The sequence below is a fragment of the Leishmania martiniquensis genome, chromosome 7, assembly GCF_017916325.1.
Source record: "Leishmania martiniquensis isolate LSCM1 chromosome 7, whole genome shotgun sequence".
NCBI lineage: Eukaryota > Euglenozoa > Kinetoplastea > Trypanosomatida > Trypanosomatidae > Leishmania > Leishmania martiniquensis.
In genome coordinates, this window is record NC_090142.1 from 47,047 (window position 1) to 182,440 (window position 135,394).

Consider the following 135,394-nt stretch of genomic DNA (forward strand, 5'->3'; position numbering starts at 1 on the left):
GGCGCTGTGCCGCTCGTACGACACGCCGCCGTGCCTCATCCTGTATTACCTGCGTGATGTGCGCTCGTGATTCCTGCACTACGCGCCGGTGCGGAAGCGCAAAGGCGAGGCGATGTACATGACCGCGGAAGACTTTGTGTTAGCGCTCTTGGCATCGCCGGAGAAGATGCTGCCGAGCCCGGCCATTGTGCAGGACGTGAAGCGCCTCTTCGAGTCGATGGACGCGAACGGGGACAGCTACATCAGCTTTCCAGAGATCCGCTTCCTCATGAGCCTCCTCACGAGCGATGAGCGTGAGGTGGAGGTGCTCTTCCGCATCATGGGCACCGACAAGTCGGGTACCCTGTCGTTAGAGGACTTTGCCAATGCGCTGCGTGGCGCCACGAAGGATGAAGCAGTGGTACATTCGTTGCTGAAGCCATCGACGCGCCGAAACGGCATCGTCCGGGGACTCCTCGGCGACGAAGCGGCACCGTGCAAGTGCTCTCTCGGCGAGCTGAAGGCGATGATCCACAGCGTGCGCACGGAGGTGTGGAAGGCGTAGTTTTGCCAATACGACGTGGAGCAGCACGATCGCATCACCGCCGAGGAGTTCGCGGAGCTCATTGCCAGGCAGGCGCTCGGCTCTCACTTGCCGTACTACGCGGTGGGGAACATACGCCGCCTGAGAGACAGCGGCGACATGGTGACGCTCGACATGTGGCTGGGGCTAAATGAAGTGATGCTCCATGCGGAGCAACTGGCCGCCAACGTGGAGATGTTCTCGAGCAGCGGCATGTCCGTAGCGAAGCATCACTTTCGCCGGCTCATGTGAATGGCCGGGGTGCCTGCGCTGCCTCAGACAACTGTCGGCATCGTCTTTGCCATCTTCGACAAAAATGGGGATGGGTCGATGGAGGTCAGCGAGTTCCTCTCCATCATGCGCAAGAAGGTTCGGTACCCATTATCGTGTGCCCCCGCGTAGGCGCAAGGGCCTCCCGAGACGCTTTTTGGAGTGCTCCAGTGAAGCGCGGTCAAGTGTCGGGCGGTAGCGAAAGGGGTGGACACAGGAATGATCGGTGCCACGCGACGTCTGGGGCAGCACTAGGAGAGGCAGGGAAGAGGCTTCCGCGGCGGCAACGGTCTCTCTGCCAATGCGGAGCTCATACGCCCGTGTCTTTCTCCCCCACACCCTCCCCCAACACACACACATACACCTCTTCATGTCTTCCTCCTCGCTTTGGTGGTGCCTTCACCTGCAGTCAGCCTCCCTCCTCGTTTATCTTCGGGGCGCACGCGTCGGCCTCGCTGATCTGTGCACTTGGGGGGGGGGGGGGGGAAGCAAAGCTCACGCAGAGGAATCGGCGGGGCAAACGGAAGGCGCTCGTCGGCGGTCCTGTTGCCGGTGAAATGCGCAACCGCCCACCCCGTGGCGAAGAAGAATGAATAGGCGAACGGCGCAATGCCTGCGTGTGAGCGGCGCAGGATTATCTGAACGAGCGCGTTGACGATAAGAGGGGTGCCATGCCATACAAGGAGCCCGGACTCGCGTGTTCACCTCTGCCAAATCGACTGCGCATCGCCCTCTACCTCCCCCCTCCCTCCCTCTCAAAATCATGGCTCACATATCCCTCGCGCACGCGCTGTTGCACCTGTGCCTACATGTACATCTGCGTGCATTGGATAGTGCTGTCCTTCACCGGTAGGGCCTCGCTCTCTTCTTACCCCCCCCTCCCACGACTCCACATAGGCTTGTGCCCCAGTCTCCCCTTTTCCTCCTGGGCAACGTACTGCTGCGGTGACCGTGGACCCTCCACGTTTGGCATTAGCTCGAGTGTGCGAGTGTCTACCGCCCCGCCGTCTCGGACAGTGAGGCGCTGGCGTGTGTAGTCGCCTCTCTTGCTATCAACTCTTCTGTCGTCAGCATCTCTTTACCTTCAATTGACTCCTCCCCCGCGCCCTCCCCCCTGTCCTCACACGCACACACACTCATTGCTTTTCGTCGCCTGCGTGTCCATTGTGCTCTCTTTCCGTCGGCGTGTTCCGCTGCGAGTCTGTTGGTGTCGGTGCGTCCACCTCCACCCCTCCCATCCTCCCCTACCCCGTATCGACCTCACGCACGCGCTTCCTTCCCCTCCTCTCTCCCCACTCACACGCACGCCTTGCAACCCATTCAGTACATCGTTGGCTCCTCCCTCCCTCCCCCCTCCCCACACACACAAACACGTTTGCTTGTCTTTCTCCTTCTGTCCTCACGCACCTTACACTTTTTTTTTCAGAGCGCACACACATTAGTCTGCCCTCTCTGCTCCGCCCTACTCAGTCTCCCCTCGTCGCTCTCCCCTGGCACCCTCACATAAAAGCATTGCCCGAGGGAGTGAGGGAGTTTGGGGCTCGGTGCTAAACGTGAGTCGTGCGCCACACGTGCGCCGACCCGCTCGCACAAAATTGCCGCGTGTGGAAGGCCACAAATCGGTCCTCCGGCCTGAGTGCCCTTCATACCCCTCCCCCTCCCTCAGCACCTCTGCGCGTCGTCCTGCCATCCGCAATGGCGCATCATCAGCCAACAAATGTGGAGGTGGAGAACAGGGTGGCGTACCTTGTTCAGCTCAACGCCTTACTCACGCGTATCAGCTCCGTAGTGAGCAGTAATGCCCTCGGAAGTGCGCAGAGGGCAAAACTGAGTGACTTGCGAAGCGCCACCGAGGTGTGGCTGAAGGATCTCGGAGCTATCGGTGCCCCACGTCCCTCCATCGCCTTGCTCCCATCACCTCTGCTGCCGCAGCGTACATCCTTAGCAGAGCCTCCCGGGTCTGCATCGCGCACAGAAGTTGCAGAGCAAGCGACGGCGGCAACTCTATCAAGCGGAGGAAGAGAGCCTTCCACCGTGGCAGACTCCTCAGCTGCAGGCAACCATTCGTCTGTACTGTCGTCGCCAGCGGCACCTGACGGCTTCTCCTCCTCCCCCGCAGACGTCCCTGCGCCACCTGCCGCGGCGGATGAGCGCAACCTGATAGGGCTTGTGAGTTACCTGCGGCTGCTCTTCGATGCCGACGCACCGGAGCGGGCGAAGCTGCAGGCGTTGGCGAAAAGTCTCGCACGCTTGCTAATGGTCAGATGCTGCTCGACGATTATGGCCTCCCTTCAGCACGTCGTGCACCACACGTATACCAGCACCACTACCGCCGGAGCCGACATTGACACTGCGCGCGAAGCCGCCGAAAACGACGACGCGGAGGCGAAGCTGTCTGCGATCTTCGTTCAGCTGGCGAAGGAGGTCGACGTGGCAACAAGGGCGCTGGTAGGCTGCGTTCAGCTCGTCAGCGCCAACGCCGTCCCATCAGACGCCTCTAGTGCCCGCTTCCCCGTGCAGTTATGCCTCGACGCGGTGAAGCAGACCCGTCGCGCACAGGTGTACTTTCAATCGCGGGTAGAGAAGGAGGAGCTGCACCTGCTGCGGTCGAGCATCACATCTTCCGGTAACTCAGCCACGTCGGCGGAGGGTTCGTTGGCGGACGTGAACGCGGTTCAGGACGCCCTCGAGGGCGAACCACCAGAGCGCATTGCGGCTCACGTACAGCGCCGCATTCACGCTCTGCGGCGACAGTGGGGCCCATCGCTAGTGCGCAGCATCCGCAACATCGGCGGCGTCATCGAGCCATCTGTGAAGCTCTTGGCGTCAGTGGCCGCCGTCCGTGCCGAGGGGGCGCCGGCACCGCTTGTAGGCCTCAAGAAAGACGCCTCCCACGACCTCTTTTCCCTCTGTGAGCCCATGAAAGCAGCGACGGTGGCGTCGGCAGCAGCGGCTGGTGTGCAGGCTAGTCCCTCCAAGCCGTTATCTACAGGCGACTCGACACCTGTCGCGGCGCCGCCAGTCCGTGTGAGCAGTACTACGCCACTGGCGTGGCGAGCGGCGGCGGGTGACGTGCTCACCCGCCTCGGCAGCAGCTTCTTCGCCGACTACCTCGCAGCCGTGGCGAAGTGCTGCGGGGACAGCAACGAGGGCCAGCTGCTCGCTACTCGTCTCCTCACGGACATGCTGCAGTGCATCGCCGCGCGCGACTTGCCACTGCTGCGGTGTGTGCTTCTGGACAGTCGATGGTGCCGCGCCTTGTACGACGGCATCCTCAACTGTGTCGCCTCGATCCAGCCGGCGGTGTTGGCTGCGGGGCTGGACGCGCTTGGACTGCTAGCCACTGCGTGCCCAGCGCAAATAGGTCAGGAGGTGGGCTTTCTTTATAGCAATGTCGTACTGCGCCTGCTGGAATCCTCGAACAGCCCGCACTATGTGAAGCGCACCATCGCGCTGCATTTTCTCACCACCTTCATGGGCAGCAGCAGCAGCACCCTTCCCGCCGACGGCGGTCGCAGCAGTGTTCCCCTCATCCTTCACGTGTACCGTCTGTACGACCTCAATGTCCACGCCCATCAGCTGAATCTCATGCAGCAGCTCACCAGCGCCTTCTCTCGTATCGTCCGGGCCGCACCTAAGGAGGAGTTCGTACAGGACGCCGTCGTCCAAGGGCAGCTGCGACTCCAGCAAGAGACGACGTCAAGCGCATCAGCGGCGGCGGCGCTCCCCTCGGGTATGGCGACCCAGTCGGATGGGCCCCAGCATCGTGCTGCAGGAGCGGACAGCATCACGTCCGCGGAGCGGACTCCGTCGGCCGCGGCCATCCTCAATCTTGCCTCGCTCTCTCTGCCTGCCATGGCGCTCCACGGCCTTGCTCGCATCGTCGAACTCATGGCAACGCGAATGCCGCCGGAGGAGGAGAGCGGCAGGGATGTGCTCAGCGCGCTGCCTGCCATGACATGTCGCGAGTTGAAGCTCAAGGAGCAGCAGGAGGTCGACCGCTTCAACGCCGCCCCCAAGAAGGCGATCTACAAGCTCTTCCATGTAACGGAGGAGGAGAACGCGATCCCCCTCTCCCACGCCGACTTCCGTAGGCAGTGGGAGCACACACTGCTGCCCCCGCCTCCGTCCGCCGCCTCGGCGCAGAAGGCGGAGGCCGTCGCCGATTTCCTCACCCGCGTCAGCTCCCTCAGCCCCGAGGCGGTGGCCGATTTCTTGACGACGCCGGAGGTGTTCCCGCTGCACGTCTGCACAGCTTACCTACGACGTTTGCCATTAGCCGGGTGTAGTGTGCTGGAGGCCATCAGCGAGCTTCTCATGCGGGTGCAACTGCCCAAGGAAGGGCAGCGCATCGAGCGGCTGCTTGAGTACTTCTCCGCCGCCTACTTCGAGGCGAACCGTGGGCGCGGCGTCGACAGCGACATCTTCCCCTTCAAGAGTGACACGGCCGTATTCATTGTCGTGGTCGCCACGGTGATGCTCAACACAAACATTCACAACCCGTCCGCAGGGATGCGGCTCGATGCGAAGGCGTTCCGCGGTCAGCTGCGCCGCTGCAACGAGGACGAGAGCTTCACCGACAGCTTCGTAGACGACATCTTCTACCGCATCAGCGCACACCCGCTGGAGAGCATCAAGAGCGTCTCCGCGGACGCTTCTGAGAGCGCTGAAGGCGCCAGCCGCGGGTCCTTCGACGCGTTTTTTGTGTCCCGGGAGGAGAGGCGGCAGATAGCTTTTGGGGTGGAGCGGCAGCGCATGGTGAGCGAGACGCGGCAGCTGCTGAAGCTGCGCACCCAGCAGGAGCCGCTCGCGCCGGACCCGGAGGGATGGTGGTGCGCCGTCGCTAAGGATTTTTTCCTCAGCGTTTGGTCCTCGGTGTGTGCCGTCTTCGGTCCAGCCATGTGTGAGGGCACCACGGCGGTGCCGCTGGATGTCCTGCTGCAGTGTGTGCGCGGGCTGCAGTCGCTGCTGTGCATGGCGGCCGCGTTCGACCTGCCAACGGAGTGCACTGTAACAATGCTCACACTGCTACGCATGGCTGACGCGACGCCGGCGCGGGCGCATTGCCGGCGGGCGGTGTTGGTGGTGGCCGCCACAACTCACGCCATAAACTTTCCAGTGCGATGCTGGGTGGCAGTATGCCAGCTCATGCTGGAGGTTCGCCGCACCGCGTCGGCGGCGACGCCGCCTCTCGTCGAAGACGTTTTCACCCGGATCGAGAGCATCACGCGTCTCAGTGTCGAGGCTGAAGAGAGGCGGGTGGCTGACGACTTGGCGCCGAAGACGGACCGGCCCACGGAGGCCATTCGCCGTGCCATGGAAGGTATAATGACCACCATAGGCAGTTACGCGGTCGGCGATGTGGCGAACCTCTCCTCCGCGCTGACGGTGCTGCGTCGGGCCCTCGAGTACGCGCGCATTGTGCACGCCAAGCGGACAACTGAGATCGTGTACTTCGTGAATGTGCGCGACTTCACGGCGGTGGTGGTGCCGGCCTATGTGGAGCTCGTCAAGAAGCACGGCTCCAGCGACGACGGTCTGCAGGTGCTCTTCCAGTGCCTAGTGGAACTGCTGTGCACGATGTGGATGTCGTACTCGACTCGCCGAGTGGCGGTCCCGCCACCGACGTCAGGGAAGTCTGAGGCGATCGCGACACTGACGGTGGACACCACCCCAGTTGGATTTGTGCAAAGCTTCCGCTGTCTTCGCACCATCTATGACGTGACGCTCGCGTCCGCCTCTGACGGGGCAGTGACTCTGCTACAGATGCACACGCTGCAAGCCGTGAAGGAGGTTCTTTCGCGCACAATACGAACGGCAGAGGTGACGTCCGCTGGTCAGCACCTCTCCCTCTACACTATGATGGTATCGTGGCAAGAGGTGCTGTATCCGCTCGCCGTGGCGTTGTGCGACCGCAGTAGCACTGCCACGGAGGCGGGTAGTCTTGCCCTGCTGGTGCTTCGCAAGCTGGTTGCGCTCTGTGGCGGCACCGGCACCACGTCCTCTGATCGACTACCAGGGCCGGTGCGCGCTGCACTCTTGTGGCTGCTGGCCCAGCTCGCCTACATGGGTGGCATGTGTGGAGACGCAGACAGCGCCCAAGTGTGTGTAGCGCTGCTGAGCAGCATCTGCACATCCACACTGGCAATGTCCGCGACGGCCGCATCGTCGGCGTCGCTGGGGTACAGTGCGGCCGGTCCGGCCTCGCCGACGATTGCCGTGGCGGATCCAAGCACCTTGATGCGGCTGATGGAGCAGCGCAGCGTGTTAACACAACAGGTGGTGACGTCTATTGAAGAGGACCCGCACTCTGTCGCCCAGTGCACGCTGGCGCGGCTTTGCCTGCTGCTGCAGTGCGAGCGGGAGCAGACGCGAGCAGAGGTGGCACACCAGCTGCGCACTCTGTCGCTGCAGATGCAACCGGCGGAGGTGTGCTCTATGGCACTAGATTTGGCGGAAGTGGTGTTGGACGGGACCATTGGGCATGCCGTGCATCCACACAGAATACCCGTCACGCACGCGAGCCTCGTACCTTTTCTCTTCTTCCAGATGCCGGTGCCGACGTCGATGCGGCGGTGCTCGCGGAAGTCGTTCCGGGCCACCGTGCCGACCGTGCTTGGGTTCATTGCCAACGAGCTGCTCACGGGCCTCAGTGGGGACGATATGGCCACGGCTGCCGAGTCTGTCATGCGGCGCTGCCTCCTGCCGATCCTCCTCAGCTCCAATAGTCCCTATCAGTACCGCTTCCTCGCCCTCCGCTCCCTCTCCCAGTGCGTCGCCGTCTGCCTGCCGCAGAACAGCGCAGCGCCGTGCCCGAAACTAGCGCAGTGCGTACTGGATTGCCTGGCGATGGCACTTTACGCCGTGCGCATCCCGCTCACTGCCGTGGTGCCCCCCAACATCAGTTTCGTGGGCTGGAGCTGGCTGAGCACGTCGGCAGCCAACGTCGCACCAGGATGGGCAGTCTACTGCGCGCAGGCGACCGACACGATGGAGCTGGTGGATCGGGCGGAGACGCAGTGGCTAGTGCGCGGGGCGGCCGCAGCAGTGGCAGAAGCGGCGATCAGCAGTTTTGCAGCAACGGCGGCAGGGGAACGGAATGGCGAGGTCGCTACCCCGGCACCGAGTCGCGGAGGTCGCGCCGCCAGCGAGGAGGCGCATCATGCGGGTGACGCCGCCCTCGTCGCGGACGAGGTCCTCATCGAGTATGTGAACCTGCTCTCTCAGGTCTTGAGCGGCGTCCCGAAAGAACTGCAGGGTGTGGTAGCGAGCGCCGCCGCCGCTGGCAGCGCTGCGCCGTCGACCGGTGCAGCAGAGGCCCCTGACGCGAGCAAGGACGACTGGGAGCTGCCGCGAGCCTCTATAGCGGTGCTGCTGCAGCTCAGCCTCCAAGCGGCCGGCACGCTCTTCGCCATATTATGGCGTATCAACCACTCGAACGAGGTGGAGCAATACGCGCTGCAGGGTGTTGAGCAGAAACGAGAGGCACCGGCGTTCACACGGAACAGCGCGCTGTTGCCGCACGCGGCAATACGCAGCGTCCTGCAGTGCTACCTGAAGTTGGCGATGTTGTCCGCTGAGTACCCCTCCGACAAGCTGCTTGCAGTCACCACCGACATCATAGCGGGAATTCGGCAGGTGCAGGCCGTCACCCACGCCGCCGCGCCGTCGCCCTCCACTCTATCTTTGGGAGTCAGCGGCGGTACCGAGGCTGTGCTGACAGCGGAAGGGTACAGCCCACTCGCTGCCGACGGTGCCGCTCTTCAGCGACTGCCGCCGCAAGAGCAGCAGCATGTGCGCACCTGCAACTCGGGCATGTACCAGCAGCTGGCCACTGTCCTGGGGTATCTGGTGCGGTTGCTGACGGGGCAATCGATGTCGACAGCGCCAATGGCCGGTTGGACGAGACGGCAGGAAGCTTTCGAGGCAATGGCGCTACACCCGCAGTTCTTCTCCTCGCTGGTCTCGCTGCTGACGCCGACGGCCGGCACACTGATCACCACAGTGCGTGACTATTTCGCATGGTACATCGCTCATGCCCAACTGCCACACCAGGTAAGCGATATTGCGAGAGCTGTGACGGGTAGCGGCGGTGATGCCAACTCGGGCGAAGTCACCTCAGCCTCGGCAGCGGAGAGCGACGAAGAGGGAGCGCCCTCCGCGAAGGCGACGGCCGTGAACGGCACGTGCGATGGAAACGGCCGCGCTCTCAGCCGCAACGGCGTCAACGGCGGGGGGTCTGCGAGGCTCAGTCGCACGAGGGCGGCTCTCGCGCCCCTGCCGAGGGCCCCCCCCACAGTGGATGCAGCGAAAGCGCGGGTGATGGAAGAGGTCGGCGATGCGGCGGCGGAGAGAGTCCGTGACTTCGATGGTGCATGACAGCGGAAACAGTGGCGAGCCGCTGCGAAGTGTGTCCTCTCTTCCCGCCGCACCCCGCAGCGTTTTTGAAACGGAAGTTTGAGAGGTGAAGGTCAGCGTTGCGTGCGCGCGAGTCGATGCCTGCGGTGGTGCGGCGGCAACGGAAGATGGCGATGGCCGCTGTTGGGCCAAAAGCGTAAAGGGAAAGAACAGTGAGGCAGCGCTTAGAGGGACCGGTCGTGCAGCTGCGTGAATACGCAGGGGCACACACGTGTCCATACGCACACACATAGCGACGCACGCAGAGGGGAGTGAGCTTGTGTGTGTGTGTGTGTGTGTCCTTCGCGCGCCACTTATGAGGCTAACAAGAAGGGGAGAGAAGAGAAAGCGGTAAGCGATGAAGCCGTATGCGAACCTTTCTCTGCGCTCAGGAGCGAGGAAAAGGGTACCGCAGCTGCATACGCGCACCTATCACTCTGTTCGCCAGCTTGATGGTGCCCCCCTCTCATTATGCTTGACGTTTGCCCGTGTGTTTCCCCTCGTACCGCTTTCCTCCTTCGCTCTCCGTCACTGCCACACTACTCTGACAACCCAAGAAAAGCACACCCGAGCTGTGCATGAGCACGGCCACGAAGCGCCCGCAGCTGCGCATTGCCATCGCGCTGTCTGGGGGTGTGGACAGCGCCGTCACCGCACTCTTGCTGCAGCGTTGCGTTCACACCGCACGCGACGTGGCCGCGCTTCGCTGCTTTGGAGGGCCACGCGCGGCACCGCCGCCGCTGCCTGCGCTACAAGCGGCTGTTGGCACACGCACCCCACTCCACGAGCTGCTGGACACGCTGATCGCCGCAGGCAGACGGAGCAGTGTGGCTCTGGGCGACGGCAGCACTCCTGTGCGGTATACCCCTTTTTTTATGCGCAACTGGCACGATGACAACGCAGCCTCGGGATGGTGTGTGCGAGCCCAGGCCGACTACGACGACGCGCAGCGGGTGGCAAGGGCGGTCGGCCTCCTCCCCAACGAGGGCGCGTCTCTGCCGCTGTACGACTTCTCCAGCGAATACGCCGAGCAGTGCTTTGAGCGCATGCTGGACGCCTACGCCGTTGGGCACACACTCAACGTGGACGTACTGTGCAATAGTAAAATCAAATTCGGCGCCTTGACGCGTGCACTGCGTCGCACGGAATCGATGCTCAGTGAGACGCTCCTCGCCACTGGCCACTACGCGCGCACCTGCGACCTGCCGTGCGGGGCCCACGCTGGTGGTCATGAAGGGAAGCGACCGGTGCTGCTTGTGCGGCCGTGCTCTGCTGGGCGGGACCTCAACGACCAGACCCCCTTTCTATCCCGAGTGCCGCCGTCGGCCCTGGCCAGCGCGATCTTCCCCCTCGGGCACCTCTTCAACTGCAAGGCGGACGTGCGCGCTTTGGCGAGGCACAGCTTCGGGCACAGCGGGGGCGCGGCGGCGGCGGCGGGCTCAGATGGCGAGTCGGAGCAGATGGCAGCCCACATCTATCGAAAGAGGACGAGCACAGGGATCTGCTTCGTCGGGCCGCCCCCCGCCGCCACGTGCGCTGGTGCTGCATCGTGTCGCTCGCGCTTTCCTGCCTTCCTGAACGAGTACCTCCCGCCCCCGCCACCATTGTCCTTACCGCTGGCCCGCACGAAGTTCTCCGACGCGCTAACAGGGGAAGAGCTGTTCGTCTCTGAAGACAGGGTCGAGCACTCCGTCACCGCGCCGTCGCAGCCCACCGCGAGCCGTCTGCCTCATAGTCCCCCGTTTGATGCCCTCCAGGCAGACTACCCGGGCCGCCTGCCGGCCTACGCCTTTACCCTCGGTCAGCGTGTGCGTCTCTGCCGCCGTACTACTGGCGGGCGAATCTGCGAGGCGGTATACTACGTTGCTGAGAAGATACTGGCTCCTCTGCCACCTTCCGCCTTGAGTGATGGCGAGGCAGCGCGCGTTCGTGTGCTGGAAGAAGTGCGGGTGGTTGCCCAGTGGAACAACGCGCTGTTGTACACATCTCAAGCTATCGTCGCGTCACTGTATTGGTGGTTACCACTACCTATGCTGCGTCAGCGCGCTGCAACCTCCCATGAGCACAGCGTGTATCGTCTGCGATGCCACTGCTGTACGCGGCACCACGAAGCACTGCAGCCGTCAACAGTAGAATGGAAAGCAGCAGACGAAGAACTCAGCGCAGATGAGAGGGTTCGCGTTCGGCGTGCTCGCGTGCACTTCGATGTTCCCCTTCGCGCTGTCACCGCCGGGCAGGCGCTGGTGGCGTACACATCCATCTTGGCGCTCGAAGAAGGATGGGCTAAGGGCTACGACCCCTCTCACAGCGACGCAGAGCCGTCGCCGCCTGAGGCGATGGCTGTGATCGGGTCTGGCTGGGTCGTGTCGCCTGATTCCCCGTCGGCTTGAGGTCTCTCTCCCTCTCCGCTCCTGCTGCCGCTCCCCCACCCCCACCCCTTCCCTCTCCAGCGCCCCTCAGAGCCACAGCATCAGCAGTGCGCGCCAAAATGTCTGCAGGCGGGGACTCTTCCACCCTTTCGCCCTTACTATATGGATATATATGCGTGCGCGTGTGTGTGTTTCCGCGACCCCTCTGCACGGCATATCGGGGGCCGCTTATGTCACCACCTGCGTGACGACGAGGGTCTCCCCCCTTCTGTCACCCCCTCACCACCATCTGACCCCCCCACACACACACATGCACACACTCTTCCTGCACCACTCAGCCTTCGTCGCCCTCCTCCCTCAATTTACCGCCGCACCTTCGCACACGCTAACATCAACGCATGCGCATACTTCCACGCGAGCGAACGAGCGACCGCGCCGCTGCGGTAAATGCGCCCGTACTCACCGGCCTCGCGGCACACTCCTCTCTCTCTCTTAAGCCCTTCTTGGCGCTCTCTGCCATCTTTCCCCTCCCCCTCCTCCCCCTGCCGTATTCGATTGGCTTTGGCCCATCCGGATGCCCGTCCCTTCATCGCTGGCAGCGGTGGCGCGTACAGCGCAAAAGATGCCGGTGACGGCAAGCCTGCTGCTGCTGATGTGCTTCATGTTGCTGATGAGCGCTTCCAATGATCTGACCTGCATGCACGGCATCTTCTACGAACTGTTTCCTTGGCGGTTCATCACGTACCCGCTGGCCATGACGATAGAGCAGCCCTGCCATATTGCCGTGAGCGCCGCCGTCATCCTTGCCGGGGCATCTGCCGAAACGGCCACGGGCAGCAGCGAGTACGCCGTCTTCCTGCTTTTCACGACAGTGGTCACGGGCGCGTTGGTGTTCCTCGCAGACCTCATAATTTGCACGCCTCTGCAGCTCACTGTGTTCAGCGGCAGCGACTATTACAACCGGCCGTACGGATACGTGGGGGTGTGGCCGGTTGCAGAGGTGATTGCTTTCTCTCTGTGCCGCGTGCGAGGTGTATCAGCGGCGGTGGGCCCACGGCTGCGCAACGGCCAGCTGACGCTCCACCGTGTTCCACTCGCCATCGTCTGGGTCGCCTTCGGCTGCGACATGGTGTCGCTGGTTATCGGCCGCAGTCTTGATCGCTATGATGCACACCGTGAAGGTTGGCGGGTCATGGTGGCGTGCATTTCATTGATTGTCAGCTGGCAGTACGAGCGCCGCGTCACTGGCGCTGCGAACGCCGCCTTCGCCTTTGAAGCCTTCATGTACCCGGCCGCGCTCAGGGATGGCGTGCGCTGCGCGAGCGGGTGCGTGCAGAGGCGGCTGCAAGCTTCGCCGCTGCGCTTTCTACTCGCATCTGAGGGCGGGGTCGGTGGTGGCGCGGCAACCTTGCCCGCCCCGGTGTTCTCCCGGGCCGCAGTAGGTGGGGCCTTGCCCAACAGCCCAACCACGGCGACAGCGACGACGACGGTGCTACTTCCGGGAACAACCGCAGAGGAAGCGGAGAGGCACCGCCTAATCGCACGAGAGGCCCTCGCCCGCCGGCTTCAGCAGCAGCAGCAAAGCCCATCTGTGTCACCCGCTGTGGAGGAGGCGGAGTTGGCAGCGAAGACAGTGTAGCGCCTGTGATCACACAGCGGCGATGTGGGGCACCTCACACACACGCCGGTCCTTCCCCCTCCCCCCCTCCACCCTCGTTTGGGTTGGGGCGACGCAGGGCGTGTGCCGTTGGCTAACACCAACGTGGATTCGCGTAAAGCGGCTGTGTGTCTCCCCGTCTGTGTGAAGGAAAGCAGAAATCGGCGGGGGAGGGAGCGGTGCCACACGCCCCATTGGCCGTCCTCCCGCCCATGTCCCTCTCCTTGGAGGCTTTGCACTCTCGCCGGCCGCCTCGCTCCTCCACCCTTTTCGATCAGGGTGGCGGAGTCGCGGTGCCGAGTTCCCTCTCCACCCCCTGAGGCACACAGGCACACACACACACACGCCCATCCCCCTCCCCCCGTATGTGTGCTCTGCCTGCGAGCCAAATGTGTATGCCTTCTGCCGTCATCCCCAACGTGAAGAGGTGATGGTGGCGGTAGCGATGGGTCGTTGAATATACACGCCAACCGCCTTTCCCCTTTCTTCCTCACGCAAACGCCCACACACGCGCACACACACACTGTGCGTGTGCCGTTGCACGAGTTGTTGGAGTGTGCACGCGTGCCTCCCTCGTCAGCATTTAGACGTGTGCGTTAACGCTGCTGCGATAGAGAACCAAAAGCACCGTTTCATTAACTTCTGTGCATTGCCTCGGCGCCAAGCGGGCAAGACGTAGGGCGGTACCCCTGCTGCCCCCCCTCCCCTCTCCGTCCGCTCTGTAGACCTGTAATCGTAGAGAGCCGATTATGAAGTGGAACTGGGGTGCTGTGCGGCAGCAGACGGTGGAGCTGCTGTTTGGGGCGACCGCCGAGCAGCGGTACCAGCAGTCGAGGCGCCGAGATCGGCAGCAGGCACACAAGGCCTTCATGATGTCCGCCAGTGACTCTAAGGTGCGGCACCGCGATCACGGATACGCCGCCGTTTGCGAGCACTTCCAGCGCATCCCACACATGTTCCTCGACATGGAGCTCTACTTCGCCATTACCGGCGTGGGTCTCTTTGACCATCTCATCGGGCTGCTGCTGCTTCCACTGAAGGTGGTCACACTGTGGCGACGGTGCGAACTGCGTGACATGATCGCACTGCTCGTGCTGAGCGTGACACTGGGTAGCTACTGCGTGGCGGGCCTGGCAACGGCCCAGCTGTACTCCTACCTCTACCATGCGGTGCGGCGCACGTCGTTCATCACCGTCGTCATGATCTTTAGCATTCTCGATGTGGCGGACAAGATCTTGTCGTCCTTTTCGCAGGACTCGCTCGAGGTATTCTACGCCGCCCTTGACGAGCACGCCTACTACGGCGCTTGCCGCCGCCAGACCATGTCAGCTGCAGCAGACATGCCTACGAAGAGAGCAGCTGCTAGGAGCCGGTCAGTCGATTTAGATGACGTCCACACCGGCACCGCCCGCCAGCATACGCCTCCGTCACGGTGGACCCTCGCCGGTAGCCTAGTCGCCGCCTGCATCAGCACCTCCTGCCACTCCCTCTCCCTATTGCTGCACGTTGTCACGCTGAACGTCACGATAAATGCGGAGGGTAACTCCCTTATGGCGCTGCTCGTCGGCAACAACTTCACGGAGCTTAAGAGCTTTGTCTTCAAGAAAAATACGCCGGAGTCTCTCCACAGCGTGTGCGCCCTCGACGCGCTGGAGCGCATGCAGTACATCGTCTTCTTCCTGGTGATGCTGCTGCACCACGTGCATGAGCGCTTCAGCGACTTCGCCTTCGCAGACGTCTTCGTCATCCTCTGCGTTGAGGTGGCCATCGACTTTGTAAAGCACCTTTTCCTCTTCCGCTTCAACGGCATCCCGCCCTCGGCCTTCCGTGCCTACTCGCAGCTGGCATTGCTGGACTTGAGCTGCGAGAAGGTACTATGGCGGCTGCCGCCGCCGTTGGAGGTGGTGGTGGTGAGCGGATCCGACGGCGGTACCGCAGCGCGCGTGGAAGAAGCGGCCGAACTGCTCACCCCTGCCTTCGGCTTTGCCCCCAAGAACGTCAAGCGTGCTGGCCTCGACGCCATCGCGTATGCGGGGCTGCTGCTCTGGAGCCTTGGGCGAGCGGCGGGCTACCTCCTGATGCAAGCACCTCTGGTATGCGTCTTGGTCGTGCTGATCCTCGCCCTAATAAAGTGCATGCTGTCCAGCATTGTGTACGGTGCGTGCGCGCGCTTCACTCTCCGAACATTGTTGTTGGCCCCGCCGCCGTCATCCTCCAACGCTGAGCCAACACCTCGCAACGGCGGCAGCGGCAGTGAAAGTGGGCCCATCCAGCGAAGCAGCGCGTCTCGGATGCACTCGCTTGTCACTTCGTGGGGTGTCCACGTGGGTGTATCGCCGATCAGCACGCCGCGCGAGACGCCCATCAGCGGTTGCGGCCACTCTCAGGCCACTGCGGGGCCAACCCTCTCTGCGAACGGCAAGAGCGGCCCAGCGGGGGTGGGAACGCTAGTACGACTGACGCCGCTTCTAATAGCTTTGCTGAAGGCAGATCGCTTTGACGTGCAGGCTGGAAAGGCGAAGCGCATTTACTGATGCTCAGGCCGCCGCTGCCGTGCGGTGCGGTCGGGTGGTCGCGCACGCCCCCCCCTCAACAGCGAAAAAAAAAGACGAAAAAGGGACGTCAAGTCCCAGCGAAACAGAAACGGCGAGTGCTGTAGCGCAGCGGAGGCATGCGGCTAACCTTGCTTTCCCCCCTCCCCTTCCCTCCCCCGTTCTCTGCGACACGTCACCCCACTGCGATTGTCTGAAGAAGGCACGCGAGCCAGCAGAAGGCCCCACGGCAGAGAGACCCATCCGGCGTACCGTCGTGAAGGACTGCCTGCGATTGGGTGTGCAATGGCGGCGCCACCGCAGCTCCCTGCCCTCCGGCGACTTGGGGCATCTGTGGATCTGTGGCCGTTGCCGTTGCCAACTGCAGCTCGAGTACGGCGTGGCCCACCTACGCAACGGGAGGGTACATGTGCGTGGAGGGGTACGGGAGATGCCGCGGTCGCGGACGCCGTGGCTACTAGCACGATGGCACGAGCACTGCAAGCAGCACCCGGGCAGCCTCCCTGGCTCGGTGCCGCGGGATAGCGCCATCGAGGAGCGGTCGGCTCATGCTGGCGCGTCGCTGGAAGAGCTCTTGGCGAGCACCGTGCAGTACATCGAAGGCCGGCTCATGCAAAGTTCAGAGAGGTGCAGGTACTGGCCACGCTGAGCATTCCATGCCTCTGTATTGAGTGGTGCGATGCGCGAGCTTCTGAATCCGTGTTGAGGCCTATATTTACTGTGACGTGCCAAGCCTTGCCTGTCCCTTCGAGGCCTCACGCCCTCGCTGTCGGCCGAAACTGCGACGAGCCAACAGGCTGTGAGCAGTCATGCGAGTGGGTTGGAGAAAGGCACGTCGTAGCAGCCCTGCCTTTCTCCCCCCACCCCACCCCTTTCCGCATCTCCCTGTACACTGCCCCCAATCTGCACCGTTCCACCGGCCATCATGCCCCTGACAACCCCTCTCACCCGCCTCCCTCAACACTCCATGATGTCACCGCCGCCTCTGCCTTGCAGTGCTCTGTGTGTCTTCAATGTCGCCCCTGTTCAGCCACTAGACGCCGAACCCCATGTCTCTGTGCACCAGCACACAACGAAGGCGGCATTGCCGTTGTCATCCGCTGGGCAGCACCGCGCGCCCCTCCTCATCAGTCATCTGCTTCCTTCCTCTGTGACATTTCTATCTGTACTCGTCATCACGGGCCCGCAGCTCCCGGGGTGCAGGGGATGGCATCCCCCTCCGTTCGCGGGGGCTTGACCCCGTGCAGAGTCGGGCACTCAGGCCTGCACCCTCTACGAGTGTTGGCGGCTGTCCCCACCACCCCTGTATGGCTCGCCGGACTTGGGCGGGAGTGCCTTTTGTGCCTGCCCCACTGGGCGGGCCCCTCCCAGTGTTCGTGCTAACGCCATGCCCCTTCGCCGGGCGGCCACTCTTCATGGCCGCAGCAGTTCTGTATCCGCTGCTGCCCGGTTGGTCGTCTATTCACTCGCTACAACCTGCACAAGGTGAACGGCACGCGCGGCAACATGCTCGGTGACTTCATCTGCATTGGGTGCCGCGCGTCATGCGTATACCGCTGCCAAGAGCTCCGCAGCGTGAGCCCGGATGGGTGGCGCATGATACTGCTGTTTACGGTCCCCGGTATCCTCGTACCGGGTTGCCGTTTCCTAAACGGAGGTCAGGGGCACGTACCTGCGAGAGCTCCAAAGGCATCCACTCCGCGATGATACAGGGCCACCAAAGCTGCAGCGAGGGGGGAGGCGGCGGATGCCACGCAGACCGCACGTTCTCATCTGGAAGCACGCAGGTTCGTGGCATGTCTTCACACCGGCGCCGCCGCCTTCTCTGCGCGACCGCATCACCCCTTTCTCTTCGTAGTGTTGTGTGGCTCGCACGGGGGGGGAGAGGTGTCGCTGTGTGCGGCGCCGCACCCTCAGCGACCGAGTGCTCTTTGCTTGGTTTCTTTTACCGCCTGCGGCTGTGCACTTCTCTCTCCGCTCTTGCCACATCTCAACGTCCTTCTGTGAGCGCACCGGGGGCCATCGCCACCCGCAACTCCGCCAAGTCGTCCCCCTGGCGCCAATCGTGCAGCACGCACTCAAGGAAGGGATAGGAGGAGGCGGTTGGGCACATGGCCGGACTCCGCCGCCCGGGGGCTCTCCCTCGTTTCATCCTTCCTCTGTCGCTTCGTCCGTCCAGCATCGTGCACGCCTGCATGTCCGCCGCTGCGCTCCCTTCCCTCTCCCGCCGTTGCGCTGCGAGGGAGCCGCGGGCATGCGCACGCGCAACTGCCGGCGTCCCCCCTCGCCGCGCCATCAGCCCCCCCCCTTTGCCAGCAGGGGCCCCCCTCTTCGCGCGGGTTCGCCGGCCGTGCCCCCTCCCCACCCCGCCCGGGCCCCGGCGCCTCCTGCTGGTGGCAAAAGCGGGCGCCGCCCCGGTCGCCTGGCGGGGCGGGCCAGGGGGCGCTGCCCCTCGGCCAAGGGGGAAGGACGGCCGCGGGCCCTTGGCACGGGGCCGGAAACCGCGCTAGCGAGGAACGTTTGGGGAAAAGATGGGGGTGATGACGCTTTCTCCAGGCTCGCCCTCCGCCATACGACCGCAACGGCACACCACCCCGGCCGTCGCACACGGCTGTGAAGCCCTGCGCGGACCCCGTCATCTGAGTATGACCTCAGACACAAACGCGGCCTACGTCCGGCGTTGCCGGGCACCACGTGATGCGTCCCCCTCGGGAAGGGGGTGGCTCAGGCTGGACACACTCGCGCGCATAGGCCCCCATCGGGCAGTGCGAGGGGCCGAGTGAGGCACGCACGACTCGCGCTGGCATGTAGCGTATCATAGGACGAGTGCAAACACGTTCACTGCCATAGGCCGCTCCGACGTAGCGCTGTCCGAGGGCCTGGTCGCTGACGTTCGCGACGATAAGTCGCCTCTGGTCTCCCCAGCGGCGCGAGCGCATCACACGGCCACACGCCAGAGGGGGACTCGGTATGGGCAGGGGGGAAGGGGGAGCTGCCGCGGGTCTCCACCTCCCTCTCCCACCCCAACAGAAAGAGTGTGTGCGTGCCCCTGGTCCGCCTCCCCTCCCCCCTCCGTCACCGCGGGGGAGGGGAGGCGGACACATATGCGGGGAAATAGGGAAAACAAGCGCGCAATAGCGGAGTGACGGGCAGCTGCGGCCTGCGCTCCGCGTCGGGGGGGAGCGACTTGCCCGAGACCCGCCTTTGGCCCTCTCACTCTCTCGTCTCGCCTAATCCACCGGCACAACGCCTTTCGCGGTGTAGTGCATGCGGTCTGGTAAGACGATCTCGACGTCCACGGCGCCATCTTTTTTCGCCTTGCGCTTGAGCTTCTTTGCCGCGGCGCGCTGTGCCCGAATGAGCTCTTTCATTCGCTGCCGCTCCGCCTCGCGCTTCTCACGGGCGACGACGCGTTCCTCCGCGGTCTTCAGCTGCTCCTCCAGCGACACACGCGGCCGCGCCCGCGCGTTGCTCGCCTGGCGGCCGCTGTACGTGGATGACAGACTGCCCTGCCTCACCTCAATGCCACCGGCAGGGTTCGAAGCAAGACGAGTATACGACTCTTGCCTTGCTAAGGGCAAGACCGCGGCACCTTGGCGCGCTTCTGCTGTGGCCACGCCACGCCGCTGCGTTCGCTGATGCTGCTGCTGTTGTGCAGCGGACGGCGGGGGTGGAGCGGGGATATCTTCTGCCTGGTAGCGACGGCGCGGTGGTGTCAGGACAAGCACGCTGGGGGACTGCACCACACCCATGAACTTCTTCGGAGGGCTGCGGCGGCGTGGCGCCGGCAAGCCCTTGCCGGCTGCAAGTACCGCTAAAGCCGACTCGCGCTGTTGCCCATCTTCAAGTCGCCGTGCATCGTACGTCTGCAGTACCTTGTTGTCATCCCGGCGATGCTGGTGGAGGTAGTTCTCCATGGCGCGAAGGTCACGCATCCGCTGGTCGAACCACTGGTCTGGCGGTGCGGCGTCGGTGGGGCGAGCAGCGAGCTTCGGTGGGAGCGCTGACGCTAGCTTCAGCTGCGCTTTGTTGGGGTCCCGCGCCTCCCCCGTTGGGGACTCCCTCGGGACGCGCAGTGGGTTCTCGCAGTTGTCCGCCGCAGGCACAGCACGATTCGCTAGGCGCGCTGGCGGCATCGCCTTCGTCACCACCTTCGTCGACCCATAGCTTCCGCGCGAGGGTGGGAGCAGCTCCGCAGAGCCTGTGCGGGCAGCTGCGGTAGTGGCAGAAGTACGCTGAGTGGCCAGCGACTCAGTACTGGGCTGCTGCTGCACTACCTTCAGTGCCTCCTTGGGCGTTGTGGTCGGCGTCGAGACTCTCGGGACCCGCTGCCGTAGCGGCAGCAAACCTGCCTTGTGCGCCGCAGTGTTCCGGCGCTTTGGCGCCGGCTTCTGCCTCTGCGCCGGCGTGCGGCAGAAGCCGGAGGTGGAAATGTGCAGCAGCAGCTGCTTCGGCGTGCGCGGCCGTGTATCCACGGGTACCGCCTTGAGTTGCTCCCCCTCCTCCACCACGGGCGCCTCCTCCCTCACTGTAGGTCCTGGCAGTACTGCCGCTATCGCAGGCACCGGCGGCGGCTGCTTTGCCGCAGGAATCGCCACCACAGGAGGCGGCGACGGCGGCAGGGGGGTAGGGGGTTCTAATAAGGCCGACGCAGACGACGAGCCAGGGCGGCGCTTCACAACAGCCACGTGTGGCGTCGACTCGGGTGTAGCTGCAGTGGCGGTGGCGGTGGGGCCGTGTGGCGTGGGATCCTCGCCGGCCTTCGCTTCCGCTGCGACGACCAGCAGCGGGTCGCCTACGATGCTGTCGGGCGGTGGCGTTACTGCATTCAGCGTGGTCGGCAGCGGGGAGATCTCCGCCCGCCTGGCATCCTCGATGGGGGGTGGCGTGGTGTTGGGGGGAGAGCATGAGGAGGGCGAGGTGTAAGGCTGCGGTGACGGCAGCGGTGGGTGCTCTCGCGGCAGGTGCGCAGCCGCCTCCGGTGGCAATGTCGCTCGGGGAGGAGAGAGCGCCGCGGAGGCCTTGGGTAGAGCCGCTGGAGAGCGCATCGGAGTCGGTGACACACGGCGGAGCTTCTCAGCGCAGTTAAGGGCGGCTCGCGCCACATCAAGCGCCTTCTTGGCGGTCACACGCTGCGCGGGGTCTAGCACGAGCATGGATTCAATGATCGACTTCACCTCCGTCGCCACGTGCGACGGAAGCGGCCTGATGTGGCCCAGCGTGATCTGCTGTACCAGGTGCGCGAAGCTGGGCGCCAAGAACGGCTTGCGCAGCGTCGCCATCTCGTAGAACACGCAGCCCATCGACCACACGTCGGCGGCGTAGCTGTAACTGGTGCCCAGCAGCACCTCTGGCGAGATCCACATCGGCGAGCCGACGAAGGTGGAGGTGACGTTGGAGGTGCAGAGAGTCTTGGCAGAGCCGAAGTCGCCGAGAAAGAGCGCCTTCGTGTCCTCCGAGACGAGGATGTTGCCTGGCTTAACGTCGCGGTGGATGACGTGGTGTTCGTGGCAATACGCAAGCGCCTCCAGCAGCTGCACGAACCACAGCAGCAGTGTGTGGGTCGTCGGTGTCTTGTGACGCAGGGCGAGGTAGCGGAACAGCCCGTCGAGGTCGCCGCCAGGCTGGTACGACATGACGACGTAAAGGCTGCCACTGTACACAAACGACTCGAGAAAGCGAACAATATGCGGGTGGCGCAGCCGCAGCGACGCGTTCAGCTCCTCGATCCCCTGAGTGCCCTCCGCTAACCGCTTGATGACGACAAGCCGGCCCGGCTGCTGCCGGTCGCGCGCCAGAAAGGCGCCGTTCGTGCCACCGAGGTCCTTGAGCTTGATGTAGTGTTCCATGCCCATCTTGCTGGTAGCGCTTGCGATGGGCGTCAGGGGGGTGAGGGGGAGGGGGAGGGGCGCTGACAGGCGGCGACAATGAAAGAGAGAGAGCGAGCGAGTCGTGAAAGGGCTTCAGTGCAGAGGAGCGAGCACACAAAGTGTAGCACCAATGACGACACGGCCAGCGAAAGTGAGTGTGAGCAGTGCCGACGGCAACAACGATTCGACGGCGGTGGGTATCACTGAAGTAAAGCAATGGTAGAAAGGGCGGCGGGAAAGGGGAGAGTGTGTGTGTGTGTGGCACTGCGACCTCATCCGTGAGCCAACCATGCGCATATCGCCATCGACCCCCCATCCCCAAGAAGGTGGGGTCGCATGTGTGCGATCGCACCGCTAGCATTGAGGCCCTGCCGGCAAGAATTGATTAGTTGCCTCACGCAGGGGGAGCAGGTGATCGTCATTTCTGTGTGTCCGGTGCAGAAGAGAGCGGCTGTGTCGCCAGTCCGTCCAACTGTCTGCCTCACCCTGTTGGTCGCCAGTCGTACCCCTCCCCTTTTTTCACGCTCCGTTTGCCCTATCGCGGGTGCGTCGAGGGTACAGTGCGGCACTGAGATCGTCGCGGTGCGGCTGAATGCCGAAGCGCTCTCTGCTGGAGACATCCAGTGAGCCGCAGCGCTCCCAAGGAGAGGAGGCGCTCGCGTAATGCCAATCCTATGGCCCGTTCCGTGCGGCGGAACCACTCAGATGCAGGAGGGACATCGCCGCCTGCCCTACACGGCCGGTTACCTCAAGCGGGCCCTCACAAGTCGTACTGTAGTGCGACCGCACCGCACGTTACTGCGCGACGGAGTAGAAGCTGTGCCTCACGCTGGTGCAGCTTACGCGTTGGCATTTCCCCGGCGTCGCACAGCGTCTGATGTCATCTGCACACGCCACACCGACTCAGCGAGTCAGGCGCAGCTCATGGAGTACGAGGAATTGTCAGCGACGACCCCCCCGTTTCGCTACCCCATCCACAACGACAGCAGTGCCCGCCGGCGGCTCTCCGTCGCTGCGCTATTCGCTGCTGCGAGTGCGGCTGGTGATAGCCAGTGGGTACACTCAGTACGTATCGCAGATTTCCAAAGCACGCACCGCCGCTGCAGCCATGTCAGCGCGGGCGCTCGAGGTTGCACTTGCTGCTGCTACAGCAGCGCCGGAAACGGGTGTCATGGAGCCGCTGCCAGTGATGGCGGCAGAGCGAGGGGGAGGGGGAAGATCTGAAGACGGTATACTATGAGCGTTAGGGTGCTGCGACAGCGACGCGCTGCCACTACCGTTTACCCAAGGCGCTGTACTGACTCCAACGAAGTGCCGATGCACCCCGTCCGCGTGGCGCTGACAAGGATGCATACGCGCCCGCTCCTCTCCGCCACCCTCCGCTCCGGCAGAGAAACGGTGGGCGGAAGACACGCACATGCACTCGGGTGTAAGAACGGGGGGGCAGCGAGTGGAGGTTGGCAAGAGTGAGGACGGAGGTGCATCTGGACAGCGGCCATCACACAGGTATACGGGCGTGCTTGTATGCCGCGAGAGAAGAGAGGACGCCGCAATAAGTCTGTGCAGAAGCGCTTCACGAAACGCAGAGAGCAGTGGTGCACATGTATGATCGCTCTTCATGAATCGTGTGTGCATAGGTGAGCAAATAGACGGAGAGAGGGGAAGGCACAGCTGCCGAGTCCGCCTCTGCTCTCCTCTGGCGGCGAGACTACAGGGGGGGAGGGGGAGTGGAAGAGGGAGGCAGTCACGCCCGCAGATCAGTTGCTCCGCCTACCCTCTCACTTCGACTTCTCGAACATGCCCTCCAGTCGGCGATCGAGCACCGCCAGCTCCTCGATCGACGGCAGCGCCGCCCACTGCCGCCGGTCTGGCACGAGACGGCGAACCACCGCGGCATCCCGCTGCAACAGCGCGCAGGTACGGAAGTAAGCGTACACCGCCCGCAGCGTGGCAGCGTCAAAGACGCCAGTGAGCGCGGCGGACAGGCGATTGCGGCGCTCGACGTAGGGGCGCCACCGCTTCAGTTCCGTCCCAGTGATCGGTGATGATGAGCGGCCGCCAATTGTCGAGGCTAACATCAGGGGCGCGGCTGGATCAGCGAAGCGCGCCGCCGCCAAAGACGAAGAAGCGCCCCGGTTGATGGCGGATACCGAGCTTCCCTTCGGCCCTCTCGGAAGGAGTCGAGCACGAAGGTGCGCCTCTTGGTGTGCCGCCGCCTGAGCCAGCGCGGCGGCCTCCCGCAGCTCGCGGATGCGCGGCGGCAGCGGACGGCCTATCGGCAGCGGCGCCGAGTGTGCGACATCGGCCACCTTTTCATCATTGTGGGCGTTGAGCTGCAGCTGCTCACGCCCGCCACGCTGCTGATCAATCTGCTGCACCATGCGCGCGTACACGTCTTCGGGTGATATGCTGGGTCTGGCACCGGTGGACGTGCTGTCAGGCCCCTCCGCGCTGTCCTCAGTCGCTGCGGCCACCTCGAGCACGTGTAGGACGTGCGGCATGCTTCGAAGGAGAGCGGAGCCGTGTCGCTCATGCAGCACCTCTATGTCGGTGAGCACGCATTGGTGCCGCATGGACTGCTGCACGCGCTGGCGCATCTGCTCGACAGCCTGCGCGATCTCGTCGAGGGTCGCAAAGCGCATTTCAGCGACGTTGGAATAGACCCGAAAGAAGAGCGCGTCCTCGTCGAGAGAGCCCCGTCGACCTGTCGTATACTCGCACGGCAGCGGCGGTGTGGAGAGGCTCGCCCGCCGCGACCCGAGTGGCGTCGCCATTCGAGCCGCGGCGGCGCCATCGAAGGCCAGCGATGCCACTTTAGTAGTCAGCTTACGCTCGGGCTCAGTCCTGCCCTTGCGATGCCCCCACTTGCCACCCCGCCGACACGCGACGGCATCACCTTTCCGTCTCTGCTGGTGGCGGCGCTGCACAGCAGCCGCACTCATCATTGGGGAGTCCTCGCAGCGCGCCACACCAGCCGGCGGCCGCGCCGAATCAAGGCGAGCGCCACCGTGGCCGAAGTTGTGTCCAGTGATTGCTAAGTCCCCAACTTGGCCCGGACGCGGCGGCGGCGACTCCGACAGGCAACGTGACGGCCTCGGAGGACGGCCGGGCGGCGCCTTGCCCGCTGCCGCTTCAGCGCCGGACGGCGCTGCCTTTCCCACGGGGGCAACGGCGGCCAGCTCTGGTGCGACGTCGTAAACCAAGGAGGGACGCATGCTGTCTGACGGCGCCATGCCCATCATGCCCTCCCTGGAGGAGGTGCTCTGCAGGTCGCCGCCGCCGTGGCCGCTGGCAGCGCTGGTGAGGCGGCCTCCGGTCGCCCCGTAAAAAAATGTTCCGTCGTGGACGCCGCCGCCGCCACCGACGCCGAAGGAAGAGACGCTGCCGAGCAGACCGGAGGGCTGCGCTGTTGAAAGGGTCGCCCGCGCTGCCTCGAGAGCGCGCCGCTCCACACTTTCGCGCTCCTCAGCTGGAGTGCACGCGGGGCTCAGCATCTGACGTTTTATTTCGGTGTAGTGCAGCGACTTGCCGCGCGGGTCGCCGGGGTGGAGTGCATTCCAAGCTTCGATGTTCGCCTGCCACGCCTCCAGCTGTCGTATAAGTGCCGACTCGCCAGGTGAGCCGGGGACGTCGAGAGGGGTGCGCAGGCTGCGCCACAGGTCTACGTAGGCACGCACGCACGGCACCGTCAGCACCTCCTCGCACGAGGGGCGCTGGCTGGCATCAAGGCAGAGCATGCGGTTGATCAAGTCCGCGATTGGACGGGGGTAGTGCGCAGGGAGCGGCTCGCGCTGTCCTCGCAAGACACGCATCACCAATGGAGCAAGGTCACGCGACTCGAAGGGGTGACGGAGGGCCAGCAGCTCGTATAGGACGCAGCCGAGTGACCAGACGTCTGATTGGGGGCTCGCAGCCCCTCCCTGTAGCACCTCTGGCGCCATGTAGAGTGGCGTGCCCTTCATCGCCGCCTCCATGGCACCGATGCCGTCCACGCCGCCGTGCAGCCGCCTCTGCTGCGAGCCTCGCGAGTACGATGAGGCCGCATTGCTGCTCGCGCTGAGCTGCTGCATCCGCAATAGCGGCTCATACGGGCTCAAGCTGGGTGACTCGAGAGGCGACTCAGCGCCCCACTGGCCAGACGACCATGCGGCCTGGTGAAGCAGCGGGACGGAAACGGCTGCCCCAGCCCCTGCTCCGCCAGAGGTGGCTGGATGGAAACCACCAGACACCCTAAGCGACGGCGTTGTGTCGTCACCATTGTTGTTACGTGCCGGCGACGGCGAGCCGCCAGCCACCGCAGGCGCCATCGCGGGCGCGGATGCGATGGACGTGCCGCTGCTTTCGTGGGCGCCGCCCATCGTTATCGCTGCGGCCCACGTGTGGCTGGCAAGGCTCGTGCCAAGCCTCTCTGAGATGCCGAAATCGCCTAGCACGACGGACATGTCCTTGGAGCGCACAAACACGTTGTGGATCTTGATGTCGCGGTGGACGACGTTGTGGGCGTGCAGGTACTGCGCCCCGAGCACAAGCTGCACGAACCACAGCATAACCTGATCGAAGTCGAAGTACAAGTCCAGCTCGCGCTGCGCCGCCATGCGGGTGTCCATGTCGCCACCGTCGTAGTAGTCCATGACCAGGCACAAATCGTGCTTGTTAAACAGAAAGGCATCCCGTTGCGACACCACACAAGGGTGATGCAGGCCTCGCATGACGACGATCTCCTGCGCGGCGTCACGCCGCTGTGACTCGGTCAAGCCGAGTAGCGGGATGCGCTTCATGACGAAGACTTGATGATCTGTCACTCGGCGAACTTTGAAGACGATGCCGAAGGAGCCGGTCGCCATCTTCTCCAGTATCTCGTACTCGGAGGTCGCCATGGCGTCGCTGCCGTCGGGGGCGGGCTGCTTCAACCGTTGACACTGTAAACACGGCGGAAGCGGCGCCCTGCCGGGGGAAAGTGAAGCGCAATGTGCGACAAGTGTATGCGTGCACCACTGCGGCTGAGAAAAGATCTGCATGGGGGGAAGATACACAGCGGCCTCTCCTCCAATCGGTGTGTCCCCCTCCCCCTCCTGCGCGCCCACACAGGATCAGCGAGCGCGGCAATGACGCTGACGCTGAAAGGAACGCCACCACTGACCTGACGCGGACTACCCTCTCAACTGTTCTCACGCACGAGGGTACAGAGGCACCGATTCCTCCCTGTTTCCTCGCTGAGCTCCGTATATATGTCCGTGAGCCAAGCTCACGCCCCGTCACGTTACTCAAAGCGAGCGAAGCCGGGAGGAGGCGAAGGCGGCGGAGGATGAGCGGCAGCGGGCGGATGCTGCGCTGCTGTGATGGCCAAGTAGAGGCAGTGAATGTTGCGAGCGGTAGGAGAAGCGTCTGGATGTGTATATGTGTGGGTGGATGTACCGGAGTAGAGCACAGCGTGTAGAGAACAGGCGATAGCATGCGACGGACGAGCGTCAGTTCTACACCGTGACAAAAGGCGGCCGACAGGGAGAGAGGGAGGCACCGATAGTGGCCGGGGAGGGCGAGGCGGAAAGACACCCCTGTGCCCGTGAATACATCACGGCGTACGCGCGAGACGCAGAGAGAGGGGAGGGGGAGCACTCAGTTTCGCGAGCAGAGGTCAGCAGCAGTCGCAGCAATAAAAAAAAAAGAAGCGACGGTGGACGAGCGCAAACAAATGCGCGGACGCCACTCAGACTCGCAGAAAGGCGGCACGCACCCGTTCAAAGCTCTGCAGACCCCTTCGTGCGCTGGTGTAGCATCGCGGCAAGGTATGTGTAGTGCACCTCCGCATCCGCTACGCAGCCGCCGAGCACCGCGCACCGCTGTGGGCATTCGTCACGGAAGAGAGGGCCGCAGGGTCGACGCAGCAGCCGCAGGTGAGCGTGGTGCAGGAGCTGCACCCAAGCCTCCGCCTCCTCACCCCGCGAGAGAAAGTAGTGCAGCGAAGGCAGATGAGCGCCTCCTCTCGTGGCGGCCCCCTCATCAACGCTGTCGCGGGCCGCCGTCAACGCTGTTACGCTCCATCCGTCGAGCGGGCAGCCCACACATCGACTTTTCCCTGACAGCGGCCGCCGCTTTTGTGCTTGCGTGCTAAAAACAAGGCACGGCTGCTGTCTGGCCCACCAGTGAGGCAACAGCCACGTCTGGAGCGACTGCGCCTCTTGCGCAAACGTGCAGACATGACGAGTGTAGCGGCAGCGGCGCAGCGGCGCCACCTCCTCCTCGGCATCGCCCTTGTTCTCTGGCAGCTGCTGGGCATCCAGCGGTGTTGCCGTCATCATCCCTGAGTGAGATGAGGACAGCGACTCAGGTGTGCGGCAGCAGCGGCACGGCGACGAGCCGGGAAAGGAAAAGTCGGCAACGCCGAAGGAGAGGCGGCCGCGGCGCCGGGTCGTTGGCTCTGCCGCCACTTCTGTCGCTGCTGCTGAGCGGGCAGGGAGGGCGTCGCGGCAGAGAAGTTGTGACGCGCATCGCCGCAATTGCGCGAAAAAGAGTCGCGCAGTGGCGCTGTTGGCCCTCATGCTGTCATCCATGTCACCACGAGCCCTCTCTTCTCCCGCGCCGTGTCTGCCGGCGTCCATCGTCGTGGACAACGACCCAGGCGCTAGCGCCGGCGGAACACCCCCGTCGCCCGCGCCGAGACGAGTGTGAAAAAGGTACCGACAGGCGCGCCTCACAGTCTGCGCGTACGCCGCTGCGCGAGCCTTCGTGCTGATACGGCAGCGTTGCGACGTCGAAGGTGCGCTAGAGGCGGTGGCGGCGCACGCTGCTGCGCTTCTCCTCCACCACGCAGGGTGCAGCGGTAGCTGTTCTACGCCCCTGCGCGGCGACTCGCCACGCTCCAGAGTGGGCCCCGATACGACGCTTTTCTTTGTGGCAGCCGCAAGCCCCTCTCCCTCCATTGTGCCCGCCTGTATGAGGTTGGTGTGCGACGCCACGCTGCAGCAGCACCACTGCAAGGCGTCACCTTCCGCGTCGGCTGCCACCGTCCCATCCGCTTCATTTGAAGCCCCACCCCACTCATCTTCTTCGTCGCTCGTGTCGAGGTACCACCGCATCTCGTGCGCCGACACGTCCAACGCCGCGGCATCAGGTTCGGCATCGACCCTCACATCGATGAGGTCAAGATCGCGCTGCCTGGCGCGATCCTGTCGCGCGTACACTGATTGAGGAGGAGCACCATGCGTTGGCTCGGCGGGGACGTCCTCCTCATGCGGCGCCGCCTGTGTCGTCACACTGCCCGGCTTTTCGCGCAAGAGACACGTGAGCCACGTCTGCGGCGAGTCTGCCGAAACGTAGTCGGAGAGGGCGTCGAGCCAAAATGTGTGGAAGACAAGCCACCCATCCCTGCGCATGCCATCGAGGACAATGCGATGCAATAGGGCTTCGCGTGCGACGCAGCGGCGACCCCTCCACGGTGCCAGCAGCAACCATGACGAATGCGGCACAGAAAGCCGCGCCGGCACGAGCCTACTGCTGCCGTCGTGTGCTATGTTGCAGGAGGCGCACAAGCGTGGAACGACGGGACGGCGGGCGCCGCTCGATCGGTGCGTCTCCGCGAACTTCTCATCGCTGCCTTCGCCCCTTTCAATCTGGCGGTGAAAGCCCGACACGCACGCGGTGTGCTGAGAGCGCACGAGAGCGTCACGTACGCAGTGAGCCAGCCCCACTTCGTCGTTGCGCTCGAGCTCGTTTCGGTAAAGCTGGGCGCCGATGGCGGAGACACCATCAGCGCGAGTCGTCCGTGGTGCAGCGTTGGCAGTAATGTTTTCGGCATCCTCTGGCGAGAAGATTTGTTTGCCCTCGGCGCCGTGAGACAGAGACCGTGACAGAAGCGGCAGTGGGGCATGTGGCCATGCATCACGAGTGAGCAGCAGCCAGTAAAAGCGGAGACGCTGCGCAGCACGCCGCTCGTCACGCTGTCTCCGGAGCACAGCAGTCGTGAAGAGGCACATGTGTGCCACCTTGATGGCGGGTGACTGCCCTTGAGGTGGTTTGGAGGGAGGGGACCGTGCGCGCAAAGTGCGGTCATCATCCAGCGCATTCGTAGCCGACGTCCTCACCATCACGGAGACAGAAAGGTGTTCCGCCGTCTGCGACGCGGCCGATGGGGAGGTTAGAGCCACCGCTGGGATTACCTCGTCACGCGCATGCAGAAGCGGCTTCAACGTGCGGGCGCCACGAAGGATTGCGCTGTTCAGCGCATCAGCTGCGTAGTTGTGCAGAGTCAGCTGTACCCGCCTCCAAACCGCCGCCGACCTCATCGGTGCGCCTCCGAGCCCATGAGGGGGCTGAGCAGGGGGACGTGCACTCGAGACAGTACCACCGTTGCCGCCTGCTGTCGTCGCCGTCTCGGGCGGCGCGGCTGTAGAGCACAGAAGAGCCGTTTTCGCGCACGTTTTGGGAGCCGAAGCATCGCTCGTCGCTGCCCCTGCCCGCTCCCCAGGCACCTGGCCCACCGTCGCAGTAAGCGACGCAAGCGGCTCGGTGGCCAAAGCTTCGTGCAACAGCGCCTGACGAGTGCACAGTCTACAGCAATCGGGCGATCGCGTCACCGGTGCAAGCGCCGTCGGCGTTCTCGGGCCTGCCGACGCGCACAGGACAGCTGCAAATCGTCGCCGCTTCTGTGAGGGAGCGAAAGGGAGTCGAGTCAGAGATGGCGGCACCAATAGCCACTGCCGCACGCGCCGGAGTCGGTCGCTGCCCAAGCAGGAATGCTTAGCGGCTGGCACAGCAAATGGTGTTGGCGACTGCGGTGATGATCGCTGCCCCAGTAAGCTGCCTCCTCTACAGGAGGGCGCCCCGCCCGCCTCACTCGTCGCAGCCGAAGGGGTTCGAGACGGCGAGTCGCCAGCAGCCAAAAGCTCCTCGTTCAGCCGGTGCTCGATCCCGGCAGCAAGCATGCGCTGCGGTGTGCTGCTGCGCCGCACTCGGTGAGTGGAGCGCGGGGAAGAAAAGAGCTCGCCGCTATCCACCTGTGGGGATAACGCACGCACTGGGCATCTGAAACGCGCACGGAGGATGACTGAAACAGAAGGTGAGGCCCCGGCCGGCAGGGAGGCGACTGCCGACCGTGCGCGCTTCCTGCCGGCAGCCTCGATAGCGAGTGGGGCATTCATGCCTGCAGCTTCTGCACATGAGTCTCCGACGGCCGGCGGAGACTCGGATGGCGCCAGCAGCGGCACCGTGGACGGTAGGAAGCGCGAGTGTTCGCCGAGAAGGTCGACAGCGGTGGAGTGGGCGTGGCCTCGTCCCACACACTCCACTGCAAGAGAGGATAAACAAACGGCGACTGGCGAGCTGAGTGAAATGGGGTCTGGCGGCGGTGTGCTGGGCTGTGCCGCCGCCACTTCCTCTGATCCCACGTGGCCATCAGCGCTGGCCGTCGCCGTGGCCGCTGTGGCGGCAGCGCCCCTTTCCCCTTCGTGAGAAAGAGCCCGTAGACGCCACTCGCACTCTGCCACCGCCGCAGCGCGCACCGTGCGAAGCTGCACCTGCCCATCACTAGCGTCTCTCTGCGCGGCCGAGGCAAGCAGCCAGCGTGGCCTCCATACGTCAGATGATGTCGCCTCCGTCCACAGCCGCGACGCCGCAGCGAGCGCCGGCCACGGCTGTCGCTCACGCGCAGAGCGCCCGATGGAAACCTCAGCGGGACAGCGCCCGAGGCCGAGCGAATCAGCGGTGCGGTGGGCCACCAGTGGTGCTCCCTCATCCTCTGTGACCGTGAAGCGTAGGCGGTGCTGCAGACGACTGACCGACGGCATCAGCAGCACTGCGCGGTCAGACGAGAGAGGAAGCAGCCACAGCGGCACTCCTGCAAGAGCGCAGGTCGTGGTGATCCACGAGTCCCACGGCAACCATGACGCAGCCCGCCACCGCGGATCTGACACGGCGCGCACCCAGCAGAGAAGCGTCAGCTCGTGTTGCCCTCCGCTCACCTCGGCGGCAACTGATGCGCTGTGGAAAGCGGCGCACATTTCCGGTAGGCGATGCGGTGAATGCGTAAGTGAGTGGCTGCGCGATGTCCGTCGCCACCACTCCAGCACAGGGTAGGGATAGGCCTGGTCGAGTCGGCACATCACGCCCCTGTCTCCTGCATTCAGCACGCCGTTCGGGGGTGCCGTCCCCTCGCGACGCGACGCACGTTCCGCGCTGTGCGGCTGTTGCGAGTGCAGCTGTGGCAGCGACGCAAGGATGTCCGCTGGGATGTCGATCACATTGCTGAGAAAGGCGGCCGCCGCTTTCCACAGCCCTTGCGTGAAGGCGGCGCGGGCACGCTCCTGTGCCATCCGCGATTCGTAAAGCTCAGCCACGAAGGCGCCCCACTCTGCCGCCAACACCCCCGCCGTGAGGCCGACGGTGGTGGAGCCCATCGACGAAGCCCGCAGCGTCTCAGAGGCCGTGCGGCACCCCAGCCTTCCAGCACCATCGCATCCACTGCCACTGTCTCCTCTCAGGCAGCGAAGACGGGCATGGCACACGACAGACCGCTTTGGCACCGCCATCGCTGCGGTCCCGGCCTGCGCACAGAAGACAGCCTCGTCGGGACCGGCCGCTGCCCGATGGTCATGTCCGCCCTCTGCTTCGTGCTGCAGCCACGTGATGGGCAGCATCACCATTGCCCACCTAGTCCCCCCTCGCGCACCCAGTGGGGGGCTCAGCGGGTGCGGGAAGGACGGCACCGTGAGTGAGAAGTGCCAGAGGCACTCCAGCTCGGCGAAGCGCCGCTGCGGTAGCCACCCCGACACGGAGATGGCCCCCACCGCGCGTGCGGGAGCATTCGGTGTGATGGATGAGCAGCGACTCGGCCAGTGCGCCGCATATTGGAATGGGCCTGACACCGTGTGGGGAGGCTGCAGGGCCTCATTGGCTTTAGCAATGGTGTGACAACAACGCGCGGTGAGGACAGCAAGCAGTTCAGCTTCGAGGACGGAGCGCGGTCTCTTGCGGGCCTTCTGAGACTGCGTCGGCAACGGAGACGGTGACGACAGCCGTGGTGGGGCATCGACAGCAGGTGTCGAGTCCGGGCTAAGCACAAGCAACTCTGGCGCCGCCATAAGCGACGCCGCGCAGACACGCTGATTGCTTCGAGTAGTGTGCGCTGGCCTGCCGCTCTTGTGAGCGCCGCCGTCCGCGCGAAGAGGAGCACCGAGGTCAGCCTGGCGCTCGCGCCATGTTTCCGCCTTCGCCTCCCTGAGCAGTCCCCTTTGCTGTGGTGCGTAGGGCGGCAACCGCGGCAGGGTATCGCCTCGCTGCCCGCCTTCGTCAGCCCCCTCAAACAACTCCACAGGCGCGGCCGCAGCTCGGCACCAGCACCAAACCAGCGACTCAGAGTCCTTCTCCGGCCCTGGAGCCATGGAATCGGCCCCGATGTGAGTGCGACGCGGGTGGCAAGCGCACGGCACGCGCGGCCCCGCGTTTGTGCGCGAAAGAGCACATGCAACGGAGCCACAGCCATCGGCAGTCGTAGCCTTCGCCCCTCCCGAATCGTCGTCTTGGACAGCAGGGACGCTGAAGGGGGTTGGATATGCTACAACGTCACAGCCCTCAGTCCTGCTGCCCATGCCGGCAGCATCGCACCCCGCGGATGCTCGGCCCACCGCTGTCGCGCTTCTGTCCCCTCTGGGCGGCGTGTCCACCGGCCTCTCCTGCCACGCAAGACGCAGTCCACATGGCCACATACTCGCTGCGGCGGGGTCACCTCTGCGGTCGGCCTCGATAGGAGGCGGCGGTGGGCCACCCCTTACCTGTTGCATGTAGGCGCAAGAGGCCTGGCGGCTCGACTGACGGCCTTGCGCCGCGCCACGTGCGTCAGCAAAGGCGTCACAACTCGCGGCTCCGCCTCGGGCGCACTTCGCTGGCGCCGCGTGGCGCGGTCCGCGCGACTGTCGAAGCACCGCCTCTACCCAGCGGCTGTCAACCGGAGGAAGAGAAAAAACGCATGCGCATGTGTCTCGGTCATCGAGGTAGCGCGGGAACACGAGTGGTGACGCCGTGATGTCACCACGGCCGCTTTTCTGCACTGTGTCAGCAGCGTGGTTTGGGGGAGAGGCCGATGAAGGCGGTTCCGAACAGCCGCCGGTGCGGCTGAGAGGGCGTCTCGAGAAGAACAGCGGCATAGCGCCTGCGCCTCCTCCGCCTCGCACCCTAACGCTGACTGTGTGTGTGTGTGTGTGCAGTGTGGCGCGTCCGTTAACGGGAAGTTGCCTGCGTGGAAGCGCTGAAGGCCGTGTCATGGAGGGGAAGGGGGAGGGGGTAGCGCGCGCGTCCGTGCGTAGACGAATACTGTGCATGGCAAGGCGCCTTGTGTCCGACTGCGTGTGCATCAGAGCAGTGGAGGGAGGGACGTGATCGCAGCGCGCAGCAGAAGCGCTGCAATGCAAAGCGTCAAACATACGCGCGCACACAACGCCCTCTTTTCGTGCCACCATCAGGATGCGTACCTCGACACAGACCTGAAGCGTGCAGTCATGAATGCGTCGTTGATGACGGACCACCTCAGGGTGTGTGCTCTACTGTGAAACCGCCCCATGTCAGGGCTCTCTGCAGATTATGCACCCGAGTCAGCCCCGCCCCGCCCCCCTATTGTCCCTCTCTCCCTTTCCATGTCTGCTGGCGAAGGGGAAGAAGGCGCTATCGATGCGGCCTGCGCCGCATCTGGCAGGGCCCCATCACTCGGCAAGAGTCGCCCCGGCGCTGCACGAGTACCTTTCGCTCTGTCATCTCGCGCAACTGAAATGCGGTACGCCAGCCGCTATTGCCCACTTCTCTCAGCAGCACAGACGGCGGCAGCGGCGGACGCGCTGATAAATAGATAGCCGGAAGCCTCACCGCCGCCGGCCGGTCTGGTGAGCCTCTTCACAATACCGGGAGGCGAGGAGGTCGGGCAATGGCCGCATGCGTCGCGCGGAGACACCCTCCCGTGCGGCAGCTGCAAAACAGGCCACGAGGATGGGCCCACCGGTATGTGGGCCGCTCACACATTCGCGGTTGCCTGCTTGGCTCCACACACGCGGACACGCGTCTCGATCACGTCGGATGCCCGGCGCCAGGAACCCTTTGCGCTCGATGAAGTCGGCCGCTGCCAAGACCTCGACAGAGAGCGCCGCATGCACCATACAAAATTCACGTCGCTCTCTGTACCAGCATCGCCACCCGCGGTGAACGTTCGGCCGCCACCACTGGCGCCTCTCATAGCGGCGCACACTTCGCAGCACCCACCGACATCCTCGTAGGTGCTGCGCCCGTGCCACACCGATGCACAGAGACGTGCACAGTCGGTGTACGGCCTCGTGCTACGGTAGCGGCATCGCTAGTGCCGCCGTCGCGCACGCTGTGCTGGAAAGGGGCCAAAGGAACTGATGGTTGAAGGGGGGTGCGAGTAAGAGGGGAGGGGGGAAAGCAGAGCCTGCGCGGGGGTAGTGCTCGCTGCCGTTGCATGGTCACTCGATGGTCGCAGGTGCCACTGCTGGGGCCACGTCCAAGTGCTGCAGTACTCGCAGAGACAGTGGAAGAGCCTGCGCGGGTCTATGAGTGTGTGTATGCTCGCTCACGTCTCTCTGGAGGTGTGGAGCGTATGGCCGAGAAACGTTGACGACAGTGAGAGGCTTGGACCTGTGAAGGAGTGAGACGAGAGAGCGCACGCGGTCCAGGGGGGCCATATGTGCACGCTTGCAGCCACCTCGGCGCGTGTGTAAGCGGTGATGCCCGCGGCCCCGCCACCCCACTCGCGACAGCGATAGATACGCTGCGCGGATTTGCGAGCGGGGGCGACGTCCTGGCTCGTTTCAGCCGCACATACAAAGCAGCGCGCGTATACATCAGGCCATTCGCCACCCTGCCGTCCCCCGCCGCCCCCGCCACCACCACCACCGGCACTCGAGAGGGTCAGGGGGGGAGTGATCCTTGCGGATTTGGACCGCGTGCGATACGTAATAGGCGCCCACACACACACAGCGAGGGAGAAAAGGACATTCAGACGAGAGCATGCGCGCAGGAGCGTCCAACGCACACACACACACACACAGAAAGAGAGGGGGGAGGGGGGAGAGGCGTCACGACGCAGTAGCATGTTGAGGAAGAAAAAAAGGGCTGTGGAGTGCTGTGGAACGCACACCGCGCGTATGACCGCCCCGCCGTGCCCCGTCCCTCAGATCTCCTTTGTGTTCCACTGCAAATGGCGGCCGAAGAGGAGGTGCTGCGAGACGTTGAACTTCCCCAATACCTCCGCGGCAAACATCTTCACCATGCCACCGTAGATCTTCGCCCAGTGCTCGACGCCAGAGATGTTGTAGAGCATGTTGCTGTGCTCGTGGAAGGGTCCAGTCTTGTTGCTCAGTATCCACGCGATCATGCTGAAGTATAGGTAGTCGTCCTTCAGCATCTCCACTTTGGCGCGGTCGCACACGTGCTTGGGAAGTATCGTCATCGCCTCGTGGCCCTCCGACGGCTTCACGGGTATCACCTCAGCGTTGATGAGCTGTGCACCACCGAAGACGTACGGGATGTGGTGATAGTCATCTAAGCCCCACACACCATGCGACCCTGCGGGCTCGAGCGAGTAGTGCCTCTGCAGGCGACGAACCAGGCGCATGTACTCGAGGAAGATGTGGAAGACGTAGTCCTGGCGACGCTTGCGCACCTCTGCCCGCTCCATTGGCGGCACTGGCGGCGGTGGCGGAACTTCGAGCGGCACAAACACCGTCGGCTCGTCCTTCAGAGTCCCGCCACGGTCACCGTGCTCTTCGAGGCAGATCATGATGACGATAAAGAAATGGAGCTCGTGGCCGCTGCCATAGTCCAGGCGGGTGGCGTTGCCGAATGCGTCCATAACGTATGCCGCCACCTCCGTCGCCATGGCGGTCACCTCCTCGTCCGACCGACTCTTCGACCTTGGAAAGGTGCGGACAAGCTTCTCCATGTCGGCGACCACAGTTTCCTCAAGCTGCGCGTGAAACAGCCTCTTCGCGCGGTTGCCGAAGCGCTGCTGTGCCATGTTCTCTAGCGGGATGGTAGTCACAATCTCGTGCAGACGCGGCAGGTAGTCCTTGACGAGGTACTTCACGGTGTCGTCGCAGTCGTCCGCCGTGGCGGATATGCGCTGCGATCTTGGCGTCGACTCAACCGCTTCACTGCAGCCCTGCACGTATGAAATTATCTTCTGAAACGCTGCTGAGCGCCGGAAGACCTCGACGAGGGAGTGGTCCTCGAGGATGACCTTCGCGGGAGGCTGCGGCGCTGCTGCCTCGCTGGAGTACTTCCGCACTGCTGACGGATTCTGCGGCAACCGCGACTTTGGCGCGCGCGTCACCGTTGCCTCGCCACCGCTCATATTTTTTGTCTGTGTGTATGTGTGTGTTGGAAGGCCCAGTCGCGCCTCTCTGGCGGGTGTGTGAGAGCCTCGATACGCGCCTCACTGCGACTCACACGTGTGTGTGAGGAGGCGAAAACGGTGCAGCTCACTCGCGTCGACGCACAGACGCACCTGCGCGAGTTGGGAACAAGGCGGAGAGGAGAGGGGGGTAGGGCAGAGGGAGTGTGGTGACGGTGGGCGCCAAAGTTGGAGCTAAGCAGGGGGCAAAGGTGGTTAGTGGAGACCAGCGGCAGACGAAGAAAAGGTAAAGCAGATTGCACGCCTATGTGAGAGGGGGAGAAAGCGCGGTGGTGCTCGTGCTGTATGCGGGCGCAGGGGGGGTGAGATGGGAGGAAGCGAGGGTCAGCGTCACTGTGATGTGCACGGCTAGCTGCTTACGCGGAGGTGAATGTAGGGATAGTTGGCTGTGTGCTGCGGTAGCGGTAGACAGTTCAGAGTGCATGAGGATGCGCTGCGGGGGAGAGGCTTAGAGAGGTGGTCGGGACAAAGAGAGCGAGACGGGTCAGGGAGGTCGCCAGATGCGCACGCGTCCAAAGCCAGCGCGCCCACGCTGTGTCAGAGGGCATGCGCCGGTGTCTCGTCGAGCATCTCAGCGCGGGGAGAGAGGAGGAGTGCGACGTAGCAAGGGGAAGGAAATCCGTGCGGCCCACGGCGAGCTTCTCCACGTGGCCCTCGCCTCCTCGCCACGGCGGCATCAGAAAAGCACTTCCTCCCTCCCTACTCGGCAGCCACTTCGCTGCCTCCAAGCCGCAGAGGCAAAGCCAGCGCTCCCACGCCATGGTGTCTCTTCCTCTCTCCAGGGGAAGGGGGTAAGCGGGTCCCTCTGCGTCCGTCCTTGCTGTCGTGTGAGTGGTGTGCATAGGTGTGCACCGCTGCGGCGGCTTAGTGTTCACGCGTGGCTTAGAGATCCTGAAGAGTGCCACTGTGGGAGAGAGACAGTGATGGCATTCGTGTCAGCCGGCAGAGCATCTGTCTGACTGCCCGTTAGCCCTCCCCCACTTGACCTTCACCGATGTCCTCGTGCACCCTCCGCGGGAAGCCACGCATATACACACACACATATATACATATATATATATATATATGTGTTGGTCGTGAGCGGCCAGTGGCCACCCAGCCCAGCCGGCGTCATGCACAGAGGCACACCTTCCAGCAGACGCCCGTGTATATGCGTGTGCGTGTCCACACCGTCGTAGGGTCGAGCATGCACGCGGGGGGTCGCTGCACGGAGGCACCCTCGAAAGGTTTGGAAGGAGGAGGGGTGGGAGGGAAACGGATGAGGGGCATGAGGAATGGGGTGCAGGCCGCGAAAAAGGGCCGCGTGTGCATCCGCATATCCACGATCGTACCCGACAGAAAAAGTGCGCACCGGCAGCCCCACCACAATCACGACGGCGTCCTCCGTTCATCGCACCAGCGGCCCCCGCATGATGACAATGCGGCCGAGCGAATACAAGCCAAGGGGAAAGGCGGTCAAGAGCCGTCAGTGGCGAGGGCACACACGATATGGGAGACGGCGTCGTCCCCGCCATCACCCCGAGTGCGCACACGAACGCCAGCGCGCATCCCTCTCTCTCCCACGTTGCGGGAGCGGTGCGGCGTGGCTCTAGAGCGGACAAGAGCGGCACTCACCCTACGCAACGCAGGCGTCGTTCCCTGTGGGTGCGCATCAAGGCGCCTTCAGCAGGCCCCCCGCAAGCAGACACGCGAGCGCGCCCGCAGTGCGCATTACAGGAAATCATGGCCGAGGTGGGCGAGCAGCGAGATGACGGGCTGGAAGCGGCCCATCGCCGTGCCCACAAACTGTGCCTCCGTCACCGGCACAGACTGCTGCAGCAAAAATAAGAGCTCCTGTCGCAGCGTCTCGCGCAGCGCGTCGCTGGTGGTCCACAGGAAAGCCTCCGCCTCCACGTCCTTGTGGACAGAGCGATGGCCGTAGTTCGTGCTGCCGTACGCCACGAGGTACGGGGCAGAGATCGCCTCGATAGTGTGCCTGTCTGCCGCTGCGGCATCGGCGCCGTTACTGTCGTCGTGCTGCCGAGAAGTGCCCTCGCCGTCCTTGCTGGGGAGAGGGGCGGCGGCAGCGTCACACTGCCGGCCGACGAACCACAAGCCCTTCGCATGAAAGGTCAACCCCTTCACAGAGAACTCGCGGATGCGCACCCGACGCAGGCAGTCGTACGCCTTCACCAGATAATAAAACGCACGCTCGAGTTGAAGGTAGAAGAGTGGAATATAGCCCGCCACGCCCTTGTGGCCGCTCCAGCCGTTCGTCTGCACACTCGCTGTGATGCAGTCGACGTAGCTGGTGCCGCGCAGCACCTCGTCCACGAAGGGGGCATACATGTGCAGGTACGGCGATGCCATGTACACTCGATCCTCGGCGGTGGACATCCGCAGCAGCTGCTGCACGATAGCGCTGTCGTGGTACACGCCCGCGCGCCCCATCTGCACGGTGGGGAACAAGAACGTGTCGTAGCGGTCCCAATCAATCTTCGACGCCGCGCACAGTCGCCGTGCCCACGCCGCCAAGTCGTGCAGGAGCGCGTTCGTGCAAGCACAGAAGGCGTCTGGGTCGATGGAGGGGTCGATCCCCAACGCGTTTGAGAGAATTACGAGGTTGCTCTTGCGGTGCAGCGTTGGTGTCCCCTCGCGTCGAGACACCAGCGGCGACACCGCGCCACACGCCGTCTCCTTCATCCGAGGCAGCGGAGAAGGCAGCGACTCTGACGAAGCGTTGCGCTGGGCTGCCACCGCGGCGCGTGAGGTCGGCGAAGCGGCCGGAGAAAACGCGCCCAGGACCCCACTCCAGTTCCCCGTCCGGCCTGCCGGAGTGTCGACGCCTCCGACAAACTGCTCTGAGAATTCCTTGCGGCAGACGACAGGGCGCGACACGTGACTGACCGTGCGCACGAGCCGCGTGAACCACCGCGCGACGAGGGTGTTGTCCTCCACGATCATGTAGCGATCCATTCGGGTGGCGAAGTAGTCGTCCGAGAGGTTCGCCCCGGTGAGGATGGTGTGGCGCTCATCAAAGACAAATATTTTCGTGTGCTGCACGCCGAGCGCCTCCTTAGCCCGCCCGAAGGGGGCGAACAGCCGGTTCCACCGGCTGGGGTTCTCGTAGAGCAACAGACGCACCCGCACCCCGGTCGACGCAGCGGTGGCGGTAGTGGAAGCTAGTGGCGCACCTGAATCGTCATCATCGGCCGCCTCCTCTCCTCTGGCGTCGGACTCGTCGCCGGCGAAGATGGAAGAGCCGCCCGACCTGGAGCTAGAGGGCGCTGTAGAAGAGGACGCGCTCTCTCCCGCAGCCGGGGCATCCTCAGGCAGCGAGGCTGTGCTGGCCGTCCGCTGGGCAAGCTCCACCAGGGCCGTCAGAGACACCAAGTTTCTTCGGTCGTGCATGCGGTTGTAGTCCAGTAAGATGGTGATAGAAAAAGGATGTCCGCCCGCCGCGGCCCATCGCACGCGCTCCTCCACGCACGCCACGAAGGCCTTTGAGAGGGGGCCATCACCGATGTACAGGGCCGAGAGCGTGATGGAGCGCTGCGACGCCGCGATGCGCCTTTTCAGCTCCTCATAAAAGGCGGCGGGGTGGTTCAGCACGCGGACGGTGTGCGACTCCACTGGCAGAACACAGCAGTGCTGGCCCAGGAAGGAAATCATATCCTGCTGCTGCGGGGGCACACCCCGCTTCACTAAGAGCGCCTGGATGTGCGCGAAGCCGCTTTCGTCTGCCAGCGTGTCATGGTGCTTGCGAGCGCCGCCGTCGTCTCCGCAGATCGTCGCAGCGCCGCTGGTCGAGCACGTCGCAGCAGAGAAGAAGCCCAGCGCGTCTGCGGGCGCCACGTCCGCCTCTGCTGTCTCGCCAAAGAGAGCGAAGGTGACACCCGCGACGATGGAGAGGATGAGGATGTATATGAAGAGCACAGGCATGGTCATCACACACACACACAGGTCTTTCTCTCTCCCCGTCCTTCCCTCTCGTGTGGTGCGTCGTATCTGTTCGTTTACGCAGCAGCGGGAAGACTTACGTAGCCGCCGGTGTGCGCGAATGGGAAAGCGGAGAGCGGAAGAGGGGGGAGGGGTCGGCCGGAGGTCTGTTGCTTTCCTTGTGATCGCCCTCTCCTCCTCTCCCCTCTCTTCTCCTCGGTCGGATGGCCTCAGGCGTAAGCGAGTGGGAGAGGGAGGGCAGGAAGTGAGCGAGTCTGCAGTTCTGCTTGCGACGCATCACAGAGGTGACATGGGAGAGGTGGAGAGGCGGAGTGGGGAAGGGGAGCGGAGGTCAGAGGAATGGAAGAGCGGCGCACTGCATTAAAGACACCCAGAGAAAGAGAGGGGGGGTCGGGGCGCCTCCGCGCACACCGCCTTCTCTCCTGCCTCGGTGTGTTGGAAAGCCCGCGTAGCAGAGCGAGGGGTGGGGGTAGGATCTGTGACCTGGTGAGCAGAGACGCGCCCCTGCACAAACGACGTCACTCAGAGATACAAGTTCACCATCAGAGCCATGAGACTCTCGTAGGCGGCACCATGCGTCGCTTCCGGGCCCCTCTCCACACCAGGAACGCGTGGCGCCATATCAGTGCACCCGAGACGGGTGTGAAGATCGGCATGGCTGTTGCCCGGCGTGCCCGCGGAGCTCCCCTCCGCCGCTGGTTCGCCGATCAGCTTCCAGGCCGGCCTTCTCAGCATCTCAGAGACGGTGAGATGAGAGCTCTCGAGGGCTTTCGCCTCCACCTCCGCCTCCGCTGTGGAGGAGTAGCGACGCTCGGCCACACAGCAGAAGCCGCGGCAATACTGAAAGGAGACGGCAATGCCCAACAGCGCTGCCGTCCCTCCTCTGTCGCTTCCTTCAGCGGCGCCGCCACATGCGTCCGGTGCCGCCCCAATGTGAAGAAACAACGCCGTCGCCACAGTAGAAGTGTCGAAAGAACTGACGGGCGAGCACAGCTCGGCCTCCTCCGCTCCGCTCACCGTTGGTGTAGCGAGGCGTGAGCCACGCTGCACCGATGGCGGCGACGACGGTGAAAGCGGCTGAATACACGCGAGAGTGACGTCGCTGTGTGAGAAGCGGGACCCGTAGAGACTGAAGCAGTCGAGCAGGTGGCCACGCAGCTCCTCGGCCGCCGTAAGGCGGCAGCACGACTCCATGTCATCACTGCGCACACACTGCCTCACGTCGGCGTCTACGGACTCGGGTGACATGTGCGCTTCATCTGCTGAAGGCGAGATGGGCAACATCTTCCTGAGGAAGTCGATGGCAGAATACAGAGCTGCTGTTATGTGGGCGCGCAAACGGGCACTGAGAAGGGAAAGGGAGCGGCAGATGTCTGATGGTGCATGCCTGTCCTAAAGAGCACCCGCAGTGGGAGAAGAAGTGCTTCCAGGAAAGTAAAGAGGAAAGAATATGCCATGGCGACATCAGCGGCACATTCGCGCACACGCGAGCTTCGAACGTTCACATGCGGCCACACCCTTTCATCGTACGCAGAGGTGTGCGCATTTCCCAAGCCTCCCTCCGCGTGCGCGCGTGTGTGTGCGTGTGGAAGAGAGAGAGAGAAGGCGGCAGAGGGGGGAAGGGAAGGGAGGGGGCGTGGAGGGGACATGCTCAACCAGCGCGCGCGAGCAAGCGAAGTCTGTCGGTGCCGCTGCTGCCCTCGTGATTCTGCTGACCGTCGAAAAATGCTTTGAGTGGGTGAAGAGCTTCTTATGTATAAACGCCTGAACGACAAAGAGGCGTACCGCCGCGCCTCACACAGCCGCCGTCGCTGCCCCTTTACACGGCGCCGCTCCCACCCCCTCCGTTTCACTGACGCCTGTGTGTGGGGGGGGGGGGGGGAGAGGCAGAAAGAAAAGTGGTGAGCGAATGCGACGCTTCCTTCCGCGAGGCACAGCACAGGCCGCGAAGCGGATGAGAGCGCACCTGCACACAGCACCACCACAGCCGTGGGCGCCACATTCACGCCCATCTCCCGTGCAGTCACAGCAAGCAGCATCCTTCGCCTTAGTAAGCCTTTCCTCGAACTCGCCCTCATTAACGAAAGGGGGGAGAGGGGAGGGGAGCGCCGAGGACGGCTAATCGTGCGTGCGCCACACTGCCAACAGCCGCGTCGGCAACCGCGCATCCGGCACTTACACACACCTCATCTTGCACCATCACTGCTCTTCACGACTGCCGGAGCTCCTACGCGGTCGCCGTCTTTTTCGTCGACGACGCCTTCGCATTCCGCGGCGGCGCGTTCATCAGCTCCACCGGGTGCGTCGAGTAGTGGTCGAGGCTCTGGCCCTTCTTAATAACATCCGCCGCTGCGCGCGACATCGTGTAGTCGTCCATGATGCGCTGCCGGCGCATCGCCGAGGCGCTGCCAAACGCCTGCGCCAGAAGCCACTCCCGGTGGCCGCGGCCTTCCTCATCCGCGTTCAACGCCGCGGTGCAGCGGTAGATGACGGCGAGGTTAGCCAGCACCTCGGAGATGTACTGCGCCACACAGATGACAAACGTCGGCTCCAACTTGCCCTTTTCGCTCGCCAGAACGCCCAGAAGCTTGGAGGTGTCGCGCTCGAGCGTTTTCGACATGCCCGCCAGGTTCACATGCGGTGCTGCGAGGCGCACACCACCATAGCCGTGCCCAGAGGTCAGCCCCATCAAGCTTTGAAGCATGCTCGCGACGCCTGTGCCAGAGCTGCTGGCCCCTTTGCCGAAGGAGTGGCCGTGCGACAGCAGTGGGTGCAAAAGAGCCATCGACTGCTCCTCCATAGAGCCGTTTGAAGACACGAGGAGGTACTTTGAGGAGTTGAGGAGCTCCGCAAGGTACGGGTAGTCAATGATCTTGGCCGGGTTGCTGCGGTGGGCTACCGCCGCGACGAGCGGTGTATCGCGGACGACCTCCCACGCACCGTCCATGCCGTCCATCAGCGCGCGCTCTGCATAAATTTTCAGCATCATAGACTCGATCAGGGGAATCTCCAGCCGCTCCGTGAAGCTGCTCATAAGCTCGGCAGTCTCGTCCCCATCGGCCGCCTCCGGATCGCCCACGACGTAGCCAGTCAGGCAGTCGATGCCGTAGCGGAAGCAGGCGAGCTGCGCCAGTCGCATCTGCACCGCCGGGTTTCGGAGCAAAAGTGCATCGTAGCGCGTAGTGTTTGTGGCGTGCAGCGCGCAAACATCCCCCAACTTGCGCAGGATAGCGCTGTACGCCGTGGCGGTCAGCACATGTTGGTAGCTCGCCACCTGCTCGGCGGACAGCGACTCGCATTGGACAGCGTCGGCGTTGGCGAGGTGCACGTGCAGCACGCCGTTCACCAGCCTTTTCGTCACTACGCCAGACTGCTCGAGCGGCACAGACGCCGTCACGTACTTCGGCGTGGCCTCCTCGCCGCCCTCGAGTCGGAGGACAACACGAATAGAGGTGGGCAGCGCATGAGCGGCGGCAGTGGCAGAGGAGGAGCTATGCTGGCGGTGCTCCCCACCCTCCCCACTGGGCACCGCTGTCTTCGCAGTGTGCACACCGCCACGGCCGACCACAGTGGCCGTGCCGCTCGCCTTCAGCTTCACCGGCGTACCAGCGTCTGCGCCCGTCACCACGGCGCTCGCCGCTGTCAAAGACGAAGACGACCACTCCTCACCGCCGCCGTGCACCTCCTTCAGCCACGCCACAGGGCTCTCATTGATGGCAAGCTCACGAACCGCGTTGCTGCGCTTATGAAAGGCCTTTAGGGCCCTCTTCTTCGCTTCGCAGCTCCGCACGCACTGGCCTTCCGCCTCCAATGACGTGGCAGCGGCAGCGGTAACCGCAGCGGCCCCTGTGTTCGCGGCATCCGGCGCAGACGCGGCGCCAGCTGCTTTCTCAGAGTGCTTCACGCTGCTCTCTGACTCTTCACCACTGCTCGCGCTGCCGGCCGCTGGCGCCGATCCCGGAGCTGCTGCGGCTGCCGCTGCGGCGCTGATCTCACGATCGAGCTGTATCGAGAAGAAGTTCAGCATCTGCATGTCGGCCAGGCGGCCCCTGCGCACCAGGAGCTCGACGATGTCCTGTCGGGCGCGCAGAATACGAACGAAGCGCATCATGTCGGTATCCGCGATAGGCGCGGGTGTCTGTGCCGGGTGTACGCCAAGAGGAGCAGGAGACTGAAGACTCCGCAAAGTGTGTCGCGGCTTCGTTGACCTCGGGAGTCGGGGTGTGGGCGTGGGCTGATGGAGGTGCTCGGGGCGCGAAAGAAATTAGAAATGCTCTCCTCCCCAATTCACAGGGCACCAACGTCTGAACGTGTTACGTGCGGCGACGAAGACGGCAACAGCTCTTCTCTCTCAGCCCAGAAGGAGGAGGAGGGATGTGTCGATGCGCGGGCACGAGCAGGTATGTGCGGCAATCCGCCGTTACGGAGGAGCGAGCACGACACGCGCCAGCGGGAGGGGGGGGAGACAGACAGAGAGAGGGTGACAGCGATCAGTCAAGGACAGCGGCGGCACGGTTAGGCCGGCACACACTAGAAGCTCCCGCCTAGCGGAGGATGCGGGAAGAGGGAGGGAAAAAAGGGGGGTGGGGCGAAAGGAGGAGATGAGATGACCCGTCAACACCTCTTCGCCAGCACCGCTGATGCATTCGAGGAGTGCGTCCAGACAATTTTTTTTTCACGATCGCGCGAGATGTCTCGGGCAGGAAGAAGCAACGGCATTCAATAGAAACTGCGGGGCAAGCACACAGCCACGCACGCGCGTGCTCAGACGTCATCCGTGAGGCTGAGCTTGACTTTGCCATCCCCTCTGTCATCAAAGGCCGGCTGACCGAGGAAAGGACAGTTGGCGCAGCGAAAAGCGTCGCCCTTGGAGCAGTTGCCACATCCACCTGGCGGCATCTCTATGCCCTCCGGGGGCAGCTTTCCCTCGGCATCCAGCTTACGCTCCAGCTCAGCGCGGCCGCAAACGCAGTTCTTGCAGGCACGACGGCGTGTCGTGCAGTCCTCACCCTTGGTCGCCCGCTTCACGACGCGGTCCTCCTCCGTGAGAAGAGCGTCCTCGTCAGCGACGGGCTGACGCGTCTTGAGGCTAAACGCCTGCGTGGTGACGGGGGTGGTGGTGGGCATTCGCGCGATGTGAAATGGTTCGCCTCTGCCGGTTCGGCTGGGTACTCTTCTCGCCTCTTTCGAAGGCTCGATCGGCAGAGGTAAGCGCACGTCGGGGCCGGCCCCGTTTTTTTCCGTCGCTGAGTGAATGGGATGTGTGTGTGTGTTGGGGGGGGGGGGGAGGGGGGTCAGGAGGGGATGTCACAGCGGCCGCAGAGGAAGGGCAGGGCGGAGAGCTGTGATGAAGCCGTTTGCGCAGCAGTGAGCCAAACACGCGCAGCACGCGTGCCAGTGGTATATCAGCGCCCCAAGCCAACGAGCGCGCGCGCATAAAGGTTGTATAATGGTGAAGAGACGGATGAAGGCAGCAGCGGCACGAAGACGATGGGAGGCGGAGAGTAGACATGCCGCTCATGGCGAGCGTCATCGAAGGTGTCGGTGATGGTTCACCTGAAGGGAAGGAGGGGTAGGCTGTCTATGCGTGCCGAAGTGACACCCCACACGCTGAGCTCGGTCGAGTGAGCAGAGAAAGAGAGAGAGGTCCGCCCGCCCAAACGTGCATGCGCCTTTGCAGAGGAGGTCTCCACCTTGCCTCGGCCTCCCACACACACACACACACTCTCCGAAGCCTTCGCACCTCCGCCACCTCTCACAAGAGCGCGGGCGCCTGCCGTCAAAGCTCTCGTGTCTGGCCTGCGTAAGAGAGCCGCTGTGTTTGTGTTTTATATGTGATGTGTCCTCCATAGAGTCCATTTGCATGTGCACGCCCAAGACGAGAGAGAGAGGAGAGGGGGGCCTGTGCCGCCTAATCCGCTTGCATAACGCGCGACAGCGCGTCCTCTTCGCGCACAATACGCATGTGCGACTCGCGGCCAAAGCTTATGTTAGCGGCGAGGTTGAGAGCTGACTCCCCCGCACCTTCAGTGAAATGATATGGGCACGTGGCCACGCTGCTACGCTCGTAGTACCACTGCAGCTGATAGTCACGCCCATCCACACCCTTTGCAGTGTCGCCAGCCCGCAGCACAACCGGCGGCACCGCTGGATCGACGCGGTACACGGCGTCCACCCGCTGCTTCGTCTGCCGACGGCCACCCTCCTCGGTATCGGTAGTGGCAGTGCGGTCATGCAAGCTGCTCATACTTGTCATGCGGTCCTCATGCTCCCACGACGGCTTTAGTCGTGCACTGCCAGAGCGCAGCCGCACCTCTGCAGCGGCGATTACCTCGCTGTTTTCCACGACGGAGGTGTCGGGCAGCAGCGGGCGATCACGAGTGGTGAGAGGCTGCTTGGCACGTGCGTCGAGTCGGCCGTAGGCGAAGTCGTACACGTGCAAGCTGCCACTGCGGCGATCGTCTGTCACGTCACCCTCAGTCGGCGGCGGAGGCGGCGTTGCTGTGTCTCTTCCAGTTCTATTGGCGCTGCTGGAGGTGTGCGGCGCTTCGCTCACGGCATTCCCCCGTCGAATCGCCCCATTGGAGGGAGGCGGCGCCGGGGCGGTGGGCTCGCGCTCCAGCGGCACCCACCGCCACCGTCGCTCCACCACCCCGAGCTCCTGGTACAGCTCCACAATCAGCTCACTGCACGACACCTCCCCCGTGATGAGCTGGCGCAGCGGGTGCGTCTGGGTGTGAAGTCGAGGCCAAAGAAAGGCCAACGGGTACAGTAGACTGGAGTCCATGCGCCGCCCCTCACTATCCTCGCAGAAGCGCACCAGCCGCCTCTGCCGCTCCGGCGTGTGGTCGTAGTTGCGCAGCCGGCGAACGGCAAAGTAGTGATAGGCCGGCTCACCAGACGGTGTCGTCGATAGCAGCCTCCGCGACGCCTCGACCACCTGCACCGTGTCGTGCGTAACGTTCCCCTTCACGTCCACCACGTCGAAGCCCTTATTGTCCATCGCCTCGAGAAGGACGGCGCCGCGGCGGGTCACAGGGCGGCTGTGCAGCGCCGCTTCCTCCGCACGAAGCTGCTCGCGCACCGAGCGAGCCGGGGACGCGGGCACGCGGCGGTCACGTGCCGGTGCCGCCGCCTCAGCGCCTTCCTCGAAGACTTCACTGAGGCTGTGCACCCGGTATGGAGGGGTCGATAGAATCGCCGCCATCGAGGGAGATTCCGCTCTTCTCGCCTCGGTGAGCCCTGCCACCGCCGGCACGCCGGTCTCGCCCTCGTCGTCGCTGACGTAATCGATTACCGCAGGCGCGACGACCACCGCGACGTGAGAGTAGCGGAGCGCCGCCGGCGTCATGAGGGATAAGATGAACTGCAACGTCGTGATGCACCAACTCACCGGCCCGGCGCCGCGCATGAGGACGATGTCGCCGGGTCGAAGTGTCGGCTCCACATCCTTCCAATCCTCCAGCGTGTAGTCCCTGCCGGGTGCGAAGAGTGCGTCGACAGTGGGCTGATGAAGGGTACGCACCACCAGACAGACGGCCACGTACACGCCTGCACCAGCGGCCCCGTAGCCGATCAGCGTTGCCAGCTTCGCGAGGGGCCTGCGGCGGCGGAAGCTGTCCACCCGCCGGCGCCAGAAGAAACTGGATGCCTCCCTGTACACTGGCGAGCCGACGCTAGCGGACATGGCGACGTGCTCGCAGAGCCGCCTCGTCACGTGAAGCATTAACAACGTGCCAACCTCGCTGTACCGTAGTCCGTGTTTATGAGACGGCCACCGCACTGTCCGTGCGTGGCGAGGCTCGACCGGCAGACACACGAGGAGGGAAGTGTGCGAGTGGAGGAGGAGGAGCGCAGAGCAGCTCCGGCGGAAGACCAACGAACGACGTCAAAGCACCGCGGCGAACAGCCGCCTGAGGCCCTTTCGCACTGCAGCACAGCAGCACGAGAAAGGAAGAGAAGCGATAGAAAGCGGCGTTCCCGAAATGGCCCCCACCCACCCCCCGTCAGCGTCCCCCCACAGCGGCACCGCGGTGTTCACAGAAGGTGATGAAAGTGTGTGGGGGAGGGGGGAGGGGGCGCATACGCATCAACAACGCACAGAGAGTGGGAGACAGAGAGAGGGGGAGGGGGCGGTGGAGCAGAGGGACATCAGAGAAAGAAGCGCTGGCGAGACGATGAGCAGCCTTCCCGCACGCACCGTCGGCCTCGGTGAGAAGCACCTGCGCCATGTGGAGTAACAACGACTACACCAGACGCCGCCCTGACAAGCGCAGGGCGGCGCATGAAGACGTATCGACAGGCTCTGGGCACGGAGAAAGAGGCCGTGGGCGCCTCCCCGGCCTGGTCGTCTCCCCTCCTGCCGGGACGGGACGAACGTGTCGCTCCCCGGGGCTGAGATGCGTGCTCTGTGCACGCGCACAGACTGCCGATGAGGGGGTATTATCCCCTTTACCCTTGTTGGACTGCTGAAGCTCGACGTGCTCACCATCGCTGCGGTCTGTCCGGTCAGGGGAAGCGCGGGGGGAGCGAAAGCACACACACACACACAGACAGCCTCCATACGCTGCACTGTCGCGGCCCTCCCCCGTCAGTCATTTTCTGCCGTTCGCCGCTTCCCGTGTCTGTTCGGGCACCTCCTTTAGCGGCTGCTAGTCCCGCGTCGAACGGCAGAGTCCTCTCCCCAGCAGTCGCACACGCGTTGGCGGAGGCCGAAGAAACGCCTCCCTCTCCTCTGCAGCTCGCTGATTCGCGGCAAGCCGCCCATGCTCACACACGCACACGCACCTTGACCGAGATGGATGCACCACCACAGCCCTTCTCGTCACCACGCACAGGCCCGTACGCTGCGAAGGAAGAGAGCAGCACGAGATGTTGCCCTACACCCTCACGCACACCAACACATATGCACTTGTGTGTGTGTGTGTGTGCACAGGTCAGCCCCTAATTCCCGCGCGTGGGTATACTTTATGAGCCTGGCAAGTCGGCTGGCCGCTCCTCCTCTGGCGGGCGCTCGCGCTGCTTCGCGAGGTAGTCCGCCTTCATTCGGTTCGACGGCACGGGCACGCGGGCAGCGAGGTAATCCTTGAGGTTAAACGGGCGATGCCACTGCTTGAAGAAAGGGTGCTCGAGCAGCTCCTGCGCCGTCGGTCGCTGCGAGGCCGCCGGCAATGTCGCCAGTCGACAGAAGTCAGCAAATACGGTGCTCAGCGGCACAGCGCGGTGCTTGTTGAATCGCAACACATCCACCGGCTTCTCCATCCGCGACACGCGGTCGAACTCGTCGATGGCGTCCTTGAGATCGTAGGGGTACTCGCCCACCGCAAACTCTGCGAGGGTGACGCCAACGGCCCAGATGTCGGCTGCCTTGCCGTGCGGCTCGCCGCGCTGGCGCTCGGGGCTCATGTACTTGGTGGTACCACAGCAGTTCTCGGTATCGTCGGATGACGAAGACGACGATGGGCTAAGCTCGTCGCCTCTGCCTCTGCTGGCACGACCCCACGCGCCGGCGCCCTCCTCCGACGACGTCGACTCGGCCTCCAGCACATCCATGCCCTCTCGCTGCGCCAGTAGGCTGTTAGCGGTGCTGCTTAGCAGGAGCCCCTCCACAGAGCTCCCCATCTCGGGCGGAGTCATGCCGACCACACTGCTGCCGAGATGGCCGCTGGTCCCCGGCCCGATACTGCCACGTTGAGCGTGCCCAATGAACGGAGCGCACCGAGCACGCGAGCCTGTCAGCTGCAACGCCGCCATCAACGGTGACTGCAGTGGTGTGGTAGACCGCGTCGGGACGACGGAGACGGGGGGCATGCAGGTGAGCATGGGGTTCTTGATGCCGATGCCGCTGCTGTCGCAGCGCTGCGACAGTCCGAAGTCGCTGAGCTTCACCACGCCGTGCTCATTCACAAGGACGTTGCCCGGCTTGATGTCGTGATGGATGTAGCCGCGGGCATGCATGTCGCGGACACCGCGCAGCAGCTGCTCCCCCACGACGGCGACCAGGCGCTCGGTGACACCGAAGGGTTCCTCGACGAGACCGCTGCCGTCGTCCGACTCCACGTCGTCTGTGCCGCAGTCGCTCTTCACTGAGTACGAGTCGAGCAGGAGACTGTCATCGCTGTCATACATGTGCTTGTACCCGCCACTCGTCGGGTGATTCGGCACGCCATCGCCGCCCCTCACGCTATCCATATCGTTCCAGCCGCGAATGCCAATGGCAGTGAGCTTGCGCGGCATCAGCGACACGGGCGCCCCCTGCTCACCGAGAGGAGGCCGGGAGTGGAGCAGTTGAGACGGCATGGATGCCATGGGCAGACGGCACTGACTGTCGCCGCTGGAGCCGCCGCCATTGTTGCTGGCGCCGACGCCGGTCGCCGAGACGTCCTTTCTTGAGCTTTCAGCGAGCGGAGGTGCCCCGTGCGCGTCGCAGAGCGAAGGTGAGGCGGATGGGCTGTCGTCATGCACGCTGCCGCTGCTTTGCCGGCTTGCATGGGCGCTGTACCCGCCGTCTTCCGCGTCGTCATCTACATCGCTATCATCGCCGCCGGTGAGTAGTCGGTGACGCTGCTGCTGCGACTCGCGCACCATCCGCGCGTGCTTCTGTAAGCAGTCTGCCAGGTGGTCGAGGCTACCGTAGTGCATGAACTCCATAGCGATGTCCAGCGCCGCCAACTCGGCGATGAAGAAGGCGTTGTAGACCTTGACCATAAATGGGCTACGGTAAGTGAGGTGCAGCACCTGTAGCTCGCGAACCACGATGTGCTGAAGCTGGTGGATGCGACCGTTCGAGGAGGAGCCACTGCGCAGGTACGGCGAGGAGCAGCCGAGGCACAGCGGGGAGAGGTCCACTCGCTTCACGGCGAGGCGGCGACCTGTGGGCTTGTGAATCGCAACGAACACCGTCGCCGAAGCGCCTTCGCCGACGGCCGTCGAGAGGATGTCAAGGTCACGCAGCCGAACCACGTTGGGTGGAAGCGGCGCACACGGCGTGTTCGGAAGTGCCACTGAGCTGCCCACCTTTGCGGCTTCCGCTGCTGCTGTGGTGCCGCGGAAGCCACCGGGGTTTGCATGTGCTGAGGGGCTTCCAGTGCAGCTCCCACCGGCGCCTGAGGCCCTCGCGCCTCGCCAGGTCGACATGTCGGCGTTGGGCAGCGGCAGAGGATTCGCCAAGTCAGTGTCCGTGGCGGCGCCGGCACCGAGAATGCTTTCTGTGCTGCCGGCGGCCCCCAATGCCGGCGGCGACGTTGCGTTCGCCGTGCCAAGCACCCCTGGCAGCCAGCTGTTGCTGGACGGACGGCGCAGCTGCGCGCAGGGCATGCTGCTGCCACCACCACCACCAGGAGGCCGCCCTAGGACAGCAGTGGAATTGGGCGTCGTGGCCTGCGGCGGTGGTGGCTGCGGCGGGGCGCCGCTCACGCTGAGGAACTGCGAGGCGGCGGAATCCTCGCGCACCGCACTGTGGAGCTGCGATGGCGGCCCAGGGGCAGCAGCCGCTTTATCCTGGTGTCCAACGAGTGGGCTCGGCAGCGCCAGTCGCTGACTGTCCATCGAGTAGGTAATGGGGCTGAATGGGGTGTCCATGCTGGTGGAGAAGAGAGTGAAAGAGGCGTTCGCCGTGTTGTGCGCGCCTCCGCCACCACCGCTGCTTTGCACGTTGCGCGCGTTCACCGCGCCGTAGTACGTGTTCGGCAAGCACCAGTCGCTGCCGGTGGTGTACGGTGTCATGGGGCCCAGTCCACCCACGCCCCCGCCGACGCCACCACCAGCGCCGAGGTCGGTGCCGCCACCAGGACCAAGTAGTGGCATGCGTCCCGTAAGAGCAGTGTTGCTGATCACGGGCGAATAGGTGGTCGCACATCGCTGTGGGCGCAGCAGCTGCAGCGGTCGACTCCTGCCGCCGTCGCCGCCACCGCCGGTGTCGGGTGCGCTACCGCCCATGAGGCTACCAGGGGTGTCGCACCCGACCGCTCCGCCAGTGGCGCTCTCCGCGTCGATGCGAGTTGGATTGAGAAGAAGCACGTTGCGCACCGTCAGGCAGCCTTCCCGCGACACACGGAACATTCCCGCGACGAGAGTGCGACGATCATGAGAAAGGCGTACGAGGCTGCTGCTGGCGCTGCGGGTGCCACCAGAAAAAGAATTAAGATTTTGGTTGAGGCTGCCGTTGTGGGCGCGGGCGAACGGGCCCGATCGAGCGGGCGTGGCAGGGAGGTTGCAGCCGCTTCCGCGCGCAGCCCGATCCGCGGCGGTGCACGTCATGTCGGTTGTACTACCACTGTTCATGGCCGTCACCATGGGCCGAAAATGCAGCGGAGTAGTCGCGAGGGCTGAGGAGGACGCACCGGCGTTGGCAGCAGCGGCAGCGGCAGCCGAAGTCGCCGCTCGGCTCGATGTAGAGCGCGGCGCCGCTGATCCGGGAGAGGCCACGTCGCCGTTTGTATCGCTGGTGCTGACGGTGTTGCTGAGCGACGCTGGGGCGACTGGGGAGCGAAGACGAAACAGCAACGGCGGTGGTGCACGGCGGCGCGCTGTAAAGGCAGCCGGAGGAGCTCCGGTTAGAGAGAGCGGCGACAGTACTCCGGCAGCGGCCGTACCACCGCCGCCGATGTTAGTCGCCGACGGACGCGCTGCGGAGGGCAGCTGGGGCCGGTTGATTCCAGCGGTGGTGGTGGCAATAAGAAGCGATGCCGTTGGCGCACCGCCAGCGCTGGCGGCTGCGACGCCGCTTCCAAGACTGCCAGCGCTGTAGTGGTAGGCGAACCCGCCAAAGCTGCTGTTGCTCACTGGCAGGGTCGCGTTCGGCGTGCCACTGCCACCGAAGCCGCCACCGCCAGCGGCAGCAGAAACGTAGCTGCTGGGTAAGGGCCCATAGTGGCCCGCCGTCGCACTCGGCGGTGTCGAGCCGAGCATGACGGCTGCCAGTGGCTTTGCGTGCGCGGTTGCGGAGGTGACCGGCTTCATGGATGGTGGCTCATTTGCCTGCGCGTACGCATCTCGTCTGGTCGTTCTGGTGCCCAACTGTCCTCCATCGGATTTCTCTTCGCAACCGCCGCCCTCCGGCCGTGTCGGTGGCGCGCACGAGGCGAGGGCAGCGGAGGATGAAGTGAGCGAGCCGGGCATGCGCAGCGGAGGCGGCGGCGGTCGCTGCAGCTGCCCGTGCAGGGACTGGCTGATGGGCGTGAGAGGAGAGGTGGACGGCGTTGCCTGCGCCGCAGACGGGGGCAGGAGTGCGGTCGCCAATGGCGTGGGTAGCCGGTCCTCCGCTCTGCCCACCGCTGGCGGGATCAGCACTGGTCGGGTGGTGCCTGTTGGAGGCGTCGCCGTCGTTGGTGAATTTGAAAAGAGCGATGGCGGACGGCGCTTCTCACGGCGCAGCACCGCTGCCACTGCCGCGGTCGCCGTGATACTACGGTCAGCGGCAGCGATCGCAGGAGACAGGTTGGGTGCACCGGCAGCGCTGGCGATGTGACAAGTCCCTCTGCTGGGCTGCGCAGCGGCAGCGTCCACGCCACTCTCCAAGCTTGAGCAATCGTACATGAACGAGGAGGGCGGTCCGGCGCGCAACACGCGAGTCTCGCCGGTGAGCACGGAGGTGGTGACGGTCTTTGCGGCGCTAAAAGGAGACTTCGCGCAGTCTCGCACGCCGTCGTGGTCCAGGCACGCAGTAGAGTCAGCGGCGTCGATGCGTTGGCTTGCCGAGCGCTCTCCTGCAGAGGGGGGTAAAGAAGAAGAGGGGCCTGCAGAGTCGACGGTGTGGTTACCGCGCTCTTGTGTCGTAAAGGAGGGCGGCTGCTGCAATGCGTCTTTGGCATAGTGGGCGGCTTCACGCTGAGCACGGCTGTTGTCATGCCGGCCGTATGATCGATCGGCGCTGGAGAAACTATCGGAAAGCGGATCCGTGTAGTGAAGCGAAGCACTGTGTCGGGGCGGCGATGAGACGAGCAGCTGCCGCTGCTGTTGCTGCGTCATCGTGGTTGAAGCCGGCAGTGTAACCGTTGTAGACACCATCGGCGGCGACGACGCGGCAGAGGCCGAAGATATGACGGTGGATGTCATGGCGGTGGAAGCAGCGGCGCTGCTGAGCCGTGAGCTGGACATGAGGGGCACGTGCACGGCGCCCCTTTCCTCTATGGCGATGGCACACACACACACACTTACGCACGTGTGCAAGCGGGGGAAAAAAGGTAAGGAGCCGATGTGGAGCAGAGGCGGCAGCAGAGCTGATCGCGGGCAGGCAGCGAGAAACGATGAAAGAGAGAGAGACGAGAGCAAACAGAAAGACGGTCTCCACAGAAGAGCGGAATGCGGAAGCCGTGCGTCTCTCCTGCGAAAGACACCAATGGTCGATCAAGTGCTTCGCCGTCTGCTCGCGAATAGGGCGTGCGGGCGTGTGTGTGTGAGAAAGAGAGAGAGTGCGAGTGGGTGAAGTGTCTCTTCCCAGAAAGAGAGACGGGGTCATGCCGCAGTGTACGCAGACACTCACCCGCACAGACGTGCCACACAATCCACAAAGGCACGGAGGCACTCACAGCTGCATCAACAACAGCAAGCGAAACCGACGTAAAAAAGGCAAAAGCACCGGTGCGAAGGCAGCGCTGCGTCCTCTACGAGACAGACAACTCGTACAACTGCACGCACGCACGCACACACACACGCACGCGCAAAACTAACCGCGTACGGCGAGTGAGGGAGGAAATGCGCTCCTCTGACGCGTTCTTCGTGCGGACAGATGAGGTGCAGCGGGGCAATAATCGGAAAGGATGAGCACGAGGCACTCCGCCTGGCACTGCCCGCCAAAAGACGGGGCGTTGTCGTGGATGCGTGTGTGTGTGTGAGAGAGAGAGTGGAGTGGGGCGGAGCAGCAGATGATGATGATGGTCGAGGTGGAGATGGCAGGAGAGGCGGTACGAAACTTGGAGGAGCTGATGAAAGTCCGTGGAGGAGCGACGCGGACTGTGCCGAGAGACAGGAGGAGAGGGGAGGAGAGGTTGGCGCTTCGAGAAGCCGTAAGCACGCAGGTGAGTGGGCCCCACTCGTGTGAGTCGGGCGACGGAGCACGGAACACCGCAAAGGAGTTGGAGAGACGGAAAGGGCTCGGGTGCCCTCCCTCTCTCGCCCCTTCCCCTCATTGGAGGGGGAGGCGGCGGTGGCCTCCGCCGCCACCTCGACAGGCGAAAACACGAGACAGCAAGCAGTGGGCGATAGCTGACAGTCGCACCAGAGAGAGCCGTAGTCGCGCCCCATCGTGGCACGAGCGACGCTCAATGGTCAGAAGCAACACGCAACGAACGAAAAAAAAAGGGCGGGTGGGTGTTGGACGGGAAAGAGAGCATGAGATGGGGCACAGATGAGTGCGCTGCTCATGTCGGTGCGAAGCGGGGCGGAATCGACGCGTACGCGGGAGCGCATGACTCCTCCTCTCCGCTGCAGTCGCGCTCACTGTCATTCCGTGTGCAGATGACGGGATGCTGCGGTGGTACGCGGCAACGACAGGCGCGGAGCCCCTCTCGACCCTCTTGCGCGCCTCCCTCGGCCCGACCGCACTAGTCGGTGGAGTCGGGTGGCGGGAGGAGGGGAGAGCACGTTGGGTAAGTAGCGAAAGAGGCGCCGTGGGCGCGTGTGCAGGGAAGATGCGATGAGCGGCTGAACCTCTCTGCGAGTCACGTGAGTGCCACCCGCACGCGCTCGGCCCATACCTCTACGCTCCCCTCCTCCACCCTCCCTGCCCTTTAGCCCCCTTCCGGCGCTTCTCACGCATACGGGCGCGCCCACCGCGCTCTACGAGCGGCGAAACGCCGCCATCCACACGGCGTAGTCCTCCATCATGGCACTGGCGGTGGGGTACATGCCGGCTCCAGGGCCAGATATGGTGACAACACCGAGGAGGTCCGTCCACACAGACACGGCGCTCGTCGTGCCGTCCATGTGGTATAGCGGATGCTCCGGGCCCAGCAGCATTGGCTTCACAAAGCACGTCAGCTGCTCGCGCGGCGATTGCGTTGGCGGCTGCACCCCCTCCGTCAACGCGGACAAGCTTGGAGACGACAACGACGACGTCGGCGCCACCGTCTCCATCGCAGCACTCACTACGTGGCGGTAGCGCAGGCCCTTCGCCCTCGCGTCCTGCAGCATTTCCGGCGTGAGGGTGTCGATGCCCGTCACCGGAATGATCGAGCGACTTGGCTGATGACCGAAAGCGATGGAAGCCATCACCAGCAGCTTCATGAAGGCGTCTTGACCAGAGATGTCGTTCGTCGGGTCAGCTTCTGCGTAGCCCAGCTCCTGCGCCTTCTTCAACACCTCCTCAAACGTCTTCTCTGGGTGCTCGCGGAGCTCTGTGAGGATCAGGTTGCTCGTGCCGTTGACGATGCCCTCGATCTTGCGCACTCGCTGGACGTGGCACATGTTCTGTAGCGTCTTAATGATGGGGACGCCGGCAGCAACCGTCGCCTCAAAGCCGACGTACACCCGCGTCGCCGGAAACAGTGGCGGTGTAGGGGTGTGCGAGGCGGCCAGTTCCTGCAGGGCAGCGCCGTAGCGGGCGAACATCACCTTATTCGATGTTACCACAGTGCACCCATGCTCCACAATAGCACGTCGGAGGTACGTGAAGGCCGGCTCCTCGCCGACAAGGGCCTCGAAAACGACCTGCACGTCAGCCTGGAAGACGTCATCGATGTTGTTCGTGAGCAGTTCCGCATCGTTCGTGCAGCCGTCTGGCAAGAGACGCTTCGACTTGTGGAGATCGCGCACGAGGACCTTGACGATGACAAGCTCCGCGCCGCCGAGCCTTTGCTTCAGCTCCTCGCGTCGCTGCTGCACAATGCTGTAAACGCCTCGGCCCACAGTGCCAAAGCCGAGGAGTGCAGCGCGAATAACGGTCATGATGGTGATGACAACAATGGCGTGAAGGGCGAGTCGAAGCGCCTCAGCGGCTGAAAAGGGTGCGTCCGGGCGTATGGGTGCCCTCTTGCACAGGAAAGGGGAGGGGGGAGGGGGCAAGATAATGATGGGCCGCCGGTGGCCACGAAGACACAGCGGCGCACAAAGGCGAGGGCGAGCAAGACGAGAACAGTAGTAGCAATGACGTCGGCCTTGCAGAGCCCCTCGGTGAGTACAGCGCAAAGCTTTGCAGGGGACGAGCAGGGAGGGCGCCGAAGAGGGCCAAGGCCAGAGAGACAAGGGAGAACGACACACTCGCGCGCATAGGCCCCCATCGGGCAGTGCGAGGGGCCGAGTGAGGCACGCACGACTCGCGCTGGCATGTAGCGTATCATAGGACGAGTGCAAACACGTTCACTGCCATAGGCCGCTCCGACGTAGCGCTGTCCGAGGGCCTGGTCGCTGACGTTCGCGACGATAAGTCGCCTCTGGTCTCCCCAGCGGCGCGAGCGCATCACACGGCCACACGCCAGAGGGGGACTCGGTATGGGCAGGGGGGAAGGGGGAGCTGCCGCGGGTCTCCACCTCCCTCTCCCACCCCAACAGAAAGAGTGTGTGCGTGCCCCTGGTCCGCCTCCCCTCCCCCGCGGTGACGGAGGGGGGAGGGGAGGCGGACACATATGCGGGGAAATAGAGAAAGGCTGAAGAGATGCACATCTCTCCGCCTCCCACCACTGCCCCGTTCAACCGCCATGGCACGCCCTTCTCGACGCTTTGAGGAGGAGAGGAGGGGGGCAGAGGAGCACCCGATGGTACGCTCAGAAGGCAAGCAGATGGAGGCGGGCGAGTTGCGAGACGTCTGGGATGAAGCTGCACTGAGCTCTGCTCGCAGAAACGGTTGCGTGTTGGAAAGCAGCAGCAGGCCGAAAGCACAACCAAATAAACAGCGAGTCGATGTTACGCGGGTGAGGATTGGGGAGAGCTAAGCAGACGAGGAGAGGCGCAGACACCGCTGGCAGATACAGCCTCTGTGATACGCTGCTCTGCCCCCGCCTCTTCACCTCTCACCACCACCAACTCCTTCTCCCCCTCTTACCTTCCAGCGTAGGTGTCGACCGCCTCTCGAGCTGGACGCCTACAGCTGACTCGCCGCGGCCCCGCCGCACATCAGCTGCACCACGCGGCGTATCAGCAGCAGCCCTCTGTCCAGCTGATCCAATGACACGAACTCGTTAGCCGTGTGCGCCTGTTCAATGCTGCCGGGGCCGCACACAACGGAGCGGATGCCCAACGCCTCATATTCCCCGGCCTCTGTGCAGAACGACACCTTCTTCATACTCGGCGGCTCAGCGCTGGCGGCCAGAAGAGCCCTCACCACCGGGGCGTCTTCGCTGCCGCGAAAGGGCCCCACGTCGCTGTGCTTCACCACCTCCACGCCTCCCTCGGGGCACGCCAGCTTTACGCGCTCCTCCTCCGCGCGGATGAAGTCCCAAAGCTCTTTGTTCACAACAGACGCGGGATGAGAAGGCACGTTCCGGAACTCGAAGCCTATGGAGCACTCTGCAGGAATTGTGTTCATCGCGTTGCCGCCGGCCGTGAGAGCTGGGCAGATCGTCGTGTGGGTGATGGTGAAGCCCTCCTCGAAGGGGCCTTCGCTGGCGAAGCGATCGCGCATCTCAAACAGCTTCTGGAGCACCCGCGTCGCCGGCTCGATGGAGTTGTACCCGGTGGTCTGAAGGGAAGAGTGCGCGGCTTTTCCCCTGAACGTGATGTAGCTGAAGCAGATGCCCTTGTGCGCTATCACGAGATCGAGCATCGTCGGCTCACCAACGATGCAGCCCTCGCACTTCTGCAGATCACGTCCCCGCTCACGCATAAGCTGCCGCACCCCGCCAAACGTCGTCTCCTCATCGTAGGTTAGAACAATTTGCACGGGCTTCCGCGGCGGAGCACGCACCCACTCTGGCACAAGTGCGAGACACACAGCGATAAATCCCTTCATATCGCACGACCCGCGCCCGTACAGATTGCCGTCGCGCTCCGTCAGCACGAACGGGTCACTGTCCCACTTCTGCCCATCCACCGGCACCACATCTGTGTGACCACTTAGGATGAGCCCGCCTACCACGCTCCCGTCCGCGCTCGGCAATGTCGCTACCAGGTTCGCGTGGATTCCGTCCGCCGACCGCATCACCGTCACCTGCTTCACGCCGCATTCCGAAAGGTACCCTTGCACGTACTCGATCAGTGGCAGGTTCGTGCGCACGCTCACAGTTTGGAAGCTGACCAGCTTCGCCAGGAGATCACGCACATGTTGCAGAGTAGCCATCGCTGTTGCAAAGCCACGAGCGAATACCACAGATGGGGGGAGGGGGAGGGGGAGCGTTAGAAACGGGCAGGTCGCCGAATACGCAAACGGAGATGAGGGCCACGCAGACTGCGTGGTGATGGGAGTGAAGCGGTGAGAGGGGAGAGGAGAGAGCGATCGAATGAGTCGAGCACTGGGAGCAGCCGTGTGAATATTTTTTTGTGCGCATGTTTTGACGCCCGCGCAATGCCATTGCGCAAGTGAGATCGTCGTGGGCGTTTGTTGCGCGCGTTTAGCAGAGAAGAGAGAAGGGAGGGAGGGTAAGAGAGCAGCGGCGGTGGCGGTGGGGGGGGGGGGCGGGAAAGGGGGCCGAGAGGTGCCATGGAGCCCTCCAAGATAGCCGACGAGTACATACGGCGCTGCTCGCCTGATGGTGCGTGCCGATCACGCCGCATGGGGAGCTGCAGAGAAGGAAAAGTGAAGCACCCTCAGCCTGAGGCCCCGCGCACGCAGTGCCGTTCGGCGAGACACCACCCCACTCGTGAGTGCAGCGCATCCACGGCCATCAGACGGGCATGCAGCACCAACGGATTGCTTCAGCCACGCAGGACAGGTTGAGCACATGTGTTCCACGTCACTAATCATGCACATACACATACACAGAGAGAGAGAGACGGAGAAGGCGAGCGCCTCGAGAAAGCGCGGCAGGTGGGGCGGAATGAAGAGACGGAAGGCGTGCCCCTCTCCTCCACGCACACGCGCGCACGCACATACACATAGGCACTGCACTAGACCATTGTAAACCCCAGACTGCCGTACGTGATCGCCAACATTAGCTTCTCCTTGAGCACCGCAGCTGAGGGGTAGACGGGCAGGTCGATCTTGTTGAAGCATGTATGCGCCTGCGGTAGAAGGTCCTCTTTACTCACGGCCCAGCGGCTAATGGTAAAGGGCAGCGAGCGGCCGTTCGAGCCTTCGAGATGTCCGAAGCCGCCATGCGGCACCTTCGACGAGCCGGTGGCGAACTGCAGCAGATTTGCCAGGTCCTCCTTACTCATGGAGCCGACCGCTTCCCAGAACCAGCGCACCTGTGGTGACGTGCTGCTGTACCCCTCATAAACGGTGTGCGTGCGCAGGTCCTCGACGTCGATGTTGGGCATGCCGCTGATGACCAGCTCTAGCTCCTTCTCCGTGAAGCACTGAATCTCGCGGCGGGGGATGACCGAGTAAAAGCCCTTCAGAAAGCGCAGCAGCTGATCCTCCGTACGCTTCGTCATGTGAAACTCACAGAGGAGGCGGACGTACTGCTGCTTGTTCGCATTCGTCACCACCGTGTCCCTGCCGTTCAGCTCCAACTCCTCCTCCTCCACGGAGCCGAAGCGGTCGTAGTTGACGGCGAAGGTCAAACCAAGGTCCGTTACATCGTTCTCCATGATCCAGTTGAGGTTCGCGTACAGCTCTGGGTCGAAGCTCTGCAGATCGGAGAAGACAGGGCGGTGGCCGATGATGTGCCGGTAGAACGCGCGCGTGAAGTGGATGTCGATGGGGACATTGTGCGCGATCGCCAGCCCTGTCACGACGCCCGCAAACTGAAAGTACTCGAGGTGGTTCGGGTTAACGCTCGAGAATGGGTTCGGCTGGAAGGAAATGCTGTCTTGAGAGTGGATGAAGAGCGCGTAGCTCTCGTCAACGATGGCCTCGGAAAGAAGTTGCAGCCACTCCCGCGTCAGTCCACCAGCGTCGGCGCCTTCCTCGCCGTGGAAGCGGATGTGCAGCTGCCCGCCAAAGGATCGAACCCGCTGAAGCTCTTTGAAGCTGTCGAGTAGACACGTCTGGCGGTTCACGCGCAGCAGAATGTTCGGCCCACGCCGCAAGCCGAGCCGCCGCCGGAAGTCCGTCAGCTTGAAGTTGAAGTCGATCAGGTTCGGCTCGTACTTGAGGAAGGAGAAGCTGTCCTTTAGGAGGCTACCGTCCCAGTGGAAGAGGGTGTTCAGCGTCGTGCGGTTCTCCTCCAGCACCATCCGCACCACGCGCGGCAGCCGGCGGTGCTGCAGCTCCTCCGCGGTCTTCAGTCCTTCTTCAGATAGGCGTGTTCCTGCGGCCGTCATCCATTGCGCTGCATCTGGCTGCTCTGCCAGCTCACGAACTGCGCGGTCTGACACGGACGACGGCTTGGTCGAGGCACGAAGGAAGTGCTCTGTCTCTCCGGCTAAGCTGCTGCGGCTGTCCGTCAGCGTGCGTGCACTCGCAGAGCCGCCGGGCAGCCGCGACTCGCTCAGGTGGTACTTGCAAAACGTTTGTAGGATAGACGAGACGCACGAGGGCAGCGGCAGCACCTCTTTCGGCGCGACGTGCTCCAGCAGCGTCGACACGTCCGACAGGTACGCCTGACTCGCCCGCCACAGCATTGTGAAGGCGCGCGGTTCGGTGCGCATGGTGGCCACGTACGGTTCGAAGAGCAGCTGAATAGCGTCGCCCTCGCTGTTCTTGATGTCCAGCTTGACGAGAAGCGCCATGACGGTGTCCGTGTCGAACACATGGCCCTCTGGGATGCTCAGCTGCTGCCACGTGAGGCGACCGGATACCCCACGGGCACCGGTGCCGCCGCCCAGCTGCGATCTCGACGGGGCCGGAGCAGCCACTGCGGCGCCCACACGGCGGCCGTTGTTACCGGACATGGGGTGCAGGATCGCATAAACCTCCTGGCGGAACTCGTCTCGCGCCGTCTTCAACGCGCGCACTCTGGCGTCAGCCAGCTCGACGAGCTCCTGCTCCAGGAGCTGAATGGGGCCGAGACACGCACCACCGCCGCCGCTGAACAGCGGCCCCGCGACGGAGTGCGCAAGAGGTGCCGCGGTCGTCGCTGAGCCGGCGGCGGCGGCGCCCCCAGGTGAGCTGCTCACTCCCTCACGAGTCCCGCACTCCTGCAGTCCAAGCGACATGAGATGCACCACGTTCGTCGAAATGTCGGACCGGCACAGCGGGTGTCGCAGCAGCCGCATCATCGATGTCACCGTCTCTGGCACGGTTTGCAGCATGAGGGCTGCGGCCCGCCGCATGCGCTGCTGCATCTCCGCGAGTGTCAGGCGCTCGCGCGAGCAGTTAGCGCAGAGGTCGAACTGGCACGAGGGGCAATGAAAGCAATAATCAAAGCCAGGGTTAACCCCGCACACGTTGCACACGTAGCCACCGTCCTCGTAGTTGGAGAGCAGGCGAATGTTCGTCCACCGAAGTCGGTGCGGATGCCGCGGGTGCGCGATGAGCGTTTCTGTGAGCTGCTCCCTGCCGTTAGGGTCGGCACTGCCGCCCGATTCGTTGTCCTCCGACGCGGTCGACATAGAGCGCTGGCAACGCAGGAGCTGCTGCAGCAGCTTATCCAGTGCCAGCGCAAAGCTGGGCACATGCACGTGCTGCCGCGCGACTCGCCACAGTCGGTTCCACAGCCCGCACTGCGCCGCACTCTGCTCCGCCGCGTCCGGCGGGGCGCCGAGCGGCTTCAACGTGGCGAAGTCGACGGTGTTATCTGGCAGAAGAAAAAAGGCGGACACCATCGACTGATTTTGCTTCACGAGCGACACGAAAAGTGTCGTGATATCTTTGATGAACTGCCGGTTCGCCGTCAGCTCACTCGACGACAATGTGCGCGAGAAGTGGGACGGCGGCGTAGGGGGCGAGGACGGTGACTCGCGAGCGGCAGCGCTGGCGTGGGTCGTGGTGGTGGACCGGCCAAGGGGTATCGCGCTGTCGGGGAATGTATCCTCGGCTGCCATCGTCGTCGGCGTGGCGGCTATCAAGTCTAGCAGCTGGCAGGCAATTCGCACCGACGCGCTTGTGTTGGACATAAGCAGTTGCATGACCCGCTGCAGCTCCTGATCCAGGCAGCTGATGCCCGTCAGTAGGTTGCACGGTAGCGCCAGCGGCGCCGTCGCCCGCAGCCGTAGCAGCTCAATGCAGCGACTGACAATGTCTTCCGGAACTTCAGGTATGGGAAGGGCGAGCGGGTGGTACAACGTTTCCTGGACTGGCACCATCGACTCGCTCAGCGCTGCCAGCGACGTCGACGGCGCTGCCACCGTTGCGCGCGACCCCCAGGGGACACACTCTGCGGCGAAGGCATCACCGCTACTGCTTAGCAACGCATGCGATGACGGAGATAATGGAGACGCAGACGGTTCTGATGCCACTAAGTCCGCAGACGGAGACAACTGCAGAGAGGGGAACTGCGGGAGATGGTGATGGCGAGGAGTCGAGGCAGCGTTAGCGGCCACCATGGGGGTACTGCGCGGCGGTGCGCGGCGCATCATGGCGTTGCCGCCGCGGTGCGCGCTATGCCGCTGGCTCAGTACCACGCTCTGACGCATCACCTCGTCGTCGCGCAGCTGGGGCAGCATGGGCCCCGGATCACTCACGCCCGCCGTTGCCGCCGCCTCTTCCGCGTGGGCGCCCATAATACGAGAAATGGCCGAAGACGTCGGCGACTCGAGTGCCTGCAGGACCGCCTCGCACCGGTACAACCGGCGTGCCAGGAAGAGCTCATGATTGACTGCCTCGTAGAGCTGACTGGGCGGGCCAAACATGACTCGCATGACACCCTCGACCGTCTCCATGTCCCGCAAGAGCGGCAAACTGGTGCGCATGCCGGACGCGACTCCCGCTGCCGCCGCTGTTGCGCCGCCGCCCGCTTCCCGTATGGTGTCCCAGGCGCCCAGTATCCATAAGTGCGGCGGACGCTGGCTGGCCTGCTGCTGCTGTAGTTGCTGCTCTGCCTGCTGGCGCTGGTGCTGGCGCCGCTCTTGCTCTCGCTGCGCAGCCTGCTCAGCCTCCTCGCGTGCCCGCTCTACCTCCGCGCGCAACTCCGTCGCCTCCCGCAGCACCTCGGGAAAGGAGCGAAGAAGCTCGAGGTCACACTGCAGCAGCAGGTCGCGGCGGGTCTCAGCGTCAACAAGGAGCAGTGTTTGGTACAGCTCGCTAGCATTGTTGTCAGCACCTGTTACCCGTACCCACCGCGCCTCCACCTCGATGGCATGACGCTGAGCATCCTCCGGCATCGCGTTGAGGAATCCTGGGTAGAGGCGCGTCCGCTGTCCTCGCACCTCACGCTCGTCAGCGCCACGGAGCAGGTTCATGCTGTCGAACAGGATCTCGCTGCGGACGTCCTCCGGCATCTCGATGAGAAACTGCGGATTGAGTGTGCCCTCCCATGGCTCCGGCGTTGCCGGTGGGGCAGGAGTCGGCGCAGCAGGCGAAGCCGATGCTCTCTCTGGCGCGGCTTGTGGCGGTAGCGGCTCGGCCAGCGGCATTATGTGGGTGTTGGTGTCACCAGCCGCGAAAAGGGCTAGGATGCGTTCAGTGAGTGCCTCCACACTCGTATCGCCCTCGCTGGCTGCGTTCGGCTCTGGCCGTGCCGCCTCTGCAGCTGGAGCCGCTGCCCTTGTCGTGTTGGCTGATTCGGGTGCTGGTTGCTGCAACGCGGTGGCGTCGATGGGAGGCGGCGCATCGAGCGAGCCGCTTTCGTTGGCAGCGACACCAGCGGCGGCGGTACCCTGGAGAGAGTTGATGGGGGCTGTTATGTCATACGGTGAACGTGAGTCGCGTCCGCGGCGCATGATCTGGTCGCTTGGGGTGTGCGCTGACCCGGCCGCGGCCGAGAATGATGACGGCGGGCTGGCGAACGACAGAGGTCGGCGCGACTGCCGCAGCCCTGCTGAAGCCGGCGTCACGGTTGTTGCAGCGCGTGATGCGGCAGAATCGAGCTGAAGAGGAGGACTGCACGAGTCGTCGGCAGCGTCAACGCTGCGCTGGCGGCTCTCCACCAGTGGCCGGCGCGGCGGGTCGACGCTGTCGTCATCGCCGTCGCGACTGCGCTCGTTCCCCTCCGGCGAGGGTGCCGGCGCCGGAGACTCCTCCTCGGACGCGTGCAGCACCGGCGGCGGCGGTGTCTCCGTCTCCACAACGTTATGAGCCGCCAGCGGGCGCACTGTCAGCAAGATGGCACGATACGCGCACGCGGCAAAGCTTTGTGCCCGCTCCACCCCTGTGACGGGTGCTGCCGGGCGCCCCACCGGGTCCTCGCTAAGGTAAGTCAGGCGGCCAGACGTCTGCTGTGCGAGGCCATGGCGCAAGGCGCCGGAGTCGCCACCTCCGGTAGCCAAATCCGGCGCATACATGTCAAGCAGGGCATCCTCGAGGTGGTCACTCCCCGACAGTAGCTGCCCCGCTTCATCGTAGTACAAGGAGGTGTTGTCGTTGTCATCCACCTCGTCCTCTTCATACCGCTCCTCTTCGTCGTCGTCGCCATCGCCTGGGGTGCTGTCGTCGTCGTCGTCGTCGCCTGGGGTGCTGTCGTCGTCCTCGCCGTCGTCAGCGTCGCCGTGCGCCTCATCGGCGTTGCTGTCGCTGTCATCATCGTCGCGGTGCCCGCTGCCATTTTCACCGGTCTGTGGGGTACCCAGCGGGGACGGCGCGAAGAAGCTAGGCATCTCCGGCTGACTTCGGAATAGATGTTCCACGTCGTCGTCGTCCTCTTCCATGTCGGCGCCGTCGTCGACCATGACGTCAGCGAAGAGGGCGTTCTCGTCCTCCTCCTCGTCTCCGTCGGGGTCCGAGTAGTCTTGATCGTCGTCCTCCTCCTCCGTCGGCAGCGCCGCCGTCCGGTCGGCGCCGTGCCGGCGTCGCCGACGACGCTCCATCGCCTCTTCAGCGCGCAGTGAGCGTATAACAGCTGCCTCATACGTCGCCAGCACCACCGCCCGATGGCGAAAGTCCGTGTCATCGGCGCCGACGCCGCCGCGGTCAAGGGTGTCTCCCGATAGAATACCTAATGAAGAAGTTCGTTGCGACGCCGCCGTGGCAGCATCCCGCTGTGGACTTTGGGATGGGCGCGCTGCAGTGGCGTCCACGTCCACGGGTGACACCGAGAGCACCTGCGGTGGGGCGCCGCGCTGCAGACGGCGTTGCATGCTCACGTTCGACTCCTCCTCGCTGCCACTGTTGCTGTTCTGAACGGACCGTATCCCACCGGCGCGCCTCACCGGCTGCATCGGGGGCCACGCATCGCTATTCTCGACAGCATTAGGCGCCGCGCGCCGCGCCGCTGACTCGCCGCGTTCCGCGTGCCCTCCAAATTCGCTGCTGCTGTCAGCGGTGCCGCTGTCATCGTGGTCGTCGCCCTCCACGCCCCCTTCATGCTGCTCCTCCTCAAAGGTAAGAAATGCGCGCAGCCCATCGGCGGCCGGACCCTCTTCGCCCATGCCGTGCTCACCCGAAAAGTTCGGGGTCACATCCAGCACGTTGTCCGTAACTCGCGCGGCACCGTCGCCGCCGCTGCGAAGAATGTCGCGCGAGATCAGCGCCCCCAGCTGGTCAAAAGTGTGATGCAGATTGGAGGAGTCTGCTGCATCACGCAGCTGGGACGGCGGCCAGCCCAGCGTGTTCGGAAGGTCCTGCCCACTTAGGCCAGGGTATGGGCGGCGCAAGGCCATAGGGCCTCTGCTCCGACTCATCCATGGGCTCATGCTCGGCAGCCCACGCGACACGCGCTGCTGCTTGCCCTGCTGCTGCATAGCATGACGCTTCTGAGACGGCGAAAGCAGCTCCGCCAGCTTAAACTCACCCAAAGTGAGCAGCTGATGGGCGAGAAGCTGCAGCAGCGACGTTGCGTCGCGGCCGTGCTCGCACGACTGCAGGAGGCACACGCGAAAGAGGATGTCGAGGAGGCCGAGGCGGCCGAGGTAGTCAAAGAAGCGCAAAAACGCCTCCTGCACAGCGCTGCTGATGCCAATGCGCTGCTGAGTGGCGCGCTGCCGGGCTGGCAGAGCCGCCGTCGCTGGCTGCGGGCTGCCACGCTCCAAGAAGCACAGCACATCATGCAGGCAGCGTGTGAGGGCCTTCCTTACCCGATACACTCTGTCACTTGCTTTCAGCTGCTGCTGCTGGCCAGTCGGCTCTCTCTCTTCCATTAGCGAAGGGGTCGCTGCAGCAGCAGCACCGGCAGCGGCGGCGGCGAGTCCCTCACGTCCGGACGCAGTCACCACCTCCCCGTTGGCCTCTCGGTTTCTTCCGGCAGCGTTGTCACCCTCGGCACCCGCGACGGGCCCAGACCCGGCCTCCATGACGCGCGCCGCCTGCACGGTGGTCACCTCCACCGCGGTGACAAGGCGGCCAAGCGCGCGCGCAACCGCTTCCGACACAGCCGCGGGATCGTGCGCGAAAATGGCGGTGGCGAAGTCGACGCTGCCGGTGGTGAGGCTGCCACCACCGCTGCTCGTGCCCCGGCCAGCCTCCCCAAGTGCTGAGCAGAAGTACAGCGCGAGGGCGAGAAAAGGCGGCACGGCAATTTTAGGCGGCAACCGAGATGTCGCCGGCGCACCGCCGTTTTCGTTCGTCACGGATGTGGAAGGATCACCTTCCCCCTCCCCTCCAGCGCCAGCAGCAGTGGCAGCCGGCGCCTCCACAGTGCTGACAGGGGTACCACTCGCTCCAGCAGTAGACGTGAGTAATTCTGCGTAGCTGGCCGGCACCGGCATTTCAAAGCTGGGGGAAAGCAGCGCCTCGCACACGCCTGGGAGCTGTACCATGACGGCAAGCATGCTAGCGCCGTGTGTGGCGCGCCCTTGGCCAGCCTCGATATTGTAGGCAAGGTGCTGTACGAAGCACTGCACCCGTTCTACGAAGCCGCGCGACAGCGTAGACGCGGCGCTAGAGCGGGGCCGACGCGTCGTGCGAGGGCTGTGGCTGCAACTTCCTGCGGCAACGGGTGCGGAGGCCAGAGGCCGTGGTCGCACCCACACCCCCAGCCACGCCGCCGGCACTTCGCCCGCCCCCGCGCGCACCCAGCGCACCTCGCAGTAGCGACGGAACGCGTGGTAGAAGGCGACAGGGTGACGAATGATATACGGCTCGAGATTCGCAAGAAAAATGCTGAGGGGAATGAGGTGGCGGTGCGCAGCAGCACAATCCTCAGCCTCGCTGCTTTTCGGCGCCTCCGCTGCTGCGCCTCCGTCGGCCTGTGACTCCTCCTGTTCTGTTGGCGTCACAGACTGCCACCTTGGATGCCGCTGCGGTGCACTGTTCACTGACGGCACGGGCACAGGCGCCGGAGCTCGGAGCTTCCGATGGCTAAAGCCCTTCCGTGTTGTTGTCGCAGGCGCCCTGCCCTCTTCGCGAGCGTTCGATGATGACTCCGCGGGTGTGTTCGCCGACGCACGCGCGAGCCGCAGGTGATGAGCGGTGAGCGCGGCGTGCGCCTCCTCCGTCAGCCGCCGACCCTTGCGGTGTACCTGCACGGTGGTGTGCACCACCGTCACCATGTGCTGCCACACCTCCTCCTCTAGGCGCTGCATGTCCGTCAGCAGTAGCCCACTCAGCAGCATCGCCTTCTCACGATTTGGGGGATCGATGTGAGTGATATACGCACAAAGAACTGAGAGCGAATCAATGCAGCAGCAGCCGACATCGACGGAGGCATTACGACCGGAGGCTAACGCTGTCGCCCGCGCAGCAGCCGCGTATGGGGCTGCCGGCGGCGCGGGTGACCCGGCTGAGCGGTGGGTGCGAACGATGTGCATGCAGGTGGTATAGTAGGTTGAGAAGCAGGTCAGCAAGAAATGTACGATGACCTCGTCTACACCGCACTCCACCACTTCCACACGGGGCAGAGTCAGCCGCGCTGCCACGCCTTTCGCCATGGTGACGGGAGCGGCAGCAGCGGCAGCGGGAAGGATGCCAGGAAAAGGCAGCGCGGCCGCAGAGGCAGGGGAGGCTATCGGTGATGATGGAAACTGCGGTGAGTTCGAGAGCGCCCCATCGGTCGGGTGCGTGTTGCCGGCGAGGGCAGAGGAGGCGGCGCCTGCCACACTGACCCGCTGCTGTTGCAGCCGCTGCTCCTTGCTCGCCGCCTCCGCATCTGCCTTGTCGGCCGCCTCGTCACGCAGCCGGGCGGCCATAAAATCAAGAGTCATACGCACCACCTCTTCGCACACGTCACGGCCGAACAGGGCGCAGTGCGGAATGATGGAGCGCCGCAAAGGGTCGGCGCGGAAGTCGGTGGCGGTCAGCGGGTTGAGAAGACGGTGCCGCAGCGGTGACCGTTCGCGGCGGCTGCCCCCAAAGGCACCGGTGAGGCGAGTGACTTCGTCTTGAGCCCTCTCGTCCATGTCGTCCCCGCCGTAGTCCACATCGCGGGGAGCGCTGAGGCCGCCACGGAGCTGCTGCAGCGATGGCGATGGAGGCGCGGGTCGAGCTGAAAGAGGTAGCCACGGCAGATGCTCGCCTCGCAGAATTCGCTGGTAATTCTCAGGCCCAATCAAGTCCGCCGCAGCCACAGCCCCTGGTGGCGGTCCCATGCGCCTGACGACATCGGCGATCCCGCCCTCCCCAGGATTGTCATGACTGCCCTCATCGTCCTCGCTGCCGTCGGCGTCGGCGGACACATCGTCCATCCTGAAAAGCCGCTGCAGCCACGGCTGCCCCTCTTGCGAAAGGATTCGCATCACCTCGTCGCTGCTTTGAGGGGGGCTCTGCAGTCCGCTAGGGTCGGTCATGCCCGCAGACAGAGGCGCGCGCACGACTCGCTGCGGCGGGTGGTGAGTCCGCAGCTGCCCTGCGCTCCGCGTCGGGGCGCTGGTCGCTGATACGTTGTGTAGGCGCACTGCCGTTTGCCCCTCCGCCTCCCCCGATCTCACTGCGGTCTTCTCTGATGTCGTCCCTGGAGCACTCCTCGCGCCCTGCGTGGCAGTGGTGGTGGCTGAGAATGCAGGTGGGCATGGGAAGCCGTGGTGCTCGAGCACCGAGAGCATCTCGTCAAGAGCGCGCTGCGTCCCCGGGCCGAATGTGTTCAGGCCAAAACGGTGCTCCTCCCCGTCCCTCCCACGCTGTCCGTTCACGGGGACGACGTGATGGCGGTGGCACTGGTGGCCATTCCAGCAGAAGGTGTTGCGCGTGGCGTCGAAGTAACTGCACTGCGCCCCCATCGCCTGCACGTGCGATGGCGTCGCGGCAGTGCGAGCTAACGGGTCAGAGATCAATGGAGCGTCGCTGCGAACGTTCTGGAAGACACTCAGAAAGCTCACGAGTTGGCCATGCAGGGTCATATGCGTCCGAGCGTAGAAGCGACGGCGGCGCTGGCGGTGCTCGCGCTGCGCTGCTGCAGCGGCACCGGTGCTGGCGCCGCTCAGCGCCTGCTGGCACGACTCCTCGGCGCGCTGCTCTGCCGTCACCTCCTCGATGGCCTGACGCACCACTTTCACGATGGCGCGTGGCAGCGGGGTCAGCGCTAGGGCCTCCACCAGAACAACACCGCGCAGTTGCGTCAGCAGAACGCCGATGTACTCGAGCAGCACGACATTCTCGCGCACGTTCGAGAGAACGCGGTGCAGCATGTAGGCCAGCACGTACTGTTGCTCAGCAGTATTTGTGCCCGTCCACATACCCCACAGTGCTCGGCACACACGCTTGCGCAGGAGTCGCTGCCCGGTCTCGCTCAGCGTGTCTAAGGGGAAGATGCGACCCGCTGCGACATCGCACACCCACGGCAGAGCACGCGCCCACTCATTGGCGGTCGAGAGCGGTGCGCTGAGCTGCGTGCGCCGTGGCTGCTGCAGAAGTGCAACATACTGGCCGTAGTGGTATGGCGTGGCGCCTGAGTCGGGGGACGGCGCCCCAGCGTGAGTACCGTGTAGGGGCCCCGTGCGCGCCCATGGCGATGGCGTGAAGCGACGAGTGCCGTCGCAAGCGATAGTCGCTTGCGCCTCCTCGGCTTCGTATTGCTGAACTTCGCCTCTTTCGTCCGCCTCGTCGCCGTCCGCGTCACCGGCCGCCGTTTCCCCTCTCTCGCTCTGCTGCGGTGATGGCGCAATGGGAAAAGGGTCCGTGCTAGCGGCGACCGCGGTGGCCGCAGTCGTCGGCGTCGCCTTTGCGGCATCGCCCTGCCACCCACGCGCCAGCGCCTTGAACGACATGCGGCTCAGCGTCTCCGGCTTCAGCTGCGCCACCGCTTCCATTGCCGCGATGTACACGTGCGGCACCATTGGGAACCCGGGCAGCTTCGGCCACACATCAAGGACGCAGTAGAGGAGCGACTCGACGTGGTTGCAGTGCCGCCCCCGCGTCCGCGCGTCGCAGCCCTCGAGGAAGTTCATGAGAAGCACGGCCATGTACACGAGGCAGCGCTGCAGTTGAGTCTTCAGTGTCGCTGCAACCGGCGACAGCGGTGCCGCGAATGCCTCCGTCTCGGAGGTACAAGCGTCGTCTCCATGCGCTGCTGAAGCGCGCCTCGCCGATCCTGCATGGACATCAAAGATGAGGCGCGAGAGAAGCAGCAGCAGCTGCGCGGCACGAGAGAGCATCTCATGCAGCGGCGCGCTCTCGTACTCTGGCGTCGCCCCATTGCCCCCCGTACACACTGCGCCCAGAACCGCCAGCTCCCACAGCACGCGACGGGCTGCAGTGAAATTAATCTCGCCCAGACACGCCTCCACATCGACGCAGCCCGGCAGGCTGATCGTGGCCAGCTCGCGCGGGTCCATGTCAAGCCACGCACACGCCGTGTGCACGCGTGCCGAGGTGAATGCGCCACGACAGCCGCCGCCGCTGCCCGTCACCGCCCCTACCCGGCTCTCGTGACGCGGCTGTGGCCGGAACACGTGCAAGCGCTCCTGTACATCCGCCGTGATGGCTGTCTCGTCGTCATCGGAGTTGCGGCTGTGGCGCCGCCTCGCACGCCTCCGAGACGGGCGCGTCTGCCGTGCGTGCTCGCCTTCGACACCGCTGCTGCTAGAGCTGGGGTCGAGGCTTCCCGAGTCCGCGCTGGCGCTGCGCACAGCATCCTCGAAGGCACACTGCAAGTCGTTTCGGATCGTACGCAGGAGTCCCGTCACGTTCAGAGGCAGCGCCGGCCGAGTACTCCCATCGCGCCGGTATGGCGACAGGTAGAAGAAGTTGCGCGTCGACTGGTCCGCAGCACGGCGACCAGTGAAGAGAGAAAGAAAGGCCCACTGCTGCAGGGCCTTGGCCGCGTTGACAGGGGCAAAGAGCGGCGTTGTGGCCGGCGCCGCGGTAGCGGAAGCAGCACCACCACCACCTGCAGCACGGCTGCCGTCGCCGCCGACCCCGCCAGTGGGCGCGGGCAGCCCTGCCGCAGTGGCCGCGTCACTGGCGACACCGGTCGCGAGCGCCGACGGTGGCGTCGACGTTGGAGGCGACAACAATGTTGCGCTACTGTCAACGGAGCCTTCAGAGTCGGCCCCGCGGCTGACTCCGCCGAGGCTGCTGCGCCGGCCACGGCGGCTGCCACCGCCTCTTGCTTGAAGGTTAGCCAGCACGGACGGCGCAGCGATGGAGAAGGCGGAGTGAGGCAGCGCCTCTGCGAAAGCCGCACCGTTAGTAGCTGTGGCCTCTGCGCGCGTCCGCGGTCCGGCATCCGCTTGGTGCGGCACCGCTGCAGCAGTGACAGGACCCGGCGAGGGCACCTCTCCTGCTACGGTCGCTGTTGCGTGTGCCGTCGACGTAGTCGCCTCTAGCCAGGCCTCTGCCGTCATCCACGCCGTCGAGGGCTCGTTCAGCAGGCTGCGACCATCCTGCAGCATTGATTGAAGAAGTCGATCGCTTGCATTCATGCCGGCAGCGGCGTTCGCGTCTTCCTCGCTGTTGCTGCCTCGGCCCCTCATCAACACCGGCAGTGCTTCCGGCGTCACAGGCACTGTGGTCGTGCCTGCCTCTGCGTTGCGATCGTACAAAGACAGAATGCCCGTGGACATGCTGCTATGCTGAGCACTCACCTGCAAGCTGCGCAGAAGCCCCGACACCTCGTCCGCCGTATACGGGGCGCGCACCACCAGCGCATCCACAACAGACTCCACCACCTCGCTGAAGACGCTCCGCCACGGCGCACCCTCGCCGTCGCGGCGGCCAGCGCCGTTACCACTGCCGCCGCCCCCGCTTGAGCTCGACGTCGACACACGCCACGCCTCCAGCAGCTGGCGCAGGAAGGCCCCATCGCCGACGCTCAGCGGCCGCAGCACGGACGAGATGACATCCTTGCAAGGCGACTCCGAAGTGTGGTAATACACTCGCTCTGCCACCGCACTCTCGCCACCACCATGTGATGCACCGTCACGCACACCACCCACGTCGCTTCCGCTCTCCCCCGTCATCGCCCCCGATCCGCTTTCATGCAGCCGCGCCGAGCTGAGGGGCCCACTCGGCGGCGCCTCCGAGCCGCGGCCTTCGAGTGTGCACTTCAAAACTTTCAAGCAGCGCCGCCGCATCGCCTTTGACATAGCACCCTCCGCATCGATCGTGGCCTCACCGCCATCGCCACTGCCGTCGGCGCCGCCGTCACGGGGCATCATCACCTCCGGTACGCCGATGAGGTCGCGCGAAGAGTAATGCAGAATGCACTGCACCGTTGACTTCAGTGTCGCCTCCATCCGCGTCGAGGGCGGGGCGCTGCGGAGGTAGTCGCCGAAGATGCGGGAGTGGAGGGAGGGGCCAATGGTGGCCTGGACGTAGCTGAGCAGCGAGCTGGCCCCGTCGGCGTTGCCCTGCTCGTACACCTGCAGCGGGCTGCCGAGACGGGCGCGGGTCAGCAGGGCACGAGCACCTCGGCTGGTAGCAACGCTTCCGCCCTCCACTGCTTGCCTCTCCGTGCCCTCCGCGGCGTCGGTGTCGTGCAGCTGCAGCGGCGCATGCGAGCCCATCAAGGACCATAGCTGATTCACTGACAGGTGAAAGTCGCGCACGGTGGACTCCAGCACCATCGCTAGCTCCTGCTGACCGGCCTGCTGCTCGGGGCTGCGGCGACTCATCCGGTAGCGGCGCGGGTGGCCGTCCCACTCACAGGCAGAAAAAAAGGCAAAGAAGCTGTTCAGCGTGCGGCTAAGCTCCGCAGCGCGGAGGAGAAGTTCAACATAGTCGGCGCGGGTGCGCGGACGAACACCTCTGATGCCGGTGCAACCGGCACCAGCAGCAGCAGCAGCGGGCTGACCCTCGGCCGCCGCATCATCGCTGTCTGGAGCGCTGCGCGAAAAGGGGTGCGGGCGGGCTGCCCCGGCACGTACTGCCTGTGCAAAGTCGCGTGCTCGCTGACTCAGCAACGAGAGCTCCGCCCGCAAGGCTGTGGCGAATTGATTGCTGATGAGCGATGACGGCTGCAGCACCTCCGTCAGCACCCTCTGCATCTCCTTCACAGCGCCTTGCATGGTTTTGTACACCACCTCTTCACGCTTGAGGTGCAGGCGATGCAGCTCGACCATGCGCGTGAGCGCTACATCGACGGAGGCGCGCACAGCGGTCGAGTGGGAAGCGCCATGGACACGCTGCTGAGGCTGCCACCGCTCATCTAAATGCGCGTGCGAGGCAGTGCTGTCGGCGTAGCTGGAGCTGCAGCCCGCTGCAGGAGCCGGAAGCGGCCCGGAAGCTCTCCTTCGCTCCCTCCTGAGGTCCCGCATAAGCTGTGCGTAGGCGGCACTGCTCCGGCAGCGAAGTAGCCGAGCCTCACGCGCTTGGTGTGTCGCGTGGTGCTCCACCTGCTGCTGCAAAGGGTCGCCCTGATGTGCCGCGGATGCCGCGGTGAAAGAAAGCGACGGAAGGACGGTGCATAGTCCCTGGCACCGCTCCCCGTCCTCCCCAATGGCGCCGTCTTCGCTCGCATCTATATCATCTCCTTCGAGGACGGTGCACGTCTCCGCGGATCCGTCGAATAGGGCCTCGATGTCCAGCAGCGAGGCAACGGACATCGCGGGCGTCACATTGAGAACCTGCAGGACGGCCGTAATCCACTCTGTGTGCTTCGAAAAGACGCCATGGGTTGCCTTGTGCACCGTCATAGCCTCGACAAACTCGGGGATAACCATGCGCACCGCCACGGCGTTCAAGTAGGCGTCCTCAGAGGGGACGTAGCGCACCAGCAGCTCCGGCGGCGGGTGCTCGATGAGTAGCGCAGACGGTGAGGGCAGCGGCAGCGATGACGAGGTCCCTGGTGCGAGCTCGCGTCGCGCAATGTTCGGCACGCCGCTCTCCTCTACCATGTCCAATGCAAACTTCAACGGGACAGGAGCGGTTGTTCTATCGTCCGCAAAGAGACGGGGCCGACGCGTGATTGCCAAGACTGTGTTCAGCAGCCCGCGCTCGGCGAAGAGGGGAACCATATCGCGCACGTTGTAATGCACGCAGGCTGAGAAGAGCCGTAGTGCAGCGCTCGCAAGGGGGCCATAGCGCGTCTGGTAGACCAGTTGGTGCAGGAGTGTGTAGAGGTCGCACTGGAACTTGGGCAGCGACGCCTCGTACAGCGGCCTGATGCTAGTGTTAGCCGCCCTTGTGCCGACAGAGGAGTTACCTGCCGCATCAGCGCCGTCGGTGTCTTCAGTGCCGGCACGACCGCCAGCCTGCTCGTTCCGTAAAGCTGGCGTCAGCGCAGACGCCGCCGCCGCCGCAGCGGGGGCAGCAGCGGGAACCGTGAACAACAGGTTCATTGGGTTCACCGAGATGTGCCCGTTGCGGACGAGCATGCGCAACACATCGAGACACGTCAGAATGGCGTCGTACGCCTTCACCGTGATCACCGGCATCTTCGCCTCCTCCTCCCTCAGCCGCCGCCGCCGCGACGGGGCGTCCATCGAGGCCTTTTCGATGTGCACCGGCCACCCGTCATCATCTTCGCCGCGCGGCTCGTCGTCATCTGCATCGCTTGCTGTCCTCACAAGCAAGGCCTCGTAATCCACCCCGCTGCGCGTCGACGCCTCAACCCCACCATCGCTGGTTGAAAGCGCAGCGGCGGGTTGGGCTGCAGCCTCGCCATCCCCACTGCCGCTTTCCCCGTTTACAACCACTTCGTCCTCTGCACGCTCGCTGGCGAGCGGCGACGAGCGCGACGAGAGGTCCTCCGGTGATCGCCACAAGTGCGGCGAGGCACCTGTCTCGGGTGGCGGCACCGGCGACCTCGTGGCAGGCGTTGCCGCTGCGGTTCCGCCAGTGCCGCCGTCAGCCATGTCTGCGGTAGCAGCCGTTGAGACTCGCAGCGAAGCAGACGTCCCTTCGGGGCTTCTCACCGTGGCGTTCACAGCCGTGACGCCCGGCGGTTCGGCCTGCGTTGGCGGCACCGCCAGCGTAGGTGGCATCGGTGGCAAATAGAAGCGGAGGCATCGCGCCACGGCGTTGACGAGGCGTTCGTTGAGCTCTGCAACGATCATTTCGCGTCGGTTTAGCATGGCCAGTGTGCGCGCCACGAGAGCCGGGTAGAAGGTGGGGTACTCGGAGAGGATGTGCAGCAGCTGCGTCACCATCGTCCGCCCTCGCGTCGAGACACGAAAGCACATCGGCTGCGTCACAAAGTCGTCCACGAGCAGTGCGTACTGCCAATGATCCGCGTACGTCGAGAATTCCTCCCGTTGGAAGCGGCGGCGCGACGGCACCGTGGCGTTGACGATGCTCCACACTGTGTTCGTCTCCGGCGCGCTCGACGCGACCGCGTTCACCGTGGATTGCGCCACACGAACCGAAAACCAAAACTTTGACAAATCCGCAACAGCGCCGACCAGCGCAGCGTAGAGTCGCCGCGCCCGCGCCTGCAGTGCCACCAACCGCACTCTCGCCGACGCGCGCGCTGCCTCCACCTCTTCCGATGAGCCCCTCTCCTGTCTTCGCGACGGCACCGACGAGCCTACGGAGGCGCTCAAAAGCGCATCCTGGTCGTCCTCCAAGATTTCGCGGATCAGCGGCGTACACGCCCAGACCTCCCGAAAGTACTCGAGTGCACCCGTAGACTCGACGCTCACACGAGACGGGTTGTCCAACAGCTGATAGGCTAGTAGGCGGCAACGTGCCCACCAGAGCAGCAGCTCTGGTATCTGGGCACACTCCAGCATGCTCTCGTGGCATATCGCGTTGGCGTCCTCCGTCTTGAACGGGGCATTGCCGTGCTCGCTGCCGCTGATGCCGCCGTCGCTGCCCATCGAGGCATCGCCCTCGCCACTGATGCCATCCACACCCGTGGGAGCCGCGATGCCTCGCCCAGCGCTAAGGCCGTTGGCGGTGTTTCTTCGCAACTGAAGGCCGCTGAGTGAGTTGATCGCGTTGCCCAGTAGCGCCGTCACGAAGTCGTTGGGGTCACCTGTGTTGTTGCCAGTGCTCTGTCGCGCCTCCTCGCTCGCGCCGCGCACGCCGCCGCCGTTGGCGTTTTGAATCGGGATGCCCAGCTCGACAGCCTGCATGCGGCCGCCAGCTGACATGCGTGTCTGCCGCAGGGATGTGTGCGGCACGATCGCAGTGGATGTTGAGGCCCCTAAGGACGGTCCACCACTTGAGCTGAGAGAAGACGTCCCGGAAACGCCCCGGACTTCCTGCGGCAACAGCGAACGCCGGCCCGACTCGCTGTTGTCCGCGTGTTGGCGCGGAAGACGCATGGGCGGAAGCCGGCAGCGAAAACTTGTCTGTCGGCGCGGCGGCTGCTGCCGAGACGGCGCAGCAGCGAACGTTCCACTGCCGGCTGCCATGCAGGCGAAGGACGAGGGTGACGCAGCCAAAAAGGCGGGCGTTGGGGTCTCCGTCGTGGGATCCGTAAGGCCCAGCAGCGCACGGATCTCTCGGAGGAGGTCATTGTACTCCTCCCAGCAGGCGTGCAGGATGTCAGCAAAGCTCGGCGAGCTGCCCCACCCCTCAGCGATTAAGCGGAACACGGACATGCTGCATAGGACCTTCCTCGGCAGCCCCCGCAGAGCGGAGTTGAGGAGAAGCCCGAGGTAAATCGTGGAAGGATCTTTGCAGAAGACGAGCCGCGCCGTGCACCCGGACACGGAGGCGTTCGGCGGTCGCGAGCACCTGTAGGGCGCGCTCGTCGCTGCGATGAGAGTCAGCACCGTCTTGATATCCCGGTAGCCTTGGCGAACCTCTTGAAGAGACATCCGCGCAGCGGCATCAAGATCCTCGGCAGCTGAGGCGACACTGCCGTTGATCTGCTCTTCGCGCGCACACAAGGAGCCTCCATCGAGGGGGTCAGCGGCCTGCAGCTGGCTCGCCGTCATCCCCGTGTCATCCTGGCCCTCCGCGACATCCGATGCAGCAGATGGTCGGCTGCCGTAGCCGTCGATGAGGGACATTAGCGGCCTACCCGTGTTGTTCTCGTACCGTAGGACTGGCTTGCCCATGACACCCCACCACCGCGTCATGGCGCTCACGCGCGAATCGCTCAGCGGCGACAGCGGGCTGGTGTCCATGAGGTGGAACAGAACGCGGTCGTTCAGCATTGCCTCCATCATGCGCGGTACGTGACTCACCTCCCAGCGCGGATCGCGCAGCAGCCTCGTGTAGTGCGACACAAGCGGCGCAAAGCAAACGGGCGGAAGCACCCGCGCGGCATCGCGCAGCTGCGTATCGCCGCGATACGGCGGCAGGTTCATCTCATCATCGGCCGTGCCCACCTGCAGCACTCTCCACTCCCGTCCGTTCGACTCAAAGCGGATGCCATCGCCCTGCGCCTCTAAGGCGATGCTATCGCCGGCAGAGATGCCCCACGGCAGCTGGCCATTCTGGCCCTCGGCACCGAAGTTGTCGAACAGGTGAACGAGGAGCTGCGGATCCATTATGATTGGTGAGGTGGGCGGGTGAGAAGAAAAGGGGGGGCGGGCCACTGAATGGAAGGAGGTCACCCCGACAGAAAAAAAAGGGGTCTGTATGTGTGGGTGTGCGGATACGGGTACGTGCGGAGCGCAGCAGGAGAGCGCGCACGCGTGTCCTTCTCGCTATGACCACGCGCACGAGCTACAGAAACGAATCTTCTGGTGGTTGTCAAACAGAGAGAGAGAGACCTGCTCGGCGAGAGAGGGCGATGGTGATGACGGCAGAAGATACGGCAGGTGTATAGAGAAAAGGTAAGGTGACGCCTTCGCACACGTGTTGAGTGCGTGTTGACGTCTGCTGGCAAGACGCGATCAGTGCGACACAGCCGCGAATGCCGCAGCGGCACACCAACGCCAGAAAAGGAGGAGCGAAGGAAAAAAGTCGCAGTGCGGCAGTGCGCCTCGTCTCGCTCACGCACCACACCGAGCACGCCCGCTCGATACAGACAGACACAGAGAGAGAGAGGGAGAGAGGAGGCGGCGGCGGCGGGGCTGAGAGTCACGACAGCCACACACAGCAACGATTGCACACGAAAAAAGAGACAGGGAGGGCAATGGATGGGTGTGAAGGGCGGGGAGGGATTTGTGGAGGTGCGTCGGGGAGGGGGGAGGAGGAGAACAGTAAGCCGGAAAAAAAGTGGTGCGTGAAAGCGGCGGCAGCACGCAGTTGGGTGATGTGACTGAAGAATGACCCCAAAGAGGGCGAGGGACTCCACAGCTAAGTGAAGTGAGTGCACACAACAACAAGTAGGGGGTGGTGTGCGCCGGTGGAGAAGCGGTCGCAGCTGTTCTGGTGAGATATAAAAAAAATGCAGCTGCGAAAACTGAAGCGACCCGTACAACTGCCAAACGGGGTGGTGGCAAAGGTGGGGGAGCACCTGATGCGGTGATAATCCACGTCGGTGTCGATGGCACAAAGGCCGAGAGAGAGAGAGAGACGGGGAGAGGAGTCCGCGCACGAGCACACAAAAATCAGTCCACGTCCAACAGATTGGGGGGACACAATGACTGCCTAAACAAACAAAATGGTGTGTGAGCGTGTTGGTGTGTCTGTGAGACCCGCGACCCTTCACGAGGGGGGGGATAGGGGAGGAGAGTCGGTTCAACAAGAGGCGCACACGTCGAGAAGCGCCCGCGCAGACAAGCGCACGGCAGACGCCGAGAGCAAGAACGACAACTGCTACGCAGAGCGAACAGAGGCAGAGCTCACGTAGCGGCCGCGGCACCGTCGAAGACAACGCGAGGGCGAAAAGGGGGAGGAGGAGAACAAAGCAAGAGAGCGCGAAATGAAAAGCACGGCGAAGGGGGCAGAGAGAGAGAGACCGGACGTCGGGGGGAGGGGGAAGGGGTGCGTCTGTCGGTCCGCCAAGAGGCGCTGAAGCGACTCTTTCTTATCAGTGATCCGTGCCCGCCCGCCCCAGCTCGCGGATGCCGAGCCGCTGAGAATAGATGACAGTAGGCCCAGCGACCACCACAAACAGCAGCGGCAGCGGCTGACGCTGGCGTCCTGCACGCACAACAACAACAGAGGGAAGACAACGCCAAACAGAGACAGACAGAGTCGAGTGGGAGAGAGGGGATGGGGCTGAGAAATCTATACAGACAGAGAGGGAGGAGAGAGAGGAAAGACGAGGAGGGGGAAGGGAGTGTGCACGCACGTGCCGTGTGTACCTGTGAGGCTGCGAGAACGCAACGACAGTAACGGTGATGGCCCCCCACACCAAAAAAGACAAACAGCGACGACGACGACGGCACGACCGAAAACGGCGCAAATCAAAGAAAATGAGAAATGTGTCCGGTGTGGGAGCGGAGCGACGGAGACCGTTGACTGCCCGCGTGAGTGGTGTGTGTGTGTGTGTGTGTGCGAGTGTGTGTGTGAGAGAGGAGGGAGGAGGAGACAGCTTGTGATGTTTGGCCAGCAAAGGGAGCTGATGGAGGGGCGACCCGGCACAATGGAGACTGCCCATCGCCTCCCCTCCTTCCCCTCCTTGTCGCATCGGCCGCACCACAAAATGGGCAGAGTCACCGCTTTTGGCGTGAAAGAGGCACCTCCGCGGGGGGAGGGAGGGGGGGAGGGGCAGAAGTGCTCGAGAAGAGGGGCGGCACGGCGACTGCGTGGACGACAAGGGAAAATCTGTGCGCGCTGCTGCCAATTTGTTTTACGCTGCTCGTTCGTCTCCCGAAGAGCGCCTGAGCGCCTACAACCGCTTTCGCCTCGCGCCCTTCCCCCGCCCCTCGCGAAACACACACACGCACACTCGCACACGCACAGACATGCGGGGGGAAGGGGGAAGGGCGTGAGGCGATCCAGAAGACGACTTCATACCAACTACGTCCAACGCAGTAACGCAGCGCATCGGCACTGTCAACCGTCTGACTCACCCACTCACGCCCCCTCTGTGTGCAGGCGCTTCGCAAACGTTTTCTCCTCTCGAGTGTGTGCTCCATTTACGTTAATGTTCACCTTCTGTTTGTGTTTTTCTTTTTGCTGGTTTTAAGGAGTTCCCCTCCGTTCAGTCTCGCTGCCCCTCTCGGCGCCCCTGCGCAGTCTGCCGCTGATCGGCAGGCCAGCAGAGAGCAGGAGCGTCGCTGCACCCAGAAAGCACCCCTCACGGCTGTGTTCACGATTCGCATGGCGGCACCCCTACAACAAAGAGCAGAAAGCGCCTTCGACATGCAGCATAGCCAGCTTCGTCGTCAGCGCCACCCCAGGCGCGGAGCCCCATGACAGCGCCATCCGATTCATTGCGCCACAATAGACTCACCGCAGCCCGCGCGCGCCCTGCACGCGTACCAGTGCGGCCTGTCCAGGGCAGGCGCGGGGCAGGGAGAGCTAACGTACGCAGCCGCGCATATGCCTCTTCGTCTACTTGCGCGTCATGAGCGTCTCCAGAGGCTGCTCCAAGTAGGTGATGGAAGGGTCCTCGAGGTGATCCTCAAGATCGGCGATGCGGTAGTGCGCAAAGGCGTCTAACGCGTTCGATACGCACTCCATGACGCCTTCCTCTGACACCGTCGCCTCTGGCGAGAGCGTGTCCGAGTTCCAGCGCCCAAACGTCATGAGTTCATCCGCGGAGGCTTGCGACGGCAACGAGATGGCCTTGTCGCACGAGCAGCGATCCGCCGTCAGGGACGTAATGGCCAGCCCCATCGGGGGCGAGGTGAGGCACTCGTTACTCACAAACCAAATCAGCAGCTTCGTGTTCGACGGCATGCGGGCTTGCAGCGCCTCCAGCGTCCTCTTCGTCAACGGCGAGACGCGGTTGTCCGTGAGGCGCTCGTTCGCGATGTACACGCCGAGAAGCGACTGCCCCGTCGTCTTGGCGGCGTAGTGCACATGCGCGTACGCAACCTCCAGCATAGGGTGCGGCGCCGTCATGGGCAACGTATGAAAGAGTGGAACAGCGTCGGACACGTAGCAGGTGCTGGAAGAGGTGCTGCCAGTGGCTCCAAAGCTGTTGAGCGCGTTATTGGGACTACCGCTGCTCTGCGCCGCCACGCCCGCGTCGTCGCTGAGCCGCTTGCCGACGAGCATGCCCATGACCGGCTGCGCCGGGTACTTGTAGCAGTGTAGAAGCGCCTTTGTATAAGCCTCCGGCGAGGCCACGACGCTGGCGGAAAGGGACGACATGCGTGTGGGCGTTGCGCTGCGGATGGGGAGGGGGGGCTAATGAAAACGCAGCGGGGCTTATGTGGGTACGGGTATGGGAGTGAGACAGAGAGAGAGTTGCGTATGCAGAGCGGGACAGAGCTCAAGAGGCAAAGTGTTCGCCGAGTCGCTGAAGTGGGCGTGCGCTGCTGCGTTTCAGGCAGCGTTTGGACGGAAGAGAAGGCGCGAGCAGTGGATGCACGCACGTGTGCGCACATAGCACAGAAAGGGGGTTGGCAGAGGGGGTCGGTGGGGCATAGCCGGCAGAGGTGGAGAAAAGAGGGGCAGGTGAGAGGCAGCGCAGCGGTGCTGACGGAGGAAGGGGCCCCCTTGCGAGAGAGCTGGGCATGAGGGCCACCCCCACAGGATGCAGCGCGCGAAGCTTGCGCACAAGCACCTCTGCAACATCATTCGAAGTCAGTCACTCGCGCACGCTTGCAGCATGCGTGGGCGGCTACCTTCTCCTGCCCTTCTCTGACGCGCGCAGACGGCTTCAAAGGCGTGCGCCCCTGTGCCACTGTCTCTACGTGGGCGGGGTGCGCCAAGTCAGAGGACGTCTAGGCCGGCTTGCCTGTGCGTGGGCCTGCATGCATCGGCGTATGTATATGTATGTGTATGTTTATATGTACATAAGCGCTGGTGGTGTACATGGCGGAGAAGTTGAGAGACGGAGATGGTCGAACAGAGCGGCAGGGGGGGAGGGGGCAGCGGACGCAGTAGTGAGGGGGAGATGTGGCTGGCGGCATGCCGGTCGCATGCCCATCTTGCTGCGTCTCGCCAGCGGCCCGGCCCTACAGCCACCAGGAGTGACCTTCACCACATCTCCAGGCACATGCACACACCTATAGGACATACAGAGCAAAAAAAAAAATAAAGTGGGCAGACTCGAGGTGGCACACCCACAAATGGGGACTGGTCGGCGGAGGAGGGGGAGAGCCCAGCAGCAGCGCGCCCGCATGGGCGAAGCACCCCTCGCCTTTTCGCTCTCTCAGCCCCTCCCCTTCCCTTCCCTCCCCCCCACCACCACCACACACACACGCACACACCGCACACACACAGAGGTATTCTGTGCAGCTTTTGTCGGGCCCCCCTCTCTCTCCGCCTCTCTCGTCACGTGAACGCATCTAAGTAAGGGCAAACGATAGCTCACGTCGTCACGCACATGTGGGGTAACGGTGGAGGTGGACAGGTGCGGCAGCGGCGACGGTTTAGGGCGCATGCGCGCCTCTGCATCCGCCGCGTGTCGCGCCTGCGCGAGTGGGGCAGCAGAGGGGCGACACAGGGGAGGGGAGGAGGGAGGGGCACCGCGCGCCCAACGAAAAGAGGCGAAACAGAGTTGCACGAGAGCGAAGTGAGGAGAGGCGAAACGGTCGCAGTGCCGTGCGCGCGCCACCACACTCGCATCAGCGCACCAGGAGAGAGGGGAAGTGAGAAAGAGGAAGAGAGAAACAGCGGCGCCACGACGGGGGCAGGAGATGCGGAGGGGCACAAGTGAGAGGGAAAGGGGGAACGCAAGTGTATGTGTGTGTGAGAGAGAGGGGGAGGAGAGGGGGGCGGAACAAAGCAGCAGGCACGCAGCCCACTCCCCACACGCACGCACACCAGTGCGCGCGCCCAGCCACGATATTGCCGACTACTTCGCCCACGGCCCTTCCAAGGCAGAGGCGCGCCTCGACGACGACTTCACTGCCGCACTTGTCGGCCATACCTAGGCTTGGCTTCCCACCATGGACCGCGCCTTGGCCAGCACGCTTGTCTGACCCGTCGTGAACATTTCGTATGCGCCTGCCATGTGGCAGTCGAGCCCTGTGAGGGTGACGAAGTCAACCTGCCGCAGCGGCGCCACGCGAGTGGGATTTCGCAGCAGCAGCGCCAGCAGTCGCCTCCAGTAGTGCGAGTTGCCATCGGACCGACCCCCCCCTCTGGCGGTGTTCTCGGCGCCGCCCGCGCCGTGCGCACTCGGGGCGGGTGCCTTTCCGCTCTGAACGGTGACAGCCCGAATATTCATGTCCTCCGCGATGGGATTACCGTGGAGGGTGAGGATGGCGAGGTACGGCAACGGTGCGATCTGCGTCTCAACGACGCGCCAGTCAGCGATGGCGTTGCCGTGCAGCTTGAGGCTTTGCAGCGGCAGCAGGCTTAGGTCTGGCAGGGTTGAAATATCGTTCTGACTGAGGTCCAACGTGTGCAGCGTGAGCAGACAGTTCGCCACAAGGCGGCGCAGCACCGGCACCAGCTGCGCCATCTTCGCTTGCAGGTGGCAACCAGACACCCGCACGCAGGACGCATCATACCGAACCAGGCCGGTGTCGCTGTTGCTGGCTTTGTTGCCATGCCTCGTGCCACGCTGCTGACCACCGGCGCCACCGCCGATGCCGAGCTCGTCTGTGATGCTGCCCCCTGATCCGCTGCCGACGCCCGCTTCGAGAAACGAGAAGCTGTGCTTCTCAGTCTGGAACTCGTACGCCTCCTCCTCGCCACGCTTGTTGCGTGCTTTGATGAGCGTGCGGTTGGAGGCGGAGGCGCCAGACTTGCTGGGGTCACTCTCCTGATTGAGGAAGACCCCCTGGGAGAGCTGAGCGTCGGCGACGGCGCGGGGTAGCCGGTTGGCGTGCACGTGCCCCGAGACGGGCGTGAGTCGCAGCAGCATCGACGGCTCCGTCGCCTTGACAAAAGAGAAGTCGAGCAGCGCCCACGCATTGCTGCAGGCGTCGATGCGGGTGTCCGCCAGCCCGTAAAACGCCTCGACGGCGCGGTGGACGTGCTCTGGGCGCGCCGCCGACAGCTCCTGCCCGCGCGCGAGCTTCAGGCCTCTTTTTGCCGCCGGGAGAGACACGGCGCCGCCACCCTTCTCCGACTGCCGCGGCGGCAACGGGGCCAGGGGCAGATCGCGTTTAGCCCGCGAGGATGTCGATAAGGTCGGCGCCGCGCGGGCGAGCACCTCAGGCACCGTGAGCATTCTGCGGTGAATTGTCACGATGAGGCCGTCATCGAGGAACATTTTGTCCTCGAAGAGGAGGTGGTCGGCACCCCAGATGAAGCGCATGCAGCTGAGCGGCTGGTTACGCTCGGTGAACTGCCGCCCCAGCTGGCTGTACGCCTCCTGCACCGTTGCCGGGGCCGGCGGCGGGGCCAGCACCTCCTCCTCCTGTAAAATGTCTTTACGCAGCTGAATTTCCACCTCGATGGGGGCGATGTGGTCCGGGGGCGCCGTCTTGCCACCTGGAGAGGTTATCCAATGAAGAAGCTGGAAAAGGCGGTACGAGACGAGCAGTTTGCCCTCTGTTATGGTGACAGCGTCCTCGTAGGAAATTAGACTGCCGCGTGGCGCGGGCCGCGTTGGCGCTGCGGCATCCGCCGCGGAGGCGTCGGGAGGCAGTCGCGTGCCCGAAGCTGTCTGCTGCTGTGGTGGCTGCGCCTGCGCCTGCTGCTGCTGCTGCTGGTGGAACCAGCGCACGCCGTGGTTAGCCTGTGCAACGGCGATAGCAGCGGCACTTAGGCTACCGTTGGCGGCATCCTTGGAGGCGCTGCCGTATGCTGAGCTCGACTTCCCAAAGGAATCCGCTTGGCAGCGCTTGCGTGCGCCGGTTTGATGCCGCTGCTGCTGCAGTGCAGCGGGTGAACCACGCTCATCGGCAGCGTCCCTCCCGCTAGCGGCGGCAGCGGCTATAGCATGGGCTGTATTGGCCGTCGTATTACTGTCCGCGCCGCCAACGCCAGCTGCGCTACTGTCCTCGTCACCCTCGTCGGCGACGAGGCGATGATGGAGCTCGCGACGCTTTCGGAACGCCTCGTATCGCTTTTCCTGCGTGATCCTCCACTCCTCTTGGCGCTTCAGCAGATCATGTGCGCGCCGCTTCCGACTTCGAGCTCTGCTCGCTCCAGGCATGGCGAGCGGAGCAGCAGCAGGACCGTTGCTCCTCTTGTTCGACGGCATCTGCATGGCCCCTCTGCCGCCCGTCGCCGCCGTACCCGCGGCAGCGGCATCAGCCGCAGCAGCAGTAGCGGCGTCCACAACAGCAATGTGCTGCTGCTCCGACAGCTGTACCCATCGCTGCACTGCCTGCACATTGCTATCAGCGATGGTCGAGGGGTAGGGGAAGTGCGTCACCAGGAGCACCTGAGGAGCGAGAAGATCGTAGTAGGCGTTGATGTCCTGCGACATAATTGCCTCCGTCACGACACGGCGGCCATGCTCCGCCTGCTCGTACTCCATACGTCGGCAAGCAGGCGGGGCCTGAGAGGATGCGCGGATGGGGTTCGGGAGCTCCGCTTCGCGTCTGAGCAAGGCGGCAGAGAAAATGGGGAGCCTCGGAGCACGGAGCAGCGACAAAATGTGTATATATGGATGTGTATGTGTGCGTGCGTGCGTGTGTGTGTGTGTGTGTGGTGGATGTATCTGCTGAGAGGAGTTGCGATGAGCGATGCGCCCACTCCTCCTCCAGTCCTCATCACACAGCGGCACGCGCGCACACTCCCCGAAAGGGGCGCAGAGAAAGAGAGGGAGAAGACGGAAGGGGGACAGGTGGTCAATAAGGCACCGACGATGGAGAAACAGGGAGGGTGACGGGGCACCTCTGCACTAGCAGCAGCGGCAGTCGCGCGCAGCAGCCGCGATGGTAGCTGCCGTGCCGGTGTGCAAGCAAGCCTGGAGGGGTATGCATTCGTGCGTGTGTTGCTGCGTATTCAAAGAGGTCCGCGCAGCAACGCACTCTGATGACTATCCGAAGTGCCTCCGCAGGAAGGCTGGTAAGGGGGGGTGAGGAACTTGGCGGGTGTATGGGTACGAACGTATACACGCACGCGTGCGCGCTCAGGCACAGTGAAAGGAAAGGGGAGTGGAGGAGAGCGAAGAGGATAGACGAAACTGAAATGGAAAGAAGGTCAGAGAAGGTAAACTATACAGAGGGGCTTCGCGTCTAGACGGGTGAGGCGAGCGAGCGCCGCACCCACACGCCCGTGCGGGTGACGTGAGAATGGGTACATCGGTGTGCACCAGCGCCTCACTCAGAAGGGTGATTCCCAATGCGCATCGCGTATTGAATCACGAGCCTACAAGAAACGAATGAACAACGAGAAGAGGGGGGGCTCCACCACAACGTGTGCAGCGACGTCGCACTACGTACATCTGTAAGGCTATCCGGGAGCACCCCCTCTCTATATACATATACGCACACACCCGCGCACCCATATGCGTTGGCCTCTCGAGAGCGCTGATGGAGGAGGGGGAGGAGGGTGTAGAGCGCTGATGGAGGAGGGGGGTATGCGCTACCCCACCACCACCCGTGCCGCCGGAGCCTCCCCGCCTCTGTCAACCGGCTGCAGCCACCCCACCCCGCCGACCCACGGAGGACGTGCAGAAAGACCACATTCGAGCGTAAGAGAGGAGGAAGCGGTTCACAGGCGAGGCTAATGTACATCATCGTCATCATCCAGGGGCACACTGGCGTAGATAACAAAGAAAGGAATGGGGGAGGGGGAGGGCAGCGGGGAACGCTGCTGCTGCCTCTGCGACCACGACCACAGTACATCTACGGCTTGTCCACACCGAGCAGCTCACGGATGGCGTCGCCGTTCTTATAATTTGCCTCCATAGCTCGCAGCTCCTCGCGGCTATGGCGCAGCCCCGCCCACTTCGACTCCACCGCCTTCATTTCGTGGTCCACCAGTCGTCCCTGTTGAGAGAGGTAGGTGCTCTCGTGCGCCAGACCAATCAGGCGGGCCGTGACGAAGGGGTGGACAGCCGTGGCCGAGAGAGGAGCAGCAGCGGCGCCGTCGCTTGCTGCGGTGGCTGCTGGAGTATCGGCTCCCGTAGTGGCCACATCGGTCACCGAGGGGGCAGTCGGAGAGGGGTCCGCATCGGCGGCCCCTGCAGTAGGCGCGTCTTCCAGCAGGCCCGGCGTGGGGAGCGGTTTCTCAGCCTCCTCTGCCGCGCTGGACGTGGGCGGTTGGGTCTGCGTGTGCCGCACCACGACACTCTTCAGCACCGGATCCACCTCTGCTTTCCGTTCTGCCTCCATGTCGGACACATACTTCAGGTACAGCTGAACCTCATCCAGCTCGCGCGTGACGTCAGCCAGGCGCTGCTCGTGCATGGCGACGTCGGGGTCCATGGTGTCACTCGCGCGCTCTTGATTTAGCAGAGTGCTGCGCTGCAGGAGTCGCATGCGGTCTGCCTGCGTGCATCGCTTCGCCCTGGCCTCCTCCGCCGCGTACACAAATTGCTCATAGTAGCCCACGTATTCCTCTGCCTCACGTTGGGCGAGGTCAGCGTCGCTCTCCTCAACTGCCGCGAGGTGCTTCAGTAGCTTCGGCACGCACGCGTCCACGTACTTGCCGAACACATCACCAGCCTGATTCCAACGTGACAGCACATCCTCGCAGTGCACCAGGCAGTCGAGGTGAGCTGACTGGGCCTGCAGCTGTGCTTGCACCGCCGCCGCCTCCTTGGCGCGCTGCTCGCGCTGCGACATGCACTGCTGCGAGTATCGACTGCGCTCACGTGCATTTTCAGCAAGCTTCGCGAGCAACACGCCAACCTCCTCCCACAGCGCACGCGCGGTCTTGTCCATCTCGCCCAGGCGGGCCCTCATGCTCCCGTCCGCCGCGATCTCCGCTGCCTGCATGGCGGCCAACTGCTCCTCCGCCTGCTGAATGCTGTCCGACAGGAGGCAAACATCGTGCTGCACACTGGACAGCGCCTCCTTCGAGTACTTCTGCACTGCCTGCACCGCCTGATGGCTGTCGTCGATGAGGTTCACCACATCACGGCGAAAGTCCCGAGTGTCGTCCGAGTGCAGCGAGACGAGCGTCATGCGGGCCTTGTACAGCAGCAGGAGGTCGTTGGAGAGGTCTACCTGGGCATGCAGGTTACGCAAAGCTTTGAGAGGGTCGCCGGTGTCGATGGCCTCTTCCTTCTCACGCTTCACCATCTGCACGCGGGCCTGCAAGTCGCGGAGCGCCACCTCAGACTTTTTCAGCTCCCGCTGCGCGTAGTCGCCAGGGTTGTAATGCAGGCGCTCGTGCAGCGCGACGGCGGCGCGGGAGGGGCAAACGACCCCCTCCCTGTCCTCAGCCTCCGCTGCCTCGGCGGACACCACCGCCCCGGTCTGTTCAGCTCGGTCTGCCGCGCCATCCTCTTGAGCTGCCGCTGGCTTCCCCTGCGGCTTCTCGTCACGCACCGCCACCTCGCCCTCTCCGAACCACACCAGTTCGCTCAGCTTATCCAGCAAGCTCAGCTGCGTCAGGTGCGTGTCCAACGGCGCCAGCAGGTACGGCGATCGTAGCAGGTCGTCCAGCGCGCGCCGCATCGTGTCCATCGGGATCACAGGCATCTGAGTCATGGAGTCTGTCTCCCGCACCGGTGTGCGTAGCGCGTGCTCCTCCACCACATCGGCAGGCGTGAGTGGCATGTCCTCGGTGCACCGGTAAGCGTCGAGGTACGAATGCAGGCTTTCCACGGCGCGCGTGTTGTGCACAGCGCTCTCCATCGGAAGTTCTGACAGCAGTGCCTGAATCTCCTCCATGCGGGCGCACCAGCGGTTGTTGAGCGACTCGACCTTCTCCCGCAGCTCCGCATTCAAGGCGGCTTGCTGGCAGCCATGGTACATCAGAGACGCGTGCTCTATTGGGGGTTCCAGTCGCGCTGCGTCAAGGGCCTCTTTCGAGCTTCGATCGGTGATCGGCAGCAGCTTCTGCACCGCTGTCGAGTTCGCCAGGGATGATGCAGCGCTGCCGTCCGCGAAGTAAGTGCGCCCCGCTGCCGTGCGCAAGAGTGATACGGGTTGATCGCTGTCGCTGGCTCGCAAGTCATCGTAGCCGACATGGGAGCGCAGTATCGTCAGAGCATCTTTCGGCAGCTGCGGGGCGAGCGGCTTCGCTCGGTACCCGCTGTGCGGCAAGCTTGTCGCATACGGGCGCCTGTCTGGATACATGGGGCTTACCTGGTGGCTAACAAGGAGCGTGGGAAGTGAGCGCCGGTATCGTCGAGTGAAAGAGAGAGAGAGGAGGGGGCGAAGGCGAGTGTGATGCGTATTTGGCCGGTTCCACAATGTTGTGAGCCTCTTTTGCCTCTCGTGTGTGTTTATGTGTGTGTGTGCGAAGAGCGGCGCTGCTGTCGAGGGAGGCCGACAGGCCATATGCGCACGCGTTTCGGTTGAGTGTAACAGACCAAAAGAAGAAAAGTAATCGCACCAGAGACGTGGAGTGGGCGGAGCGCTCGAGAGAGAGGGGAGAGGGGCGGGGGGTGAGGAGAGGGGGCACTGTCGCCATCATAGCAGCGTTGGTGAGGCAAAAGAGAGGCGCCGAATGTGCCTGCACTCCTTTCCCCATCACACACACACACACTTCTTGTCATCTCCGCTACCGTGCACCTGCGGAGGTGGTAAATGGGAAAAAAAACGAAAAAAAAGAAGGGGTCCGCCCCCCCCTCCGCACCGCAGCGACGCCGTGCCGAGGGGAAGGAGGCTTCACGGGTGACCGGTGCAGGCGAACGCGTGCGCCTGACTAAGGTCAGTGAGGGGAAGTGCGAATCGTATGGAAAGGCAAAAGAAAAGGGGCACATCAGAGGCGCATGCCGGTGATGCCGCGCACGTCTCAGAGCTCCCCACCCCACAGCACAACGCGCGCGCACACCATTACCCCGTTGCCTTTCTTCAAACGACTCGGTCGGTGAGCGCGCACCAGCCGCCGCATCACAGCGATCGCTGCCTCTGCCCCTGCCCGATGCGCTTCAGCTTTACTCGTACCGCCGGTTGCCTCCCGTCGAACGGCATCATAACTACGACAGTGAGAATAGAGAGCGCCGGATGGGGATGGGCGGCGACTACATACATACTTGCAAGACCAAGAAGAGAGAGCGGGAGCCCGACCCTGCGTCTCCTCCCCGCCCCCACAGACAGACGCGCACACACACACACACACCGGCGCGCACACACGCATGCGCGTGCGGCAACGGTAAGTTGAAATATATATATGTGTGTGTGTGTGTGCATGTGCACGCGGCCACGCCCACGCGCGGACGCCTTGACGAGTTGAAAGCGAGCTGTAGCCATGTATGGTACATCACTTGCAGGAATCCCTGCGTATGTGTGTGTTTGTGTGTGTGTCTCGGCTTCCTCCTCAGATAGCTCCCCCCCTATTCTTGTTGCCGCCATCATCGCCTCACGCATGTGCGGAGGCAGGAACACGGCCAAGGATGGAGAGAGACAGAGAAACGAAAAGCGATGCTCGACGGTGCACAACAACGAATAGCGTGTGCGTGCGAGAGGGGAGAGAGAGCAGCAGCACCACCACCACTTGCCCGAATAAGTGTCTCGCGGGCGTTGCGCATTCATCAGTCTCGCGGGCGGCTTGCCTCTCCCTGCAGTCGCTCGATAAGCGGCGGACTCAGGCGCGTCCCCGCCAACCTCACAACCGCGATGCGTTTGTTCACACGCAGCAGGGCGGTGAAGTTTCGCACGGCAGGCAGCGATATGCCGGGGTTGTGCTCCAGGTGCACCTCATGCACGGTGTGATTTGCCGCAAGCGCGTAGCACAGGCTCTCAGCATCCACATTATCCAGCGACATGTTGTTGAAGTACACAACGCGGAGACGAGGCAGGTGCTCGAGGAGGTGCAGCACGGCAACGAAGCCGTTGTGGCCGACGTAGTTCCCGCTGAGGTCGATCTCCTCGACGGAGTAGGTAAACTCCGGTTGCACCGGAAGCTTGCGCATCAAGTAGCTGTTCGGACGGCACTGCTGTGCCTCACAGCAGCGAGCGTAGACGTCTCGAAGAGAGGGGCCGTAGAGGGTGCCGCCCTCCACCTCACGAAGAGCCTGCTTAACGGCGGGGTCGCCCTCCCCCACCAGCTGCTCGTAGGCTTTCTGTTGCTCCAAGCGCTCGGCAGTGGCCCTCCCGTGCCCGTTGGTTTCAGGTGTCGGGGAGGCATCCGCGGTGCGACCCGCCACGCCGTCGTCGTCGCCGCCACCGGTACCGGGTAGCTTGCCCATCGGCAGCGCGGAGGCCGAGCAGACAAGCGGGGCAGTGAGGGCCTCTCTGGCACCAGCGTCTGCCGCCGCGCTCGAGACGCAGCTCGGAATAGGCGCGCTGCTCCTGTCGCTCTGACAGTAAGCTGTCGTGCGTGCCTCAACGCCGTCACCACTCTCAGAGGTGGAGGCGGGCGGACGGCCGCCGGCCACCGATGCCTCTAAGGAGGCCGCCAAGACGGATGAGGCGGCAGCGGCCTCAAGCGGAGTAACGGTCCCGGATGCCCTCTCGAGGCTGCATGCGCAGACGTCGTGGCTGTCCTTCAAAGCACCGCAAATGGTGTCGTCATTGTCGCTGTGAGCGCCCGCAATGCTTGCCGAGTCGCTCTCGCGGAGGTGGGGGATGTCGGCCACGCTGATGCACGAGCTGCTATGTGCGGACGAAGAGAGGTCCGCATCTGACCCTTGCGGCATCTCGCCGCCCAGTCTACTGCCGACCTTCTCGGCGGCAGCGGGCGCAGACGGCGGTGTCACGAACGCTGCGAACGCGTCGCTGGGCAGCGACCCGGTGAGCACTGAAGCTGAAAAAATTGACGGGCGAACGGCCTCTGCGTCAAAGGGAGAGCCCCAGTCCGACTCGCACCCCCTCTCGTGTCCGCCGCGCCCGTGCAGGCTGCCGGCGTTGACATTGATGACAGACACAGAGTGGCGAGTAGGCACGGCACCGTCCTCCTCTGGCGGCACCACCGCGTCGATGCCGCCTTCGACGCGGCCGTCGTTACCGAGGGAGAGAAACTGAAGGTGGCGCTCGCGGGCTGCAGCGACGACGCGCGGATCCCTGGCGGCGAACGTCTTGGGATGCGGCGCCGCGGCAGCGGCAGTCGAAGGTGAGGCCTCGCCGTCGAGGTGTTTGTCAGCGCTGTAGGCATGTATGATGTCCTCCTCCACAAGACGAATGTTTCGCGTGCAGTAGCGGCTAACGCGCGCATTCTTCGTGAAGCTGTTCTGCGGCAGATACTCTATCCCACTCAGTAACTGCTGGAAGACGCACAGGTGGGCGTCGAAGACACCACCGCTGAGTTTCGCAATGTAGAGCGCGGTCACACCCAAGTTGCCGACGAGAGTGGACGTGATGAGCGCTTTGGCAACGCAGCGAAGCGGCTCGTAGGTAAAGGTCATGGTGCGCAAGCGCCCCGTGCGGTCGCCCATGAAGAGGTTGGTCGGGAGGCCCGCCATTTTCGCATCCGGGAACACCTCCGCGACGCGGGCCGCCTTCAGTTTGCTGTACTGCTCCGTTGACATCACCTTAGGGTACCCCATCCGCGACACCTCCTCGACCTCAACGCACATAATGATGGGGCTGACCTTGTACTTGGCGACGCCAATCATCTCCGCTGCGACGGCATCGTCGAGCAGCCGCTCATACACGCTGAGCTTCAGGGTGAGACAGGTAATGGACCCCACGTCGACTGTCTTCGCCGGTGAGTAGTCGAGCAGCACGCGCATCGGGTACAGCGGGGTGACAAAGGCGATGGCTGCCTTGTGATCGACGTACTGTAGCTCGCCGAACGCCTCCTGCTGCTCGCTAATCAGCGTCGTCGTGGCGGCGCTGTGGTAGGCGACGTCGATGCCAAACTGCGCCCGCCCCGGTGTCGCGTACGCTGGCAGGAGCACCTTACGCACGTATCCCTCCAACTCCTCGGCGTCCGTGCACCGAGCGCGCAGCAGGTAGCCGCGTTGCCCCACAAGGGCGCCGATGGCGTAGACGCAGCTCTCCTGCAACTCGGAGCGATCACGCAGCGTGTAGCGCAGCTGAAAAGACCGGTGGCAGCCACCCAGCCGGTAGGGGCAGCGCAGCTTGTCGCCCATGTGCAGCCTTGCGAGTCGCGTGTCGCCGTCAACGCTGGAGACGTGGGGGTCGCGCAGGATGAACTGTACACAGTGCTTGCAAAATAGCTCGAGGTTCATGTCTGGGGCAGCATGGCAGTAGATGAGCTCCACCGCCTTCAACTTCTCCACCCACCAGGCGTCGCCGTCGACACGGTCGTCGATGAGTGATGCCGGCTCGCCCATTTCGTAGGAGCCCGTGAAACCGTGCGGCTCTGCATGCCCGTCGTCACTGCTTGCTGCGGCAGGGATCGTGTTGAGGCCGCCTCTGCTCAAGCTTGGCCGATGCAACGAGGCGCCGACGCCTGGTGAGTTGCCGGCAGCGCTGCCAGGTCGTGGCTGCTGCGCCACCGCGGTCCGGTCTGTGTACGAGAGCACCGTGAGCATCGGTGTCGAGTCCGCCTGTGTGGGCGACCGTCCATTCTGTGCCAGCCCCACCGCGGTCTGGTCCACATCGATGAATTCGTACTCCCACTGCGGGGAGCACTGTATGACGACCTGCGCTGCTTGATGCACAAATCGTAGAGCGAACTGCCACTCGCGCCGCATACACTCTGGAACGCTATTCTTGTGTGACGGGATGTGCGTGGACTGCTGCTGTGGCGGTGGTTGCAGCGAGGCAGGCCAGTGGCGGGGCGAGCTCGACGAGTGCTGGTGCACTTGCGATGTGGACGTGACAGACTCGCCATTGTGGTCCCCTGCGATGTCAGCGGCGGCCGGGGACGGCGTGGTGGCCGACACAGATGGCTGTACCGCCTCCACCGGGGTGACGGTGGAAACCAGAGAGCCGCGCCCTTGCGCCACGGACTTCTGCCCCGCTGCCGGCACCTCACCGGCGGCCAGGAGGCCCAAGCGACTATCAGTGCACGGCGCGGGCAATGCCATCGTGCAGGGGAGGGTGAAGACGGTCTACGAGGTGTGTAGAGAGTCTACAGGCCGAAAGAGCTGAAGAGAGAGGAGAGGAGGGGGAGGGACAATGAAAAGGATCAGAGAGAGGTGGCGCCTCGCCAGCCACGCGTGCAGACATGAAGCTCGATGAAGGTGCGCTGTCTGCCATCTATGGTTAGGTAAACGTCAGCACCGCCGCACCACGTTCGACTCGCTGCATGATGGCACGGGAGACAGAGCGAGAGAGAGAGAGACAACGCTGTGCGAGTGCGACCATGCAGCTGCGCGAGCGTGTGCGTTTGGTGTGCGTCGGCTTTATATTGAACGTATCCTCCCCGTCGCCTATGAAGTGGCTGACGTGCTTACACGGAAGGAGAGAGGCCACGCCAACAATGGTTGCTGGGCGGCAGCGCAACGCGCCAGTACCGAACACTCCGGGTGCTTTCCAATTGAGGAGGAGGAAGGATGACGCTGATGATCCGCATTCGCGCCGGCGCTTACCGAGAGACAGCGTCGAATGACAGTACGGAAGCGGTGGGAAAGGGGGGGCGGCACCATACAGCATGCGCACACATCCGCACCCTATCAGGCGCGATGGGCAAACTTTAGACGAATATGAGAGAAGGAGGCAGCGAGCGGAGGACGTCGGCAGCAGGCGTCCTCTGTGTGCGTGCACACGTGTGTGTGTGTGTGTGCGGCAAGTAGCTGCACAGCAGCGATAAAGCACACTGCATTTGGCCGGCCGTCATCATCGCTCCTCCGCCGGCCACCCCGCCGTGTACCGCTCCTCGTCACCAGTAGCAGCGTACAAGACAGACGACACGGTGTCGCGCAGCACAAACCTGCGCACGACAATGGCACCGCCGCAGCCAACCAAGAAGCACCAGTCATTCAGCCGCTGGTAGTAGTAGTAGGGGAGAGACCCCAGCACGGCGAGGAGCACGTTGGATGGCGCACTGTCAGCAGACGGCGGCACCCCATCGAGCGGGGATGCTACGGCTCCTGGCAGAGAAGAGCGCAGCATAACCAACTGCCCAACGAAATACACCCCGATCATCATCGAGAGGCCGATGGCGATCGTCTCTGGCCGGCTGATGGCGGACCCGCTGAAGGACATGGTCACGTGAAAGAGCGCCAAGAGCGCTCCGCGGACCGAATTCATGACCATCCACCCATTCACCACGAGCGCCAGCGCCAGGATGACGTGTGTGCTGACCTCGACGGCGGTCACGGAGAAGGAAGTGCCACCCTTGGCGCCTCGCCGGCGCAAGATGAACGCGTTCTCGAGCAGCGTTACCGCCTGCGTGACGGGGTCTCGAGTGGACGCCTTGAATAGCCACAGACTCGCCACCGTCAGGCCGATCTTGATGGCCGAGTAGGCTGCCATAAACACCCCGAGGCCTGCGTACCACCGACCCACCCATGTCGCCCCGCGCTGTGCTTCACGCAGCATGCCCTCCACCTCGTAAAGCTGCAGATACATCGATAGGCCGAGGTAGTGCGACGCCGCGGACTCGTCGCGGAGCTTTTGGATGCGCGCCGCGGCCCACTGGCGGGAGAGGGCAGGGCTGCTGATGGATGAGGTCCGGCTCGTGGTGGAGGCGCAGCCACCATGCAAGCTGCCTGACGCACGACTCACCATCATCTGGGCAGCGCTAGAGAGCTTCTGGCGAAGCCACCCGACAGCGCCGGGGGAGCTGTGCTGATGTGGTATGTGCACGGGCGCTGACAGATGGTCGAGACCGGCGGACTGCCACAAATCGCTGCCACCCGGTAGTCCCCCTTGGGTAGAGCAGCCGATGTGGTTCGAGCCTGGATAGAGGGTGTGATCGGGGGCCCGCAGGCCATCGCCTCGACCTATACTGGGCACAACAGGGGCCTGCCGTGACGGAGACAAGGAGTACCCGCGCTGCGGACTCGGTGAGACCGCAGAGGAAAAGGCCGGTGAGGCCCACTCTTCATGCAGCACGCCGTATTGCAGGGCAGCGATCTGGCGCTGCGCTGTCCCGTAGCCGTTTAGCACGTGGCACAGTTTCTTATTGAAGTTCCGCTGCGCCTTCCGCAACTCGTCCTCATGTCCGCGCCAGTACGTGTAGGGCGCCAAGAATGCGTACGGGGAGGTGATAGCGGCGTAGCCGGACAAGAGGCCAATCATCGCCACGCCAACGGTCGCGACGCGCGAGGCCACAGCGCACACAAAGGCGCGCAAGTCTTTCACAGTGGACGTCATTGAGTGCAAGGTGTTAGGAACTGAGAACTGCCGCTGCGACTGATGTTGCGACTGCGCCTGTTCGGCTGCTTCGCCGCTTTCACCAGGCATCTCGGCCTTCGCGCCTGCGACGGGTTCGACGACGCGGCCGGCTGCTGAGTCACCACCGGCAGTCAGGGTGCCTTTCGTTTTGATCTCTCTTGGCACGTTCAGAATGGCCGTGCTTCTCTGCAGTTGCGTGTATACTCGCCGCGCCGCTGACATGGAGGTCGTCCGCACCAAACGCACATCGAAACGCCGCGTACGCGCCGCCCACATCCCGGTGCAGATGAGTGACACCACCATCGTCCACAACAAGCCCCGGCGCAGCCGTCTACACATGCCGCGCGAACGTTTGCCCTCTTCCCAATCGCGCTGATAAGAAGAGCGCGACTTGAGCTGCGGCCGGCTGCGGTGCGAAAAACACGCACTGAGACTTCGACACCCGCTTGCGCTTCTCGAAGGTCTCCGAAGGGTGCTGTAGCGTCTGCCAGAAACGTGGCGGTTGCTGCCACGGGCGAGCGCGTGACGCAGGCATGAGATCACGCAAACGGCAGGGCAGGCGATCAGCACCGTGCTCAGCAGCAGCAGCAGCAGCCAAGTGAAGGACTGCGCGCCAACCTGCATGCGCGGTTGAAGCAGAAAAAGCAGCGCCGGCCTTCGCTGCGCCCTGCCCCCATCCGCTTCCGCAGCGCTGTTTGCACTGCCCTCGGTAACCGCGGTATCGGCGGCGACGGCGGCGGACGGGTGCAGCGACACCTCTGCCATGTCGACCAGGACGGCGCTGAAGAGCGACAGTGACAGCGCAAACGTGCTGGCGAAGCAGCACTGCGCCGCACTGGCGTCGCCCATCGGCTGAACCACAACAAGACGCATAAGAAGCTTGCCAACATAGAAGAAGACGGCGTAGCTCGCCACCACGTACAAGAGGCTCATGGTGAAGATCTCTGGCTCCCTTTCCGCTGGTCAAAGAATGCTGAGAGAGAAGGCGCGTGAGAGCCTATGCGAGCACGCAGCGCCGGAGCGGGAGAGCGGCAGAGAGAGGGGGGAAGCATTGCCTGTGAGTTGCACAGCGTCTCGGGAAAGGGGGAGGATGAGTGAGAGCATACCGAAGAAGAGGTGGCAGCCTTCCCAGTGCCGGTTGTGTCCCCGCCGCCTGTTGCCCACCACCCGGCCAATCAGAGGGACAGAGCGACGGATCTACGTGTCAGAGAAGACAGGAGGGATGGCGGAGAGGCGAAGGCTACCGTGGCGGCAACGGCGCACACCTTTTGGCGAAGATGCGAAGAAGCAGCAAATTTTTTTTGCTTACGTTCAAGCGGAGAAAGAGAGCCACGTGAACGGCGTGAAGAAAAAAGGGGGCGTTGAGCTCTCAGAGAAGGCACACCGGAGGTTCGCACCTTTTGTGCCTGCCACGGCGTATGTGTGTGTGTGCGTTGCGTTTGAGGACGCGGGCGTAGCGGCGGAGGCCGCAGGGGCGCACTGAGCGCAAGCCCAAAGGAGAGAGATGAGGGCCTGCGCTTCCGTTCGGGTGCGCTCGCCAATCCGCTTCAGGATGCACCTGCGAGGCGCCACGTGCACGCAGAGACGTGCGTATGGTGGGAGAGAGGAAGAGGGGCGGAGCAGCGAGTGTCGTCCAACATCAGGTAGCATGCGTCATCGCCGCCAGAGACAGGCACAGAGAGAGAGCGCACAGGCGGAGGGCATGAGAGGGCGAAGAAATCACTGGCACACGCACGTAACGCACCCGCTCGGCTCCCTTCGCCTCACACGCTTGCCCCCTCCGTCCTCGGGTCGGTCCCCGACTCCCTCTCCACACGTACACACGCAAAGACGCCTTGACGCAGGCGGCCTCAGCGCTTCGTATCCACGCTCATCTGTTCGTATGACCCCACCGTTTCGTCCAGGCGAAGGTCGCCGGCCTCCACGTCACCAGCCCCAGGACGGGGCATCGAGGCAGTGGTACGATGGTCCAAGCCCACCACCTACGCGGAGTGCGAAAACACTCAGTCTACTCGCTTGCGGTCGCTTGGGCGCGATAGCGGCGCATGATTACCTCCAGCTTCTCCTCATGGCTCAGCTCTGTCATAGCCGCCGGCATCGCAGCTGCCCCAGGGCGCTCCGCCGGTAAAGACAGACCAGTGACTGTCGAGCCAACTTCAGCCCGCACTTTTCCTGCGGCCCCCTTAGCGCACATGACTGCCGTAGAGCAGTCGCCGCCGCTGCCAAAATCTGTTACCGTGTCTAGTGAAGCTGACGAGGCAGCAGAAGATAACGTGAAATCGCCGGTGGTCGTCATGAGTTGCGACGGGCTCCGGGTGCCATTCTCTGAGCCTGCATGAATGCCAGAGGGCGGAGGGCGTGCCCCTGCCCAAGTTGGGGCCGGGGAGGGCGGCTGCAGGGCCAGCATATGTGTTGCTGCTTGCGTCTGGCGCACCATCTCATGTGCCTCAGCGCTGTCGCTGTCAAGGAGCAGCTCCCCATGAGGCGCTTCAGTCAAGCGACGCAGCTCCGCAGAGAGCGCGGCTTCGTCTGCGATGGGAATCCGGTGCGGTGCGCTGCCCTCACGCATCTGCCGCGGTGAACACAAGCAAGATACAGGTTCACTACGCAGTTCGACCGGGTTGGCTGCAGAGGTCACAGTATAGCAGCCTGCCGCTACATTTTCCGGAGACCTCAGCTCTTCGTCACCAGCAGCGCTGCTCCTGTGGCGTGCCACACTGTTTGGCGTGTTCGCGCCGTGGGAGGTCCGTTTCCACGCCTCACGCTGCAGCCCCACGCCAGGGCCGAGCGCAGAGCCGACTGCCGCACAAGCACTCGAGCTCAGCGCTGCCAGAGAGTACAACACGAACACTGTGCAGCTCACAACGAGTGCAAAGCTCACAACGTGCTCCGCGATAGGCGTTTCAGGTACAGCGAAGAGCAGCGCATCGGCAGAGGCAGGGAGGACTGCGTACCGCCGCTCCGTCCAAGAGCCATAGAGCACACGCCTCCATCGCTGCTGCTCCTTCGTGAGGGTTAACGGTGTCGCTGAAGAGGGTAACTCACTTTGCGAGCTGTCAAGTGTGCTGCTGTCGCGCTGCCCATCACCAGTGCTTGCTGTTCCCTGGCCCGAGGCGCAGCCACGGCGGGGATGCAAACGCAGCTTTGCGCACATCCATGCGCGCCACCAGTAGAGCTGGTAAAGGAGCTCGCCGTAGCCATGCGCGGGTAAGAGCACCCCATATTGCAGGAGGCAGCTGTCCGACTCGACGAGGGGCCAGTCGTGGGTCTGGTGGCTGCCCAGCGCCAGCACCTCACTCACAGTCCGAAGTGTGACACCCCACACACGCCACGCGGATGACGCAGGGGACGATTTGGAGGCCTCGTCCCGCGTCGCCGACGCCTCGCCGTCACCTCTGCGCCCCCTCCCATCCGCCTCCGCGCCCCCGGCAGTGGCAGAAGTGGACGGCGGAACCGATATGCTCGGCAGCAGGAGACTTGGGAAGTAAAGGCATATGTTGTCTCCGAGCGCCTCCCTCAGAATCAGCCGCGCGTCGGCGTTCCGCGGGTTCACAAAGCTCTGAAGCGGGTATGCCACTTGCCTGCGCTCGACGCGCGCTGCCATCAGCGTCCGCAGTGGCACCCACCGAGAGCTCTCCACCTCGTGCGCAGCCAGCTGCACTGTCGGCGCGGCTGCGCCCACGTGGAGGAACAAGAAGCGCGCCTGCACCAAGTCACGATCACCGATCACGCGACTGTGCAACCGGTAGTCCGGCAGACGTCCGAGGCACAGAAACTCGCGAAGGTGCCGCAGCGGGAAGCCGATCCCCTCGTAGGCGCCGCGGCATACCGTATCGAAGTCGTCGTGGTCTTCCAGGCTACGGAATCCGCCCGGCAACACGACGCGACCGCACCACCGCCCCGCCTCCACGTTTGCACGCTTCAGGAAGAGCATCTGCAGCGAGGATGGGGCACTAACGTCGACAAAGCCAGCACGCTGGTGATGACGACTGTGGTGCGCCATGTACTCGAAGAGCTCCAACGGGTCGGTGCGGCGGTGTGCGGACGAGCCCCACGAGACCGAAGAAGAGGGGAAGCGGGCAGCGCTGGAGAGGTGCGACAGCATCCAACTGCTGTCACCAGGAAACGATGCGGCACCGGTCGTCGTCTCCTCTTCCACCGCCGTGTCCGCACGCACGCGCCGCGCGGTGGTGGCTCTGAATGTGCTCAGTGCTGTTGCGAGCGTCCGCTGCGTGTCGTCGTCGAACCGAAAGATCACCGCGGTGGCACAGCGACGACTACTGGGGCGGTACGCGTGCAGCCGCCGCTCCGCAAGGCGTCGCGTGATGCGCATCAGCAGGGCCAGGTCCACACCAGGCACTCCCGGCGACATCGGGCAAGATGGAGGAAGGGTGCTACCAGAATATGGGCGTCAAGGATGCGGCTCAGCTTCTATGCAGCCGCGTGTACGTGTGCGCATGTATGAGAGAGAGAGCGAGCAGTTGCAGGGGCGGTACGAGACGAAATAGAAGTGCACCGACACAAGAGCCGGCAGCGGTGCAGTCACTTCTGATGAGGCAGAGGAACGGACTCGAGCAAAACGCGCTGGACGCAGTGGGAGAAAGGGGGGAGAGGGACGGAGGTCCAAGACGATACGTCATGCACACACACACACAAGCCCGCGCCATGAGCCCCGTGGCCGAGGGGGAGGGGGAGCAGCAGCAGCAGTCGCCAGCCAAAGAACCCTTTCCTCTTTTTTCTCCTCCGCTCTCACTCGTCCCTCGCATCGTCGCAGCTTCGCTCGGCCGCAGAGCCGACGGTAAAGCCGAGGTCGTATGATCTGAACACGTGCGCCCTTCGACGGCGACCTCATATATATATTTATATGTGTGTGTGTAGTGGTCTCTCGAGAGCCTCTGAAGATAATGCCACGCGACAACGACGGTGGAAAGGGGCGACGAGACGTGATGGTGCACACACACTCACTGACTCACACACAAAGAATTAAGAGAAACACGAAAAAGGCGAAGCAAAAAAAACGGCATTACGGACTCCTTAAGAAGCACACACACGCACACGCACACAGCCTAACAGACAGACAATGTGTGCATGGGGATGTATATATATATATATGGGCGAGAGTAGACGGTAAAGCGCAGTGCACGCACACATACGCACTGCTTCGATGACACACAGGCAGAGGTGGAAATGAAGCATCACACGCACAGCTCGCCTGTGCGTGTGTGAGCATGGGAATGTGCGTGAAAATACCTTTAACAGTTTAGTCCCTCGCTTACAGAAAAAGGTGCGAGGGCGTGCCTGACACGGACACCGACGGCAGAGAGAGGGGGGAGAGGGGGAGTCATACACACTCACAGAAACAAAGACACACACACAGACCCGCACAAGGACGGAGGGAGGCACACGCGCCGCCACAATGGCTCCCTCTTTCCCTCACACACGCTGGCAGACGCACTTACATCTACTGAAGCACAAGCGCATACGCTGGCTCAGCAGTCGTGTCATCGGAGCGATACACAGACAGAATGAAGACAAGTACAGCACGCGTGGGGCGAGCGAGGAGAAGGGGGCGGTGGAGATTCATTGAAGTGCCCAGCCATGGATGCATTCATGCAGACTAGTACGGTGTGAAGCTCTCGCTGCGTGGCGCACCAGCAGGCACACCTGCTCCCGGAGCGCGTCCGAAATCGCCACCGCCAGTGCCTCCATAGCCGCGACCACCGCGGTAGCCACCACCACCATAGCCACCACCACCATAGCCACGACCACCACCGTAGCCACGACCGCCGTACCCGCGCCCACCGTACCCACGCCCGCTGCGACCGCCATCGTTGCGCGCATACTGGCAGACGGAGTACAGCTCCGGCGAGACCTCTTGCTTCGCACGCAGCAGGAGATCGATGAGATCACGTATGGTCTTACTGTTGTCAGATGATGAGACGAAAGAGTAAGCGTCGCCGGCCTTGCCGGCACGACCCGTACGGCCTGCACACATCGGCAGAGGCATACATGTACACAGAGAGAGAGACGTTACGCGCCCATACACGAAGACGCAGACGGGCGAAATGGAAGGAGAGGCCGGGCAGAGAGAACGCGCGAGAGAGAGGGGTGCACGTGCCCATTCATACATGAGCGGATGCGCCATTTGGTATGGGAAGCGGTTTTCCCACGTGTCATTTTCGGGCACACACACACGCACGTAGGCACGTGAGAGCGCAGGAAGAGAGCGAGAGAGGAGAAGCACGCCGGCAAGCAGAGCGGCAGGGAGAGAGGAGGATAGGCGGATAGGGTGATGATGATGTTGGTGAGAGAGGGGAGGAGGAGATGTGCGAGAGAGGAGAGAGAGCGAGAGAGTGGAGACGTGTCTTTACCCGCGAAGGCGGGAGGGAGAGAGTGTAACGGACATGGGTTGTGGAAGTTTGTCCATCGATGTGTGCGTGTGTGCATGTGCATCTCATCAGCTGATGTTATCGTGCAAAAAGACATAACTAAAAAAAGTAAAGGTCGAAAAAATCTCAGCAAAGGCGTGAAGAGAGGGGAGGGTGACGGAGGGAGGGGGAGGGGGGAGGGGAGGGGAGCGTTGGCAGCAGATGGGTCGGCTAAGAGGGGGAAGAGGAGAGGGGGGGAGGAGGAGAGGGGGAGTCTCATCACGTGTGGCCGCGCTGGTGGGTTCGCCGAGTACACAGCGAGGCCCCTCATAGCACACACAGAGAGAGAGACGAGTGCAGTGGAGCCATGAAGGGCGGGCAGTGGGGGGGGGCTTACGAATAGATGGACGACGTGTACGTCTGATCACATGGTGGCACTCAGCTACATGCGTGCACCCAGATACAGACATGTGTGTGTGTGTGTGTGTCCTGACGCGTTTGACCTGCGAAATACGCATGCACGCGCGTTTGTGGGCTAAGTGGGCCCCGCCACGTGCGTGTCTGCGCATGCGTGTCCAGTTGTCGTGTGCAGGGCCTCTCTCTATCTGTGTGCGTGCGTGTGTTCTCCTCTGCCCAGCCTCTCACCTCGTCCTGCAGGTGGCGCCTCCAGCTCTCCATTTTTCGCTCACCCTCACCGCCGCCAGCCCCCCCCCACACACACACACGACGCTCTCCTGAGCACCAAGTGGATGCACCCCACCCCATCATCGCGCTTCTTCTGCACTTGTGTACACAAAGCGCAGGGGACGATGTGTACTGCGCGAAGAAGAGCACGAGGTGGGCATCGCACCCGCTGGGAATGAGGGAGGCCGCGCTTGGGAAGAGAGAGGGAGCGAGTGCGTCTCGGCAGGGGGGGTGGAGGATATCGTCCAGCGCATCCTTCACGTCTTCGGCAAACATCCGTGAACGTTCGCCAACACGCGCGAAGCACAAAGGACGCGGAGGGGGAGAGGGGAGGGGAAGAGCGGCAGACTCGGACCCGCATGAACCAGCAACACTCCTGCAACAGTCCCACCACATACGCACAGACAGACAGACGTGCACACCTACTCGACCATGCAGAGGTGCGCGCAGGTGCACGACTGCACCAAGGCACACGCATACGCAGAAACAGGCACGCATGGGACAATGCTCCTACGCCGGTGGAGAGCGTTGCACACCTTCCGTGACGTGAACAACGGGCTACGAAGATACAGAGTTGAATGCTGAGAGACGTACCCCAGCACGCCCATGGTCGTGCAGCGCGTCCGCCACCTGTTGCACTACTTACCTCCGAACCGGCTGAGCATGGCACGCATATACGTATGTATGGGCGCTCGTTGTCCGACGCTTAGAAAGGGGAGCGAAAGAGTCGTCAACATCCTCCCGCACGTGCGTCACTGCATACGCGTGATTGCAGGGGGAGGGGCGGGGAAGAAGAGAAGGCGCGACGCTGTCGGACAGACACAGACACACACACACACGTCGGCACACACATACACAAGCATGCATGCATGCATGGAAGCCCACGTATGGCATCCGTGTGCGCATCTCCACCAGCGCAACGACGTCCCGCCCACCGTTTCATGAAAGAGAGGAGGATGAGCATAGGAATCGGTGGTGGCGTGAACATCTGCGTGTATCTGACGTGCGCGTCGCTCAATCTTTTGCTTTCTTCCGGCCGCCCCACTCCATTCCGGCCGCCCCACTCCATTCCGCCCGCCCGCGCACCCGCTCTTCGGCTCGGCTGTGCCCGACTAGCCCTCCCATTTCTGTCTCGATGGCTGAGAGGGGAGAGAGGGGGGAAGGGGCGCTCTTCGGCAGGCCGATGCACACACACACGGATAGACCGACTACAGGGCATCAGACACGTTTCCCACGCATGCGTGTGCGCAGACAACGAGCGCGGTACAGCAAAGGTGCGCCGCTCGCACACGTGAGACATCCATCGCAGACTTGCGTTCATGCAACCCCATCACACGCACACGCAGAGAGCTCGCGCGCGCATGCATCCTTGATGCTACCATTGTTGTTGTGTTTCGCGTGCGAGAGGGGAGATGCATGCACGCAAGCCGTCTGGTCCACGCATACGTGCCGTCACACAATCGCCCGCTACGTCCGCGCCCATAGTGCCGGTCTTCTGCATTCCAGGCGGTGTCTACTCTCTTCTCGAGTGCGTGCTGAGCCGCCGAGGCACGCACGGTCTGAAGTCCTACGCACACACACTCACTTCGCAAGAGAGAAAGAGAGGGAGGCGATGGTCAATGTCCGGCAACATGAAATTCCACGCACGAGCACGTCTCGCCACCTCGCGGGCATGAGGTAAGGGGAGGGGTTAAAGTGAGAGCAGGAGAGAGCGATATTGCAGGGGGAGGGGGAAAGGCAGTCGAGGATGTCACCGTACCATCACGCTACCTCTGCATGCATGTTCCACAAACGTAAACGCACGCACGCATGCGGGGCGCCTATGCATCCCTGACACGAGTGCCGACAGATGTGAGAATAAAAACGAGATGAGCAATGAAATGAGAAAAAAAAAAGCAACGGTCGTTCAGCTGATAAGATATCACATACACACGCGCACGCACGCACACATCGGCAGGGAGAGAGGGGGGAGAGGGGAGGGTTAGGGGAGCTGAAAAGATGAAGCGAAATAAGTGCCGCTCTCCCTGCCCCTCCTCTCCTCCCGATCCGCTTTGTCTTCACCTTCTTTGTTTCCCACGTCCTTTCCTCGCACATGTTCATCGTCTCTCCCGCTTACATCAGCCGCAGGCAAAGCCATTCGCGTCCACCGTTCGTGCTGTGGCCACTCACAGCCCATCTCCCCGCCAGGGTACACTTCACCCCCTTTCCATGGTGACCCTCTTGCGTCACCGTCCACCACCACCCCATCCACCACTACCACCGCTATCACCCTCTTCGCTCCCTTCATATGGATTCGTACAGCGCGATGAAGTGTAAGAGCGTTCAAGAGGACGAGATCAGCTTCGAGTGCAAGACAGAGAGGGTGGGAGGGAGAGGTCAGAAAGGCAATGGGTGAAGCGCGGAGCCAAAAAGCTCGAGACCGCGCACGCACACAGGAAGAGCGAAGAGAGGGACGGAGATGGACGGATGCGATGCCGTGCGAAGTGTGTCTGCAGGGACAGACAGACAGAGAGAGAGAGATCGGGACGAGGGCGTAACAAAGCGAAGAGGGACGAAGGGAGCGGGGGAGAGGAGGAGGAGGAACGGTCACGTATCACCGGGTTGATTTTTTTCTACGGTATCCATGCGTATGTGTGAGCGTGTGTGAGCGTGTGTGTATGCGCCTATGCTTGTGCGTGTGCGTGTGTGTGTCAGAGAGAGAGCATAGAGGAAGGCGGGGAACAGGGCGAGCAAGAGACGACGTGGCGGTGGGCATGCGAGGAAGTGCGATCCCCCTTACCCAAGACGCCACCACCACTGTATCCTCTTCTCGAAGAGCTTGCCGTTTGGCCTTCACTGGCTGCTACAACCCCCTCGCCACTGTTCTCACCCTTTCCCTGCTGTGATAGCGGCATGTACACCACCACCTCTCCAGAAGTGCTCTTCCTTGAATGTTTCTATGAGTTGTGCGCGCGCACGCGTATCCCGCTGTACTTCGCCCTATTGCCTCTGTGTCCCTCCTGTGCAAGCGCGCACTTGCGATGTGCCGGCGACCGCACCACCACCACCTATTTCCCCATCACCTCCCTGCCTGTCTGCCACCTCTTTTCTTACCCCACACTTCAGGAGCTCCTGTTCGCTTTCCTGACATCTCATCATCGACCAGCAGCCACCACACACTCAGAGAGAGAGAGGCATATATATATATATATGCGTGTGTGTGTGTGCATATCGGCAGGCCTCGGAGAACTGGAGCAGGCTCGGGAGCGAGATGAAGTGAAGAGCGAGGGGGAGAGGGGAGAGGGGGAGCAAAGGCGGGCACAGCGACAGTCATGCTGCGAGAGCAGCATCAGCCGCGGCAGCAGCAACGGCACCGGTGTGATGCACTAAAGAGGAGGGAGAGCATTGGCACGCACACATGCACACACACACACACAGGTACACATAGTGCCCATGTACACACGCCCGCACACAATCACTCATACGGACAGATACGTAGAGGGGATCGTGGTTAGCGATACCGTGAGAGAGCGGAAGCTCGTCAACATACCAATACGATGCACATAATCTTCGATGTTCAGAGGCATATCGTAGTTGACAACTACGTCCAAGTTTTTTATATCGAGGCCACGCGCTGCTACATCGGTAGCGACAAGGATCGCGCGCTCATCCTTGCGGAAGCGGTCCAGCACGTAGTCGCGGCTCGACTGTAGCTTATCGCCGTGAATGGCCAGAACTGTCTGCCGCAGCGCGCGGCCAAGGCGGTCCTGCAGGATGTCGCACGACTTCTTCGTCTTCACAAAGACCAGCACACGCTGCGGACCGACCTGGCGAAGGATTTCTTCCAGCTTCTCCTCCTTGTGATACCCTTCAACGACAAAGACGTGCTGGCGCACGTCGGCGTTCGCCACAAGCTCCTCCGAGCCGATGTGCACACGCACGAAGTCCTTCTGGAAGCTGGCCGCGAGGTTGCGGATCTCGCGCGGCCATGTAGCCGAAAACATCAGCGTCTGGCGGTCTGTTCGGATCTGAGAGCAGATCTTTCGAATCTGGTCCTCAAAGCCCATATCCAGCATGCGATCGGCCTCGTCGAGGGTAAGGTACGTGACGCGTAGCAGATTCGTGCAGTTCATCTCCAGCAGGTCGATCAAGCGACCGGGCGTTGCGATGCAGACATGTACACCGGCGCGCAGGGCGCGTTGCTGTGGCCCCTTCGGAGTGCCGCCGTACACGCACGTCGTCATAATGCTCGGCACGCGCGTCAGCGCCTTGCGCGTCTCTGTCTCTATCTGCACCGCCAGCTCGCGGGTCGGGGCGAGGATCAGGGCGATGGGACCGTCGCCAGGCTGCAGGGGAGGCTGCGCCATAATGTGCAGCGCTGCGGGGATCATGAAGGCCATCGTCTTTCCAGAGCCCGTCTTGGCCACACCGACGATGTCACGTGAGTTGAGTAGGACCGGCCAGGAGACGGACTGGATTGGGGTCGGCTTCTGGAAGCCCGCGTCCATGAACGCCTGGTGGATTGCATCTGGGGCAACGAGGTCCGAAAATTCTAGCATCGGCTGTGGAACGCGGTCTCCGTAGATGGTGATGCTGTTCTCGCGCAGCCACGCGGCGATCTCCTCCTCGCTGCGCGGCTTCTGCGGCTTGTAAAAGTTCCACTGTGTCGCCACCTTCTGTACGGCATCCCAGTCAATGCGGTGCAGGTTGGCGCCAAGGCCGCCGTGGCGGTCGTGGTAGCGGTCTCCGCCACGGCTGCCACCGTAACCACGACCGCCGCTGCCGTAGCTACGGTGGCCACCGCCACCGTAGCCGCCGCCGCTGCCGCGATAGCGATCTCCGTCGCGGCCGCCTCCATAGCCGCCACCGTAGCCACCGTCACGGCCGCCGTCGTAGCCGCTGTCACGGCCACCGCCGTCACCACCGTTGCGCGTGGCGTCACCGTAGTCGGACATGATACTCGCGCAAGCTGAGCAGCTGTTGTGGTTGCCGTTCGAGGGGAAAGCGCCTGCAGAAGGAGAGAGGTGAGTGAGTGTGTGTTGAAATCGCCGGTTGGTACAGTAGGGTGTTTCAGCGACGCGTATGTGCGAAAGAAGGGGAAGAGAATAAACTTCACTGCGTTTGGCGGCCGAAAGTGATGGAGGAAGAAAAGAGAGAAGGGGAGGGTTGAGGCGCACTCGAACGCACCGAGACAGTGTGTATGCATGTGAGAGAGCACAAGAGAGAGCGAGGTGAGCAGGGGGGAGGGGGAGGGAGGGAAAGCGACGACACTGGAGGGAAGTGCTGAGGCTGGAGGAGAAGCGATAGGGCCGCGTATCTACGCGGCCGCAAAAAGGGAGTGTAGCGTCTTCTGGTGCGGGTGCGTACGTCTCTAGTGCGTCCGCGCGCACGCACGCCCACACGCTGCCCCAGGGCCGTGCTCTGCCTTAGCTCCTATCCAAAGGAAAGGGGAGTGGGGCACACCCGACCCTCCTCGCCACCTCCTTCTCCCTAGACGGCTCCGAGAGCGAGGGGGAGAGGGGGGGGCGGAGGGCAAGGCCACCCACGTCCCCGTCAGTGCTGCCGCCAGCCTCCCCCCGCGCCCTCTCCTTTTTGGCACCGCAACGATGCTCCGTCTATCCTGTTGGCGCGCGTGTCTCTCCTTCACCATTGGCAGCCCCTTAAAGGGTACTGATCCATCACGCACACACACACACAGACACAGAGAGAGAGGGGGAAGAAACGGAGGTGATAGCGCACCGTCGAGGGCTTTCGTGGGAACAGAAGGGGGGAAGCAAAGCGCGTTACTTGCGCGAAGCAGAAGAGGGGAAGGGGGGCGTGAGGTCGACAGCCAAAAAGAGAAGCGGTGTGGAAGCACGAGAACGACGACGCCGCCATCTCCGTCCACCCACCCAGCAGCACCCTCCCCCTACCCCTCTGTTGCCTGCGCCATCATTCCGGTAGGTGTGTGCGTGTGCGTGTGTGTCTGCACTTGCAGGCTGGAAGGCGTAGGGCGACCGACCTGACACTCACAGACCAACTTAGAGCCACGCGGGCACACACCCATACGCGAACTGAGCAGCATCGGTTATACACCACCACCACCGCTTTCTTACCGCGCGCACGTCGCCACTCCTCTAGTCAAAGGAGAAGTCGGAGGAGGAACCCTCCAAGTCGGTCTCGTCAAGCTCCCACGAGTCTATGCTGTCGTCTACCCGCAACGAAAAGGTGCGCTGGAGGCGCTGAGAGGTTACGGGGTGGCTGCCAGATTCGATCTCCGCGAGACACGCCTGATGCGCTTCCCTCGCTGCCCTTTGCCGCCGACGGTTCTCCTCCTTCATCCGCATGTACTCACGTGTTGGGGTGTCCAGGCGTCGGTTCGCAGCGGCGTCGCCTAGCGGGGCGCAGTTCCACACAAGGGGCTCCACGGTGAACTGGCCACCGCAGATGAAGAGGCCGGAGGCGTGGCTCTTTGGGCTGTAAATGGGCGGCACGCCGGGCCATTCCTCTCGCATGCCGGCGGCACGTGCGGCGAGATACGGCTGAAGCTTGCTGATGCCAACCATCGCCGTGCGTGCCGGCGGGGGAGGAGAGACTGCAGGAGCCGCAGAGGCTGCAGTGGGCTGCCCCCCTGGAGCGGCCGTCGTGGTGTCACAAGCTGCGGGCGAGCAGGGTCGCGCCGCCATAGCGGCAGGGGATCGGACTGCAATGGCTGTGCTGAACGTGGGCGGTGTCATTGGGGCTACAGCTGTAGCTGTGTTGGCTGCGGTTACACTGGGCGTTGAAGGGGCTCCCAACCCGGGTGTTCCGGGAACAGGTGAAGCAGTTGGCTTTGGCGTCGAAGGGCCCGCCACTCGGGTGGTCGCCGCAGAGCCGGTGCCCATCACCATAGCAACGGCACCTTCCCCTGCTGTAGGCGGCACGCTGGGGACGGCAGCCTTGACGGTGCCTTCTGCCGCCACGCCGGGCGCTGTTGCTGCCGCCGCAGCCGCAGCACCACTCCGGGAGGCAGTGCGAGGAGCACCCGCAGCAGCGGAGGGGGCTTGGACTGCTGGCACCGCTGTTGCATCGGCTGTCGCTGTCACTGTTGCTGTTGCAGGGCCGCGCGATACCGCCGCCGCGGTCGCCTCCTCACGGGTGGCCGGCTCGGCGCTACTGCTGCCGGCAGCGACAGCAGAAGCAGCGCTGCCAGCGCCAGCCGTGGCGGTGACAGGCGTCGCGGCGCAAGACCCCGCTGCATCCTGCTTGGTTGTCGCCGTAGGTGGGGGTGCGGCGGCGGCAGCCGTGGAGGCGGCGCTCGCTGCCTCCCTCTTCGCCGTCTCGCGCTCAGCCGCCGCTTCCTCCTCGTCCTCCAGTCTGCGGTGGCCAAACTTGGCGACCGCCCTCTCCAGCATGTCTTGGTGCCGCCTGTCACTTTTGGGGTACGCCGACAGCGCCTTGATGAGCATTGCCTGGAGTACATGCTGATCCTCCCGATCCACGAGCTGGCCGCCGAGGCTGAGGGCCGCGTTCATGAGCTCGACCATGATGTTCGCAAGCGTTGCTGCGATGTCCTCTTTTCCGTCCTTTCTCTTGTTCGACCTCTTTGCGCCACTGCCACCCCTCCCCGCACCGCCGGCGATGCCGCCCTTACTCTGTGTCAGGAAGGCGTACGCGCCTAAGATGTATCCGTCCACGGGCTTCTTCATTGTCTTTAAGAGCTGCACAAAAACGTCCTGGTCACCCGCCAAGACGGCAGCGTAGGCGAGCAGCTGACCGACTCGGCGGGCGCACACGCTGGGTGGCTGCCGCATCATGTGCAGGGCACACTGAACCGTGTCGATAATGTGTGGGTTGCTAATGTGGAAGGATAGCAAGTCCGTGTCGCTCGACTCATCCAGTTTGGCCGCGATAGGTCGGCTCTGCTCGAGCACCTGTGTGACCTCATCGAACTGACTCTGTGAGGGGTGAACATAGTCCCAGAAGCACCGCGGTCCCTCGCATGGGCGGTCGCGCTTGAAATTAATCTTTCCCTTGATAAAGCTGCAGCACCACGTGTCTGGGTAGCCATTCAGTGGGCAGTTTAATCCGCCAATACACGCCCGGTGGAGCTGGTGCTCACACGGGTGCCCGAAGCTGAAGAGCTGCATCGACATTGCTGCTGATGAATAGAGGGAGAAGAGAAGGAGATGCGTAGGTGGTAGTGGTGATGCTGCGGCGATGGCGCGAAGCACCGGGACGTGATGCGGCGGCAGTCCTGGTGATTACGTTTGGCAGCACGCGCGCACTCTCTCCCTCCCCTCTCACCGCAGAAACCGCGCACACCTTCACAGAGAGCGAGAGCGCGTTCGAGCGCAAAGTTATGCCCACAGGAAGAAGAGGAGGAGAAAAAAAAAACGATGCTGCACTAAGCGCGCGAATGAAATGGGAGAAGGGGGAGAAATGCTCCGCCAATTAGTGTGTGAGTGCCTATACCTTATATGGACCTCTGTCAGCATGTGCTGGTGCAGTGGGAGGGGTGTGAGGGGGTAAGAGGTGGAAAAGAGTCGGAGAGTTCAAAGAGAAGACGCGGGCGTTGGTAACGCCCCCACCCGTATGCCACCCTGCCCTTCCACCTCCCCGAGCATGAAGGGCATAGTGATGCGTTACCACACCGAGAGGGGCAGGGTAGAAATAGGAGGGGGGTAAGAGTGGCAAAGATAAGGCGGAAGATACCAGGGTGAAGAGGGGGTTAGTAGCCTCCCCTCTCTCCTCGATCCTCCACTGCTCCGCCCACTTCCCTTACAGCCGCAGACACGATTGCAGCTCCTTCACCGGTGCGTGTTCGGCCTTCCCCACCACCAACACCACTCCTCCTCCTCATGCTCATCTTGTTGCAGACAGGAACGTCCGGCACTTGGTATCCATCCCTCAGGATTTATATGGCACACCTGCAAACAGCACTCGCGTGTCAGGTACGCAGGCGCTGAAGGCGGCATGTATGAGAGGAGTCGGAGAGGCGCATGAGGGGATCACTGAGGGAGCCATGCATGAGAACACACTGCTTCGCAGTACGGTCGCCACCGACTCCTACTCCTCACCTCCCCACCACCACCACTCCCTTCGCCCCACGCCTCTGCACATCAGCAGCTGTGCGGAGCGGACGACGCAACGCTTTGCCATGTGTGCTCCGTCTCGCATTCAGCCGAGAGGACAAAAGTGAAGAACGCGCGCGGCTCTTCGCGAGACACACATTAGAAAATGGAGGAGGACAGTGTGCGCACTGAGCGCAAAAAAAAAAACAGCAACACGGCTCGCCCGAGAGAGAGGGCAAAAAAGCAAAGGAAGAGTGAGAGGGAAAGAACGAGGGGGAGGGGGCGCCGTCACCTCTTCTGCGGATTGAGGGGGTACAGCGACGACAGACAAGTGTGAAAATGCCCCTCAGAGCGTTCCGGGCCCGCGCAGTCCCCCGCTGTTGCACCTCCTGTTCGCCTCTCCCCCTCCCCAACCCTACTCGCCCGCGATGCTTAGAAGTCGTAGCAGCGCCCATTCACTTCCCAGTCCCCGTAGCGCGTCGGGTCCGGCTGCGTGCTGCCAATCACACGGCCTGTCTCCTCGTCCACAATGTTCGTAGGGATGGCGCCGGCCTGCTTGTTGAAGAGTGCCTCGGCCGACCCGAGTGACGTGGTGAAGCGCTTCAGATCATCGTCTGACATGCGCTGCGCCTTGAAGCTAGAGTCCTCCTTGCCGAGAATGGCGAGGCGGTGGGCAAGGTACTGCTTGTCCTTGATGACCGAGACGAAGGCCTCATTCTCGGCGCCGATGAGCAGAGGCGCACCGCGACGCAGCATCCGGATGAGTGCAGTAAAGAGCGACACCCCCCCCAGTGGAGGTGTTGGCGAGTGGAGAGCAGACGTTTGCCTTTTCGCCTCTTCCGCTTTGCGCGCGTGCGGACTTTACCCGTGGCGTGTGTGTGTGTGTGTGTCCGGCCGTTTTGGGGGGCAAACGCGCAGTGAGCGAAGATGCGCAAAGCAGCAGCCCGCAGCCCGAAGATTCGGCTGCTCGTTTCTCTACTCACGAAGAGACGTGCGTGCACACATTCAAGCACGTGAGCACTCGGCATAGTGCCGCAAAGAAAAGGGGGTGTGGACAGAGAGAGTGAGAGAGAGAAAAAAAAAAGAGGCAAAGGAGGAGATGTGCAGTGCATTTTTTTTGCCAAGCAAAAATGACGGGAGGGGGGTGGGAGGGTCTCGATCGAGTTGCAGCGGCCCCGTCACGGTCAGTCCCGCCAACCCACCTCAATGACCCGCTGTTCGCCCATCCTCCCCCTCATCCGCTGCCACGGCTATGCTTCGCATCGGGGTGTGCGGAGGGGGATTGCGGGGCGAGAGAAGTGCCCCATCCGTGGCCACAGCCCCCGCACTGCGCCTCTCCCCGCAAAGTATGAGGCAGCCCTTTCGCTACTCCGGCGCGCCAGCGTAGGCGTGCATAACGGAGCACGTTTTCTCCCTCCTTCTGTGTGTGTGTGTGTGTCGGTCACCGGTCGCGCATCGCAGTGAAGGCGTCTTCTTCCCTTCTGCTTCGATAGAGGGGGAGGAGGAGAGCTCAACGTCGCACCGGCTGCAACGCGCGCATCGAGCCGCTTCCCTCTCATGCCCACCACTGCCGTCCTGACAACCTCTTCTTCCAACACGTACACAGCATATTATACGCAAACACAGAGAGAGAGGCATGACGATAAGGGGCAGCTGCCTGGGAGCATACACACACACACACACACACGCGCGAAAGAAAAAAGATAGAGCTAAGCACATATACACCTCCGCCCGCACACGCTCGCCCACTCTCAGCCACGACAGGAGTGGCTGCGTCGGGTGCGGTTGTGACCATGCGCCCGCCATGTCCCTATTGCCGCTGCGGGCAGCAATGTTCCTTCCCTCGCTCGCCCCACACACCACAGAGGCACGCGCACGAAGACGGCGTGGCCGTGCACCTCGAGAGGCGGGCAGACGAGTGAGAGGGAGAGAACGAGTGCAGGGACGCAGTGCCGCCAATCCGCACGAGCGACAGAGGGACGGGGAGGGGCAAAAAGATGCGGAAAAAAGGGGGAAGATGCACAGAAGCGGCGCTCCAAACACCGCACACATGAGCGAGAACAGAGACTTGGCGGAAAGAAGCGCAAACGGTGAAAGAAAAACTGTGAGGATGCGAGAGTTATAGAGAGAGGGGGGAGGGGGGAGGCGGAGGAACAGAAAGGGGGCCGACTGCATCACCGCCAGCAGCAGCAGCGGCGGCATTACCCACGCCAAAGAGGAGAAAGACCGTCTCTCTATCTGGCCTTCCCCCCACCCCACCCCCACTGCTGTTGATGGCGACGATGCCGATGCAGTCGCCAACGTGCATAGCGGCCCGCAGCGAGCGTCGTCCAAACGAATAACAAAAGAAAAAAAGAAATGGGAAATGGCGTCGATACACGTCGAGAGAATGGGAGATGAGAGAGGGGGAGGGGAGGGAAGGGCGTGACGCTGTCCTCTCCCCACACACACACACCCTCCTGACACACACCGCACGACGGCAGCAGCAGCAGCAGAAGGCCGGAATGGCGGCGGAGGGCGAAGCAAAGAAGGAGATGGGGGTATTGTCCCTCTAAGGAGGCAAGGCGCCACCGAAGCTGCCGGCAAGCTCATTTCCACCCTTGCATGCGCCTATTGAGGCCGCTCCGCGCGAAGAGGTCTGTCTCTCTGCCTCTGTCTCTAAGCTTACGCACAGGAGAAAGTGTCAGAGAGGCACCACCGCCGCCGCCATCATCATCATTGTCCTCTTTCCACCGCAGCGAGTAGCAACAGCAACACAAGGTGAAGTGCACATCGGCTCGACGCGTGCGGCCCTCTTTGAGTAGACATGAACATATATTTGTGTACACATACACAGGCACGCACACACACACACATATATATATGTACACATAGGCACACAGACACACAGACAGACACACAGACACACCGCGAGAGAGGGGTGAAGAGAAGGGGAAGCAGAGATGCATAGAGGAGGATGTACGCTCTCTAACATGTGCACGCTCCCCTTTCCACGCTGAGAGGTGTGTATGTGTGTGTGTGTGTGTGTGTTGGGGGAAGGGAGGGAGGGAGGGGGGCATACACCTCTCCAAGTCAAACCTTCTCCTCTCCTCCCACCCTACTCTGGCGTCGTGTCTCTGTTTCGATGTCCCGTGCGGTGAGTTTCGCTCATGTGCTTGCCCGGCTGTCTGCATAGGCCCTGCGGCACCTTTCAGGAGGGCGGCGACGAGCAAGAGGTGGAGGAGTGTGTACAAAGGGGGGTGACGCGGGGATTCCTCTGCATGCGTCGCCCCCTCGCTTGCTGCGGGTTTGGGTGTGCACCTGCGCAGAGGCAGACGCGCGCCTCCCCCTAAGAAAACAAATCAGATCAGTACGGCATGCTCAACACCTCAATCCCAACGCGCAGGCAGCCACGCACGAGGAAGCCGTCCTGCTCTAACGTGAAGCGATTGATGAAGCGCAGCGGGCCCCAGCCCTTGCCAATGTAATCCTCCTGCCAGTCCCGCACAACGTGCACAACATCACGCGCCGGGTCCCCGTGGTACAGGATGACGCGAAAATCAACGCGGTGCTCGTGGCCCTCAGCGAAGAGGTAGACACCGCACTGCTCCGACGCCACAGTGGCATCAATGCCCACATACCACGGTAGGCTGTGCGAGGTGAAGGGGCGGCTGTAGCACGGCTCCTGCAGCGAAGTCACATCCATGATCACCCAAACAAACCGGTCCACGGCATAGCCGCTGCCCAGCAGCGTCGCCGCTGGCGAAGGCGCATTAGAGACACGGTTGGGGAGTAGTGCCGCTGCAGCGGCGGCGAGGGCAAAGGTCTGCGCCGCTGCATTGGCGTTGGCGACGGAGACAGAGACCTGTGGTGTACCTTGGCGCAACGGAGATGGAGCGCGTTGCGGCGTTGGGTCCGCCGGCATCGGCGTGGTGGCCTCGTGTCCGCTGGGCGCGCGGCGGGGGTCGACCAGCAACATGTCTTCGGTGGCTGCGTGCCGGCGCACGTTGGTCTGCGCTGCTGACGTCGATGAGCGGCGGTGCGGATGCTGGTAAGGAAGCGGCGATGGCTGCGAAAGGGCAGGGGACGTGTAGTCAACGGCGGTAGATGCGGCATGGTCGAACAAGCCTCCCACTCGCGGTAGGGAGCGGCCGCCCATCGTAACCTCCTCCTGCAATGCAGTCATCGACATTGGCGTCATACCACCGCTGCGGATGCCAGTGATGGCGAGAGCTGGCGCCAGCGTCGCCGCGACCACATCCACACCAGGCACGGCCGCAGCGTTAGCAGCAGCGACATGCAAGGACGACGACGAGACCGACACCGTCGGTTCCGAGTTTCCGGCTGAGCTGTCTGTGGGCACCGTGGGGGCAGTGTCAGGATAGCTCATGCAGCAGCGCCGCCGCAGCACCTCCACCTCTCCCTGCAAGGCGCGGCACTCCTCCGTGGACGCGTCGAGTGCCTGCGAGACCAGCAGCAGATGGTCCGCCACACAGCGCTTTAGGTGTCTCGCCATTTCTGCCCGTGGCAGCACCGCCGTACAGCCACGCTTCACAAAAGGGCACACGATGATGATGAGCGGGCACTGTCGCAAGTGCTCTGCGGCGTCCGACACGCAGCCGGTCCACGAGCATAGCGGGCGTGTCCGTCTTGCGCATCCGCTGCCCCTCGTCTCGCCACTGCTGCCCTCCGCCCTTTCCGCTGCTCTGTCGCCTCGTGCATTTTTGGCAGACCCGAGCTGCCACAGCTTCGACTGCAATGCGGGTGAAAGTGACGCGGGGCAGCAGCACCGTAGCGCGTTGATCTGCCGCTGCGCGCGAGCGTCGGTGCGCAGCAGCTCCACCTGGATCGGGGTGCGGTCCAGAGGGCACATGGAAGTTGGGTTCGCCTGCATCCACGACTGAAGGCAGCGACGGCAGAAAAGATGGCCGCACGTAGTGGCTGTTGGTCGCACACACACAGACATGCACACACCACAGACAAGATCGTCTGGCGTCTGGAGAGGGTCTAAGATGACCGCGCCGCCGTCCAGCTCGTACGTGAGGAGACTGCCGACATCGGTGGCGTTTGTTGCTTCCGTCGACGCCTTGAGCTCTTGAGTCGTAGCGGAAGCGGAGGCGGAGGCGTTGACGACGGTGGAGGGCGACGCGCTCCACATCCCTAGAGGCTTGAAGTTGGGGGTCGTTGGCGAAACGGACGCCTGTGGCCGCATGCCAACTGGGCTCGACTGGCTGCCGGAGCCTCGAAGTGCGTGCGTCGGGTGCGCCGCTGCCGCGCCGGCGAAATTTGCACCTCGAGAGGGCGCAACGGCAGCATCAGGCGCGGTGGTGCTGCGAGTGCTGGGGCACGAGCACGAGCGACGCACCGAGGCGCTCGTGGCATCGTTCATGACTGGTGGCGGCATGAGCCCACGGCGGCGCGGCGGATTAGAGAGATCTCCGCGGGTGGTGGTAGAGGCAACTGCCGGTGCGGGCACGTACAGGTGAAGGGAAGCCAGGGATGACCCCTGCCGAGGCTCCGGCACCGCACACGGCGCGCCGTCGTGTTTCGGCGTTGCAGGCACGCTTGATGCGCCCGGCGTTGACGCCTGCACGGCCCTTTCGGGGGTATGAGTGGAATAGTGGCCGCCACGGTACGCTTCAGAAATGGCGGCGTCGTTTGGTGCCACACGCGTCAAGGCACCGAAGGCGACAGAGGCGTCTCGAAAGGTCGGCGAAGTCCCGCTTGTCGCATCGACAGCCGGCGTCTGATGACTGAAGTCGGCAGACGGCAACGTGGATATCCCAGGCGGGTGATTCAGTGCCGCGGCAGCGCCCGAAGACGATAGCGAGTTCAGGTGTGAGTAGCCCGCAAGCTTTTCTGTGCCTCCGACAACGTTTGGCAGCGCATTCGTCCACGCCGACACGCTACAGCCGCCGACACTGGTACGACTGGTACTGTTGCTCGTACTTTCCAGTGTGTCTGTCGCATTGCTCCCCCTGCGAGGGCGTTGCCGTGAGTTCGCCGTGGCCAAGTCAGCTCGCCTAGTGGGGTCGCTGCCACCGCTGCTACCGTTGTTACTGGGGGTACTTTCGCGGCGTCGCGGTAAAAAGGATGGCGGAGACGCTGTGTCAGCGCGGCGAACGTCTCGCATTCGGGGCGGCAAAGAGCGGAGGAGAGTTGGGGAAGGAGAGGGGGAGAGAGAGAATGCGGGAGCACTGCCGAGAGGGGTGGCGCAATTCACTCTGTGTGTGTGTGTGTGTGCGAGTGTGTGAGAGAGTGAGTGTGTGATGGGGAGGGGGAGGGGAGAAGAGGATGCGCGCAACCAAAGCGAATGGGAAGAAAGCACACACACACAGAGAGAGTGAGAGGGAGGGGGAGAGACGAATGGCGCCAATGGGTGAGTCGAGCAACGGCAACAGTGAAGGCGCGTCGTTCCGATGAAGAGACGAGGTGCACCCAGATAGAGAGACGCTTGCAGACACCTGTACACCGAGAGAGAGACAAACACACACGCACACTTACGCTTTTACACTTGCGCACGACGCGCTGGGAAGATGCGACCTCGCTCGGCAGACGCGGTGGGATGGGTGGGGGAGAGGGTCAATCGGTGTGCGGCGCGTATGCTTCAAAAAGAGGGAGGCGGCAAACTTTGTCTGCGTGAAGGGCACGCCTCTCTTGGAATGATGTGGACGTCGCGAGGGCCGAAAAGGTCAGCTGCGCTACAGCGAAAAGAATGCGAAGGGTGGCGGCACTGAGAAGACAAAAGGGGAGGAGTGATGGAGTCGATGACGCTAACCTCCCGCGCACCTCCCGCCTCTGCACACTAATAGACGTCCGTGCACGTGCGTGGGCCTACCCCTCCTGCGCCATCCAGTTTTCTGGCACTTCCTCCTCCACGAGTCTATCAATGTCTGTTGGGCAGTGACTCTACCTTCACGGGGCACCCACACATGCGCGCAGAGCAGCACAACTCCGATGGGATGGGACTGTGCTTCTAGAAAAAAAAAAGCTGAGGGCGATATCAAGAACGGAGAGGTAGGAGAGCAGAAAACGTGCGGGGAGCGTATGTCTAGAGACGCCGGTAGATGTGACAGTGATGGGGTGGGATGGCGATGGTGCTAAGAGAAGGGGGGGCAGAGAAGACGACAGGATGTGAGAGAGCGTATCCACACAGAGAGGCCCTGCGAAGCGGGAAGAGTACATGTGTATGCTAGGCAGTATGAGGAGGGTGGCCCTTCGCATATATGCTAGCACAGACACAGACACACACGCACACGCGCGTATATATATATACATGTATACGGCAATTCTCTGTTGGTCAGTACTCTTCTTGTGGGGGGGGAGATGTACTCGCAGTTGATCTGGGAGGCACACGCGACAACACGAACGCACAAACGCACAGAGAGAGCGCGAGAGCTCAAAACGGAAAGGGAGTGAAGACAGAGACGGGGGGATACACCAGAAGAACCTCACGGAACCCAAGTCGCGCCAAAGCGTTGTGGCCGCACGAGTGTCTCGCGCGCAGATACACATGGGCTTTCCGCGCACTCTAGCAGGTCGCTCGGGACGGCACAGCCCGATGTGAGGCGCGTTCGGGTCGCGCGCGCGATGAGCGAGGTTGCCATCACCTTGCCATCCCGCAGACCTGCCAGCAGCATTGATGGACTAAAAACGAGATCCTCGATGGCGCTGCGGGAGTGAACATGCGGAGCCACCTGCATGCAGGTTGCCTCGGTCAGCACCGTTTTTTCTGGAAGTCGTGCCAGGAACTCGATGCCCACCGCAGGTGCCGCCACGTCGCCCGTCGGCCGCGCCGCCGCACTTGCAGATGAAGTCGCGCCACTTCTGGGTTGCGGAGCTGCGCTGCGGCTACTGCTCGTTGCGTCGGCGCTGACGGAAAAGGCGTGCGGCGGGTAGTAAGCAAACGTGTCCTCGCCCTCGCCCTGGATACGCCGCTCCGTCCGCGCCATCGCCGCACCGATGCTGCGGAGATGCAGCAGCAGCACCAAGCCGTTGGATAGGCCAAGTGCAACAAGCGGATCGTAGTTGCTGCGCGCCACACATGTGACGTACACAGCGTCACTGTTCGACAAGCTGCTGGCAGAGAGCGCAACACCCGCGCCTGCATCACCGCCCCCGGCACCGAGCGACGGTCCCAGGGTAGACCGCAGCACTGTGGTGACGGGCACAGTCCCCAGCACCACTAGCCTTCCCGTGACGATCTCGTACGTGGCCAGCATGCCGTCCACAGACACCACCAGCACCGCTCGCAGAGGGGTGATAAAGACAGCGTAGGAGGGTATGAAGGGAAGCGCACACCGCGCCATGATCGCACCGGCGTCCAGCATAGTATCGAGGACCAGCACCTCCCCCACCATCTCCCCTGTATCCGAGCCGGCAGCCGCGACGCGCCGTGCTGCGGTTGCCAAGGGTGGGGCCGCTGCCACGGGCGAGGACGCATCCAGTGCAGGAGGTGGTGCCTTTGCGCCCATGTCGTAGTCTGACATCAGGACGGCACTTCCTCGGTCGCGTCGATGCCGGTGTGGCTCCCTGGTCGTCCCAACCACCACCACCAGGGAGCTCCGATCCCCGCAGAACGTGCAGGCGCGTATGCCAAAGGGGGCGAACAGCTGCGGGAAAAAAAAGGCCGGGGGGCTCTCGACGGCCGCCGCGGCGAAGCGCCAGCCCGCCACGGAGCCGTCCGAGAGGCCTGCAGCGATGATGTAGCCGCTGGGGGAGAAAGCGACTGGGATGACGGCGTGGCGGTCGGCGTTGCCGGGCGAAGGTGGTGCCGCCGCTCTGCCTGTGATAAAGGTCGGCCGCGCGGCCGCGGCGGGCCTCGTCGCCGTGTCCCACACCCGCCATAGGGGCGCCCCGCCACCGCCGCCGCAGCCATTGCCGACAGCACCTTTGATGTGGCGCACGGCACAGCAGAAGCTCGCCACGCACTCCTGAGACGCGAAGGGGTAGAGGTCGAGGTGCCCGTCGAGGTGCCTGGAGACAAAGAAGGGCAAGTGCGGATGACTGGAAGGCATCGCGTTGGCCGCCAAGCTAAACCGTGGGCGGCTCTCGAGAACCGACTTGGCCGCCACCGCTGCGATGACAGCCGGTGTGTACTGCGGCTTCGCGCGCTCCGTCGCCAGGCGAAGCCGCTCGTTCTGTGCGGTGAGGCTCAGCGTGAAAGCGGCCGTCGCCAAGTTGCGCTCCGTTGCCTGTTTCCACAGCGCCTCCTCATTGTCCCCGGCGAGGAGCTCTCGGAACCCGTGGCCGACCGACGTGCCGGCCTCCGTCGTCCACACCACACTGTCGCAGCTGGAGGCGTCGAAGTGCACCCCGGTGACGCTGTGGTTGTGCTGAGCAAGGATAAGGCGGTCGGAGCTGACGAGACGTCGCTCCTGCTCCTGGCCGAGGCCCAGCGTCACCATGAGCAGGAGCGACCGCAACATCGCATGCGTGTGGTGCCGCCGCATCCATGCCAGCTGCATGTAGGAAAGCGCCGGGCAGTACACCTGGGAGCGGCCGTCAGACGGATGTGGTTCGCTTGGCCACGGTGCGGCCTCAGACGTCAAGGGCGACTCAGCCCGCGTCGCGTACGACGAGGAGACTGGTGTGGTGGCGGCTGAGAAGATGGAGAAGATGCTCTGCGAGGAGGAGCCGGTGCTGCTGAAAATCGTGCCTAAGTTTCCTGGACGGCTGCGCTCTCCCAGAGGATCTGTTACCACCTTCAGTGGACGCAGCAGGCGCTCCAGCAGTGCTCGCGCCGACGCGTGTGATGCTGTCGCCTCCTGCAGCAGCTCCACTGCTGCGTCGGTCGGCGCCGCGAGCTGACGGCACTGCGCCAGAGCCACCGGTGGTAATGACCACAACAGCTCGAGCTGCGTCGCACACAGCTCCACCAGCACGCGTGCGTGGTCCTCCACCCACGAAGCTGAGAACCCAGGAGGCGGCGTTAGAGGATTGGATGGCGCACGGTCGGTCGTCCTTTCTTCACAGCTGAATTCGGCCGCCGTGGAGGCCTCCGTCATTGCCGGAGAGGAAGCCGCCAGCACATTTAACGGTGGAGCAGCTAGCACGGCCACCAACACCGCCCGCATCAACTTCACCACCTGCTGCACTTCTAAGAAGATCCCGTTCGGGTCCGTCAGAGGCCCGGGCGCGTACTGTGGCTGTGCTGCGTAGATGCGCAGCATGCATTCCTCCGAGAGAGCGCTCCACTGCGTCGCCACATCGAGTAGCAGCGTGCATAGGACTACGCGACGCTGCTGCAGCGCCGCCTGCACCTCCGTGGAGAGCGTTTCGGCATAGATGGCCCCGCCGTCCTTGGTGCGCTGCGTGGTTGGCGCAGTCGCCCCCAAGCTCAACTCCATCTGTGTCAGTTGCCTGAGGTGCTCCATGAGCCGCAAGTATTGCTGAGCCTGGCAGCATGAGAGCAGCAGCGACACCTGGGCCGAGTCGGTCAAGCGCAGCGGCACGGAGTCACCAGGCGCCTCGGCATCGCTGGCGGTGCCATCCGCGTCGAAGGTGGAGCGAAGGCTACCACAAGCCCCGTCGGCTTCGAAGGAGGTACCTGGCACCCGCGCCGCATACTTGTTCGACCTCCTCGCTTCCGCGGCAGCAGCGAGCAGCGCATCAAAGATGCTCTGATGGGTCTGATTGTTTTCTTCGTTGCCGCTGCTGTCCTCCGCGTCGTCCTCGCCCGCCATCGCTTCCACATCCTTGTCGTTCGCGACGCCCAGCACGAGACCCTTGCCGCTGCCGGCCCCTCCCCCCCGGTGACCCCGTGATGTGGCTGCCTGCCCACCACCGAGGCGGCTGCCATCCGCCTCGCACGCGTCACGGTAGTGCCGCCTCACGTGGTGTAGAAGAAGAAGAAAAAAGGCTGTAAGAGGATGTCGCAACGGGTGCGGGGTCGCGGCGAGCGGCGCTGACGCTGACGAGGCAGCATCCGTTGCGTGAGCAGCACAGGTTTCTTGCAGCGCGCCACTGTCGTCCGACAGAAGCTTCGCCTGCACCGCAGCCTTCAGCACCCCCTCCGTGGAGATGGGAACCTGCTGAAGGGCGAGCAGCACGATGTAGTTGGCACCGCGCAGCGCCACCTCGCTCAAGAGGAAGTGAAGCAGGGGCACACACAGGGCGCGCCAGCCGACGTCTACAGCTGCGGGGGTGATGATATCCAAAGACGGTCCAGCCGTCGACACAGGCGCCGCCAGCGAGGACTTCTCCTCCCTCTGCGGCAGTGGCGGTGCTCCTGCCGGTGGACCGACCTGAGCAGAACCCGCCCCTGCGCTCTCGGAGCCCTCCACATTGTTTCTGTTGCTGGCTGTCGTACATCGTGCCGTGCGCGTATGGACCTCCCCAGCTGATAAGAGGCGTAGCAGCGATGTCAGCAACTGCTGGAACGATTCGTGCCGATTGGTCGAGGCCGAGGGCGGCTCAGAGGATAACGGTGGCACGGCAAACGATGGCACAAACACAACTTCGGCTCCCCCGTCACGACCGCCAGCACCCGCCACGCTCGACGTCGTCATGAAGGGCGAGGCGGCGGTAAAGCTCAGCAACATGCGGCGCAGAATGTCCTCGCACGTCCCAGCGTACCCCGTGATACCCGCGTCACTTTCAGCGTCACTGCTTGCCGGGACTGCGGCGCCAGTCCGGGCGTAGGCGTACTGCACCTCCGCCTCTGCCGCAGCGGCCGCCTCCTCAGAGAATGTGAAGGCCGGCGAGGAGGCGCCAGCAGGAGTCCCTGCCCCGGTGGAGGACGGCCCATCCTGTCTTCCAAGCGCGAAAGCGTCACCGCCACTGCGGTCGCCATCGCCGCTGCCGTCGTCGTCGTCGCTGTCACTCCCGAATCGACGAAAGAGAAGTGTCCCGGTATTGAAGTCCGCCGCCATCTTCGACACGTGCGGCGGCGCTCTCTGAGACGCACCCGCAGCACTCCTCGATCCTTCCAGCGCACCAGAGCGGGCCGCTGTTGCGGTTGCCGCCTCTGCCCGCAGCCCCCGCAGCAGCACCTCCGCGTCGCGGTAGTGCAGATACCCGTTCAGACTCAGGCGGTGCGCCAAGCAGTAGCGACCGAGGCGCAGCAGACACACCACCTCACAGGCTGGGGAGAGAAAATGGTCGCCGCGGTAGGCAAGGGCGGCCACGCAGTCTCTGGCGTAGCGCAGCGCGCAGAGGGCCTCCGGATGCGCGGTGGGGTGGGCCGCGATGCGCTGCAGCGCTCGGATACGTCGCTGCACCGTCACCTCTGGGGACACCGGCGGCGGGCCAGCGTCGAGCCAGCTGAGGCACGCCAGCTCCCACATATCCAGCGCACCACACACCTCCGCCTCAGCCTCGCGCTGCACGATGTACCATTCCAGAGGCGTCTCCGCTGTCGGCGACTGCTCAAGGCCATCGCTCGCTGCTCGCAGCACGAACAGGGCCAAGGATGCGTTGCGGCATCGCTGCAGCAGCACCTGCACGGCACTTCGCACGTCGCCAGCCAGCAGGAAAAAGGCTGCGCCGTATTCCGGCATGTTTTTGCTGATGGCAGCGTACGCGTTAGCGGAGGCGGCAGCGCGGCTATGCGCGTCGTTCGAAAAGTCGCGGCTGAAGAAGCAGTGCAGCCGCTGGTTGCTTTGGGCCTTCGCCAATGCCGCCAGCGTACCGACCTTGCGAGCTGTGCAGTACATGAGTGCGCATGCTGTCAGATCCTTTGTCGACTGATACTGATGGCGAGCGACGCGGTCCGCCATAGCGCGCAGGTCAGCCGCACAGCGCAGCCAAAATGCCACGCCAGAACGCTTCACCTGCTCCCAGGTCAGCTCCTGCGGCAACGCCGCTCCGGCGGCGGGGTCGCCGGCGCGGCCGGCACCAAAGCCACTGGAAGCAGCGCCGCCACCACCGTCCACGTGCATTGGGCTTGCCTTGTCAAATAATAGCGACACCAGAGTCGACTGCGAGTCGGACATGGCTGCCCACAAGTACGACGCCGTCGAAATGGTACGCGTGGCGGTGCGGCCAACTTCAAAGTGCAGCACAGAGTCCAGGGCGCGCGAGTCAGTGGCGGCAGCGGCCAGCGCATCCATATTCTTCAGTCGCAAGCGCCTTGCAAGGCTCATGTAGCGACTGTAAAAGAGGTGCCGTGCGGCTGCCTCGTCAACGCTGCGGCTCAGCGGCAGCGTATCGCGCAAGGCCTCCAGGATGCATAGGAGCTTCAGCTGCTCATGGCTATCCAGTCCACTCAAGGTCACTTGCGGAAGGAGCTGGGAGAGCTCGCTGAAGAGCGTGCCGCAGGTGGCGCTGAAGTCATGCAGGCGGTTAGCTGCCGTCGTGCAAGGCATCGAGGAAGATGGGGTGGGCGCCGTCGCGTTGGCAAGTGTCTCCTCTTCGCGCAGCGCTGCCACAGATAGGCGCGGTGGAGTTACACGGCGCAGCACCTCCTCGTACTGCACCACCTGTGGACGGTCCTGGAAGCCGCGCGCCACGGCCGAGGTGCACAGGCGCCGCGCCAACTCCTCTGGGGGCTCACCAAACGGCATCGCGCTCGGCGAAACATTCACGGCCGAGGCCGCCTCGCCGGCCCCCGCGGATGGCACCGCCGTCCTCAGTGCGTCTGCGACGCATGCCAACACCTTTGCTAGCACGCTCCATCGCGCCATGCCGATCAGCTGCATGAGAGAGTCAGGGTGGTATTGCGGCAGCGCTGCCTCTCCGATGACGGAAGCTGATGGGCCGTGTGAAGCACTGGGTGGGGCGCCACTGCCGCGGAACGGGAGTTGGCGGACATGAATGAAGGTGCTGTCGGCCGTTGCGTAGAGGACGTGGCGGGTGGTGGGGCAAAAAAAACCCAGCTTGGCCGCGTCGGTTGGGGAGAGATCCACAGGATTCGACTCGCACGCCCCGGCGACGTCGACGACCATGAGAGCCGTCACCCTCTCCGGAGCGACCGCCGAGCCGCGACCGCGGCTTCTGAGCAGCCCGCCGTGCGGCACCGCCAGCGGGCACCAGGAACCGTCTTGGACGTAGGAGTATCCGCTGTGGGTCTCTCTGGGGAAGCAGCGAAGCCAGCGCTCGAACCGTAACTGCTGCATGGCCGCGCTCTCCGCTGACCGCAGCGACGCATCTCCTCCGAGCGGCCACCGTCGCAGCAGCACGACCTCCCCACTAGCGTTCAAGTAGAAGGCGTCTACCCCAGGCAGTGTCGCCTCCAGTGCGAACGCGGAAGTGCTGGAAGCGAGACAAGCCTCAGGCAAGCCAGTGCTGCCGTTGGCTTTTAGCGGCGACGCCACTGCAGCTACCTCAGGCGCCGCGAGCGACTGGACAGCTGGGCAGCCATATAGATACAAGACGGGGAAGGCATCCCTGCCATCCACCGAGGTGCGGCAGAGCACCCCGATCACAACGTCGTTGTTCACCAGCAGGGCACCAATAACGCACGAGATGCTCAGAGGGTCGATCGTCGTGGGCAAAAGAAGACGCTGCGAGAAAGTCGGCGCACCAGCCTCGCCATTGTCAGGCGACAGCGGACTACGCACGCGAACATACGCCGCCCCAGGCGGCCCCGATACAACCTCGCAGCGCACCACCGCCGACCCCGCTGCAGATACGGACACACGCTGGCAGGCGCAGAAGGCCTCGCGAACACCCTGCACGAAGCCTCCCAAGCTACTTGGTGATACAGCTCCCCACGCCGAAGGCACTTGCGCTCGCACCAATGGCTTCGACCACCAACGCTGCTGCACTTCCGCCGGCACGAACACATATTCGGCAACGACGGGCTCGAAAGGGATGTAACAGCCGCCGGCAGCCACGAGACGGTGTACCGGGGCAAGCGCCTCCAGACACGGGGGACGGAGTCGGATCAGCGCCGCATCATCACCACTCCCTTCTCCCTCGCCGTTGCCGTCGCAGAACGTGTTCGCACGAACGAGCAGCAGCAACTCGCCGCTCGTGTCAATGCAACAGCTCGCCAGCACGGACAGACTACGCGCAGCGCCACGGCAGCGAGGCATGATGGTGACCGTGTCGACCTCGGCGTCGGCTGGCGCCGCTTTCTTCGTGAGTGCTTGAGCGACGTCGATGGCCTCCGCGCCCTCTTCCAACGCTCCGTACTTCGCAACGAGATGCGTCAGCAAACGCCCCGCGTCCTGCTGGGCCGCCTTCAGCAGCGCCGGCATGAAGCGAAGCTTGTCCGGGCACTTTCGGGTCATGAAAGAGACCACATTCTCCTCTGTCACCTGCGCCGCACCGCTCGCTGCCGCCGCGGTGGGTGCTGTCGTCCGTGCCATTGGCGGCGCACCCCTCGCCGGGGAGGCACCTGCACTTGGGCTCGCCTGCTGGAGCGCATCCTGCGCGTTACTAACGCCGCCATTCATTTCGTCAGCGCCTCCCGCCGAGGCGCCAGGGATGAGTACCTCAGTGAGTGGCGCCACTGTAAGCACGCGCGCCTGCATACTAGAGGGCTCTACCTGCAGCACAACCACACCCCACACTGTTCGAGCAGGCGTCCCACTCGCTACGAGGTCAGGAGCGGTGTAAGGAACGCTGTGCGGGGAGGGAGCCGAGGCGGTGTGAGATGGAGCGGCTGTGTCGGCCGCGATCGCCTCGTCAGCCTGCCGCGCCGTCTCCCAGGCCCCAGAGGCTGCCTCCTCGACTTCCAGAAACGACGGAGAGGGCCTCAGCCGGCGCCGCGGCGACTCGGCTGGGTGCGGCGTCGTAGTCGCGGGGAAGCCAAGCAGGCCGGCAATTAGGATCGTCGGCAAACCTGCGTAGCTCCAAGCAGGTGAGGGTTGTGGCTGCCTCTGCATCTGTGCGGCCTCTGCCAGAGGCACCACAGTCCGCAGCGACAGCAACGGCGCGCAGCCCAAAGCCAGGAAGCACTCCACTCGATAGACGGCGGCGGAGAGGTCTACCATCACTGCTAGCACCACCCCGCTTGCAAAGCGCAGTACCATTCGATACCGACGCGAAGCGCCGAGCAGAAGCTCCACCGCGCACGGCTGCTTGCCCGTGTCATGCCCGAGCTCGATGGGCCGCATGCGCCATGTTGGGAGAACTGTGACTTTCACCAGGGAGCTGTAAAGACGCAGAAGAGGCTGCAGCAGCCCCCTGCAAGCCAACCCGACAGCGCGCTGCTTGGCAAAGCTCGCGTGCTTCTGCCGCCCAAACGAGTAGCTCGATGTCCGAACGGTGCCGTCATCCTCGACGTGCACAAACTCCATGCGGCTGCTCATCGAGTTGGCTTCCGCAGAGCGCGAAAAGTTCGGCACGAGGCTCGTGTGCATCTCCTCAATCGACGGCGGCGGTGCCCCTCCCCATGTCGTCTCGGGCGCCATACTGGCAGGCAGCAAGGCAAGGTCCGGCGTATTTGGTGTTACCGAGGGAGAGTGCAGCAGCGCGTCCGCTGCCGATGCCGAGGGTGTTGGGTTGCCATCGAGGGATACAGTGTTGCTGCTGGGGCACGGGCACGGGTGCGGCCCGGCTCTTGGCGAAGACGGGGTATACGTTAGAGCAATCACACCGGTGGGAATCAGCTGCATAATCCTCTCGACGCTCCTGCCACCGAAGCCTAGGCCTGTGCTGGCAGTGTCTGGCCCCTCCCCCTCGTAATCGCCTCGGCACAGTCCCCACCCGCCATCTTCGCACTCTTCCATCACATTGGTGCACCACCGCGTGGTGGGCAGTGATTGCACTGTGTACAGCATCATGTACGCCGTCTCCTCCTGTGGATGCGTGCATGTGACGCACAGCAGTGTGTGCGACGAGACGCAGTGCCACCGCATGTCATCAATGTGATAGATGCCCACAGAGGTGGTGAGAGCGCGCTCGGCCAGCGTGATGTACGCGCCGGCCGCGGGCGACACAGACACTTGAGGCGCCGTTGTAGGCCGGCCTGTCGCTGGAGGAAAGCCACCGATTAGGGCCGGGCCCGACGTTGGTGAGAAGGCCGGCGTTGGCCCGACACTAAAGCTTCGACGCGCACCCGTCACTGTGGCGCGTGTGCCGCCACCAGATGTGGGGTAAACGGCGAAGAGGGGGGAAGCGGCTGTGGATGTGGCAGTGCTGAAGTGGCGGTCCCTCACCAAGCTCGGCGACGCGGGGGACGATACGGGCACCTGTCCCTCGGAGGGGCAGGTGCAGGAGGTAAAGATGACCATTGTGGCGTGGCCCAAGGCGAGGGCGACGTGATGGTTCACACGGCACACCGCAAGGCTGCGGTAGGCCCCCATAGACCGCCACACAACGCGATCCGGCAGCTGCGGCTCGGCTGCTGCGCTGCCGGCCGCAGAGGCAGATGTCGGCGCCCCACTGCTGTTTCCCAGGACGATCAGCACCGCCTCTGTGTCGAGCACCACACATAACGTGTCCGCACTCACGAAGTCCATTACTCGCACGACGGAGGAGCGCGCTGGCGCAGATATCCGCACGGGTACAACAACAGCAGCAGCAATGCCTCCAATCCTCCCGCCCGCAGAGGCGGACGTGGCGTCCCCGGCAGATGTGGAGGAGAGGGCGGAAGTGGGGGCGCCACGGCATGGAGTGCTCGAGGAAGAGGGAGAGGCGGTGCCGGCCTCGTTCAGCCCAGGGGAAGCGGTGGATGGCGTCGAACTCAAGCGGAGCCCTACTCGCCTCCAGCGCAGCCGCCCTGTCGAGCCACACTGTCTCTGTGGTGTTTGCCCGCCGCTTGCCATGGGGTCAGAGGCCCTCATCGCCGCAGGCGACGAGGACATCTGCAGTGTTTGGAAAAGATGACTGCGCCCGTGCACGGATGGGTACCGACCTGCTGACCTTTCAGCCGTGCCGGAGGTCGCGGCGGCGGCGGAAGGCGACACCGCTGCAGTGTCAGTTCCCTCCGCTGTCCGCCAGAGCGACGGCGCGCGAGTTTCGCACCACAGCCTCCCGGCATCGTCGAGCTCCAACACAAACAATGCCGTTGTCGTGGCGACGGCAACGCGCAGGACGTCCTCGGTGAAGGAGCACAGAGACACAGCGCACACACGTGACGCCGACGCCGGTAGTGCATGAGCCGACTCGCCTGGAGCGCACGCTGCTGCTGCTGTTTTGGGCGATGTGGTGGCAGCGGTTTCGGCAGTTGAGGTTGTGGTGCGGCGGGGCGACTGCAGGGCCGACGCCGCTCCCGCCACCTCGTCGAGCAGAGGACCGCTTTGTGCCAGCACCACGCCGTTCTTCAGCAGCAGCAGTGTGCTTCCTCCTGTGATGAGGGCGGTGAAAAGGTCGCCGTTAGGATTTATGTAATGCGTGTCGTGGGAACACTCCTGAGGAATAAGTGCGCGCGGCGGCTCGTGAGGCGGCGAAGGCGCCGGTGACGGCGGCATAGCCCTCAGCAGTAGCCCTTCGGCCTTGCTTGGCTCTTGTATGTAGGTGTGTGACTGTGGGTGTCTTGCGCTGTGATTGCTGGTGTGCATGGTGCGCCCCCGGCGCAACACGCACAAGGGCGCCGCTCTTGTGGGGCCCGCAGAGGTCGGCCACGCGCCCTGGAGAGCAAGCGGGTGGGAAGGAGTAAAGCGCACCCCCTTCAGGGTGGGCGCCGGCCGCACGTACCCAAGACGAGTGCGAAGGCAGCGGCCTTTGCGTGACCGTACACCTGGCGTTTGTTGCAGCAGTCGAGAACGGGAGCGGCAGGCGGTGCGGTGCGGGGGAGGGGGGCGAAGGTGGGCCAGTTCTGACAATATATATATATATATGGGAATAATATTTACGACCAGGACGAAAGGGGCCTGTGTGGACTAATGCGGTAGTGCAGATGCACGTGAAAGCGCACACAGACGTGCACAGAGATGGAGGGGAGGGCAGTAGAGGAAGGGGATGGAGAGGGAAGAGCGTGTGTGTGTGTGTGTGTGTACAGTGAGGGGAGAGGAAGAGAGGGGAAGTAAATTAAGCCGGCGTCACAAAGGGGGGAGACAGGACATGGAAGAGAGTGGGGACGAATTCACGCGCCCACACACCGCAGCGCAGTGCAGTGGGAGAGGAAAAGAGAGGGGGAGGGAGAGGCGCGGGCTGGTCTTTGTAAGAGAGGGCTTCCCGCAATGAATGAGGCGTGAGGAGTTGGGGAACGGGCAATCGCGATGTTTGCGGTTCGCTGACACCTGCAACACTCATTCGAAATCATGTGGCGAAGTATGTGAAAGGAACGCACAGGAGGGAGAGAGGGGGGAACGGCACGAAAATGGTGACGTAAGGGCGCTTGATTAGAGAAGGACGGTCCTCTCTCCCTCTCACTGCTAACAGCTGACGCCACGCACTTCCATGCGCATAAAGGCGCCGACACAGCCACAGGAAGGACGTGCGATAAGATCTGATGACGCATACGCAAGGCAATATGACGAAGAAGAGATGTCTTCGGTGTGCAGCCTTCGCGCATCACGGAGCCACACCACGCATCGCAGTGTGGGCGCATCGCACATGGGTGGGTTCTGCGATCATTGGCGCGGTGGGGCAACCACAGAGGCAGTGATTCCACCTATCCAGCTCTCCAGCGTCGCTTCCTCCGCGCGACTTGCCGTCTCACGAGCGGCAGTGGCAGCGTCGCAACCCCCACCATCCTTGCGGAGGTACTCAGTGTGTGGCCCGACGAGAGAGCCTTTGACCACTAACACCTCACCCACTCCGACATCACGCACCGAGAGAAATAGCCGGTGCGCCGTACCAACGTCCAGCCACGCGGCACACACCTCCTGCACACCAACAAGAGAAGACACTGTGCCTGCAGCCGAACTAGAACCGCTAGCTGAGCCGGTCATGCTGTACCGCTGCTTTGGACTCCGTCGCACCACGAGCAGGCCTGGCTGGCACTCGTGCTGACTTGGCTGCCCCACGTTGAGAAGACTCTTGGCACCGGTGTCGTACATGTACTCGGACAACGCATCTTCAAGGTACGCGGCGGCGCTGCGGCCGTCACCAATCAGTGTCCACACGGCAGACGTGTTAACAAGGCCGGTGCTGGTGGGAGAAACGAAGGACGAGGTACCACAGCGCTGCGTCGATTCTTCGCACCGGGCAGCGGCTCCCTGGTGTGGTACTGGCCCCTGCGAAGTCCATGCGATGATGGAGCCAAGAGTGGTGAAGGCGTTCGATGCAACCGGAGCAAGGTGGATGTTCGTGTAGCGTGCGTCGCAGGGGGACACGTGGAGCAGAAGTCGTCCTGAACGCGAGCAGACGCCACTACCGCCGCGCAGGGCCACCTCGCGTGGCAGCCAAAGCGAAGGGACGTAGGGGGCCATGCGGTACGCCGACCCAAGAGCTGCCGCTGCCAAGGACGCGGCATCGTGCACGTTGGCGGCTGTCGTATCAGCGCCCTCCTCCGTCTCGCGGCGCTTACCCAGACGGCCCTCATCGGCGACCAGCGACGTAGGGACAGCCAGGCACACAATGAGTGCATGTGTGCTGAGCACCCGCGGTGCGTGTAGCTGGAGCACATAGAGCTCATCAGCTCCTGCGTCGGTATGCGCTACACCAGAGAGAGAAGTTCCCTGTGCCGCTGCAAAGCTGTGCTCACAGCTGTTCACATGTACCTGCTCGCCCTCTGCAGACCCTCGACGAATGCGCAGCAGGTACGATGTCCACCGCGGCGCCACCGGCGGAGCTCCGATATCGCGTACAACCAGGCGCATGGAGCGCTCTCCGCTGCTTAGCGATGGATCGTCTAGGGCCGATTTCTGCAGCTCACCTTTGCGCAGCACAGCGTCAAGCTCCTCCGAAATTGGCCGAGAAGACGTCGATAGTCTGCGCAACTCCCACAGGCTCACAGTTTCGTGTCGCGCCGAAACGCCGGCCATCTCGCTATCACCTCCAGCCCACCCCCTCGTGTGCTCTTGGCGGCACTGCTGGTGCATAGCACGATGCACATGTGCCTCCCACGCCTGCTCTACAGAGGGGAAGCTGTAGATGGAGCTGGGCATG

At 63.5% G+C, this 135,394-nt stretch overlaps 26 protein-coding genes across 26 annotated transcripts in view; 5 read left to right on the top strand and 21 right to left on the bottom strand.

Annotated features, from left to right (window-relative positions):
• Window positions 1-112: 112 nt before the first annotated feature.
• On the top strand, window positions 113-544 carry LSCM1_07267 (uncharacterized protein; the record flags this gene model as incomplete). Its single annotated transcript, XM_067324647.1, has 1 exon — window positions 113-544. One exon carries the CDS (start codon window positions 113-115, stop codon window positions 542-544), a length of 432 nt encoding a protein of 143 aa, XP_067181004.1.
• Window positions 545-2,527: 1,983 nt separating this feature from the next.
• Window positions 2,528-9,211, top strand: LSCM1_07268 (uncharacterized protein; the record flags this gene model as incomplete). Its single annotated transcript, XM_067324648.1, has 1 exon — window positions 2,528-9,211. The coding sequence occupies one exon, from the start codon at window positions 2,528-2,530 to the stop codon at window positions 9,209-9,211; it is 6,684 nt and encodes a 2,227-aa protein (XP_067181005.1).
• Window positions 9,212-9,807: 596 nt separating this feature from the next.
• On the top strand, window positions 9,808-11,619 carry LSCM1_07269 (uncharacterized protein; the record flags this gene model as incomplete). The annotated part of the gene is made up of 1 exon (XM_067324649.1): window positions 9,808-11,619. The coding sequence occupies one exon, from the start codon at window positions 9,808-9,810 to the stop codon at window positions 11,617-11,619; it is 1,812 nt and encodes a 603-aa protein (XP_067181006.1).
• A 553-nt stretch (window positions 11,620-12,172) lies between these two features.
• Window positions 12,173-13,237, top strand: LSCM1_07270 (uncharacterized protein; the record flags this gene model as incomplete). Its single annotated transcript, XM_067324650.1, has 1 exon — window positions 12,173-13,237. One exon carries the CDS (start codon window positions 12,173-12,175, stop codon window positions 13,235-13,237), a length of 1,065 nt encoding a protein of 354 aa, XP_067181007.1.
• Window positions 13,238-14,004: 767 nt separating this feature from the next.
• On the top strand, window positions 14,005-15,789 carry LSCM1_07271 (uncharacterized protein; the record flags this gene model as incomplete). The annotated part of the gene is made up of 1 exon (XM_067324651.1): window positions 14,005-15,789. One exon carries the CDS (start codon window positions 14,005-14,007, stop codon window positions 15,787-15,789), a length of 1,785 nt encoding a protein of 594 aa, XP_067181008.1.
• Window positions 15,790-19,037: 3,248 nt separating this feature from the next.
• Window positions 19,038-21,662, bottom strand: LSCM1_07272 (uncharacterized protein; the record flags this gene model as incomplete). Its single annotated transcript, XM_067324652.1, has 1 exon — window positions 19,038-21,662. One exon carries the CDS (start codon window positions 21,660-21,662, stop codon window positions 19,038-19,040), a length of 2,625 nt encoding a protein of 874 aa, XP_067181009.1.
• A 1,793-nt stretch (window positions 21,663-23,455) lies between these two features.
• LSCM1_07273 (uncharacterized protein) lies at window positions 23,456-26,554 on the bottom strand (the record flags this gene model as incomplete). The annotated part of the gene is made up of 1 exon (XM_067324653.1): window positions 23,456-26,554. One exon carries the CDS (start codon window positions 26,552-26,554, stop codon window positions 23,456-23,458), a length of 3,099 nt encoding a protein of 1,032 aa, XP_067181010.1.
• A 9,290-nt stretch (window positions 26,555-35,844) lies between these two features.
• Window positions 35,845-37,026, bottom strand: LSCM1_07275 (uncharacterized protein; the record flags this gene model as incomplete). The annotated part of the gene is made up of 1 exon (XM_067324654.1): window positions 35,845-37,026. The coding sequence occupies one exon, from the start codon at window positions 37,024-37,026 to the stop codon at window positions 35,845-35,847; it is 1,182 nt and encodes a 393-aa protein (XP_067181011.1).
• A 1,770-nt stretch (window positions 37,027-38,796) lies between these two features.
• Window positions 38,797-41,013, bottom strand: LSCM1_07276 (uncharacterized protein; the record flags this gene model as incomplete). The annotated part of the gene is made up of 1 exon (XM_067324655.1): window positions 38,797-41,013. The coding sequence occupies one exon, from the start codon at window positions 41,011-41,013 to the stop codon at window positions 38,797-38,799; it is 2,217 nt and encodes a 738-aa protein (XP_067181012.1).
• A 2,239-nt stretch (window positions 41,014-43,252) lies between these two features.
• On the bottom strand, window positions 43,253-45,136 carry LSCM1_07278 (uncharacterized protein; the record flags this gene model as incomplete). Its single annotated transcript, XM_067324656.1, has 1 exon — window positions 43,253-45,136. The coding sequence occupies one exon, from the start codon at window positions 45,134-45,136 to the stop codon at window positions 43,253-43,255; it is 1,884 nt and encodes a 627-aa protein (XP_067181013.1).
• A 653-nt stretch (window positions 45,137-45,789) lies between these two features.
• LSCM1_07279 (uncharacterized protein) lies at window positions 45,790-46,152 on the bottom strand (the record flags this gene model as incomplete). The annotated part of the gene is made up of 1 exon (XM_067324657.1): window positions 45,790-46,152. The coding sequence occupies one exon, from the start codon at window positions 46,150-46,152 to the stop codon at window positions 45,790-45,792; it is 363 nt and encodes a 120-aa protein (XP_067181014.1).
• Window positions 46,153-49,794: 3,642 nt separating this feature from the next.
• On the bottom strand, window positions 49,795-55,122 carry LSCM1_07281 (uncharacterized protein; the record flags this gene model as incomplete). The annotated part of the gene is made up of 1 exon (XM_067324658.1): window positions 49,795-55,122. The coding sequence occupies one exon, from the start codon at window positions 55,120-55,122 to the stop codon at window positions 49,993-49,995; it is 5,130 nt and encodes a 1,709-aa protein (XP_067181015.1). The 3' UTR covers window positions 49,795-49,992.
• Window positions 55,123-56,802: 1,680 nt separating this feature from the next.
• Window positions 56,803-57,909, bottom strand: LSCM1_07282 (uncharacterized protein; the record flags this gene model as incomplete). Its single annotated transcript, XM_067324659.1, has 1 exon — window positions 56,803-57,909. One exon carries the CDS (start codon window positions 57,907-57,909, stop codon window positions 56,803-56,805), a length of 1,107 nt encoding a protein of 368 aa, XP_067181016.1.
• Window positions 57,910-59,041: 1,132 nt separating this feature from the next.
• LSCM1_07283 (uncharacterized protein) lies at window positions 59,042-60,235 on the bottom strand (the record flags this gene model as incomplete). Its single annotated transcript, XM_067324660.1, has 1 exon — window positions 59,042-60,235. One exon carries the CDS (start codon window positions 60,233-60,235, stop codon window positions 59,042-59,044), a length of 1,194 nt encoding a protein of 397 aa, XP_067181017.1.
• A 767-nt stretch (window positions 60,236-61,002) lies between these two features.
• On the bottom strand, window positions 61,003-79,788 carry LSCM1_07284 (uncharacterized protein; the record flags this gene model as incomplete). Its single annotated transcript, XM_067324661.1, has 1 exon — window positions 61,003-79,788. One exon carries the CDS (start codon window positions 79,786-79,788, stop codon window positions 61,003-61,005), a length of 18,786 nt encoding a protein of 6,261 aa, XP_067181018.1.
• A 2,902-nt stretch (window positions 79,789-82,690) lies between these two features.
• LSCM1_07285 (uncharacterized protein) lies at window positions 82,691-83,455 on the bottom strand (the record flags this gene model as incomplete). The annotated part of the gene is made up of 1 exon (XM_067324662.1): window positions 82,691-83,455. One exon carries the CDS (start codon window positions 83,453-83,455, stop codon window positions 82,691-82,693), a length of 765 nt encoding a protein of 254 aa, XP_067181019.1.
• A 1,726-nt stretch (window positions 83,456-85,181) lies between these two features.
• LSCM1_07286 (uncharacterized protein) lies at window positions 85,182-87,689 on the bottom strand (the record flags this gene model as incomplete). The annotated part of the gene is made up of 1 exon (XM_067324663.1): window positions 85,182-87,689. One exon carries the CDS (start codon window positions 87,687-87,689, stop codon window positions 85,182-85,184), a length of 2,508 nt encoding a protein of 835 aa, XP_067181020.1.
• Window positions 87,690-89,004: 1,315 nt separating this feature from the next.
• Window positions 89,005-91,407, bottom strand: LSCM1_07287 (uncharacterized protein; the record flags this gene model as incomplete). The annotated part of the gene is made up of 1 exon (XM_067324664.1): window positions 89,005-91,407. The coding sequence occupies one exon, from the start codon at window positions 91,405-91,407 to the stop codon at window positions 89,005-89,007; it is 2,403 nt and encodes an 800-aa protein (XP_067181021.1).
• Window positions 91,408-92,807: 1,400 nt separating this feature from the next.
• LSCM1_07288 (uncharacterized protein) lies at window positions 92,808-96,212 on the bottom strand (the record flags this gene model as incomplete). Its single annotated transcript, XM_067324665.1, has 1 exon — window positions 92,808-96,212. One exon carries the CDS (start codon window positions 96,210-96,212, stop codon window positions 92,808-92,810), a length of 3,405 nt encoding a protein of 1,134 aa, XP_067181022.1.
• A 751-nt stretch (window positions 96,213-96,963) lies between these two features.
• On the bottom strand, window positions 96,964-99,399 carry LSCM1_07289 (uncharacterized protein; the record flags this gene model as incomplete). Its single annotated transcript, XM_067324666.1, has 1 exon — window positions 96,964-99,399. One exon carries the CDS (start codon window positions 99,397-99,399, stop codon window positions 96,964-96,966), a length of 2,436 nt encoding a protein of 811 aa, XP_067181023.1.
• A 1,075-nt stretch (window positions 99,400-100,474) lies between these two features.
• Window positions 100,475-102,838, bottom strand: LSCM1_07290 (uncharacterized protein; the record flags this gene model as incomplete). The annotated part of the gene is made up of 1 exon (XM_067324667.1): window positions 100,475-102,838. One exon carries the CDS (start codon window positions 102,836-102,838, stop codon window positions 100,475-100,477), a length of 2,364 nt encoding a protein of 787 aa, XP_067181024.1.
• Window positions 102,839-111,613: 8,775 nt separating this feature from the next.
• Window positions 111,614-113,611, bottom strand: LSCM1_07292 (uncharacterized protein; the record flags this gene model as incomplete). Its single annotated transcript, XM_067324668.1, has 1 exon — window positions 111,614-113,611. The coding sequence occupies one exon, from the start codon at window positions 113,609-113,611 to the stop codon at window positions 111,614-111,616; it is 1,998 nt and encodes a 665-aa protein (XP_067181025.1).
• A 1,350-nt stretch (window positions 113,612-114,961) lies between these two features.
• Window positions 114,962-115,285, bottom strand: LSCM1_07293 (uncharacterized protein; the record flags this gene model as incomplete). Its single annotated transcript, XM_067324669.1, has 1 exon — window positions 114,962-115,285. The coding sequence occupies one exon, from the start codon at window positions 115,283-115,285 to the stop codon at window positions 114,962-114,964; it is 324 nt and encodes a 107-aa protein (XP_067181026.1).
• Window positions 115,286-117,875: 2,590 nt separating this feature from the next.
• Window positions 117,876-120,641, bottom strand: LSCM1_07294 (uncharacterized protein; the record flags this gene model as incomplete). The annotated part of the gene is made up of 1 exon (XM_067324670.1): window positions 117,876-120,641. The coding sequence occupies one exon, from the start codon at window positions 120,639-120,641 to the stop codon at window positions 117,876-117,878; it is 2,766 nt and encodes a 921-aa protein (XP_067181027.1).
• A 1,318-nt stretch (window positions 120,642-121,959) lies between these two features.
• LSCM1_07295 (uncharacterized protein) lies at window positions 121,960-132,810 on the bottom strand (the record flags this gene model as incomplete). Its single annotated transcript, XM_067324671.1, has 1 exon — window positions 121,960-132,810. One exon carries the CDS (start codon window positions 132,808-132,810, stop codon window positions 121,960-121,962), a length of 10,851 nt encoding a protein of 3,616 aa, XP_067181028.1.
• A 1,104-nt stretch (window positions 132,811-133,914) lies between these two features.
• The window catches only part of LSCM1_07296 (uncharacterized protein), a gene marked incomplete at both ends in the record, with an annotated part of 2,709 nt that continues 1,229 nt past the window's right edge, over window positions 133,915-135,394 (bottom strand). The window contains one exon of the mRNA XM_067324672.1: window positions 133,915-135,394. This exon is cut by the window's right edge and continues 1,229 nt beyond it. Within this exon, the coding sequence (XP_067181029.1) occupies window positions 133,915-135,394 (1,480 nt within the window).